Source organism: Pongo pygmaeus, chromosome 2 (genome assembly GCF_028885625.2).
Source record: "Pongo pygmaeus isolate AG05252 chromosome 2, NHGRI_mPonPyg2-v2.0_pri, whole genome shotgun sequence".
NCBI lineage: Eukaryota > Metazoa > Chordata > Mammalia > Primates > Hominidae > Pongo > Pongo pygmaeus.
In genome coordinates, this window is record NC_085930.1 from 35,326,036 (window position 1) to 35,470,214 (window position 144,179).

The following is a 144,179-nucleotide window of genomic DNA, read 5'->3' on the forward strand; positions in this document are numbered from 1 at the left end:
CAGATGCCCTTAACCAGATGGCAAATAGATTACATTGAGCCGCTGCCAAAATTGCAGGGCTATACATAGGCACTGACGGCTGTAGACACAGCCACTGGCTTGTTCACCTACCCTTGCAGGGTGGCCAACCAGCAACACAGCATTCGAGCCCTGCAACACTTATGTGGCCATCCCCTGGCTGTTGAAAGCAATGGGGGAACATATTTCACTGGATAGCAGGTACAACAGTGGGCACAGCAAATGGACATATGATGGGGCTTTCATGTTCTCTATAACCCACAAGCCGCTGGCACGATTGAGCGATATAACGGACTCTTGAAGAATGGGCCACAGTTGCATGTTACTCCCCCATCTTGGCAGGGATGGAGTTCCAGGTTGGACCCGGTGCTTCAAATTTTGAATGAGCAGCCACGGAAAGGTGGCCCCAGCCCCGGTGGAGGCTCTGTTACACTAGGCCTCCACCCTCATCCGGCTACAGATACACACCAAGGATGAGCTCCTCCAATCATGTGTGGGGACAAACAGTAATCTATTGTTGCCTGCCCCAAAGCCTCTGAAGGCACAGGAACAGAAAACCTGGTGTTGGCCATGGACGCTCCAAACCCCTCATTGCCGATGATTGGCTATTTTAGCCCCCTGAGGGGAGGGCCTGCTGTATGACTTACCTGTTACTCCTTGGGTATTTAATGTGTGGCCTCCATGATTGACTGTTCATAGAGGAATGGCCAGGAAAGGAACCCTCCTCTGGGGGACATACATACTGTCTGTGTGGCCTATTATTACAAGCTCTCCTCTGACTTTGTAATGGGTACAAGACCCAAAAGAACCATAGGGAGCTGAGAATGTGTGGTATCATCACCCAGGGAAAGAGCCGTTGGCAGCTGCATTGTTATCCAGGGATGAAAAGTTAGCATGTATTTTGCCTGAGGGACGTGATTTGCCCTTGTTAGTACCTGTGCCTGCTTTGTCATTCCAGCTGTAGGTTGGCATGCTCCAACAGCATCACGGACGGGGCCCACACCTATGCCGAGGTGACCAATGTCTCCAACTGTTGGATCTGCACAACTCTTCCAGCAGCAGCTGGGGACAGCTTGTTCCGGCACGTGCATCCGGCTTCTGTGCAGAAGTGGACATGGCTAGAGACTTGGGGTCCCGCAGACAATAGGTAGGATGCAACACGGTGAGCTTGTGTCAGAGAACCCATGGCAAGCCTGCCCCCTGGCTGACTTGTAGTGTCCATGATGGATGAGGTTGGCTAATGGGAGAACATGTAGTGCCCCCATTGCAGGTACCATGAGCAGCACTGTGGTAAAGTCACTGTAAGATGGTTGCCTGCTGAGGTTTGTGCAAACAAAACACATGTCACCACAACAAGGGTGTGGTGGAACAAGCAGACTTACCAAGGCTGGGGCCCCATGGATTTTGTGCCCCTTGGGAGTATATGGGTCTGTGGGGGACACAGAATGGCCATATCTGCCAGCCAATTGGACTGGACATTGTACCTGGAGGTGGCCCTATGTGCCTGCCACTGCGCTGCCCACATTTCCTGGCCACCCGCATAACTGAGAGGCACTGCGTTCCTGTTTTTTGCGAGTGCAGCTTGCCACCTGGTGGTTTTATCCCTTAGCTATAACTATCCCTGGAGCAGGTGTCATTACTGTGGAAAAGCAGGTTGCAGCCTTTGCAGAGCACGCAGCTCGGGCCCTGAATTACACCCGAGTTGCTCTCCTTTTGTTCACTGATGAAGTTGACCAGATCAGGAAGGTGGCGCTGCAAAACTGGATGGCCTTAGACATAGTCATAGCTGCCCAAGGTGGTACCTGTGCCCTTGTAGGGACAAAATGTTGTACATTTAACCCTGACAACCACGGGAATATAATGACAGCTTTACAAGGGGATGTCACAGGAGATTAAGGTGATTGAACACCTTACTGATGACCCCCTGCAGAGACGGTGGGCATCTCTGGGCTCTGGCCTATGTTGGGCTCTTAGAATCATAGGTAGCATAGCAGGGGTATTAGCGATGGGTTGTTGTTCTCTGTATTGTTGCTATGGCCTATGGGTCCGGGGTGCTGCTGTATGTGCTTGGGTCCCCACCAAGGGGATCCGCTCAGCCTAGGGGGCAGGGTATAAGGAACATGGCTGTGCTGCAGCCAAGCAGGCACTGGGCAGCAGGCACAGGCCAGAGTAAACAGCCTTGATGATTCAGCGAGACTGGGGTGCAGGCGCACAGTCCCGTGTCTTATGTAATCATAGCCATGTAGACACAACATAGAGAAGCTCCCCACCTGGCTCTCAGTCACGATTTTTTGTGTAGGTTATAAATGTAACACTGACCCTGTGAGGGGCTGCTGAATAAAGCCATGTCTCATTTACCTGCTGTCTCTCAAGTGTTCTTCCAGCTCCCTGCCCCACGTCCACCCATTCCCCTCAGCCCTCAGCTTGGCCTGGAACCTAACCCTGAACCTGACAATTTATTTTAAGAACTTTTTGTAACTTTAGGCTTATTTAAATAGCAATCATACAGTTTCAATATTGTTGTTTCACTTGGCATTGGGGCATTAGCATGCTTCCAATTGCTTTATAATCTTTAGAAACATTGTTTTTATTGACTATATACTTATCAACAAAATCCAGTAAGACTATTTGACTAATGCAAAGATTCAAGGAACTGTTATCTAGTTTGTGGATTATTCAGAACTCTTAACATTTGAAATTTGCCTGCTTTTTACGACCTTCAGTAGTATAGTTAAGACAAAGATTAATTTAAATCAGTAAAAGTTCCTTCTTATATATAATCTAGCTGATTCAGCTATTTTTATTTATTTATTTATTTATTTACAGACATACAGAGTCTCACTCTGTCACCCAGGATGGAGCGCAGTGGTGTGATCTTGGCTCACCGCAACCTCCGCCTCCCAGGTTTAAGCAATTCTCCTGCCTCAGCCTCCCGAGTAGCTGAGATTACAGGTGCATACCACTACACCTGCTAATTTTTGTGTTTTTAGTAGAGATGGGGTTTTTCCATATTGGCTGGGCTGGTCTCCAACACCTGACCTTGGGTAATCTGCTGGCCTCAGCCTCCCAAAGTGCTCCCAAAGGATTACAGGCGTGAGCCACCATGCCCGGCCAGCTAGCTAGCTTCCTTCCTTCCTTCCTTCTTTCCTTCCTTCCTTCCTTCCTTCCTTCCTTCCTTCCTTCTCTCTTTTTTTTCCTTTTTAGAAAAGCACAACTAACTTGGGACACCATGCTTAAATTCTTCAGTCTTCCCAGTTTATAGCTATAGCCAGAAGGCTTGAAGTAAATGGGAACCACCTGAGAAAATCAGATGCCAGCAAACCAAAGGTATTAAGCCATGGAGACAGAGGATGGAGAGCATATCTCACCCTCCTGAAGAATGAAGCAGTGCTTGGAAAGAAAAACAGGCCAGGCACAGTGGCTCACGCCTGTAATCCCAGCACTTTGGGAGGCCAAGGTGGGCAGATCACGAGGTCAGGAGATGGAGACCATCCTGGCTAATACAGTGAAACCCCATCTCTACTAAAAATACAAAAAATTAGCCAGGCATGGTGGTGGATGCCTGTAGTCCCAGCTACTTGGGAGGCTGAGGCGGGAGGATTGCTTGAGCCTGGCAGGCGGAGTTTGCAGTGAGCCGAGATCGCGCCACTGCACTCCAGCCTGGGCGACAGAGTGAGACTCCATCTCAAATAAATAAAAAAATAAAAATAATAATAAATGATAATAATAATAATAAGAAAAACAAGAAGCTGCTAGTCTCAATGTTTCTCAGAGCATGTTGGCTTTTGTTGAGGCAACAGCCAAAGGCGGCCACACATGTCCTGAATAATCTAAATGGTGTGAGCCTCAGTAGGCAAGGGAAAAATGAGAAGCCTATGAAAGATCAGAGAAACCAAGGACGGAAGTAATTTCTACACAGAAGGGGAAGTCAACAGAATAAAATATTCTGAAGATGTCAAAGGAATAAAGAGAGAGAAGCTTCCATCAGATTGGTAAGAAAACTGTCCTTAAAGGCTTATAAGAGAATGATTTTTATTGAGTGTGAAAATAAAAAGTTCACATTAAGAAGGGACAAAATAAATTAAAAATCAATAGAAGTAGTAGATATAGCCTACAAATTTGATACTCTGAAATACAAAATGAATTAGAGAAATAAAATAGTAGCCTTAAAATAATAAAATAGTAATCTCAGATAAAGACTGTATGTTTTCTATTGCTGCCATAACAAATTACCACAAACTTGGTGACTTAAAATAGGTCTGTAGGTCAGAAGTCTAACATGGATTCCAGTGGGCTAAAATTAAAGTGTAGGCAAGGCTGTATTCCTTTCTATAGGCTCTGGGAAGAATCAATTTCCTTGCCTTTTCCAATTCTAGAGGCCATTGGCATTTCCTCACTTGTGGCCCCCTTCCTTTATCTTCAGAGCTAGCAAAGGCAAGTCAAGTCTCTTTAACGTGGTATTGTTCTGACCTTGCTTGTGTTGTCACATCTTTTTCTCTGGGCCTCCTCTTCCATCTCCTTCCGTCACTTTTAAGGACCCCTGTGATTATGTTGGGCACACCTGGACTACCTGTTTGATCCAGGATAAACTTCTCATCTCAAGGTTCTTAATTTAATCCCATCTATGAAGTCCCTTCTGCTGTGCAAGGTAACACTAACAGGTTGTGGGATTAAGATGTAGACATCTTACGGAAGCCATTATTCTGTCTGCAACAATACCTACAGCAGTGTGTAAACTGAGGCAGAAGAATTTGGCAAAGATGAACAGACTGAATTGCTGAAAAGGGGAAATTTAAGTATAGCAACAAGTTGCTTCAGCAGTCAAGAAGGATAAGTTAACTTGAATCAGAAGCAGTAGGTCATCTTTTCTGTCAATGGAAAGAAGGAAGGCAGAACATAGACACTGAAGTATTAAAATGGAAAGTAAAGGTACAAGTTGAAGATCAGAATGTCCCATCACTGAAGGAGCCACTGTAGGGTGAAGAGGTGTGGGGTGGGAGGCTCCACGTGGCAGGTAGTCTTCAACAGCATTTGGGGGCTTGGATAATTTTAAAAAGGATGCATAAGGGGATGACTAATAACACTCAGAATCCTGATAATAATAGCATAAATGTGTAGTGGGTCAAATCTTCATGGTTCAACATACTCCTTCAACCATGCTCAGCTGAAGGAGAAAAATAGGAAAAGAGCACTCAGGAGAGATGAAGGGATGAAAACCGATTTGAAGTGCTTTGATGAATGGCCTAAGTACCTTATAATATGCTGATAATCAGAGTACTGAAGTTTTACATACTGTTCTTTGTCAGGTCCTCACATATTAGGAGTTAAGAAAATTTAGCAGTTCAATTAGAGGATTGCAGCTCTATTTTATAATTATAGTTTGTATATACAGATCTATTAGCTCCAGAGTTTTACAAATATATATCTGAATTTCTAAAAGGGCTCAATAATTTGAGAATATAAGAGTATTGACTCTGAATTCTCTCTTTGAATGAAGACATTCCTGTATTGGGATTCTGGCTATCACTAATTAGCTAGTCATGTAACTTAAAAAAAATTGCAGCCTTAGTTTCCTTATGTGTAAAAGAGAGTTTATGATTAACTTACTGGGTATTTAGAATTAAAAGGCATATAACATTACTGCTAGTGCTTGCCATATAGGAGATATTTAATCAGCTATTTTATATTATTTTTATAGCAATATAAATGGGAAAAGTCTCAAAATCTTTAATATATTTTAGATAAATCTACATGACCAAAATGTTGTTAACAAGTTCCAAGAACTGCTTTTTATTTTCATTTTTACATTTAATAAATGATACATTTGAGATATTTCCTTTGGGTTTCACAGTAAATTGGCAAAGTAATGATTTTACATTTGGTTCTTTTCTTAATGTCTAATGGTGGTAAAATAACTTCTAGATTATTTCAAATGCACTGAAAACATAAATAGCAATAGTTTGCCAGCTGCAAAATTGATGCTGAAGGTACTTAAATGGCACATAAAATGTTGAATGTCCATAATCACAAGCAGATTCAGTGCTGCCACTTGGCTGAAGACATGAGTTAATGTTTCAAAATAAGTAGTACTGGAGTAGCATTTCTACTTTCAAGTAGTTTGTTGGATTGCAGTGTGGGAGCGTTGAAGAAGCATATATGTCATATGACTTAAATCAGGTGGTGGCCCTTCTTGCGTCTTCCCTATAACTCCAAACCACAAGAATTTTAAGGATCATAGACCTATAAGGTGCTCCACCAGCCTCTAGATGGCACTTTTACATTCTTGATCATTGTATTCATGGCTTGTTTTTTCCATGAATATACTTGTGGGTGACACAAAAACATGTATACCATTTTCTCAAGTGTATCGACAATTGATAAGCGAAATACACGTATCTCAAATATATGCCAGATCTTGGAATTTCATTTAAAGTGAGTTTTTCTCCCAAGGACAAAAATTTAGAATGAGAAAATTATTTTAAGTGTTAACACTTGCCGTTCCACTTTCCATGTAAAGTTTCGATTCTCAGTCAATGAGAAACAAATGAAACAACAAACAAAAAATGATTCTATTTGCTTTGGTTAGAAAACTTGTATCATCATCTTCCTGTTTATACATCCTCAGTGGCACAGCAGAGTGCCACACTTGTCACCAAGCCTGCTGCATCAGGACTTGCAGCTTTCCTTTTATTTAATTAAATATTTGGATTACACATGAGATATTCCTACTAATTTTATTATTGGTATCCATACTGTGAACTTCATCTCTGCCTTTTCTCTGTTTTAGCTTTCAAATGCAACCAAGAATTAGGATCATAATAGCATCTCATAATCCTAAAAGGCTGCTATGCAGTGAAAAATAATGGCTAGAAATCCTTTATACAGACCAGCTGGTAATTAGCTTTTGGTGCCTTCCACCATTCCCTTTTATTTTTCCTCCCTGAAGTACAGGTATGACAAAGTGGAGGAAATTGGTTAGTATTGAAGCTATATAGCAGGTGTTTGGGTCTGGGAGTGATGGCTCATGCCTCTGGGGAGGCTGAGGCAGAAGGCTCCCTTGAGCCCAAACATCCAAGACCAGCCTGGCAAACATAGTGAGACCCTGTTTTTATTTTATTTTATTTTATTATTATTACACTTTTAAGTTTTAGGGTACATGTGCACAATGTGCAGGTTAGTTACATATGTACACATGTGCCTTGTTGGTGTGCTGCACCCATTAACTGGTCATCTAGCATTAGGTATATCTCCTAATGCTATCCCGCCCCCCTCCCCCTACCCCACAACAGTCCCAGAGTGTGATGTTCCCCTTCCTGTGTCCGTGTGTTCTCATTGTTCAATTCCCACCTATGAGTGAGAACATGCGGTGTTTGGTTTTCTGTTCTTGCGATAGTTTACTGAGAATGATGATTTCCAATTTCATCCATGTCCCTACAAAGGACATGAACTCATCATTTTTTATGGCTGCATAGTATTCCATGGTGTATATGTGCCACATTTTCTTAATCCAGTCTATGATTGTTGGACATTTGGCTTGGTTCCGAGTCTTTGCTATTGTGAATAGTGCCGCAATAAACATACGTGTGCGTATGTCTTTATAGCAGCATGATTTACAGTCCTTTGGGTATATACCCAGTAATGGGATGGCTGGGTCAAATGGTATTTCTAGTTCTAGATCCCTGAGGAATCATGAGCTGAAGGAAGGAAGGAAAGAAAAGAAGGAGGTGTCTGGGCCACTTTGCTTGCCTAACAAACTGCCTTCTTTTATATGAAAACCTCTTTACTTGCTCTCCCACATTTTCTCTGGGTCCTATCATATCTCACTGCCCCTGGAACAAGTCAAGACATTCAGTCTCTTTTCTCTATCATCTTTAGCTTCTGTTCTTGTATTAGCTCTTGGTCTGTAACTTTCTCCAATCTTTTCCTATCCTAAACAACAACAAAAACAAGCTCTTCCTAAACCCCATCTTTTTTTCATAACATTTTTTATTCTCCTTTCTAACAAAACCATTGTTCTTGAAAAATAAAATACCCTTGCTGTCTCAAATCTTTCACTTTCTATTAATTTTCAGCTTGTGAGGGGGATAGGTATTAGAAAAACAAAAACCTTATTTCAAAGTACACACTTCCTTTACCATAATCTACTTTGACATTTCCTTTGGGAAAGAGGTACTTTAATTTTGAAAAATACCTCCGATCTGATTATCATATGAGAATCACTATCTTTCTCAATGCCTCCCAGCTAACATAATTCTCTGAGTCCTTTCACTAAATGGCTCCCAATTGGCAAACTCTAATGCTACTTTTCAGGCTTATCTTAGCTGAGTTCCCTGAAGCCTTTGGATTTGTTGACCATGTTTTCTCTCTTTCTCTTTTTTTTTTTTTTTTTTTTTTTGACAGAGTCTCACTCTGTCACCCAGGCTGGAGTGCAGTGGCAGGAACTTGGCTCACTGCAAGTTCCACCTCCCAGGTTCAACCGATTCTCCTGCCTCAGCTTCCGAAGTAGCTGGGACTACAGGTGCGTGCCACTACACCCGGCTAATTTTTGTATATTTAGTAGAGACGGGGTTTCACCATGTTGGCCAGGCTGGGATCATGATTTCTTTGCAATAGTTTTTCTCTATTCCTTTTACTGCTGTTCTTCCAGCCACTCTTTGTCTCTGTGCTGTTTTTGAAAGGTCTTGTGTAGACCTAAATTTTCAGCGCATTTATATACTGATGAGTCTCAAATACATCTCTCCAGGCCACATCTATTTCCTGGGTCTTTGACAACTATCTGTTTCTATTTTCTGAAATTTGTGACTCGGAAATGCATCTGAGTCCTGCTCAAATTTTAAATTCTTTGGCTTAAATATTTAAATTATTTACTTGCCTGTCCTTTCTACTAATCTATTAACTCTATTGAAGCAGAAACTAGGTTATATTTTTTTCTAATATGTCTAGTACCTTACACTGTGCTGAGTGAAGGATCAGATATTAGAAACTAATATGTTTCATAGTCCTTTTGTCTGCGAATCCCCTTGTCAGTGTATGTAAGCTTTTTATGGAATGATCAAATTAACACAAAAGTTTTTAATAGAATTCTTAATTAACAGGGAAGTAATGTAAGAATGTTTTATGTGGTAGATGAGGAAGGAACAGTTCATCCTCTGGACATATTCATGAGTTAAAACTGTTAAAAGCATTTTCCTGCTGTCCCAAAATATGAGAAATTACTTACTCTAGGATAACAAGAAATAGTATTAGCTTCTCCAGTTAAGTATCTATAAGCTTCTTAAGGAGGAAGGCAAGCTGAATAGAAACAATCATGTTCTGATACAGGGGTCAGCAAGCTTTAGCTGTACGGGCAAGACAAATGTGACCTGAGTCTTGTTTTCATACGGCTGGCAAGCTAAGCATGGATTTTACATTTTTAAAGAGTTGTTGAGAAAAGAAGGAGGAGGAGGAAAAGAAGGAAGATGAAAAGATGAGCAGCATCACTGATAGAATCCACAGGTGTTCTATACAGTTAAGTGTGTGCTCTCTGGTTCTTTACTGGAAAAGTTTGTCAGCCTCAGGTATAACAATTTTTTTTTTTTCTTAACAGTCTGATGCTAAGGGAAAGAACAGATTCTTTGGGTTGGCTAAGATTAGCCATTCAAATTAGAGTTGCAATAAATTTATTTCATTTGTAGCCCAAACCAAAATGATGAACTGAAGATGAATACATATCTGTTCATTAGTTCCATAAAATAATTAAATTTGTAACCTTTCCTATTAGATATCTGGTATAACCAAGATACCTTCGTCTTTCTTACACCAAACAAAAGTCACATAGGCATTATTTAATAGATATTGGGTATTGGGGAAATATTCAAGGCTCTCTGTTTTTTAATGGTGTCTGCAGGTATGCAATTTGTTTGATTAATTGAAAACATCAGGTAGTACCTGGTCAAGCAAATAGAAAATTTACTATGAAATCTATTTCAAATTTTTACCAGCCATTCAGTGATTCAATTTATTATTTTGACATTCACAGAATATGTTTGCTATAAATAAAAAGATTAATTATTTTAACGAACTAGAGATTAGGATTGAGTCAAGATTCTTCTGATGTCCTAAGGAATTTAGAAGCACACATAATGCACCTGATACTATGTTGTAGCACTAAGTGCAGGCTTCATCCACAGCTAGAGGACCTCGGAGAGGATGTGGGGCAGAGTTACTTTTAACAGCTTCCTCTGTTGCCTAAAGTCATTTGACACTCAGGGAATTACTCAGTTATCCCCATGACTGCATTTTTTGATGTGCCCAGATTTATATTTTCCCTCTGTGTACTTAGGCTAATTGATGAAATACCAGTTGAAGTCCATGGCAGAAAAGGAGGCCAAGGAGGCATGTTATAACAGACTCAGTATCTTTGGCTTCTCCCCTTCCTTTTCTAGGCTTCTCCAGTCCAATTTGTCCCTACCATTATCAGGGCTATATGCTCTCAGGAGTAACATTCTAGACTGAAGAGTTGCATTTGATGACAACGTACAGGGTTTTCAGAAAGAGGTGAAAGAGATACACCATTCTTTATTTTCCCCTTCTGCTTGGGGACCATTCTATAGCTGACATCTAGGCTTTGTGATTTGCTTGGGTTCAAATTTACACATGAAAAAATACAACGACTGACAAATTGCACGAACCTAAATGTAAACAGTGCACCAAAAACTAGCATTCACTTTTAGAATTACGACAAGGACACCAAAAATTGAAGTTTAAAAATGAATTAAAGATAGATGTAGAATTCAGGTTGGGAATAGTCAGTGCAGGCGTGTTAAATCCACATAAGTGTAAATGCAGCTCACTGGATTTAAATAATGATGAATTGAATCTGTTTGCTGAAAACTTGTTAAATAGGAAGTACACAAAAAGATTCATTGTGGATTATGAAAAAGAAACTGAGAAATATCATTTGAGGGCATGAGTATTTTATCAAGAGTGAGAGAAGAGAGTAGATTTTGAGTTTAAATATGATGTGTCAGCTTTATCAAATTTTAGAAGAAAAGGAAATATCACCAACTTCTAGATTACAGCAGAAATTTGTGGAATAGATTTATTTACCTAGATCAGAAATAAGCATTTAATCATGTTAAAGGATTATAAAGGATATTTAAAAATAATACAAGATCCCATCACAAACTGCATTGCAACTGGCTACCTGAGAACTCTTTGGAAAAGATAATTTACACTTAGTCAACCATATACAAAATAAAAGTTAAAATTTCTTTTCTTGTTGAAATCAAATGTAGTCTGAGTGACTATAGGTTTGATCTTTCTGCCTGGTAAAAATCTTTAGCACTCTGAGTGTGAAATAGAGTAATATATAAAGCTTTAGCAAACAAGATTTCTTTCCAAGCTTTATGAGAAGGTTACAAAAGCCCTAAAAGGGCTTTGAAAATCACTGACTCAAATAGAAAATTCATGAAAGCTGAGACCAGACCAAATTAAATAGGCCCAACTCAACTCAGCATTACAAAAGATTTTCCAAAATATTCCTCAAGTGAAATACACAGGCAGCAACTTTGTTTGTATACAAAATCACTCAGGTGCCTTTGGAAATCAGTTGCTGTGAAGTGCAAAGCAAAATCTCCCAATTCATACATATATTATTTAAAAAATATGGATAGGATGGCCAAGGGGGCAAAGAGTAATAAAAAAAAAACTACAGTTACAAAAAAATGAATGAGGCTCCTCAATTATTTTAATCATTGGAGATTATTAATTTATATGTCTCTAAATATTGATAGTCATAGAAAATCTCATTAATTTCCCTTATTGAAAATATGTATACCTTATATAATACATTCCCTATCAGAATAATTGAAATTTGTCATCTTTTCTACACTGGAGCTGTTTTTGAAAAAAAAAAAATCTGAGACTTGGCAGAGGTGGGGAATACTGGTGGTGATGGGTGAAAATATAGGAAGGTCACTAAAGGAAATATTTATGATGAGGATCTCATTACATAATCACCAAATCAGAGAAGATCAGTGCCGAAAATGTTCCAAGAAATGTTAGCTAGCCTAGATTCTCTGTCTTTCAACAAACTTAGTTGAGAAAACCACCCTATATTTCTTTTAAAGGCTAGCAGATAAAAAGATTTTCCAAGTTTACAATTCAGGGCTTAACAGACTCCTCTGCCAGCAGCTCCTTCCAGGTATCTAACTTAAATCCCATAAGCTTTAATGTAAGCCCATTTGTTCCAGTTTGAACATACAGAAAATAACTTTTTATAATGACTTTTAATAAAAAAAAAAAGTAGTACAATTTTGAGGAAGAACAAATGACAAGTAATATTCACAAACTGGAACTATCCCTCTCATCTTAATCTACAGAAGTTTTTCGCTGTTCAATCATTAACCCTTTTTGTAAAAGTACCACTAAATTATGGATCTCCACCATATTTTTTAAAAGGACAGAATTTTAAAGGCTGTAGTAAAGATTTTTAAGGGTGGTAGCATCATGGAAAATAGAACAAATGTACATGTTTCAGCATAGTATGGCTATCAAGATGATCTTCTTAAATGAATTATAAATGAGGCCATTTGACAGTCACTGTGCTGGACTGTTAGCTATTACCATCTTCCTTCCTTTCTTCCTTTCTCCATCTTTTTCCTGCTGAGACACTATCATTTGTTTCAGTTCCCAACTGTTTTCTGAACTAAGTCTTTAAGAAAGAGAGAGAGAGAGAAAAAAAGGAATACAGTAGCATATTTATCATGCTATTTATGATTGCATGCATGGGAGATATAATTTTATTTCTGCTTGCATTACTTGAATTTTATGAGATGAGAACTTAGATTCAACCCTAAAGACTGCAGTACTATGCAGAAATTTAGCATTTATTGTTTATTCTATTTATTTATTTAGTTAATTATTTGTGTGAAGTTTCAAACAGCTTAATTTTATCTTTTGCATTTGAAAACTCAAGGTCATTAAAATATCAGGGATGGAATTTTAAACAGGAACTAAGAGATTTACAAATCTTCTTATCTTTTGAGACTGATTAGGTTGATTTCTTGTGATGTAAACAGCTATGCTACAACTTTCTTGTAGTAGGTTAGAATTTGAGCTATTTTCTCATGAAATTATATTTCAGAGAAGGCTGGACATAAAATTCCCCTAAGAGGATTATAATATTTATCTACTCATTTGATTATTTTAATTCTTTTAGGATTCTTATATTGGCTTTTAAAAGAAAAAACAGTAACGTAAACTTCAGAGCAGTTTGAGAAAATAAGTCTTCTACTGTGTTTTAAGTTTAACATGGTTTCCACACTTAGAAAAATAATATTCTATTTTATTTTCAGAATTATATTCTGTTAGTTTTCAATTTTGAAAAGAACTATAAATAAATTAAAAATAAAGATAACTTGGTGTCTATTTTGAAGGAACATGAGCTGAAGGGGATTTTAACATGTTTTCCTGTATTTGAGAGCATGCTAGATCAGAACTGATAAGATGCTCTCGTTGAATTCTTGATAAGGAAGGGCAAATACTTATTGACTGCTCTGAAGTTATAGAAGGCAGTATCTTTAAAGACTTCTTGATATAAGGATGGGAAACACGGATATTTGTCTCCACAGAAATTTATGCTACTAGGAGACTTAAAGAAAACCTTTTTTATTATAGAAGAAAATCATGTTCATTATCAGATAACCATAAACTAGTTGTGGAGCCATCACTTGCCCCCAGTCCTTAGGCCTGACTGTTGAGATTTACTCAAACATGCCATGTGCTTTATTCCCCTTTCATTGTCCCTCACCACAAGTTGAGTCCTTCCCAACCTACACAATTTAAGTCTTTTTAAGTTCACTGAGTTCATATACAATTGTGGACATAGTTTGAATATTTTCCCAAAGAGGCTACTCCACTTTCTTATAAATCAAGGGTGTAGCTAAGTACTTTTATGGGGAGGAGGTGGATTTATCTAATTCCACTGTCTCAAAGTCCTATCTAGTCATTGCATCAAACTGTGCAACAATATCCAGTTCTGCTCTACTTCACACATGTGGGAAGATGATAATCACAGGTGACTTGACGTGGCTAATAAAATATAAATGGAAAATGTGATGTATCACTTCTAGGGTGGAAACATTTTAGAAGTGGCAAGTAGAAGTCCAAGCTTCTTCCCACCTGGATTGACCTAGCTGTGGAACAAGATGGTTTTAAAATGACCAAGAAACATTAATAGGAGGATGTACAGATGTTCTGTGGCTAAATGCCTGGCACCATTTTTATTCTAGTCTTCATCCAACCTGCTAATTACTAGGATTGTTCAATTTTTTCCTAGTAGGATAACAGCAACCATTTGAGGTTTGGACTTATAAATACTAATTTTAGAATGTTTATTTTTCCTCATTTATGGTTTTAGCTTCTTACCTCTGTATTATCCTTAACAGTAAGTATTTTCAGCAGGTGAATTCACCATAAACCTTAGGGGGACTGCTTTGAGCTCTTTGGCTTACATGGTAGGAAATATTTGATTCAGTTTCCTGACAAACTGGATGAGATTTCTCATATAATGAGCATTCACACTGCCAATGAACATGCCATATGTTTAGACACATGCTTTTACTTTTATGATCTTTAAAACTTAATTTATTTTATGTAGCCCATGGCTGAGATAATCACTTATAGGTTTCTAAGTACCAGGATTGGTGTCAGGTTTGAAAGTGCTGTGATTTGAGCAGGAATAGAAGTATTGCTTCACTGTAAGGCATACATTCAGAGAAGCATATATATTATTATCAATAGGAAACTTCTCAGCAAGTTTGTTTTTTATTGGTACTGGTGGTGGTATAAAATACTCTATAGGATAGTGTAAGGGAAATGTTACCCACATATTGATTTAGAAAGGCAGCCTTATAGATTATATTATAGACAGCCATCCTGTGCATTATTACTCCACGCCACTTTTAAAAGGCGTATTGTATTGAGTTTTAAAAAGATTATTGTACTCTTATTTTTAAGCTTGCTCATTTCTATATCAGAGTACTACCAGGACAAATAAATAAATGATAGAAGCTAGGAAAAATAATGATTAAAGTAATGATTAGAATTAGAAGTAGTATCCACCTCTATTGGTGACTCCTTTTTTTTTTTTTTTTTTTTTGAGGCAGGGTCTTCCCCTTTTGCCCAGACTGCAGTGCAGTGGCATGATCTTGGCTCACTTCAACCTTCACCTCCTGGGCTCAAGCAATGCTCCTACCTCAGCCTCCTGAGTAGCTGGGACTAGAGGTATGTGCCACCACACCCAGCTAATTTTTGTATTTTGTAGAGATGGGGTGTCACCATGTTGCCCAGGCTGGACTATTTTTTTAAACAAAGAAATAAAACATTAAAACTTTTCATTTTTATAACGTTTTAAATTATATTAAATATATATTAGTTTTACTAATTGTTTATTTAATATACATTTATAATCAACAGTAAGATAATTTTTATACTTGGACAAAAATTTTTAAAGGTCATGGAATTGTCGTAATTTTTCCAGTTAATTATCATTTTTCTTTTTACATTTTTTTAAATAAGAAATTTTTATATGTAATGCTTTATGAATTTGCCTGTCATCCTTGCACAGGGACCATGCTAATCTTCTCAGTACCCTTCCAATTTTAGTATATCTGCTGTCAAACGAAGCAAGCAGTGTTTTTCTTTTTTTGGAAAACAGCTTTATTGAGGTATCATTCTAAGTACCAGGATTGGTGTCAGGTTTGAAAGTGCTCCGCTTTGGGCAGGAATGGAAGTATTGCTTCACCGTAAGGTATACATTCAGAGAAGCATATATATTTATTATCGATAGGAAACTTCTCAGCAAGTTCATTTTTTATTGATACTGGTGGTGTTGTAAAATATTCTATAGGATAGATGTAAGGGAAATGATTGATATACAACGGACTGCACATGTCTAACATGTACAATTCTGAGTTTCAACATAGGCAAGCACCTGTGATACCATCATTCCAATCAAGGTAATAGGCATATTCAACATCTCCCAAAGTTTCTCTAAGACCCTTTGTTTGTATGTTTGGCTTTTCTTTGATAAGAACACTTAACATAAGATCTACTGTCTTGACAAAATTTGTGGTGCAAAATTCTTTATTGTTAACTATAGACATTATGTTGTATAGCAGATCTTTAGAAGATATTTATCTAGCACAAGTGAAACTTTATACCCATCAAACAACTTCGCATTTCCTTCATGTCTCAGGCCCTGGAAACTACTATTATGCTCTATGCTATATTGATTATTATAGATTATTTATGGAAGTGGAATAATGTAGTGTCTGTCCTTTGGTGACTGGCTTATTTCACTTAGTATAACGTCCTACAGGTTTCTGACTGCTTTATTGGTTTGAAGATCATGTAAAACTCTATTTGGGTGACATGACAATGAAGTTTCTTTTCTTCAAATGTCATATGCACTGAAACAATTCTTAATTCCAAAAGTTCAGGACAAGCATAAATCCCATTATCATAGTTTTTGGTCCTAAAGGATAGATATATAGAGACTCTACTATTGTTAGCCAATGTGTTCGAGATGAAGCACTGAACAATACATAGGCTTTCCTTCAAGACTTTAATGGATATTTAATTTGACAAGGACCACCAGATGGCCAAAATATTTTAGTGAGGTTAGCGAAGCATCATGCAAAAAATAAAATTAAAACATGGCCTTATAACATTTAATGCTTATTGCATGTATCAGAGTGCTTCAAAAATTTAGCTAGAACAAATTATTTTTGGATAATATGATTGGAGATTTTAAACCTGGCATTAAAACTAGAAGTTGAGAGTATGGAATTTTACATTTCTAATTATGCCGTGAAGACTTTTACTCTTTATAGTTTTACAAAATAAGATAAAAGGGTATAAATTTTCATAAATTCAGTAGAAATTTCTAATGGATCCCATTAACGTCCTCATTCTGATCTTAAAATATTTGGCTGACTAAAGCATCCAAGCAAAACTCATTCTATCCCTACCTGACTGAAAAATGATTTTGCAGATCATTATTAATTGTTTTATATTTATTAACTTAACAGGAATGAGCTGATTGACCATTCAAGAGTATAGTTATTTCAAAAAGTATGTCCTTCAAAGGGCAGCCTTCTGCTCCAAATGAAGTATAGAGCAATTGATCAGATATCCCCAACAGATGATTCTGCTTGTTTAATACTAGTCTAATCTTAAATATTCACGTTAATATTTATCCAAGGAGTAGGAAGGCTTTAGTGACAGCTTTTACTCTCATTGCATTCCTTATCACCTCATGGGAACATCTGCCAGAAAATGAAATCATTTTTTTTTTTTTTAAACCTTTACCTCTGCAGCCAACACTTAGTTGTAGGTTGGCTGCAGTTATACTTGCGGACTTAATTGCTTCTCATGGTAAGTTGTACTTTAGGGGTGATGCAATAGTTACAGATCATAGGAACCAGTCCTCTGATATTCTATAAAATAGTTAAGTTTTCAAAGGGGTAAAAAATACATTCTGTTCTCCCTTCTTAAAATTGAGTTTCTTTGTGATCTGACACCACCTTTTGATTAGTAGACACATAAATGTCTATTATAACTTTATGAGATTGAATTTTATTTGTTCAGAAATAATCTACCCTGCTTTTTTTTTTTTCAGGAAAAACACACAAATGATTTTAAAACAGAGCCAATTACCTTTGATAGACTTTCCCCTGCTTTTAACAGGTTTGTAAAAGACAAAGCTGTAAAATAAATTGCCTCATTTGGTTACTTTGGTTTTCTTTCATAAGCAGTTTATCTAAAGTGATTTTGCTCAAAAGCAGGCATTCTATGGATATACTACTGAGAGTTTATTTTGCCTGAGGCAGTTCTCTGTTTATAATTACCTCATTTTTTTAAAAAGCTTACTTTATGTTTATGGAGTAGAATCTTGGACACTTGACCTCCAATTTGCCTATGAATTGGGCTGTATTTAATTTACATTTCTATAGGGGACACTTGTCATTATTACAACAGAATAAGGGTGGGATGGCTTTATATTTATGTAGCTATCTCTATTAGACACCCTAGTTTCTACCAAATAATTTTACTTCACAGTTTTGTTTGGTTAAAAAAAAAAATTATGCTCATATGGCCATACAGAATACTTACCCACTAGGTTTCTTTGCCAAGAGTAAGATGGAATTCTGACACTCATTTTTCAAAATATAATTTGAAAGAAGGAATATTCAAGGAGGATTGCTTAAGGTCAAGCACTCCTTCTCCTTTTTACAGAAAATATAAATTATGTTCCTAGAAGAAGCCAAAGCAGCAGAAATCAGGTCATCTAGATCATTAGCACCCTTTGCAAAATTGCTTCTTCTGAATTGCTTTTCTGAATTGGGTTCTGGTATGATGCCATCATCCTATATTGAGAATTGAAGCTGTCATTATATTTACTATTTGGCTATTGTGGAGAATACTGTTTATTTCATCATACAATGGTCATACAATATCAGGAACCTTAAAAGAAATTGTCGTCTGATCTGACCACTAAGATCCATTGTTCATATTCTGAGCAATTGCTTTATTATATCGATTTAAAATTGTGAATTGCGTAACTGATAATTATATCACCTGAGAAAGGATTGATTGTTTTTCTCCCCAAATATTTGTTACGTACTATGAGCAAAGTTCAATCAGGAGCTCTGGGGTTTTTCAGTGGGAATAACCTTGTTAATAGTAGCTACTTCTTATTAATTCCTTCCTATGTGGCAGCAATGTTCTAAGCAAGTGCTATGGTTTGAAAGTCTCCCCAAAGTCATGTGTTGAAACTTAATCACCAATGTGATTATCCCCCTCACTGGACGTGACAGAGGTGTGGCTCATCTGTTCAGTTGCTGCTGCTGCTCAAACCCCTAATGGGAGGGGGAACACGCAGATGAAGAGGTACAGGAGCTGGGGCGAGCACCCCTGGGCTCTGTCCCCACTGCAGCATCCAGTGGTAGGAGTCTGAGACTCCCAGATCCCAAGTAGGCATGTGTTACAGTGTGCTCTTTTAGCCTTGATGTGCATGGATGGCTTAAGTCTTAACCACCTCAGTGGACCCTCTGCCTTTCTGCAAGGGCAGGGGGCCAATGTGACAGCTGTCTGTATCCCGAGCTCTTGTCCAGCATCCTGGAAAAATCAGGTCACACACGAACTTGAAGGATGGTGAATGCAGGGGTTTTATTGGGTGGTGAGTTAGCTCTCAGTGAGATGGATGGGGCGCTGCAAAGGGTATGGAGTGGTAAGATGATCTTCCCCTGGAGTTTGGCCATCCAGCGGCCGATTTGCCAATGGTCCCCAGCAGAACTGCTCCTGAGATTTCTACTTTTCTCTCCTTTTCTGCCGCTCTTCTGCTTTTCTATTCACCTGGAGCTGGGGATTTGGGGTTTATATGGGTACAGGATAGGTGGGCATGGTGGGCCAAAAGGCAACTTTCTGGGTGTGAAAACAGGAATGCCTGTTCCCATTTAGGGCTGTGGTTATCCATGCTTGAGGGTGGGGCCTTTGCCGGGGAACTGCCCTCTTCTACTCAGCATTTACCTGTCTCCGTCCATATCAATAGTACTAAGAAGTGGGGTCTTTAGGATGTGATTAAGTCATGAGAAAGGAGCCCTCCTGAATAGGATTAGTGACTGACCTTATAAAAGACTTTGAAGGGGATGAGTTCACCCCTTTCTTCCCTTCTCCCATGTGAGGGCATATTATTGGTTTTCTCTGGAGGATGCAGCTGCAATGCACCTTCTTGGAAGGGCCACCTTGAGCTTCCAGTCCCTGCATCTCTCTGTAGTGCTCCTTGGTCACCTCAGCTGTGGCTTAGCTGGGCTGAGATATGGCTCAGGCCTCCACTCTAGAGAGGATTCTGGAAAACCTTGGCATGTCCTGCTAACTCTTCAGGGATACAGAGTGTACAAGCTGTGGAAGCATGGCTATATCCACCCAGATTCCGAATGATGTCCCAGATAGCCTCCAGGTCCAGGCATAGAGCTGCCATAGGACAGGCCACCTCAGAGAGCCCCTACTAGGACAGTACTTAGTGAAGCCATGGGGACAGGGCAACTTCCAAGACCCTAGACCTGTAGAGCCACCAGTGTGTAGTGTAACACCAGCTCAGGACAGCCACAGGCACTCGACTGCAACTCCTGAAGAGTGGCTGTGTGAGCTGTGCCCACAGTAAAGCTGTGAAAGTGGGGCCCCCCCAAAGCGATGGGGGCCCAACCCTTGACCCAGTGTGTATGAAAAGCCAGATATGGAAGATTATTCTCACGCTTAAAGATTTGATGTTGTTTGACCTGTGTTTCGGACTTACTTGGGACCTGTTACCTCTTTTCTCTTGTCTATTTCTCCCTTCCTGTAATGAGAATGTCTATCCTATGCCTATCCCACAATTGTATTTTCAAATTACATAACTTGTTTGATTACATAAGCTCACAGAAGGAGAACTCATCTCAGGATGAAGTATACCTTGAATCTCACCCATATTTGATTTAGATAAGACTCAGAACTGTAGATTTTGAGTTGATGCTGGAACAAGTTAAGACTTTGGGGGCTGTTGGGATGGCTTGAATGTATTTTGAATGTGAGAAGAACATGCATTTTGAAGTCCAGGGATTAAATGCTATTGTTTGACTGTCTTCCAAAATTCATGGCTTAAAAGTTATTTGCCAATGTGATAGTATTAAGAGGTGGGGCGTTTAGGAGTTGATGAGGTCATGAGGGCTGTACCCTCATGGATGGGATTAGTCACTTGTAAAAGGTCTGGGGAGAATGAGATAGGTCCCTTTTTGCCCTGTTGTCCTTTCTGCTATGTGAAGACATAGCTTACTCTCCTCTGGAGTATACAGCTACAGTATGCCACCCTGGAAGTACAGAACAGCTCTTACCAGGCATTGAACATGCCATACCTTGACCTTGGACTTCCCAGCCTCCAGAACTATGAGAATAAATTTATATTGTTGATAAATTACCAAATATATAGTATTTTCTTATAAAAGCCTAAACTGACTAAATCAGCTGGTTAATGTATTAACTCTTTACTGTTATTAGGCCATTTTATAGATGAGAAGGCTGAGATACTGGGACACTCTAAGAGATTTAAAAAACTTGTTCAAAGACAGACAGTAAGTCTAAGAGTTATTCAAGCTCACACAATCTAGTTTGATCACAACATAATATTGCCCCCCAATTAAAAGAAGTTTATTTGGTATCCTATTTCGTCTCCTCATTTCGTCTTATCTCATCTCACCTGTAAAATTTGGAGCTATGCACAGAGGCTTTGTAAATCAGTTATTAAATGCTATTTTCCAGTTTGGATCACATAGTAGCTAATCAGTAAATATCAATGTACTTACCTAGAGACCATTAAGGCTCAGTGCAGAAGGTATATATATGGATCCTACATCTAAAAGCGTGGTGGCTCATGCCTGTAATCCCTGCACTTTGGGAGGCCAAGGTGGGCGGATCACTTGAGGTCAGGAGTTTGAGACCAGCCTGGCCAACATGGTGAAACCCCGTCTCTACTAAAAATACAAAAATTAGCTTGGCATGGTGGCAGGCACCTGTAATTCCAGCTACTTGGGAGGCTGAGGTAGGAGAATCGTTTGAACCCTGGAAGCGGAGGTTGTAGTGAGCTGAGATCGCACTATTGCACTCCAGCCTGGGCGACAGAGGAGACTCCCTCTCAAAAATAAAAAAAAAGAGTGTATTAAGTCATAGTTATGTTATTATAAACAAATGGACATCAAAAACCAAGTATAATATAATCATAGGTTAAATAGAGGCAGAGGATAGGTTGGATTCTATTGACTGATTTAGGAAAAAGAAAATAAATAGAAAACAACAGCTATCACAACCAATTCTTCAAAGGGGTGTCCCTTGATTGACATGTTATTTGTGAAAGGATTTCTTCTATATTTGAGAAAGAGAAAATGAATAGTACTTTACTCATAATAAGTGCTTGAAGTGTTTTAGTTAACTAAAGAAAAGAGGACAAGAAGTACAGAAATTGATTTTTCTTGTAAAGGATATATCCTTGCTACAGCAAAGTTTATTTTGACCTTTCAGATAGTTTAGTCTTGAATATATTCATTATATTTCTCAGAAAATTTTACCATGTATACCATAGGCTTTGGTTGTTTGGCAATTCTACACATTGTACAGCTCTATCACCCATCATAAATATTGTGATGAATTTAATTTTTCAGGAACAAATGCAAAATTATCGTTTCATTTTCCCCACTCTCAGAGTTTAAATATGTTGAGTTTGAGGCTAAGATAATGGCAGACATTTGATATATGAGCGTCTACAAATTTTAAGCTTGTATTCCTATGAAAAACGAATGATCACTAGCAGCAAAAGTCTAGCAGCTGATAGTGCTCAACCAAAATGTATCAGAAGTTGAGTACTCCCACATAAGGACGTTTTAGAGGAAGCATTTGACTAATTTAAATATGTTCAAAGATAAGAGATGGCTGAGCTCTTATGCAATTCAGATTTTTATTCAGTGTGTTTCTGTTGGAAGTCTTTCCCAGACAATATGGAACAATCAGAGTGGGAAGGAGTTTTGCTCCCTAGAATCATTTCCAAAAGGTAATTTCAGAAGGACATACGAAACCACTATTTTCCCACAGAGTTCAAACTTATGAATCTCAGAACTTAGAAAATCAATGATAGGCTTTCTTTTATTTCTATGCACTTTTTAAGTAAAAAAAAATTACTTCTGATAATATATTAATATATCATCCATTTTATTTAATAAGTATTTTCTAAATACTCTATCTGTGCCAGGCACTGTTCCAGGATCTTGAGATATATTAGTGAGCAGAAGAGATAAAGATCCTGCTCTCTTGATGCTTATGTACCACATAAACTAGGTTAATTAACAATTTGTGGTAATGTGACTGTGAACTAGGCCCAAGAGTATCATGAAAAATGTGTTGTTTATGCAAAATAATTACATAAAGAAAATTCACAGAATGATTTCTATTTTTGTAATAATAAAATATTGTGAGCTGATATTTATGTTTTCATTTGCTATTAATAGTTGTGTATAATAATTTAATTTCTAAATGTAGCTCTTGAATTTTGTTTCTACACTTAAACTTCAAGCTTATGGAACTATTAGCACTTCTCTTTATGTCATGTTCTCTCTGAGTCTTTCCTTTTGTCCTTTTCCTGATACTCAATTATTATACACATCTCTCTCACTTCTAATCTTGCCTCTTATTTACTTGGTTAATAGTTATCATTTTTCAATACTCATCTCAGTCACTAGTTCCTCCAGAAAACCTTCCCAGTCCTCAGTATACTTCATCACATGATAGCTACTTGTGATTCTACTAATAGCGTGAGAAACCATATTTAGCTTTCTATTATCAGTGTTAAACACAACACCTGGCACATGGTTACACTCAGTAGATATGTGTTGAAGATTGACTTTGATTGACTAATAGAATGATTGACATCTGGTATTCTGCTCCCAGCACAATTTGAATTGTGCTCATCTTTTTAGCCTTATTTCTTCAGTATGTCCATATATAACAAATTGATCCATTCCAACCAACCTCGTGTGCTTAACAATTCATTGAACTTGGCTTTTGTATCTTTGTCCATGCCATTTCTAAAGTATATCTAACAGGATTCTATCCACGTGGCAAATGTCAAATTTAACATTCCCCTCACTCCATGAAGTCATCTCTGATTCTGTGAATTTATGCAGTACTCAGTATACATGGTATTACGTGTAGACAATTAAAACAAATGCCAAATAAAATGAAAATAAAATTTCTTGGCTATTTATATAGATCCCTATGGGAAGGCCATTAAGGCTGTCAAAAAAAGCTTTTATTTGCAAACATTTTGGTAGTTAGTATTGTTTATCTAAAATGATAAACACTAACAAAAGATTTTGAAAAGACTGCTAGTTGTGGGGGTTTTAAGCAATAGTTATTACAGAAACTAGCAAAGAGAAATGCAAGATAATGCTCTTTTTTTTTTTGTCTCACTCATAGTTTACTGTGAAAGGCTTAAATTATGCCTAAGATATAATTGGTGAAATACTGTGTTTTAGAGTAAGTTGGCTATGGATTCATTTGTATAATATTAGTAAGCCTGCCTCATAATATAAATTAACCATATAGAAACTCTCATTATACAACAATTTTAGGAATGAGTCAGAGCTGACAATGGATTTTTAATCCCTAGTTGAGGCATGATATATATAAGTTTAATACTTTTTCAGTATGGCTTTAAGTATTTAAATATTGTTCTATGACTAACACCAATGATTTGAATTGGACTAATTTTGATACTTGAAAGCAAACAGTACCTGGTATTAGCCCTATTTGAATATTGGGAATGATCAATTTGTCTCCAAACTGAATATTGTATGACCATCACTGCTGTAGTAATACAGGTGATCATTCCATATATTTTTAAGGTAGGCAAGTGCCATAATATATCTAAGGACCTCAGCAACAATAGTCAGTATCTCCTCTCTCTCTTTTTCTTTCCTTAGTGGCTTCAACACCTCTTGACACTAAGCTACACAAAACAGAAGTGTGTCAGCTGGCGGTTCCTGAGCTCAAACCTCATAGCTTTATGATGAAGTGATCTGCCCAGAGATTTTTTTGAAAACAAAAACTCCCACAAACAAAACAAGTGCAACAAATATTGAAACAAAATAAACCTTGGAAAATGTCTCTGACTGGATCAGTTTAAGGAAGTGTTCACCTATTTGACTAATGCTGTAGGCTTGGGGATGGTGTAATTATGAATAGGTCGGCATGGGATATGTAGGAACATCATGGCTGGATCATAGAAAAACATAATAATTGGAAGTCACCACTGGAGCCACATAATTGTATTAGAACAGAAAAAGCCATTTATCAGAGGGAAGTGTTTATTTCCTCCAAAAATGAGTGGAATGCTGGGAAGGACAAATAATTTATGTGCTATTTTAAGTGAAGCAGTTCTGGCCCTTTAATTCTGCATGACGAGTTTCCATAAGGCGGTGTTTGATTAAGGGGAGGAAAGTAGTGGATAGATCATCTAGGAGGAGGAGTTGGCAAGAGCTAGAGGTCAGGTACCAGCAAAATGGATCACAATCAGTTCTGTATCAGCAGCAGGTTTGGAAAATTGAGTTGGAAATCTAGTTATATGTACTGACAAGATAAGGGTATTTATATTGATCTTGCAGGTTACAAATTGTTGCTAGTGGAGTGTAGTTCAGGATCTCCCAGTTTTATCCCTGACATGTCTGATATCTGGGAGACTGATATCTGGACCCCACCAACTTGTGGATAGATGATGATAAACATTTTTCCTGATTTGGATCAGCTTTGGTGAATTCCCTCAGTAATTCTATCTATGGGAGGCTGAGTAATGTACACATTCTTAACTTTCTGAGGTTTAAGTTAGCCACCTGAATTTAACAGAGATCAGATTAAACAATGAAGAAATCAGTGGCTATTAAAATAACAGTTATCCTTTGCTGCTTGCATGTGGCAAAGATTTGGGAGGCAGACCTGCCTTTAACATGAAGAAAGGAAAGAAAATGTCAATGGCTAGAGGAAGGATAAGGAATAAAGACTACAGGATAATAGTCATTCATATAAAGCATATTTTAAGGAAAAAACTTTTTGTGATCAGAAGAGTGGAAATATCAGAAAAAAAGCATTACAATGATATTTAAAATTATTTGGCTAAGTGTAGTGGCTGATGCCTTTAATCCTAGCACTTTGGGAGGCGGAGGTGGGTGGATTGCTTGAGATCGGGAGTTTGGGATTAGCCTGGGCAACATGGCAAAACCCTGCCTCTACAAAAAGTATGAAAATTAGCCAGTTGTGGTAGCACATGCCTATGGTCCCAGCTCCTCAGGAGGCTGAAGTGGGAGAATTGCTTGAGCCCAGGTTATTGAGGCTACAGTAAGCAGAGATTATGGCTTTGCACTTCAGCCTGGGCAACAGAATGAGACCCTGTCTCAAAAATAATAATAGTTATTATTATTATTCACTTTGTTTCCCTATCTAGACCCTGGAGTTTGATATTCATGGTTTCCAGATTATTGGGAGGTGTCCCAGAGAAAAGTAGGAAAGCTAGTCAGGTAACTTTGGGACCACGTGTTTGTAGAGTTGATTCAAAATTATTTTTAGTGTTTTCTAACAAGCCAATGAAGAAGAATTTTCAAAATTGAAAAATATTAGCTGTTTTCCAGCTTTCACCTAAGGCTGATATATTCCTCCTGTATATACTTATAGAGTTAATGAAATACATATTTGCGAGACACCACATTAATAAGAAAGAGTGATTGGGAAAAGTGTCACCTGTATTTTGTTAATTTGCTGCAGGCTCACTCTCCCTACAGCTGGCACATATTTCTAATCTTTGTATTTGGCAGGATAGAAGTATTTGTGATGGGGAAACCAGTAGCAGTTCTTTCTCTTCATAAAGGAAGGGATGTTGAAAATCTGAGTAATTACAGCCCCATTTAAATTTTACTCACAGCAGTTAAATTATTTAAATGTCTCTTCTGCAGTCAAAATGAATGTTTTTTAGTTTACAGATATTTTGTTACTATTAGAGCAATTTTCTTTCCATTATCTTAGCTTCACAATTCTGTGTTATTGAAAATGAGAAATAACTCGCACAAACTGAGTCTAAATTAGGGTGCCGGGGTGAAATTATATTTGTTGATTTGCCCAGTTTCTTTGAGTAGGGAGACTATATTATATTTACATAGCTAAGTTACATTCTCTTATACAGGTATACCTCAGAGATATTGTGGGGTTGGTACCAGACCACCACAGTAAAGTGAGTCACATAAATTTTTTTTTGTTTCCTGGTGCATGTAAAAGTTGTGTTTACACTATGCTGTAGTCTAGTAAGTGGGCAATAGCATTATGTCTAAAAATACCAATATACCATCCTTAATTTAAAATATTGCTAAAAAATGCTGACTATCACCTTAACCTTCAGCGAGTCATAATCTTTTAGCTGGTAGAGGGTCTTGCCTCAATGTCCGTGGCTGCTGACTGATTGGCGTGGTGGTTGCTGATGGTTAGAATGGAGGTGGCAATTTCTTAAAATAAGACGACATTGAAGTTTGTGGTATCAACTGACTCTTCCTTTCATGAAAGAATTATCTGTAGCATGTGATGCTATTTGATAGCATGTTACCCACAGTAGAACTTCTTTCAAAATTGGAGTCAGTCATCTGTAACCCTGCTGCTGCTTTATCAACTAAGTTCATGCAATATTCTAAATCTTTTCTTGTCATCTTACGAACATTTATAGCAACTTCACCGGGAGTAAGATTCTATCTCCAGAAACCCCCGTCTTTGCTCATTAAGAAGCTACTCCTTATCCATTGAAGTTTCGTCATGAGATTGCAAAAATTCAGTCACATTTTCAGGCCCCACTTCGAATTCCATTTTCTTGTAATCTCTATCACATCTACAGTTAACTTTCTCCACTGAAGTCTTGGACCCCATAAAATCACTCAGGAGGGTTGGAATCAATTTCTTCCAAACTCCTGATGATGTGGATATTTTGACTTCCTCCCCTGAATCACACATGTTCTTAATGGCATCTAGAGTGGTGAATTCTTTCTAGAATGTTTTCAATGGACTTTGCCCACATCTATTAGAGGAATCACCATCTATGACAGGTATACCCTTATAAAATGTATTTCTTAAATAATAAAACTTGAAAGTCAAAATTACTTCTTGCCCCATGGGCTGCAGAATGGATGCTGTGTTAGTAGGCATAAAAGAATGTTAATGTCCTGGCACATCTTCATCAGAGCTCTTGGGTAACCAAATGCGTTGTCATGAGCAGTAATATTTTGAAAGGAATCTTTTTTGCTGAGCACCAGGTCTCAAGAGTGGGGTTAAAATATTCAGTAAAGCATGTGTAAACAGATGTGTTGTCATCCAGGCTTTGTTGCTTTATTTCTAGAGCAAAGGGAGAGTAGATTTCTTGTAATTCTTGAGGACTCTTAAGATTTTTCGAATGGCAAATGTGCATTGACTTCAACCTAAAATGACCAGGTGTCACCCCCCAACAAGAAAGCCAGGCTGTCTTTGAAGCTTTTAAGCCAGGCGTTGACTTCTTTACCCCAGCTCCGAAAGTCCTAAATGGCATCTTCTTTCAATAGAATGTTGTTTTGTTTTGCTTACATTGAAAATCTGCTGTGTAGAAGCCAATTTCAGCATTTAATCTTAGATTTTCTGGGAAACTCGCTTCAACTTCTACATCAGCACTCGCGCTTCACCTTGTATTTTTATGTTATAGAGATGATTTCTTTCCTTAAGCCTCATGAACCAATCCCTGCCAACTTCCAACTTTAAATTTTTGTTCTGTAGCTTATTATTATTATTATTATTATTATTAACCTCTCCTAGCCTTCACAGAATTGAAGGGAGTTAGGCTCTTGCTCTGGATTAGGCTTTGGCTTAAGGGAATGTTGTGACTGCTTTGATCTGCTATCCGGATACTAAAACTTTACTTACATCAGTATTAAGGCTGTTTTGCTTTCTTATTTGTCTGTTTACTGGAGTAGCACTTTTAATTTCCTTTAAGAACTTTTTCTTTGCTTTCACAACTTGGCTATTTGGTGCAAGAGGCATAGCTTTTGGTCTCTCTTGACTTTTGGCATGCCTTCCTTACTAAGCCTGATCATTTCTAGCTTTTGATTTAAAGTGAGACACTTGTGACTCTTCCTTTCACTTGAACACTTAGATGCCATTGTAGTGCTATTAAATAATGGCCTACTTTCCTTTTTTTTGTTTTTTGTTTTTAAATAATCTTTTTCATCTCATCTTCTTACACAAAATTAGAATACATTTAGAAATAACTTAAAACAAAATAATTATATACCCTTAAGGCTCTGTAAACCTGCATTCCTATGAGAATCTTCTCCTTCCTTGAATTCTTTATATTATTTCTTCTTTCTCAGTCTTTTATTTTCCATCATTTTTATTTTAAATTCTGGGGTACGTGTGCAGGATGTGCAGGTTTGTTACATAGGTAAAAGTGTGCCATGTTGGTTTGCTGCAATAGATCAACCCATCACCTAGGTGTTAAGCCCAACATCCATTAGCTGTTCTTCCTGATGTTCTCCCTCACCCTGTCCCCCTGATAGGCCCCGGTGTGTGTAGTTTCCCATCATGTGTCCACATATTCTCATCATTCAGCTCCCACTTATAAGTGAGAACATGCAGTGTTTGGTGTTCTGTTCTTGCATTAGTTTGCTGAGGATAATGGCTTCCAGCTCCATCCTTGTCCCTGCAAAAAGCATTATTCCATTTATTTTTATGGCTGCATAGTATTCCATGGTGTATAGTGCCATATTTTCTTTATCCAGTCTATCATTGAGGGGCATTTGGTTTGATTCCATGTCTTTACTGTTGTGAATACTGCTACAATGAAATCCATGTGCATGTACATTTATAATACAATGATTTATATTCCTTTGGGCATATACCCTGTAATAGAGTGGCTGGGTCAAATGGTATTTCTGCTTCCAACTCTTTGAGGAATCACCACACTGTCTTCCACAATGGTTGAACTAATTTACATTCCCACCAATACTGTAAAATCATTCATTTTTTTCTGCAACTTTGCCAGCATCTGTTTTTTCTTGACTTTTTAGTAATTGCCGTTCTGACTGGTGTGAGATGATATCTCATTGTCACTTTGATTTGCATTTCTCTAATGATCGGTGATATTGAGCTTTTTTCATGTTTGTTGGCTGCATGAATGTCTTCTTTTGAGAAGTGTCTGTTCATACCCTTTGCCCACTTTTTAATGGGGTTGTTTTTTTCTTGTAAATTTGTTTAAGTTGCTTGTAGACTCTAGATATTAGACCTTTGTCAGGTGGTTAGATTGCAAAAATTCTCTCCCATTCAGTAGGTTGTTTGTTCACTCCTACTAGTAGTAGTTTCTTTTGCTGTGCAGAAGCTCTTTAGTTTAATTAGATATCATTGGTCAAGTTTTGCTTTTGTTCCAATTGCTTGTGGCATTTTTGTCATGAAATCTTTGCCTATGCCTGTGTCCTAAATGGTATTGTAATGGTCTAACTTCAATATTGTTGTGTTTTAGGAAATATGGAGGCCCTAGAAGAAGAAAAGAAATAGGGAAAAGATCAGTCAGTGGATCAGTGTGAATGCACACAGCACTTATTAAGTTTGCTATCTTAGATGGGTGAGGTTTGCAGTGCCCCAGAACAATTACAATAGTATTAATAACATCAAAGGTCACTGATCATATATCACCATAACAGATCTAATAACAAAAACGTTTGAAATATTGCAAGAATTACCAAAATGTGACACAGAAACATGAGTGAGCACATGCTGTTGAAAAATGACGTTAATAGGCTTGCTTGATGCAAAGTTGGTACTAACCTTCAAAACCTTTAATCTGTTAAAAAAAAATGCAGTATCTGCAAGTATGTAATAAAATGAAGCACAAAACAATGAGGTACATCTACATTCATTTTAACCTTAAGTAAGAAACATTATATTTGAAGTCAAAAATAAAACCTGTTGAGTGCATTATAGCTTCTGTATCAAAAGACTTAATGCTACCTAGTATTATGTTAGGATTTAGCGTGTGACAATTTTACTGATTTTGTCATGAGCTTATTTTCCTGGGGCTGCTGATATTGGAAAGAAACAATGAAGAAGTGTTCCCCCCAGTTTATCTATATAACACACCTGCACATGTATTATTGATATTGCTGATATTGGAAAGAAACAAGGAAGAAGTGTTCCCCTCAGTTTATCTATATAACACATCTGCACATGTACCCCTCAACCTAAAGTAAAAATTAAAAAAGATTAAAACTGTTCCCATTTTTAATCCCATTATATTTGGTGAACTCAATTATTAAATGATAATAATATTCAAATTTTTCAAATTGTTTTTTAATATTTTAGAAAATGAGATTTTAATAACTTTAACTTATGCAGAAGGTATTAGGATAAAATTTTTATAGGTTGTGGTTAGGTCCACAGGTTTTCAGTTCTCATTCATTGGTCATAATAAGGTATCCCGTCTGTCTGCATGATTCAGAGAAGGCAGCCATCTTGTAACACTTACTATCTGTACAGAACATTAGAATAAGACGACAAGGCAACCAGAAATTTTAGTTTATGTGCCCATTGTATAATTTAACTGTTTTGTAAATTTAAGCTCAAAAAAATAAGCTATACAAAGTTATTTTAAATTTTTCACTACTTGGCATTTTATATTATTAATACAATTTGATAAGTTATTTACACATCTATATAGTGAATAACAAATTATTTACAGTATTATAATTATATAATATTATAATTATACAATTATCAACACTTTGTGCTATACTTTTCCAAGGTGAGTCTCAGGGAATTTAAATATTACATTCCTTAGTGATTAAAAAGTAGATTGTCTCATTAGCTCTTTGAGATTAGGAGTGCTTTTTTTTCTCCTCCAATCTACTAAGGAAAAGCAGATAGGAAAATAAATACCTAAAATTGTCCATTTCAAAACAAGGTGGCAGGCGTGGCAAAGTAAGGAGCTCCAAAAAGTCATGCCTGCATAAAAGCAATGAAGACACTAGCAAAATTGGTCAAAATTGATTTTTTGAAACTTTGGAAAATAACAATAGGTTTTACTGTATGTGAATTATATATCAATAAACATTGTAAAAAAGTGGCTATTTAATCCAGGTTCACCAAATAGCTTCGTTATTTCTGTCCCTGTGGATAGACAATGTCATTCTTTTCTATTTACAGATGATATTGTGAGTGACATAAATTTTGAAGGAAAATGAAAAAAGCAGAAATAGTCTACAAAGCAGATAGCCAGATAGATAGTAAGGAGCTGTGTTCATGGGCATGAGGTCTGCGTTCACCGTGCTTGGAAAATTTTGGTATTTAAAAAGAATCAAAAGAGGTCTTGTCAAGCCACACCATGAAAGCTCAGCCTCAGTCAAGGCCAGACCTTGTTGGAACACAGGCACTGGTTGTTTAAAAGTCTCAGAGTGAGGCAGCAGAGCTTTGTGAAGAGAATCTGGACTCCAGAGATACTTGGGTCTGACTTCACCTCACATCTCAGTCACTTACAAGCTCTATGACTTAATTATCTACTCTAAGCCCTTCTCCTCATTTGTAAAACCGAAACACCAGCAGACATCTCAAAGTTCCTCTGTGTATACCAAATGGGATAACTAAGAGTGAAATACATAATACAAGTCCAGAAACCTGATATTCATTTCCCACTCTCAAACAGTTAAGCTAAAAATAGAGAAAACTAGAGACACTCACCAAGTTTTTTATTCTCATTCTATGGAATTGCAATATTACCCAGAGTCCAATTTGTAGAATCGGACTGAATTGTAACTGTTCCACTCAGATGTGCAGGAAATTTAGACTTATTTGGTTTAAATTGATTTGATGTGCTGGATGCACCTTCCATCTCAGTTAATATTCGGGTCTCCTTTCTTTCTCAACTTTGGAATTGATTATGGAGAGCTCATATGGTCTATATGATCTACTCTATTCACTGTACCATCAACTGCAGCTCAGTCTATGGTCACAGAGTCCCTTACAGTTCAACAGCTTTTGCTTTTCTGCTGTTCATATGCACAGAGCAGATAAATCTGACTTTTAGGCTCCAAACTCCTTGCCCCACTATGGACTCAGTTCTTGCAGAGGTTTGCTCACGTTCTGAGGGAGTTGACCTAGAGAGTTCTTCACTATGATGAGAATTTCCCTCCTTTATTTCCATTCTAGGAAGGCTTGTTTCCACATTGCTATCCTTAGAGACAATTTTCACTCTTTCCTCCCCTCCTCAAAACCCGGCATCCTCTTTTTAATGAGAATAGGCTTTAACTAAATACATAAATTAATTCCGCCATGAGACAGCCTCTGCTTTTTCAGTCCTTCAAAAACTTCCTGAAGCCAGGAAATATATGACTACTTGTTGGAATTTGTGGGTGGGTGAAATGCAGTGGGAACACAGATACACATATACAATTACTATATCAATAAATCACCTTCTAAAATTTGTGAAGAAATATGCTACTGTAGATAAATTCTTCTGACTGAGCATTTCACTGAAAATTCTGGAACAATACTCTGAGAAAGCTGAGCCAGGCAGACTCACTTTCTGGTGGTAATCACTTCCGTATTCCCAATTTAGCTTCCCATTTATCTATAGAGACCTGACTGTTGGAATTTCATCAGAACTTCAAAATATTTTGGGGTGGCCATTAAATAGTTGATATAACCCAGTGCTTTGTGCATGGTAGATGCTGAATATATTAAATTGTTTTTGATTGATGATTAGAAGGTAAGATGGAAACTCAATTTCTTAGACCACTTATATTTCACATAGAGTACAGGGCAAAAAAGCAAGTCCACCTGATCAATGTATTAAAACTCAACTGATCAGTTGACATTCTGTATAATGTAGTCAAAAGGGATAACTAAACTAATAGTCAAGACCCTTGGTTCTAGTTATGCTTCTGTCACCAAATATATAAAAGAGAACATTATTAGACTTCCATGTTTCCATTTTCTAGAAACTAAAGCAGTGCTAATCCCATTTTTTTTTTCTTGCTTACCTTATGTAATTGCTGTGAAAACCAATGAGGCAATGTGAATATTCAGGCTTGAGTACGAAGTAACAAAATGATGTAATATTTGTTACAAATATAACAAAAAAATTATAAACAATTTTTAACAGTAAGAATAAAGTTTTCTATAGACTAATTTAAAAAGTATCCTTCTCTAAGAATATTCTTTTTTCCAAGGTTCTATATTGATGAATTTTACTCACTTCTGGATTAAGGCACTAATGTCAGTCTGAAATCTGAACTGATGATAATGTGAGAGAATGGTTGGATTGTGTACTTTGACATTGTGTGGACTGGGAAATTGTCCCAGATTACCACAAATGATGCCACGATGGAAAATTATAGATCATATCTGCAATTTTATCTTTATCATCTGAGATAACATTGAGATAAATCACATCTGAGATAGATACCATCCGTCATTAATATCTTAGTGTATGTATGATGGCTAATTTATGTGTTGACATGTATTTATGGAGGAGATTAACATTTAAATTGGAGAATTTTGAGTACTCAGGTTATCCTCCAAAATATAAATGGGCCTCATTCAATGAATTGAAAGCCTGAATAGAATAAAAAGACTGTTTTTTTCCAGGCAAGTGGAGACCATCCAGCAGACTGCCTTTGGTCTTCATCTGCACCGTTGGCTCTCCTGGGTCTCCAATCTGCTAGGCCACACTGTAGATTTGAATTAGCTAGCTTCCAGAATTGTGTGAGCCAATTCCTAATAATAAATCTCCTATATACATATACACACATCCTATTAGTTCTGTTTCTTTGGAGAAACCTGATTAATACATCGTATATCAGCATTTGGAGGTGCAGTGAAGGAAGAAATACTGTTCATCAATATAATGAAAGTAAATATCCTACTTTACTCATTTTTAATGTTGATGTTTCTTCAGCAGAGGACTTCAGAAGGATTTCAAGATGTACCAAATAGAAGTGAGAAAGACACATATTATGTATAATATAGACACAAAAATACAAGTTATATGGATTGAACAGACACAAGAAAATTCGAGTGGATATAAATGAAAAAGTGCATGACTTGGCTATTTTCTATTTACAATGTCAATATTGATATTACAAGGTGCCATCTGAGTTAACTAGATATTTTAGTGGGAAAGAATGTTAGGGATTATTGTGTCAAATTCTAAATAATTCACTAGCACACACAGAGATTTTAAACCACCCAGTTATAATTTGGATGTCCTTTGGAGAGCTGAAGGGATAAGGTAGCTTTTGTTTGTCCAGTATGGCATCATTATCATCCTACCAAAGCAGGAAAAGAGAACAGATGACCTCTAAAGCCTCTCACATCAGGATACTTTTATTGCAATCAGGCAAGCTTTGCTCTTGGAGCCTACAAGATATTAAAATTTAGGATATTAAATAATAAGATCACATACAACAGCGTTTCAATGCCATTAGCTTCCAATAAATCAAATTTGCAGGAATTAAAGCATCAAGTTATTATGTTTCACTGGGAAGAAATATTAAAATTCATGAGTATGCTAAAGGACACCATAACGAAAGCAGAGCAGATTACGATTCTGCCAATAAAGGGCTGAAAACTTCCAATACGTCTCTACCATGAAATTGTCAGAAATCAACAGGAGAATAAATATCTGCATTGACAAAAATGTATAGGATTAACTTGAATGATGATGACAGAAGATAGTAAAGCTACATAGGTAATTTAAAAATAGCTGATATCCTTTATAGCTGGTAGGAAAAAGAAAATGCCAGGAAAGAGGTTAAAGAGAATATGAAGGGCATTTTAAAATAGTTTAAGAGGAACAAGATGTGAGAAAGATGAAATAGATCTTTTTAGATGAAATTGGATATGGTAGCCATAGAAATTGATAAATAATAATTAGAAATGGAAGCAGTTGTAATTTATAGTAGAGAGAATATTGAAATTTTATAAACTATCATCAAGTCTTATGAATTATAAAACTGAGAAGTAATATAAATTCAGAAAAAGTAAATCTAAAGGAAAAAAGAACTTAAAAAGATGATATAAAATATTATTTCAATGCTCCCTGCCTCAATAAAAGACCTCTTTGGAAATCGCTTTCTTTTTTAAAGCTAACAACAGATTAGCAAAGACATTTAAATAGAAATATCCATTATATTTAGGGCTACCTTAGAAATCTTTATATCACAAGTTTTTATTTGCTATTACTATGATAGAAATATAACAAACTGTATTGTGTCCAGAATACATTAATCAATTGAGCTGCCAAAATAAATTTATTTCTGAAGTTTAGCTCTTGTACCCATACACCCTTCCCAGGAAGGGTTGCTCATACTTGAATGTATAGTGAAATATGTTTAACTTATGAGGTTCTTTTCCTTTATAATATAGAAATAGTAATATTGAACAAATACCTTTAACGTTTTCCTCTTGAGAGTTCTATTGCCGAATCTTTTATTAAAATGGCTCATTTCTTCTTAATACTGTGCAGCTTTCTCTTCACCTATCCTTTGCTGTTACCCATTGAGGGAAAGGACCAGTAGGTAGAAGTTTAGAAGAACCAGGTTGGTGGCTGACTATCACACAGCAAGTGGTTGCAGTGCTAGGATGTACCATCAAGACACCCAGTGACTTCTTTTTTTAATATATATATATATTTTTTATTATACTTTGAGTTCTAGGGTATATGTGCACAATGTGCAGGTTTGTTACATATGTATACATGTGCCATGTTGGTGTGCTGCACCCATTAACTTGTCATTTACATTAGGTATATCTCCTAATGCTATCCCTCCCCCTTACCCCACCCCACAATAGGCCCTGGTATGTGATGTTCCCCTTCCTGTGTCCAAGTGTTCTCATTGTTCAATTCTCACCTATGAGTGAGAACATGCAGTGTTTGGTTTTTTTGTCCTTGTGATAGTTTGCTGAGAATGAGGGTTTCCAGCTTCATCCATGTCCCTACAAAGGACATGAACTCATCATTTTTTATGGCTGCATAGCATTCCATGGTGTATATGTGCCACATTTTCTTAATCCAGTCTATGATTGTTGGACATTTGGGTTGGTTCCAAGTCTTTGCTATTGTGAGTAGTGCCACTATAAACATACGTGTGCATGTGTCTTTAAAGCAGCATGATTTATAATTCTTTGGGTATATACCCAGTAATGGGATGGCTGGGTCAAATGGTATTTCTAGTTCTAGATCCTTGAGGAATCGCCACACTGTCTTCCACAATGGTTGAACTAGTTTACAGTCCCACCAACAGTGTAAAAGTGTTCCTATTTCTCCACATCCTCTCCAGCACCTGTTGTTTCCTGACTTTTTAATGATCGCTATTCTAACTGGTGTGAGATGATATCTCATTGTGGTTTTGATTTGCATTTCTCTGATGGCCAGTGATGATGAGCATTTTTTTCATATATCTACTGGCAGCATAAATGTCTTCTTTTGAGAAATGTCTGTTCATATCCTTCACCCAGTTTTTGATGGGGTTGTTTGTTTTTTTCTTGTAAATTTGTTGGAGTTATTTGTAGATTCTGGATATTAGCCCTTTGTCAGGTGAGTAGATTGCAAAAATTTTCTCCTATTCTGTAGGTTGCCTGTTCACTCTGATGGTAGTTTCTTTTGCTGTGCAGAAGCTCTTTAGTTTAACTAGATCCCATTTGTCAATTTTGGCTTTTGTTGCCATTGCTTTTGGTGTTTTACACATGAAGTCCTTGCCCATGCCTATGTCCTGAGTGGTATAGCCTAGGTTTTCTTCTAGGATTTTTATGGTCTTAGGTCTAACATTTAAGTCTTTAATCCATCTTGAATTAATTTTTGTATAAGGTGTAAGGAAGGGATCCAGTTTCAGCTTTCTACATATGGCTAGCCAGTTTTCCCAGCACCATTTATTAAATAGGGAATCCTTTCCCCATTTCTTGTTTTTCTCAGGTTTGTCAAAGATCAGATAGTTGTAGATGTGTGGTATTATTTCTGATGGCTCTGTTCTGTTCCATTGGTCTATATTTCTGTTTCAGTACCAGTACCATGCTGTTTTGGTTACTGCAGCCTTGTAGTATAGTTTGAAGTCAGGTAGCATGATGCCTCCAGCTTTGTTCTTTTGGCTTAGGATTGACTTGGCAATGTGGGCTCTTTTTTGGTTCCCTATGAACTTTAAAGTAGTTTTTCCGATTCTGTGAAGAAAGTCATTGGTAGCTTGATGGGGATGGCATTGAATCTATAAATTACCTTGGGCAGTATGGCTATTTTCACGATATTGATTCTTCCTATCCATGAGCATGGAATGTTCTTCCATTTCTTTGTGTCCTCTTACATGATTATCTCAATAGATGCAGAAAAGGCCTTTGACAAAATTCAACAACGCTTCATGCTAAAAACTCTCAATAAATTAGGTATTGATGGGATGTATCTAAAAATAATAGGAGCTATTTATGACAAACCCACAGCCAATATCATACTGAATGGACAAAAACTGGAAGCATTCCCTTTGAAAACTGGCACAAGACGGATGCCCTCTCTCACCACTCCTATTCAACATAGTGTTGGAAGTTCTGGTGAGGGCAATCAAGCAGGAGAAAGAAATAAAGGGTATTCAATTAGGAAAAGAGGAAGTCAAATTGTCCCTGTTTGCAGATGACATGATTGTGTATCTAGAAAACCCCATCGTCTCAGCTGAAAATCTCCTTAAGCTGATAAGCAACTTCAGCAAAGTCTCAGGATACAATATCAATGTGCAAAAATCATAAGCATTCTTATACACCAATAACAAACAAACAGAGAGCCAAATCATGAGTGAACTCCCATTCACAGTTGCTTCAAAGAGAATAAAATACCTAGGAATCCAACTTACAAGGGATGTGAAGGACCTCTTCAAGGAGAACTACAAACCACTGCTCAAAGACACCCAATGACTTCTAAGTCCACCAATCAAGAGGGACATGAGAATTTGCTTTTGTTTTGTAGTGGATATTAGAGAAGAGTAATTCTTAAAATGGAGGATCTGTTAATTTGCCTATTGCACACATTTATAATAATTGTTTTACTTATTCATTTTCGGACATGTGAGTTGCTTTAATTTTCCTGTACTTCTAGAAAAAGGAATAACATGGATTTGATCATTAGATTTTAGTTCAATTACAAGCTCTGTACCTAACCTCTTTGAATTTCCTTATACCCTAAAAAGTAATTTCTATGTCAAATGGTTAATATAAGTATTATATTCCATGTGGTAGTTTGTGCAAATATCTAGCTTAGTGCCTGGTGCATAGTAAGAAATAAACTTTAATTCTTTCCCCACCCTATCTCACCCTTATAAAATGACTTAGAGACTTGGGACTGAAGATACTTCAAGTAGGATCTACCTATTGCAAAAGGCATTAGGATGATGATTTCCAATTTCATCCATGTCCCCACAAAGGACATGAATTCATCATTGTTTATGGCTGCATAGTATTCCATGTTGTATATATGCCACATTTTCTTAATCCAGTCTATCATTGTTGGACATGTGTAACTAACCTGCACATTGTGCACATGTACCCTAAAACTTAAAGTATAATAATAATAAAAAATAAAAAAAAAATTTTGTAAGCAAAAAATAAAAAAGATTCAAACATCAAAAAAAAAAAAAAAAGCATTAGGGCTGTTAACTTTCTGTACTTGACACTGTCCTTAAATTAGTGTAGCCTAAGATTGAGTTAGATTTTTTGTTTTGCTATCTCCTCATATTGTTCACCTTTATTGAATTTGTCTCTAAAACATTTTTTTGGTCTAACTCTTAAATGACTCAAGTCAAATCTTGCCGATAAATTGCTCAATAAATTCCCTTTGACAGAAGGTTTCCTCCTACTTTTCTTACCAATAATTTATTTGCACAATTCCTCTTGCTTCCTGCTCCCTTCCATGAGTCTATACACTTCTTGAGGCTCTCCTGGGATCCCATTCAGACCGCACAGAAGAGAAAATCTCTGATTATCTAATGGTGTTGAAAAGTCAACCAAGAAACAACATGGATTTAGTAAGAACAAATAAAGTCAAACAGTAATGCATTGGTGTTTGTTGCTAACACTTTCTTAGAAGTGGCATTCTATAAAAGTATTTCTTGTTCACTAGATATCAGTAGATTTCTTTAAAAAAATTCATTCTAAGACCAAATTGATTTAATGCTGTACCCTTTAAGTCATAGAACTTAACTAAATAATTGAGGTGAGGATTATTTATCACTGATCTAACAGAAAATAATACATTTAATTATGGACAACATCCTTGGAAAAGTGGCTAAATGTATTTGAGCACAGAAAAATAGACATAATGATGATTGAACATTAAAAATCACAACTATTAAGATGAGGGAAATAAGCCAAGAGCATTTAGGCTAAAGAAAAGAGGATTAAAAATAAAACCAGTGCAAACAACATTCAGGAACAAATATCAGATTTTTTTTACTCCAAAATTAAATACAAACATATAAAGTAAAACTTTGCTTCAGAATATTTATGAAGTTAAGCATTGGAATTAATCTGAGAATTCAGTCAGGGATTCAATGAGATTTCTGTCAAAAGTTGTAGAAATACCCCCTCTTCATGAGTGAAATCATCATTTAAAGAGACTGATTTATGGATGGCAGTGTGCTGATGGGCTTCCTGCCCTATTACCTAACTTTCTTTCTATCTGACCTCCTAAAGATAGAGTCACTGGAATTGATTTGTATGGAAAACTCCATATTCTAGTTATATCAGTATATTTAGTAATGAATTTATATTCATTATATTTGTTTAGTAATGAATTTATGATAAAAATCAGAATTATACAGATTTTTTTATTTGGAAAGCTCTGATATGGGTCAGTTATGATTTTGGGATTTTGGTTTGGGTTCTTCTCTTTGGGCTGGGTCCCTACTGTTAGGGATATTATCTACATCCAAGGATCCCTGGAGTTTGAAGCAAAGGGAAGTTACTCTGGAATAATACCCAGGAAGGAGTAGCATAATTGGAAAACCGAGAAAGCTGGAAGTAAACTCATGTCTTGAGTTCAAAGGGCCACTTGGGGATGGATGCCTGATCCAGGAGGATTCCCCATAGGGTAGGGAAGGGGGAGGTATGGAGAGTTGTCAGATAAGAGTAAAATGTGACCATTCATTGTAGAAGTACTCAGTCCTGTTGTGGGAGCAATGTGTCAATTCAAAGCAAATGCACAAACAGGGATGGCTTGTGCTGTGCTCACCTTTCCTTGTTTAACCATCTGCTTCTGTTTCACCAGCCTGGTATTATAAAATGAGATTATGTTTCTCTTTTACACCAAATGGTTAGGGAATGATTCATCCTTGATCTCCTTCAGCACCCTTTTAATGATATTGCTATTTTATTTCTAGAAGTTTCCTGGAGTAATGACCCTACTATGCTCTGAAAAAGACGATCCATTTCCTCTGATCTGGTCTTATATCTTCTAATTGTGTCACTGACCAATGGCTTCAACTGATCTGGTCTTATATCTTCTAATTGTGTCACTGACCAATGGCTTCAACTGCTGTTGATTCTGTGAGTAAGCTTTTGTGTGAGCAAAGCTAAACCATTGGTAGTTATTCCGATATGCTGCCTTTGACAATACATGACCTACGATTTGAATTATCCTCACCTGTTCCACCCAATTTGATATATGAGATAGCCTTCTGGGTTATTCGACTCCTTCAATCCTGTCTCTTTACCTCAGACATTGCCTGATCTCGAGGAAGGGAATTTCATTCCCTTTCTTTTACTACAGCACAGATGTGACTAGGATAAGAATTTCAACAAGACTACTGAAGCTGCAGTACTGGACAATGCACAGAGTAACTTGAAATTTGTCCTAAACATAATTACTTATAATAACCCACCTGTTCAAATCTGTTGTCAGGATCTCTGCTTAGCTCTTACAATGTTTCCTTGTGCTAGTGGGAACAAGCTCAACCCCCACAATGGGAATCTCCTGACACTCATACATCTCAGTTCTTGTATATGCTTGTTTTCTGTGTTTCTGAGAAACACAGAAGTTCTTTCCTCCTCTAGTCTAAGTTCCATTTCCTCTCCGGTCACAGGAAACTGACATATTCTCTTGGAGAAATTTCCCCAATTTCTTCATGCCCCTTATTGCCTTTTAGTACAAATATGTGGAGTGGATTTTATTCATCAGATAAACTAAGCATCTTTTTCTATAGTATATTTAGCAAAATTGAGTTATAGAATCCTAAATTATGTTATTCATTGTGTCTTAGTCTAGTTTGGATCTGTGCCAAGCTCATGCCTATTCCTTCACACAACTTTTTCCGTTACATGAGATGAAAGTATCATCAGGATTACATCTTTGGACAAAACCTAATCTTGGGTGCTAATATGCATACATATTCTTCCTCCAAAAGACACAGGTATGCCCCATGTAGAGATGCTTTATGAAATCCAGATTTATTTGAGAAGGAATCACAAAATAAATTAATAATTTAATAAAACTTGTCTATTTTGTTTTGCCTCAGGATTTTGCCCACTTTTTAATGGGATTGTTTTTTTGCTGGTTAAGTTTCTTATAGATTCTGGATATTAGACCTTTGTTAGATACATAGTTTGCAAATATTTTCTCCCATTCTGTAGGTTGTCTGTTTACTCTGATGATGGTTTATTTTCTGGTGTGGAAACTCTTTAGTTTAATTAGGGCCCATTTGTCAATTTTTTTTTTGTCAATTTTTGTTTTTGTTGCAATCACTTTTCAAAAGAAGACATACACATGGCCAACAAGTATATGAAAAAATGTTCAACACCACTAATCATTACAGAAATGCAAATCAAAACTGCAGTTAGATACCATCTCCTGCCAGTCAGAATGGCTATTATTAAAAAGTCAAAAAATAATAGATGCTCACTAGGTTGTGGAAAAAGGAGAATGCTTATATATTGCTGGTGGGTGCATAACTAGTTCAGCCATTGTGGAAAGCAGTTTCATGATCTTTCAAAGAACTCAAAGCAGAATAACCATTAGACCTAGCAATCTCATTATAGATTATATACCCAGAGGAATAGAACTCATTCTATTATAAAGATACATGCATGCGTATGTTCATTGCAGCACTATTCGCAATAGCAAAGACATGGACTCAACCTAAATGCACATCAGTGATAGACTGGATAAAGGAAATGTGATATATAGATATGGAATACTATGTAGGCACAAAAAAGAATGAGATCATGTCCTTTGTAGCAACATGGATAGAGCTGGAGTCTATTATCCTAAGCAAAGTAACACAGGAACACAAAATTAAATACTGCATGTTCTAACTTAAAGTGGGAGCTAAATATTGAGTATAGGGAACAACAGACGCTGGGCCTACTTGAGGGTGGAGGAAGGAAGAAAGATGAGGTTGCAAAAACTACCTATTGGGTACTATGCTTATTACCTGGGTGATGAAATAATCTGTACACCAAACCATCGTGACACACAGTTTACATACATAACAAACCTGCACATTTACCCCTGAACCCAAAATAAAAGTTCAAAAACAACAACAACAAAAACGTTTCTTGAAATATTTACAGGTAGTGTTCTGCTGAGGATATCTGCTTAAGTTAATAGACAAAGATCAAGTCCCTCTATTTCAATTTTTCTTTTCAAGAACAATGAAAGAAATTTGAAAGAGTTATTTCTTACCTACATGTATAAATTAAAGGGTTCAATTAAGCGACCCCCTAAGCAGATCAAAGGGAGATCTTTCCTAAGAACAAATACCATTTTTATTTGAGAATATGATGTAAGATTTGTAAATCTTAAAATATCAGCCTTCCAACCTTAAAATCAAAAGAGACATTCTCCATAAAATGTGTTCTTATAACACTGTTAAAGGACTGGATATTGAGTATTGATAAAACTGAGTGTCGCTCTTTTGTTTAAAAGGAAATACCAGATTAATAAGACCCTTTGTTGGGTTTAGTTCTCTTCCTGAACACAAAGATTGTATAGCTACTTTGCTTATTTATGATCCTCATATGGGCTGTGGTCTCAGTGGTAAAGTTTTAATTATTTCAGAAATGTAGAACTCTTACATATTTATGATGTTTTCCTATTGGGATATGGAAAAAGACTTGGTTATGTAAAGAAACTTATAATTTTTCCTTCCAAAAGTAGCTATGCTATAAGTAACATTTACAAAATAGGACTATTATTTATTTTTATAGTTATATTTTTGGAGCCCATTAGGTCTACTTTGGGAAGTAGATAGATTTTCTTGGTCCAGACTATAATCATGACATCATTAGAGATTGCTCTCTCCTTTGAGATGCATATAAAATTGATTTGCATCTCCTATTTTATGTCCAATAAGAAATCCAATGCTTTCTCGAACATTTCTGTGAATTCCCCGGAGTGTTCCTTCTCACAGTCACTTCTAATTTCAGTTTCTGGTTTACTTTGAATTTAACCTATCTGTATGTTACTTCTAGCTTCCTTCTCCATAATCTACTCAAATAAGGAACATTCCCCATGTGTTTAAGTTCTCTCATATACCACTCATGGAAAGCATTTGTAGACGTAGTAGATTATACTGAAGATTTAAAGTGATAGGGGTGGTAGAGGGTGCATTGCAGTAATATATAGCAATTCATTTTAAAAGTGAGTGGTAGATATGCCTATCCTTTGAAGTTCTTTTCTTATCACTCCATTCTTTGCACCAACACCCAGAAATTTCCAATTGGCAACATTCCTTCCTGGCTTCCTTTGGGCATAGAATATTTTGACTTCACTGTTTTTGAAAACCTTTTGAATAAAATTCTTTTGTCGGAATTATTTTAATGCTAATTGATTTTTACTTAGTATTTTTCTGCAGTAAAATAGAGAAAATTAATTAATAAAATGTAATGATAAATGATCTCTTTTCTATACAGCCTATTTTGATCATTTTTTAATTGAGTTTTTAAAAAACTGGTAGATTTTTACAGGCTAATCTTTAATAGAAAAAATATCTCAGAAATTAGCACCTCTATTCATATCAAATTTGATCAATTTCAGCTCCCTGTTTTTCCTTCGTGGCTCTTTATGTTTAATAATAATTTCAATTTTCCCAAGCCAAATTTTCCAAATTTAAATTTGTTCAAAAACTGAGTTTTTCAACAGTTTTTAATGAATAACATGTTTTGATATATGCACTGTTGGTCATTGTCAAGCTTTTTATTGATTGTTTATGCAGAATATTTATTTTAATTTGAGTAAGGGCTTGCACTGAACATTAAAATAGTTATCAATTTTAATAATTGACACCATTATTGTTTTACAAATGTAAACAATATAAGCCATTGGCTGGAATATTCTCACTGTTTATTGTGGCTTCAAATGAAAGAGAAGGCGCACACATGGATACAGAACCAGCAGCTGGGGAACAAAAAGGGAGGTACAGAAACAGGATCACTGAGGAATAAAGACTTGCTACTTCGCTGGCTAAATAGCTCTTATGAAACACACAGTAGTGTCAGAATTCCTCCAGGGCAAACCTGTTGGTGTCAAAATAATGAGACGAAGAGCTTTCATAGTCCTATTTTAGATCTTGCTTCCAAGTTCCTCATGATTCGGCAAGCCTCTGGGCCTCCCAACCCCTGAACTCCAGTCTCGACTAGACTTTCTCCACCCATAAATTCCTTATTGTTTTATTTTTTCTTATGGAAAGCAATTTAGAAATTTTCACATCTCCAGCTGAAACCCTGTAATTTCTCATTTAAGGTAACCTGCTCTGCTGGATATAAGGTCATCCATCCTGGAGGAAATTAACCCTCTTCCTTAGTGGCAGAAGTAACTACAGATGGTTGTTGTGCTCCTTGAGTGAGTTAAATACTTGTGCTATCTTTCCCCTCTGAAACGGCACCTTTGTTTTTATTACCCTTCTCTAGCACCCTTTCCAAGTATTTCTCTTTTTCCTGTTTCCATTAGACTTTGCTTTTTTTTGTAGAACACAGATTTCCTCTCAGGGGTCTCCTCACTCTACCACCACCAATCCCAAAGGTACTGATAGCTTGAAGGGATTTTCAGAGCTGGGACCAGCCAACAGAGGAGAAGATTTTGTAGGGGACCTCTTCAGGGAGTGCTGCTCATATTATGCCTCATATTTATGATATTTCACTCATGTTTAAGGCCTGCCTTAGAGATCCAAACACTTATGAGAATAAGTAGAGTATACTATATTTAAAGTTTCTATTTAATGTAAAGAATATATTAGAATGTGGTGTTTTCTCAAAGCTAAGCATTTAGAACAAAATCTCGGCCAGGCGCAGTGGCTCATGTCTGTGATACTAGCACTTTGGGAGGCCGAGATGGGCGGATCATTTGAGGTCTGGAGTTCGAGACCAGCCTGACCAACATGGTGAAACCCAGGCTCTACTAAAAATACAAAAAAAATTAGCCGGGCATAGTGCTGGGTGCCTGTAATCCCAGCTACCCTAGAGGCTGAGGCAGTAGAATCTCTTGAACCCAGGAGGCAGAGGTTGCAGTGAGCCGAGATCGTGCCACTGCACTCCAGCCTGGGCGACAGAGAGAGACTCCGTCTTAGAAAAAAATAATAATAATAATAAAAAAAAAATAGTCTTGTTTCCTTGTTTCTTTAATAGTGTGATAGCCATTGCATTTTCTCAATGTTCACACTAAATTGTACAGATGACAGAATTTTGCCTCATCTGAAGCATCCTGTTTAGTTTATAGTTATATTAAATTTAAAATATCTGTTAAAATAAAAGCACAGGGACAGACACCACTGCACTGATTTATTTATTTATTTTAAAGTCATGATGCAAATCCATTCCATCCTTTCTTGCTTCAGGCTCTAGCCAACACACAATTTTTCATTAAAATGTTATTCGAACTGAGGACATCTGCAGCAGTTTGGAATGTATTTTCTTCAATACTTGATTTTAAGCTCTCTATACATCTTAGAATTCTCTCAAAAAAAAAAAAAAACTCTACAACATGTTTGATTATCACAGAAAAACAATAGCTATGCCTATATCAAGAGAAGTGCCAGTCTAAGTAAAAACATACCAGTTTCATTAACAGCACTTTTAACAGATTAAATTAAGTTTCTTATTCTGTTAATAATACTGTTCTTTGAATAAAAATGTTTCTGTATACTTTACATCTTATTGATTAAGAAGTGTTTAAAGCATAGAGAAAAGTATACTGAAAATAATAATGAATACCTACCACCACCCAACTTTGTCCAGTCATAATAGTTTGTCATATATACTTCTGATATTTTAATTAAACAAAGATTCATTTAACTACCTCTGCTCAATTATTACCTCTTCCATTTTCTTTTTCTTCTAAAAGTAACTGACATCTTTGTTATTTATGAAAATGATATTTATACTTTTATCACAAATATGCATATTCTGAAATAATATTTATTTTTTATGTTGTTAAAGCATATAAATACAATCACAATATATTTGTTTCTTTGAAATAATTTTTTCACATTATTTTTTAAAGTTTTTTCTTATTAATACTTGTAGATATAGTGCATTCATTTTCACTGTACACAGATTCCATTGCATGAACACAGCACAATTTATTTTTCTTTGTCCTGTTTTTCCTACTTGTTTATTTCTGTCCTAGCAGTTATACTTTTAAAGAGCTACAAAGACATATGTGTATTAATAAATAATTACTCTTTTAAACCATTGAGATTTGCAGAGGTTTGTTATGTAGCAATAGTGCTTATTCCTGTAGTTGAAAATAACAGAATATCTCCTTTTTAATCCCTAAATCACTTTCTGTTTTCACTGGATCCATGTTTGTAAATTTATTGAGGGTCTCTATCTTGGTTGACCAGAAAAGTGTATTATTTTCTTTGAGAGATGGGCCTAGAGTACCCATTGTAAGTGTTTATTCTACCACACCATTATTCTTGGTTTGGTGATTCTAACAGTTATTTAATTTCTAAAATAAATAAAACAAGTTTATGTTAAGATCAGCTTTGTAATGTCTTTCTTTTTTACAAATGCTTAAACTTCATTTTAAACAGAAACGAGTGCACCCAACATTTCCTTTGAGTTTTTCTTAAGTAAGCATACAGTCAAGAAATGTCTTACTCTAGGTTTTTCCATCTCCCTCTCCAGTGCTATTCTCCATTATTGTTCAGCTTAGTTCATAGAGAGCAAAAAAGCCTCCCTCTGTGATGATTAAAGTCCATCACATTGGTGTTACCACCAACCTGAACTGTTTTTCTGTTTCAGCTTAAGATCATCTCCTGAACTCTTGACTTCTGACTTTGGTTTGGTTTGGTTTGGCCATACTTGCCCTCTGGTATTTGGGTTCACTTTATTTTTTACTTATTTCTTTTCTGTTTCTTACTTATTTTATTCCTTGATATTTGACAGTGCATAGACTCCAGAGGATCATTTGTTTTAGAACTACTACTTTACAGCTAATTTTTAACTTATCCTTAACAAACTTGCCTCCCTTTGACTTTCACTTACCCCTATGAGTGATCATCTAATTCTGTAATTTTTCTGGTAGATTTTTCCAAATGAAAAGGCCAATATTTATATTTTATAGGCATTGCTCCCTTTTATTTCTTTTTTTGTACTAGAGCCTGCATCTTGATAATCAATTGCTCATGTTGAATACCCAATTATTAATTTTTGTAGCTTTAATGGTTGCTTTAATTTGATGATTAATATGAGTTAAAATAACTCAACTGCAAATGACCTATTGCTTCACGCTTGGACAATATGAGAGTAGAAAAAAAATGACAACTGCGCCATTGTAATTTTTGATTTGGCACACTTGTAGATCTGGCCTATGTTAAAATGTTCCTGCTTCACTCTTCTTTGGGAAGATATCTACAGTATTTCCTACTAATTGGCAAGAGAATACCTGCCTTATTATTTCTTTATTGTTGTAGGAATATTGCAGTCCTATTGCCTTTAATCATAAAGCATTCATGCCTTAGTTCAGGGTTTAAATTTGTATGTATTTACGTGGGTTCCATGATAACCTTACTTCTAGTACCTTCTTTCACAGTTTTCTAGATCTACTGAAGCTATGGCCCTGTTATCTTTTTTTTATTTTCAACAGCAGATGGTTTATTAATGTCCATGTTACACTATTGTATGAATCAAACATGCTAAGAGATCCCTTTTCTGGGGTTCGTCTTCTTATCCTGAGTATCAGTGAAGATCAATAAGTATAGAACAATTGGAAAGAATGCATTCTGAAAAAGTTGCTTGTGCATTGATTAACCCTGTTCCCCAGAAAGTACAAAACAATCTCTATGGCTTTCAGAGTTATTTAGATTTCACCATGAATGGGCAGAACTACAGATTATTAGGGCTGGGAAGGATAATAGAGTCTTTCTAATAAAATCTTAATTCATTAGTGCAGAAATGAATAAAATGGCCAATATTTGATCAGTTTTGACTTTTAAAATGTAGTTTATATGATTCAGCTAATACATGAAGAGGATCAAGCCCCGCCACTTGCCCAGTGAGATGTCTCTAGGGCAGAGCCCCCTGCACTATGTAAATTCATCTCAATGATACCACTTGCTTTGTCTCTTACTTTGCTTACCTGTCATTAAATTTTTTGAAACAAACTTGGTACATATTTAGAACTAAAGGAGAAAGAAAGAAACTATATCAAAGTTTTCCTCAAAGGAAATTAGAACATTTCAAATGAAGATGAATGATCGAGATATATTAGTATAACTCTTTGCCAGCAGGGAAGCATCCTGAATCACTTCTTTTGTTCCAAGCCATTCTGTTATTGTCTAAATAGACTCTTCTCAAGTGATGAGTGAGTAGCATTCCAAAAATCATTTGTAAGTGAGTTGCTCTATATCTTGGAAGACATTTCCTATACAAATGGCATAAGGAATGATTATGATGTACACTGGCCAGTCTTGCAAGTCACTTTAACACATAAGGTACCTAAATGTATTGGAATTATTTCAAAATACATCTAGCCACCAGCTGTGCCATTATTTATAAGAGATAATTGCTTTCTTAATTCTACGCCTTTCCCTCTCAATAGTAGCAGCCATGCCCAGCATTGATGCAGAGCCGGGCTTCACTGTGGGTAGGTTCGTGGATGTACTCAGGAACTATCAAGGAACTTTTTTTTGCTCAACCCAGTTCTGTATCTACATGATAGAAAGGGTGTCTCAGGACAACCACTCACCAGTTGTTCAGAATCAAAAGATGAAAGAACTCTACCTATGAGGAGATGGGGCTGTAGACTTATATGGAAGTGCTTTGTGACACAATTGTTTATATACTGAGAACTACCTAATTTACATATTTTGAGTTTGTCATTTGTTTTTTTATTTTATTTTAGAAATTATACTATTTTGTGTCTTGCTTTATGGTAATTTGAGAGCTGCATTTAATTAGAGCAGCAACTTTATACTGAACGATTTCAGTATTTCTTGAATGTGAAATTTTCAAATTATTTTGTATTCAACCCAGTATTTTATTTTCATTCTACTTCATGATTTTTGGTAATGTGCACTGTGGCAGCAAAAACTTTTAAACTTAAAAATTAACTCTGACTTGGCAAAGAAGCTTTGTTTCTGAAAGTGATTATTTGCAGTAATTGCTGTGCTATTTTCTGGAGAGGTAAGATTCCTGGTGTCACAGGACAACATCACACACACTGTCCCTGGGTCTCCTGCTGGCTCCTGTCAGATTAATGTTTGCAGCTCCCCTGCTGAAAAACCCACATGGGTTCTCTTCCTGGGCACCTGTGGAAGAGGAGAGGGTTTAGTATTTTTCCCTTACATTTCTAGTGCTTTATTTTCTTCTGATTAGAATGAAGAGAATGAGGATAGCTAGAATGTGGATTGGAACACTACGTATCACTTATTGTAATGCTGTTTTGGACAAAAGTTAATCTCAGGAACAAAAAAGTTGGATTTCTGGCCTTACAACATTTTCGCACTTTTCTGTCAAATTTTTTTGTTAAAGAATTCAATGAGACTTTGCTATCTCTCTCTATTGGCCCTCCCCTTTCTGCTCAAATCTTATCATTTTCTACTTCCTTACTTTATACCAACTTTTCTTTAAAAATGAGTAAATATTGCAAGTATTGGCTCTTGGTAAAGGTTGGGAAGGCTCAAATGTGGACCTCTTATTATTTAACCACCCAGTGCCTGGGTTGGCAATATTTATATTTTTTCCTCTTTTCCATCCTTTATTAGAACTAGCTTTTCTCAAAGCAGAGTCGTCATCAGTAAACTTCAGGTGCCATAAGCTCCTCTCCATTGTTTTCCTTTATTCTAGGAGAGGAGAAACTTGCAAGTGGGGATAGCTTCATTCTTATCAGGCAGTATCAGACTGTACTTTAATTTGAAGATCACAAGACCAATATCGATCTGAAATACCAAAAAATCCAAGTGCAAAGAGTGATAAGTCTTTCTGATTTGCTGTGCCAGATATTTAAAATCAATTACAAACGCTGCTGGAATGTCTTTTAATTTTTAAAAGTTTAACTGTGCAGTCCTAGAATATTTATTGGTTTCTTTATTCTCTCTTTTTTAGTAGACTCTCTTCTGCAGTTAAGTGAATGGTGTAAATGTCTATGGTTGAGTTTCAATGTGTAAACAGCTTTGTAATTCATTCCTTATGCTCTGAAAAATAAGGTCCTTTATCTCAATGAATACATTTTCCAAACAACATTTCTCCCCTTCTTGGTATAATAGTTATGCTTTTAATATTTGCTAACTGAAAAAATGTACAATGACATTTGCTAATAGAGATTTTAAATGTGTTTTATTAATCACCAAGTCATATATATATATAAAATATATAAAATATATATATGTAACTGTACAATGTAAGGCATATTTTATTCAGTCTACAGACAATGCTTAGAGTGCAAATAGATTCAATAATCTCTGATCACGTCTTCCTGTTGTGCCTCTAAGGCCCCCAGAAGTCCTCTCTTATTTATTAAAACCCACAAACTGCTGTAGGATAATTTGATTGTGTGATTTTTATTAGGGTATGTAATATATTTATGCTAATCATACACATGAGGTTAATGAGGGATCATCAACTATGATCTATATGAAATGCACTTCTTAACATTATAGAAAACTAAAAGATAAAGATGATTTGATGATCTCCTGGCTTACACTAAATCTGGTATTTGTTATAATGCATGAATCTTTACTTAAACCCCATTCTTAAGGGATGAATTGCCTTGCATGTATGTGAACTGGTTTCTTCTTAGCATCACTTAGTCATCGGTTAGGAAGGCTTAGCTCCTCCATTGGTGGTTACACATAACATTTGGCAAGAAAATTACTTTTATTCTCCTGATTAATTTCTGCTGACTTGCCATTAACAGTCAATCTACCTTATTGGAAGTCTAAAAGAAATATTCTATCATATTAATCTATGCTTGACTTTGCTGATTAAGTGCTGCTGGCAGGGAATGTGCAAGGCCTTTAGCTCAGCCTAGACAGTTGTAAATCTAGCTCATTGTTCTCTAGATCCCTGCACATTTATGTCTCTTTCTTAAGTGTTCTTACTCCAAAAGTTTTTGTGTTGTTATTATTTTTTAAATACAATTTGGAAATGATTCCTTTCATTAATACTTGGCTATGACTTAAACCATAAATTCTTCTAGAGAGAGTTGCTATTAAGGGCCTTGGGAAAGCCAGGAATCTGGGGTAGGGACTGTGCAGGTTTTGCCCATCATAGTATTCTAAGTGTGTAAAAAGAGAACTTCAGCTAGTAAATCTCAACCAGTGTTATATGAATGAATAAACAAATGTCCACATGACTCTTAACTCAGAGAAACTCAATCACTGTTGTACAGATGACTCCCCACTTATGGTGGCTTGACTTATAATTTTCAACTTAACAATGCGGTGACACCACCATCATAAATCAAGGGGTGTACTGAACTTATGATGGATTTATCTGAATATAACCCCATGGTAAGTAGAGGGATATCTCTATTTATTTCTGAGCCCTCATATCATACCACTTAGTAGTTTCCCATTCCCCTTATCTATAAGTGGAGCTATGCAATTATGAGAACTGTTTTGTCGCTTTTCAGAATTTAGATCAACATCTCACATGATGAATACTCTCTCTTTATTCAAATGCAGTCACGTGATTTTGTCACGTGTTTTCATAATTGGCTTGGCTTATATGGCTTATATGGATCTTAGGTCTTTTCACATTTGACTCTTTCCATAGGGCTGCATTCATTGGTATGGACTAAGGAGTAAGTTACATCAAAATTTAGAATATGAATTCTATTTCACTGGTGAGCAGCTAACAATAATAGATTGCTTATTTAATGGCATAATTTGTGATGATATCTGCTGAGATCAGCAACATAGGCCTAGTTAGTTAGTGCATGACAGTACCACATTATCAAGTGATAATATAGCCATTAACACACTGACGCTCTTGTAAATGTTTCCCTCGTTAAGAAATAATATAATCCTGGACATATCTGAAAATAAATCACTGGAGACACAATATAAACAATATCTTTGGTTCTCTCTTAATCTCTGCCTCCATCCTTCAGCTGATAGAGAAAGAGAATTCCTACAGCAAAAAAGGACTTTTCTGTAGCACTATCACAGTGGCATAACCTCCTCAAATTGTTACTGGATGTATTGCCAAACCACCACTGTGCCTGTTCTTTTGCTCAGCTCCTAATAGGTCTTGGCAGTTACCCATATCGAGCAACCCTGAGGCTCTGAGGGAGAGGTCTGAGTCTTTACGGCCTTTCGAAGACCTTGCTGTGACTTGGAATTAAGTAGATCTCTTCAGCAGCCAAAAAGAAAAAGAAGGAGGAGTGAGGGGGAAAGAAGAAAAAGTTGTTAATAAAAATCTGCATCTATTATTAAGAATTTGTCTTTGTTTTGAAACCTTGCTTGTAAGAACTTGGAAAATTTAAAGAAAAACAAATTTCCAATCTGCTATGAGGTTGTATATATGAGGCTCGTCTTTAAGGACATGGTATACTAAAAAGTCCCTTGAACTGACACATTGAGCCTAAAATGTGAGATTTTATTTATGCCTCTTTCAGAATAAGTAATTGATGACTTTCAACTGTCCCTTGAATAAACCTGGGTTGCACTTTAACATGAGAGAAGAAATGAAGGCCTTATTCTTGAAGGTTGCCTGTCAATCTTAATTATTGAGCAAAGTTGTCATGACTATTGCACATATGAGTATACAATATTTGCTAGCAATATAAATATTTCAAGGAGGTATTGTAATTATTGAGGTCTGCCATTCAAATCTTTGAAATTAAAAGGAAAGCAACTCAATAGTATCCTTTAATATACTGAGTTCTTCAGAGGAAGGTGCAAGGTAAAACTAGGTTATTTTTAATCCATTTATTTAGCACCGTGGTCATAATCAGAAAAGAGCATTTTATGTTCACATAATATTTATTTAGCAGAGTGGCCATAATCAGAAAAGAGCATTTTTTGTTGTTGTTCACAGGCTTCACAGTGAACAATGCTGCTTTGCATAAGAAGAGTTGGCATTATTTAGGTTCTTCTTGGCTGTACTTAACACCAATGATTCACAAGAATTCTCATTTATTGGGTAGTATACACTGCCAAGAGATTTAAATTTTTTTATTTTTATTTTATTTTATTCATTTATTTTTTTGAGACAGAGTCTTGCTCTGTCACCCAGGCTGGAGTGCAGTGGTGCAATCTCGGCTCACTGCAACCTCTGCCTCCTGGGTTCAAGCGATTCTCCTGTCTCAGCCTCTGGAGTAGCTGGGATTACAGGTGTGCCCCACCATGCCCAGCTAACTTTTGTATTTTTAGTAGAGATGAGGTTTCACCATGTCGGCCAGGTGAGTCTCGAACTCCTGACCTCATGTGATCAGCCTGCCTCCACCTCCCAAAGTGCTGGGATTACAGGTGTGAGCCACGGTGCCTGGCCGGATTTAAATTTTTAAATTTCAGTACTGCTATCTCTCAGTTGTGAGACCTTGGGCAAATTATTTAAACTGGCCGGCAGATCATGCTTCCCTAGTTTTCCCATATTCTAATCCCCAGAACCTGTAAATATGTTACCTTACATGGCAAAGGGACTTTGCTGATGTGATTGAGTTAAGGACGTTGAGATGGGGAGATATCCTGAATTATCTGAGTGACTACAGTCTAATCACAAGTGTTAGAGTCAGTAAAAGGATGTGACAATAGAAGTATAGGGGGAGAGAGAGAGGGGAGGGGAGAAGGGAGAGGGGAGGAGAGGAGAGGAGAGGAGAGGGGAGGCTGCTGATCTTGAAAATGGAGAAAGGGACCAGGACCTCAAAAATGTAATTGGCCTCCAGAAGCTAGAAAAGGCAGGGAAACAAATTCTTCCCTAAAACCCCCAGAACACTGACCTTCAGACATTTTTATTTTGTGCTAGTGAAACTAGTTTGTATTTCTAATTTTCAGAAGCGTAAGGTACTAAGTTTATGTTGTTCTATGCCACTATATTTGTGATAATACATCAGAGCAGCAATAGGAAGTTTATGCAGCCTCTCTAGATCTCAATTTGTTTAAAAATGAGAATAATTGTGATTTTTATTTCTTAGGATTTTTGAGCAGGTCAAATGAGATATAACATATAAAACATATGAGTATATATTAAATATATGCTGCTGATGAAGATGATGGTGATGATGATTATCACAATAACACTACTTTACTGCTAGTTGGGAAGAAACTTAACCACTGCTAAAAATGAGGATTATTTATAACTCATTTGATTTTAGATTGTTTTCATCATTTTCTACTTTCATGTCCCCCAGATAATAAACCTTCTCCCTTTTGTGTGTTTCCAGGAAAGCTAGTCATATTCCTGTTCCCATATTAAATCAGTCAATCAAATTCACAAGCACTTTTTGACCATCTATCAACTACCCACTAATACGTGTGCCAGGAATCACTTGGCTCAATCGTGTTTCCCTTGAATTTTTATAATTTATAGTTTTAAGGTTGGATGAGGTGATTTTTCCCTCCAACAAAAAGCTGCTTTTAAAAGTCTAAGGGTCCCCTGACTGTCTACTGTTTCCCTTTTCAGCAACTATCATGTCCTCAAATTATGCCCATGATTAAAAAAAGAAATGTTTTGCTTTTAGAGAAGGTGATGATTTATTGTAACAAGTGTAACATGGTATGATGACAAATGGAGTACAATCAAAGAGTGGTAAGAGTTTATAGAAGAAATAACGGTATGTTGATACGTTTGAAAAAAGAGTTTGGGTTGGACAGTAAGTCTTGAGCTAGAATTTGAAGGATTGGTAGAATTTAAATGTGCAAAGGGAATGAGGCAAGGTACTGTAAATTAGAGGGGCGTCAAAGAAATTCATTGAGTCCTCTTAGAGACAGAGATGAACAGGGCTTGCTTGGTACAGTATCGGCTTATATTGGAGTGCAGTTAAGGTTGAATCAGAATGTGGTCAGACTTTACAGGTATTGCAAATCCTACTATTTTCATTTTTATTTCAGAACCTCTTTAGCAACCCATACCCATGCATCTGTAAGTTGAAAATGAAGTCATCTTTTTCTATTTCATTTGTAGAAATCATATGGACTAGTCTAAGCTCTTATCCATCCAACCTGAATCTCAACTCGGGATGTCAGGGTTAATGACAGCCACTCTCTCTCTCCTGCCAAATAGCTTGGACCCTCTGATATTAAATGTCATTAACAGCAATGAAGTTCCAACTCTAGACATTATTAAGAGGAAAAAATATCTGATAGGCATATGGAGTAGAGAAGGACTATTTCAAGTATCAAGGGGACTGGTTTAGGGAAGGAACAAAGCAATCAGCAGTTTGTCTTTATTATTGCTCTGCCCAGTCACATTAATATAAAAAGGGCCAGCACATCAGTAAAGTAATAGTGCAGAATGCATTAGCACCACGATTCTTGCCAAAATTTTACGTGACTTCTGGGTAGAAGCAACGAACAGGAAGCAAATGAGATGATTCAAGAAAATAGCAGAAATGGTAAATCAGAGCCTTACATGTAAGTAAATAACATTCTTCAAAAGATGGTGACTCTTTCCTAAAAAACACTAATAAAATAAATAAAAGTGGGAGAAAATAGTCCATTTCATGACTCCAGAGTACATAAGAAAAGATACGGAGGTTTTAAGGAAGGTATGTTAGATGTGTCAGAAGAGGCGCATTTCTGTCTACGGAAGCGCCAGGGCTCTGGGCTTGCAATAGTCGTTGCACGGTGATTCTCACGCGTGCTTCTTGGTGCTTTCATGAGCCTCCAACTATATGCATTAGAATAAAATGAAGCAGCACAATGCCCTGCAGGTTTTTATTGGCTTTGAAATTTTTTAAAATATGACATATAAAAGGGGAATAGAAAACTTTGTTAGTAAATAATCACGAGGAAAATACACATAAAACTACTACCAAAGTCATAACATAGCGCAGTGCCAGTACCACAGATGCTGCCGCTCTAGCCTTGACTGTGTCCATTCCATTATTATTGCCTTCTCTCTCCTTAAAGGTAACCACTATCCTGAGTTTTTGGTAATCACTTTATTGTTCTTTATTATACATTTGGCGCCTATATACGCATTCCATGAACACCATAATATAGGTTTGCTTATTTTCTTTGTGTTGTAGAAATGGAATTATATGATGAGTATTCTGTGTCTGTATTTTTTTAAATTAATGTTATGCTTATGAGATTCATCCACAGTGTTGTATTGCTAGTGGTTCTTGCAATTATTTTTGAAATCATTCTAATGGATATTACATTACACACATGCATCATAGAATAGATGTGTAAACAAGTGGATATATATTTTAGATAATATTTCTGAATGGAATCCCAGTTAAGATAAAAACACATCAGTTCCTAAAGGAATTGTATTAATTTCTAGTGCTGCATAACAAATTACCACAAACTCAGCAGCCTAAAACAACATCTATTTTCCATCTCACAGTTCTGGAGGTCATATGAGTAAGCCTGACTAGTTTCTCTGCTCCCAGTCTCCTGAGGCCAAAATCAAGGTGTTAGCTAGACTAGTCTCTAATCTGGAGTTCAGGGAAATAATTCACTTCCAAGCTAATTTAAGTTGTTGGCATAATTCAGTTTCTTGCAAGTGTAGAACTGAAGTACCATCTTCTTGCTGATTGTTGGCAGAAGGCCAAACTCAGCTCCTAGAAGTTGCTCTCAGGTTCTTCCAGGTGGCTCTGCCCATCCTCAAAGCCAGCCAGGACACATCACATTTCAGGTATTCAATCTCTCTGACATCCTCTTCTGCCACTAGCTGGAGAAAATTCTGCTTTCAGGTTATTAGATTCATGTGATTAGATTAAGCCTGACTGAAAAGTCTCTTTTCTTTGGTCATATAATGTAACATAATCATAGGCATAATACATCATCATATTTATAGGCTCTGCTCACACTGAAGGGGAAAGAGGTTTTATAAGGTGAGGGTCATTGGGGCATCTTAGAGTTCTGCTTGCTGCAGGAGTGAAGAAAAGAGCAATTAGAATCCAGGGCCTCTTTACATCCCTCTGGTGCTGTACTTAAAATGAGCTGGGGCACCCATACATCTTGAAAAATTGACACCTACCTTTAGTATAGAAAGCTGCTATTTGGCATGCTATTTTTCTCTATTATTTAAGATACATTTATTGGGTATATGCTATAAATAAATCACTGTGGATGGATGCAAAGATTATGTGACAATTGCATAATAACCTACAGTGCAAGGTAAACTGTAACAACATAGTCATTAGAGCTCGATGTGAATTCAAGGGAGAGTAAAACTACATTCTGCTAAGAGTGTTGAAGAAGGCTTCAATGTTTGACTATTATAAATTTAATATACATCTTTGCCTCTGGTCTGTCCTCCTTATTTCCAGTCTCTTCACAAACCTCTTTTATTAATTTAACAGACATTTACATAGCACTTACTATCAAGCACTCTTATAAACCCTCTACATATCTTAACTCATTTTACCTCACAACAACTCTCTGAACTAGCTATACTGTTAGGATCTCATTTCAAAGGCAGAGTGAGGTGGGTCACGCCTGTAATCCCAGTACTTTAGGAGGTGTAGGGGAGCGGATTGCTTGAGGCCAGGAGTTAGAGACCAGCCTGGCCAACATGGTGAAATCCTGTCTCTACTAAAAATGCAAAAATTAGCCAGGCATGGTGGTGTGCGCCTGTGATCCCAGCTTCTTGGGAGGCTGAGGCATGTGAATTGCTTGAACTCAGGAGGCAGAGGTTGCAGTGAGCCAAGACTGTGCCACTGCACTCCAGCCTGGGCAACAGAGCAGACTGTCTCAAAAAAATAAAAAAAAATAAAATAAAATAAAAAAATCTCATTGTATAGGTGAAAATACCCAGGCACAAAAGTTAAATAGCTTTTACAAGTTGGCACAACTAGTAAGTGTGACATCCAGGGTTGAGCCCAGGCACACTGGCTTCAGAGTTTTTGTTTTTAAACTATTATGTTATAGAGCTCCTCAATCTAGATAAAATGCAAATTTCCTCATGTTATTTCTAGTTCATATTTTATGGATTATCTAGGGTGGTGGTTCTCAGCCAGAGTTAATTCCCCTTTCTCCCTGGTCCCCAAATGGGAATAGCATCTAGAAATATTTGGAGACTTTTTTTGTTGTTTGTCATAACTTGAGAATGCTGTTGGCCTCTAGTAAGTAGAAGTCATAGATGCTGCTAAACATTATAATTCTTTGACTCCCACATCAAAGAATTATGAAGCTCAAAATGTCAATAGTGTTGAGGTTGGGAAACCCTGGTGTAGGCCTGCCCCATTGTAACAGGATTAAGTCAGAGATTGCTCACATGACAAACCAAGTGTTTGTCTACCCGGCTTTTTCCCATCATGCTTATCCATCCCTCCTAGTATTCAGGATCACAAGGTGCATTCACAGTGCTGTTTCTTAACACTGTGATTATTTATTCTCAACACCTATCCTTTCACCCACAACAACTCCTATTTACTCATTCTTTGAGTCTTAGCGTAGGCCACCATTATTCATGAAACTTGTCCTTCAACACCAGTCTGGGTGACGTGCCCTCTTAAAATCATTTCAGATTACCCTCTGGACTTGTGAATAGTCACACTTAAGATGTTAAACATTTGTTAACTCTTTCTTTGCTCTTTTTTTCCCATGACTTCGGAAGGGAGCTGAGACTAGCAGACTCATATAAGTGGCATGAGCACCTAGTAGGATGTGATTTCTGGCACATATACATTCAGTAATCTTAGATGAATGAATTAATAAATAAAAGTAGTAGTCTTCTCAGGCAGCCATGACAGAGTTCCACAGACTAGGTGGCTTAAACAAGAGAAATTTATTTCTCATAGTTCTGGACACTAAAAGTCCTACATCAAGGTATTAGCAGGCTTGGTTTTTGTATTACTCTGTTCTCACACTACTATTAAAAACTACCTGAGACTGGGTAATTTATAAAGAAAAGAGGTTTAATTGACCCGTAGTTCTGCAGTCTATTCAGGAAGCATGGCTGGGAGGCCTCAGGTAACTTACAATCATGGTGGAAGGCAAAGAGGAAGCAGGCACCTCTCACCGTGGAGGAGCAGGAGAGAAAGAGTGAAGGGGAAGTGCTACACACTTGTAAACAACCAGATCTCATGAAAATGCACTCACTAGCATGAGAACAGCAAGGGGGAAGTCTGCCCCCCATGATCCAATCACCTCCCACCAGGTCCTTCCCCAACATTGGGAATTACAATTCAATGTGAAATTTGGGTGGGGACACAGCTAAACCATATCAGTTCTCCTGTGGCCTCTCTCCTTGGCTTGTAGGTGGCCTCCTTTTTGTTATGTCCCCGCATAGCCTTTCCACTGTGCACATGAGCTCCTGTGTCTCTCTTCTCATAAGGACATCAATCCTATTGGATTAGGGCCCCACTCTTATGATCTTGTTTAACCCTAATTACCTCCTCAAAGACCCTGTCACCAAAATATTAGGGTTAGAATTTCAACATGTACATTTTAGGGGCACACCATTTAGTTTATTACAAATATGAAGTGTCAAAATAAAGGAAATATCAGTCAGAAGACTGCTTCCTAAATCTACTCATTTGATGGCATCTCTGTTATTGAAATCTTTAGAAATATTTTTGATTAAATCTGTTCAATTTTTTTCAAATAAATGTGTTTATAGCTATACATAAAAATAAATAAAAAGTGGGCATACAAAGATATGGAATACAAACACAATAATATTATTAAATTGTAGCCAAAGTGTTGCCTATGGAAAAATGTGAGCTGGTGTTTGTGTCTCTTTATTGTTAAAAAATCAGCAAATATTAGAGAGATATATATAAAATTCACTTGCACTATAGCAATCTAGTTAGAAGGAAAGCAAACTGAAAAGAAAGATGGAATTCTTATTATGAAAGTCAATACTATTTCTCATCTTTACCAAATCAGATGCATTCCAAACTTGGGCACCAGCTAGATTACAGTCTAGGTTGTGTTAGGAGGAGTCTAGTAGGGGGTTGAGCCTTCTGTGGCTGGATTAGGTTAGGAGACTGTGTGTGCTGACTGATGGCTAGGGTTCCATTTGTTTGTTACTGTCTGCATAATTTGATATCATATAACTAAAAGTTATTCTTGGATTTCAAGTATCCTGAAAATTTTACCATGAATAACTTTTTGAGTTCTATGAGCATTTGAGCAAATGCCTTAAAATCCCTTTAAATCTTACAATGCTAATTTGAATCCCATATCCTAACCATGTTCTATTTTTGGTGGCTTCATACTCCAAATTATAATTTAGAGAGTGATTTTGTAGTACAGTCAGCCTTCTGAATCTGTGGATTCTGCATCTGTGGGTTCAACCAACCTCTGACAGAAAATTTTGGAAAGGAAAAGTATCTATGCTGAATATATACAGACACTTTTTCTTGTCATTATTATCTAAACAATTGAGTATAACTACTATTTACATAGCATTTGCATTGTATTAGGTATTATCAGTAATCTAGAGATTATTTAAAGTATATTGGAGGATATGCGTAGGTTATATGCAAATACTTCACCGTTTTATATGAGGGACTTGAGCACTGGTAGAGGTTGGTGTCGTCTGGAATTCCTGGAACAAATCCCTCAAGGATACATGGGACAATGGTAATCTATGGCAAGGAGTCTCACATTTGGCATGCATCAGAATTACCTGGAGGCTTCTTAAGACACAGATTGTTGGAGCCCCATTTCCAGAATTTCTGATTTAGTAGACCTTAGGTGGAGCCTGATAATTTGCATTTCTAACAAGTTTTCAGATGATGCCAAGGCTGCATTTTTGGGGACCACACATTGAGGAGTACTGCTCAGTGGGAATCTGGTATTCATAAAAAGTACTGCCTTGCTCCCTTGGAGGATCTGTTTGAAAAACAACCACATATTGCTTTTCCAGACTCAGAGATTAAAGGCATATGTAGATGTAGTTTTCTTCCCAGAACAGCTTGGAAGCACTGTTGGTATTTTGCGTGCTGCTCCTGTTTGACCTTTATTCAGTCATTGAAGACTGATTTGTTGGGAGTCTTCATTTGCCAGGTTCTGTGATGGATGTTTGACATGCAACAGTGTGGACAGGTGAGGTTGCTGACTTCATACAGATTGTGCTGTTTACAAGCAGTTATATGTCTATTTTAATCAATGTATAAGCTCACAGACCTGGGAATCAGATTCAGCCTCAGTTTGCCAAAATTTAGGCTTGAGACCTTGAACAAATTATACAACTTTCCTGGGCCCCAGGTCCCTTTTTGCTAAACTGGAATTAGCATCACATTTAGTTATTCAAATATTTCTGGAAGGATATGGTGTTAAAAGGAGAAAGGAAAAAAAAACCCTTATTTTTTTCTCTTACTATTCAGGTAACATAATGGAATAAACCCAAACAGCCACTGTAAAATACAAATTTGTATAAAATACAAATAAAGTACAAATTTATGTGGCATATTAGATTGGTTATTTAGAATCCTGTTTAATAGGAATTACCTCTTCTGCTCAGGACCTGATATAGCAGCAGCTATATAAAGTACGTGCCAAACATCACACAAATCAGGCAATCACTTTGAAACCATCTGGATCATCCTGTAGCATGTCTACCAGGAAAACTTTTCTCTCTTTCATGAGGATTAACTCTACCTGTTGGCAGCTATGCTAGCTCTGATATCACATATGCTGAGATAAATCAGCACCCTACATCCAGACAAAGGTAGAACAGATTTTTAAGTGACATTTGACAATTAGAAAAAATTATTAGGTTCCTGGTGAAACCTAACAGACAACATAAGCCATCTCATTCACTTGCAATCATTGTATTTTTCTCCTAAGAAGTCCACAGAATATTAGCTCTGGAGCTATACAGTCCTGAATTTGAATCCTGACTAAGCTACTTATGACTTTGGTTATGTCAGATAGGGTATTTCCACTCTCTGAATCACAGTTTTGTTGTCTATAAAATTAAACTAAGATATAACTCATAGGATATTATGACAACTGCATAATAATAACATATAAAATAGGTAGCAACATAGGTGACATATGGTAGGTGTTAAATTTTATTAAAAAACAGCTTATAACCAGAGTACTATCTCAACAAGATTATAAATAATCACTTGGAGACCAGAAATGATAGTAGTATGCGGGCATAGATTGCTGTAACCTGCTTGTTTTCTGCTACTGCAGCCCCGCATGGATAACCTGAGGCATAAGGCAGAAAAAAGGCTTGGGGAGATATTGTAGTTTTCTCTTGAAATCAGAGCTTGTAACAATGCCTTGGCTTCCTTAGGAAGCAGGAATTAGGGAGCAGAGAGAATAACACAGGGAAAACATTATACATGTGGGTTTTTGAGGTTGCCGCTGTGGATACTGAGGGCCAAATCTCCAGGACCTCCTAAGAAGCATTGAGAACTAACTCAGCAAAAAACAGGCTGAGAGAGGAACTGGCAGGATGAGGATTATCCTGGGGGCTTCACTCATACTTCTGGGCTACATTTACACATGGATTGAGGGAGTTCTATGATCTTGGATAAGGTCCCTAAAAGAAAGTGAAAAGATCTCCAAACATCCTTGACAGGTAGAGCATTGCCAGCAGCAAGTTTCAGTGGAGTCTGAGCTGTGGCTGAGGCCAGAGCTTGGCTGTGGGGCTCCAAAGTGTGAAAGCGGAGGAATCTGCTGCATGGAGCTTGAGTGGTTTTGCTCAGAATTATATGAGGCCAGCACTTTTATAGCATGATATGGCTCAAATAGATCCACCTTCTTTTTTCAAAATTCCATAAAATCATTAATCTTCATGTTCATCTCAGTGAGTATTGGCTTATTTTAAGCAAACTAAAAGTTTATACTTGACTTCGAACATTCTGAATTACAACATATGCCCCTAAAGATAATGACCAGGCCATGCTAATAGACATCTGCTAGGCAAGTGTTTTGCATAATATGGTTCTTCCACTCCCTACAGGAGGATTGCCAGTAAGACCCACTACATTAGAATCTCTTAGAATAAAATATTTTTTTTCTCTCATAAACTCTGTACTGGAAGTCTGGGAATTATACTAGATCTTTTGTAGCTTTGGCTTCTATTTCTTGTATATTTATTGTCTTAAAATTTTCTTTAGCCTTTACATGGCAGTAGAATAAAATTTTAAGCTGGATTTTTTCTGTCTCTTGGTGAAGGCATGGGGAAATAATCACTGGGCCTACTTGTTTTGGTTATATTATGTGCAGTGTGTGCATGAGAGATTCCTTAACTGTCATTTCTATGTGATTGAACATAAACATGCTTAATGTAGCCCTGCATTTCTTAGAATCATCCTGTCTCCCAGATGCAGGAAGAGTAAGGTTGGCCATGTTATTACAGGAAATGGAGGCTCATAACACTTGCATTTTTTTTTCAGTCCAGATACCAAACATAGCTTGAGCTGAGATTAGAGCCTTGGGCAATATTCTAATATTGTTGAGACAACAGATGTCTGGAAAACTGGCATTGTTAATGGCTCATAGGTTTGTTGTTTTGTCTTTAGAAGGAGATAACAACCATATCCATTTTTCAGAACACTCTTTTCTCAGAGAGACTATAGTTTTCCTTTCAGACATTTTATAAAAGTACTTAATCTTATTGAACATATGGATAGTGATATCTACACACAACCAACAGATTTAAGAATAGAGAGAACACTTAAACTCAGATTTCCTTTCTTGTCAGCTGGTATCACTGGCTAGTTTTTTGAAGGGCTTCTAAAAACCTTTTTGCTCTGTGACTAGAAATATGCCATTTAATGCAGGATGAATAAATGTCCTCCGAGTGTCCTTTTATCACTTTAGGTTCTCAGGACTCAAACAAGTTTGCTAATAAGATTAGAGTGAAAACTTTATTAAACTCTGGTTCGTGGTAGATTTTATGGTTTTATTATACAGTTTGACTATATTAGCTTAAGACTGCATTGTATAGCTCCCTAAATTCCATGCCTTTAATAAGTTCTCTCTCCAAAAGGATCTCTCTATAATGACAATGTAATAGCAACAGGAGAACTTAATGATTTGAGAGCATTATATTTTATAACTATTATCTGTAATAGATCAGACAGTGAAAGTTTGTAATTTATTATGTCATAAATGGGTAATCATATATGTGGGCGGTGGAACTGATTGGATAAGTGAAATGGAAGCTATTGGAGCTAAAATTCTTTGGGGCTGGCTAAGTGCAATCTCAGTAATATCATTTCTTAATTAGCCATGTTAACACCTCACTTATATGGAAGGCTCTCATCAAACTTTCACAATGGTTCAGAACCCAACCTAGACCCTAAAACTAAAACAAAAAAATTACACACACATGCATACACACATGCACACATACATAATACACATATGTGTGCATGTGTGAGGGTGTAAATGACAGCAGACCACTGCTTTATTTATATACCTGATAGCTATAGTTTTCTTACATCCCCCACACTGCCACCCCCCACTGTTAGACCATGAGCCATTACTTCTTTCTGCCTTAGTTACATCATCTGTAAAACAAAGATAATAATACTAGTCACTTCCTAACGGGTTTGGGTATACATATACACACATACAGACATGTATATACATTCTGCCCAACATCACCCTGTTACAGAATGTGCACAAATGACTCACAGCTGATTTAGTTTCATCTTACATAGAATGCTCACAATTAGAGGCACACCAAAAAACACAATTACATTATTAATAATAAAATATAGCTTAGAGCTGGTTCATATATAGTGTTTAACATAGTGTTTAATATCAGCAGACCTGTCTGAACGCTTTATATATAAATTCAGTCTACTATCGTAATCTTTGTTTTACAAATGAGAAAACTGAGGGAGAAAAGAGTGATTTTTCCCAGTCTGTCAGTGGGGATAGAGGCAGAAAAATTGTAACTATCCTGTGAATTAATTCAGAAAAGAGTGGTGTGCAATCATTTACTGTTGGCGAAGGCATCCTTCAGTAACCTCTTCAAATGACATTGTGTGCCAGCCAAATATAATACGTGGGGCTCATCCTAAAGCACACTAAACGAAAGGACTGACTTGGTGTGTGCTTTAAGACAAAGAAGTGTCTAATATATTTCAAAGCTCTTTTCTCCCAAAATAATTTTTTTAAGTTTTGAAAATTAAAGGTCCAAGTTCTTTTTTATTGGTCAGGACACTAAATGAAACATCTCCTTTATGATTATGTCTAGGTTGATATTCATCATAGTTTTCGTAGGTAAAAACCAAAAACAGCAACTACACAAAAAGAGATTTATTAAAATTTAAGGAAGTGATCTGGAACTTCCTGTTTCAAATACAGGAATTTTAAAGTCAAGTAAAATGTCTTCTTTGTTTGTTGTCCTGTGATAAGCCCTGTCGCTCTGCATCAAACATGCTTATAGCCATCCATTTCTTTTTCTGTTGATAATGTCACGAGACAATAATTTATTTATTTATTTAGATTGCTGTTCATTTTCCTTCAAGTTGATAAATAAGAATTACATATTTTGGTATTCATCTTCTTTAAAAATGTTGAACATGAAAGGAGATTCAAGGGTATGCATAGATGCTTTTTAAAGAAAAAACCATTTATGCTTCTGAAATCAGGCTTAAGACTTAACTCCCTTCATATTTCTTGATTGTAATATGACACCACTAAAAAATGGAAAGCTCTGATCGCTGTTTAACAAAGATTTCTGTTTAACAAAGACAACCTTAGAGAAGGATATAGAAGGGTAATACATAGAAAGAAGATATCTGTAATCTCTAAATAAGGTATGAGATATATACATATCTTTTTTTTTATATATTTTATATATATATATATATTTTTTTTTTTTTGAGACACAGTCTCGCTCTGTCACCCAGGCTAGAGTGCAGTGGCGTGATCTCAGCTCACTGCAACCTCTGCCTCCTGGATTCAAGTGATTCTCCTGCCTCAGCCTCCCGAGTAGCTGGGACTACAGGCGCCTGCCACCACGCCTGGCTAATTTTTTTGTATTTTTAGTAGAGATGGGGTTTCACTGTGTTAGCCAGGATGGTCTCCATCTCCTGACTTCGTGATCTGTCTGCCTTGGCCTTCCAAAGTGCTGGGATTACAGGCGTAAGCCACCGAGCCTGGCCAGATACTAGAATATTTAAGGAACTCAATTTTTTTTTTTTCAAACCATACATCTGATAAGGGGTTAATATCCAAATATATAAGGAATCTAATCCAATAGTAAGAAAGGACTAAACCTGAATTAAAAGTGGGCAAAAGATCCAAAGAAATCTTTCTCAAAAGAAGACATAAAAATGGACAACGGGTATATTACAAAAATGCTCAACATCACTAATCATCAGAGAAATGCAAATTAACCCCACAATGAGATATCACCTCTGACCTGTTAGAATCGCTATTATAAAACATAAGAAAGATAATAAGTGTTGGCAAGGATGTGGAGAAAAGGGAACCGTTGCACCCTGTTGATAGGAATGTAAATTAGTACAGACATTATGGAAAACAGTATGGAGGTTCTTCAAAAAATTAAAAATAGAACTACCTTATGATCCAGCAACCCTACTACTGAGTACATATCCAAAGGAAACAAAATCAGTATATTGAAGAGATGTCTGCAGTCCCATGTTAATTGCAGCATCATTCCCAATTCTCAATCTGAGTGTTCATCAATAAATGAATGGATAAAAATATGATACATTTATATACACAATGGGATACTATTCAGCCTTTAAAAAGAATGGAATGCTGTCATTTACAGCGACATGGATGGAACAGGAGGACATTGTGTTAAATGAAATAAGCCAGGCACAGAAAGACAAATATCCCATGATCTCACTTATACGAGGAAGGTAAGAAAAGTTGAACTCATGCAAGCAGAGTAGAATGGTGGTTACCAGGCGCTGGGGTAGGGGGAGGGAGATTGGGAGGATTTTGAGATGTTGGTCAAAGGATACAAAATTTCAGTTAGATAGGAGGAAACATTCATGAAATCTATTGCACAACATGGTGACTATACATAATAACAATGTGTTGTATTCTTGAAAAATGCTAAGATAATAGATTTTAAGTGTCCTCACCCCCAAAATGATCAGTATGTTAGGTAACGTTAACTAGCTGGATTTGGATTTAGCCATTCCACAATGTATACATATTTCAAAACATGTTACTTATGATAAACATGCACAATTTTTAATTTTCCTTATGTATGTCTTTATCTGGCTGTTCATTTTTATCTTTTATACTTTTTTTTTTATTTTTAAATTTATTTTGAGATACAGTCTCTGTCACCCAGGCCAAAGAACAGTGGCACAATCATAGCTCACTGCAGCCTTGAACTTCTGGGCTCAAGTGATCCTCCCACCTCAGTCTCCAAAGTAGCTGGGACTACACCCAGCTTATTTTTTTTTTTTTAAGTTTTTTTTGTAGAGACAGGGTTTTGCTATGTTGCCCAGGCTGGACTTGAACTCTTGGCCTCAAACAATCTTCCTGCCTCAGCCTCCCATAGTGCTAGGATTACAAAAGGGACAGCTCATTTTGTTATTTATTTTTTGAGATGGGGTCTTGCTCTGTCACCCAGGCTGAAGTGCAATGGCACGACCTTAGGTCACTCCAACCTCCAAATCCTGGGCTTAAACGATCCTCCCAACTCAGCCTCCTAAGTAGCTGGGACTACAGTCATGTGCTACCATGCCTGGCTAGTTTGTATTTTTTTTTTTAATTGTATTTGTTGATCATTCTTGGGTGTTTCTCAGAGAGGGGGATGTGGCAGGGTCATAGGATAATAGTGGAGAGAAGGTCAGCAGATAAACACTTGAACAAAGGTCTCTGGTTTTCCTAGGCAGAGGTCCCTGCGGCCTTCTGCAGTGTTTGTGTCCCTGGGTACTTGAGATTAGGGAGTGGTGATGACTCTTAATGAGCATGCTGCCTTTAAGCATCTGTTTAACAAAGCACATCTTGCACGCCCTTAATCCATTTAACCCTGAGTTGACACAGCACATGTTTCAGAGAGCACGGGGTTGGGGGTAAGGTTATAGATTAACAGCATCCCAAGGCAGAAGAATTTTTTCTTAGTACAGAACAAAATGGAGTCTCCTATGTCTACTTCTTTCAACACAGACACAGTAACAATCTGATCTCTCTTTCTTTTCCCCACATTTCCCCCTTTTCTTTTCGACAAAACCGCCATCGTCATCATGGCCCGTTCTAGGTGGTCGCTGTCTCTTCGGAGCTGTTGGGTACATCTCCCAGACGGGGTGGCGGCCTGGCAGAGGAGCTCCTCACCTCCCAGATGGGGCGGCCGGGCAGAGGCGCTCCTCACTTCCCAGACCATGGGCCGCCGGGCAGAGGTGCTCCTCAGTTCCCAGACGGGGCGGCCGGGCAGAGGCGCTCCTCACATCCCAGACGCTGGGCAGCCAGGCAGAGGCGCTCCTCACATCCCAGACGGGGCGGTGGGGCAGAGACACTCCTCACCTCCCAGACGGGGTGGCGGCAGGGCAGAGGCTGTAATCTTAGCACTTTGGGAGGCCAAGGCAGGCGGCTGGGAGGTGGAGGTTGTAGCGATCCGAGATCACGCCAGTGCACTCCAGCCTGCAATCCCAGGCACTCGGCAGGCTGAGGCAGGAGAATCACCGGAGCCCAGGCAGGGAGGTTTCAGCGAGCGGAGATCACGGCAGTACAGTCCAGCCTCAACAACAGAGGGAGAAGAAAAGAAAAGAAAAGAAAGAAAGAAGGAAAGAAAGAAAGAAGGAAGGAAGGATGGAAGGAAGGAAAGAAAGGAGGGAGGGAGGGAAGGAAGGAAGGCAGGAACTCTTTTAGCAATAAGTTATTTAAGAAAAGAAAAAATTAGAAAACAACTAATAATTCAGAAGGATGGAAAACAGCAAGACCAGTAAGCATTTGAAGAGATATTTATTCTCACTATGCATCAAGGAAATAGAAATTAAAGTTAAAGAACACTTTGCATTTTTCAGAATGGCATAATTTGGAAAGTCCTAGTGAGGATACGGCAAACTGGAAAACCCAAGGGTATTGTTGATGGGAGTATAAAATTTTCTGGGAAACAATTTTACTATCTGGTGAAAATAAGTTATATGCTATCTAGCATTCTCACTTCTGGGTGTAGTAAGTTGTGCATATTCATGCTTGGGTGATAGCAAGGCTTAGAGGGCCTACAGTGACTATTACTACATATCAATAGAAAAATAGAATATTGACAACACAAAATGATTTAAATGGATTAAACACCCACAAGAAACAATGCAATATCATTTTATGTATATAACTGTATCCAAACACTTAGAAGATAGTGGGAAAGTCCTATATTACATATACTAAAGTTATGCTTTTGTGGGAGTGGGAGCTTGGAAGGAAATAAAAAAAGGAAGTATTATTTCATACAAGAAAAGTGGATGATCATTACCCAAGTCAACTATAGGATGAGAATGATTATCTCAACTCTGTGTACTATATTTTCATTCCAAAAAAGGAAACAAACAAACAAAAATAACTTTATGCTACATGGTCCTCCCTCTTCATTTAATATATGTTGATAGACTAGGATGGTGGGTGGCGGGGGGGGGGGTGCTGAAATTGGAGAGAGTTTTCGGAAAAAAGAGGAAGAGTTTCTGTGATCTATAAAAGTCTTGTCTAAAAATATTTGGTGGCTCTCATGAGCCTCACTGACTTTATAAAAATTAAAAAACTTCTAAAATATTAAGCTAAGATTGGTCTATTTAATTCCTATATTACTTTGGTGATTTTAAGCACCATGGCTTCTGATGGGTAACCAACATAACACGCTATAATATAGAGCTTCTTTTGAATGTTATGCTTAACCTGAGGAAGAAAGTAGACAGTACTTGCCACTGAATGTATTGGAGGTTGAATTGTAGCCATCATATACCAGGTATACAATTAAAAACAGGTTTTGCTTGAGTGAAATATTACCACCTAGTTTTTTTTTACTGTATTTATACATGACCAATAGTATTTACAATAGTATTTACTATTGGTCATGGCATTTGCTGTTCTAAATAGGAAATGGGTGAATTTAGCAAGTAATTTAATTTTAATAAGCTTATCTTATAAAGAGATCAAAGTATGTTTCTAAAGCATTTATGAGCTAATATACATCATAATATTAGTATATTAAAATCTTGAAATCTTAAAGCTTAGGGTTGATTTTTAAAAATAAAAGTTTTCTCTAATTTCACGAAGCCAAATCTTATTTATTAGTGATTGCAAAACAATAGAAATACATACATGGAGTTGAAAACTTTATATCATTGGTGACATTGAAAAGACTCCATGCAGGGATGGTCTGCATAAAAAACCTTAAATACAGCTAGAAAAAAGCTAGACTGAATATTTTAAAACAACTTATCAACTTTCAACAATACCTAAAACTAGTTGTCTAAGACTAGGTGTGAGCTAATATATAGAAACTTCAATAAATGAAAACTGATTGAGCTTGACAGGGAATACAATTGAAAATGGTCTACATGAAACTATCTTTTTGGAGCAAGTGAATATTACCCGTCAAAAGAGATGACACATTGGGTATACTCCAAGATAAAATAATTACTATATTTTTAGGGCTAATATTAACCTAAATTCAAAGATGATCAATAATCTATAATAATTCTTATTGTGCAGCAGTGCAGTCATCTGATTCCTGGTTTGTTGGACTATGTTTTTTACTAGGATTTCAAGATTTCTTCAAAGTATATATTTTATTTTATTGAATAAAAGAATGAATATATGAATGAACGATAGGTGAAATTATGAAAACAACAAAATAAAAAATTAGAATTATCATAGGTAGGAGAAGGCATGACTACTTATATAGACATATATATATATAATAAAAGTGGAAGAATCTAGGCAGCTTTGGTACTAGGAAATAATACAGATTAAAGTTTTAGCCATCAACCCATATAAAGTTTAGAAACTTATTGAAAATCTGGAACTTTAGGATCAACATATTTCCTAAAAGAGAAGTAACGGAATAAAGAAAAAAGATGATAAAAGCTGAGAGCTTTGCAGTACTGTTCTTATAATTTGCAGTTACTGCCAGAAATAAGTTGCATGAGGTGAGGGTAAGTGTCAGAAGAGGCTGTAGCTAGTTTTTTGAAAATAGTGGTACTTGAAGCATTGATGACATCTATAAAGATGTTTTATTTTTGACCAGGTGGCTAAGATCAAGGTACAGGAAAAATTTGACTATGCTATTACTGTTTTGGCCAAACATCAAATAGAAGACCTTGTCTCTTATCATTTATATAATGCAGTGAAGAATATCAATTTGGTTTAATTTGCTCCTTTAGATTAGATACTAAGAAAACATGCTGTTGATATAATGCATATGATCCTTAATTTATATTTCAAATAATGTGTAATAACAAACACTCTGTATTTGATCTTGCACTCTGGAATGTCCATCTAAAAAGATATCCAGAGTAAAGATTTTTGTAAAGCATTTCTCTGTGATCTGAAACACAATAAATAATTATTAGATTTATTTATAGGTTTACATCTCTTTTCTTATTTTCTTATTTCACCAAGTGTTTACAATTTCTTGCAAACTGTATGTAATAAAGAACAGAATAAAATTTTAGGTAAAAGCAAAATAGAGATAAAAAGTAATAAAACCTGGTTAATGCAAACCGTATTTGTATAATTGCTACAGATGCAGCTCAAAATGACTCTCTGATTAATTGTTACAGTAAAAGGAAGTGTATCAGATTTTTGTTCACTGAATTAGAAAAACATTTTTAAATATATTTAATCTCTAATTACACAACTCTTCTTGGTATTAAGACCTGATAGGGTCATAACCTCTAAAAAAGGACAATATAGTCAATAATATCTCTAAACCGATTGTGTGTGTGTATACATATATGTATATATGTATATGTATGTATGTAAAATTCTATAATGAAAGTTTTTTGGAGAAGTGTTGCAAAATAAATCAGTAAAATAGATACATTCATCTTTGATAACATGACTTAATCCAAGGAAATAATTTAGACTGTCTCAACATGGCTTCTTACTCCAAGGTACGTATCACCATAGGGAGCGGCAGTGACGAATGCAGGGATTCTTGTGAACCACCAAAAATTATATGTAAAATATCACATGTACTTTTGTGCATTTACCCTACATACCATTTTCAGAATGAATTGTAGTCCATAAAATTTAAAAAACCATTGTCTGTCATATGTACTTTGAGGTAATTATTTCAGTTCTCAATTAGCATTTATAGTTATATCATCTGATGATTTAATACTATTTGTTAGTATATAAGAGATTTGCTATTTGTATCCGCAGTGTCAGAAGTGAGGGCTCCTTTATTTTGTGATATTCATGATATTTTACTTAAAATAACTATTTCATGTAATTTATGTGTTTTTCCCCTAGAATTTTGCCTTGCAATGTTTAGCATATGTCTGGAAAGTCTTAGTTATCAAAGAAATTGATGTATTGCAATAAAAGACATAAATGAGCTATTTCTGAATGAATATTTGGAGAAGGGTTTTACTTTTTCTTATATTCATACTGTTTTAATTAATGAAGCCAATCAAATTCATGTCTTCATATATACCCAGGTCTCTGTCTTTATAAACCAGCAAAATTATATAATTCTTATGATACAAACTATTTTCTCCTCAAAGTTTACACTTGCTACCTTGAGGATGCTGGGATCTCAATCTGCTTACAAGCCTAGAGACAGTGTGGGATGACAAAGGTGGAGGATAAAGACAATTGCTCTTCACTTGCAAGGCAACTGCCCTAGATGAGGTCATTACAGGTCTTTAGGCAAATCAGAGCTTCTGTACCAGAGAGGCGAGGAAGTACTTTTTCTGCTCTTAAAAAAAGACTGTGATTTGTGCATGTAAGTGCTCAGATTCATCATAATTCATCATCCTAATGCCCCATTACACTTTTCAGGGTCCTAGTTAATCTTCTAATTTCTTTGAGATATGCCAAGGCTAATAAATCAGTTTATGTTTAAAAAGTCAGTTTATGTTATAATTTTGCAACCCTTAGAAGTTTCTGCTTCTGCTTTTCAGTTTCAGCAGCCCAACCCTGAATCTACAAGAGACATTAAGACTTTTTTTAGGGTAAACATCGGGGCTTTCTCGTTCTTTATTATTATTTATGCTAAAGATTTAAAGTTTGAGCTTTTTTTAAAAATTTACGTTAAAAAAATCTCCAGTGACATCGGAATAGCCAGCTTACTCTATTGTTACTTGTGTTAGTCAGTCTTATCATAAAAATTTGTCACAACAGTTGGCTTAAATGCCAAAGATTGCCTTAAATGGACATTTTGTTCCAGGGAATTACAGAATGTTTATTTATTTATTTATTTTGTTATTTCTTAAGACAAGGCCTCACTCTGTCACCTTGGCTAGAATGCAGTGGCTCACTTCAGTCTTGACATCCCAGGCTCAAGCAATCCTCCTACCTCAGCCTATTGAGTAGCTAGGATCGCAGGTCCCACACGTGTGTGGACCAATACCCAGATAATTTTTGAAAGTTTATTTTTACTTTTTTTAGAGATGAAGTCTCATTATGTTGCCCAGGTTAGTCTCAAACTTCTGGGCTCAAGCTATCTTCCTGCTTCGGCCTCCGAAAGTGCTGGGATTACAGGCTTAAACTACTGTGCCCCACAGGATAATAATTTATGTAATCATTTTGGCACACATCATTGGGCTAGTGGTAGCCCATTTTCCACTATTTCTATTTTCCAACTTTCAAAGTCAACCAAGTCAGATAAACCAATTCCAGATTCTAATATGTGAGAGTCAGTTTTCTGAAACTTCTTTAATCACCAAATAGTCTCACAGGCAAATTACAAGTATTTTAAACATAGGGGTTTAATTCAAGAAATTAGGCAGTCAAATATCATTAAAAGTGTTTGAGTGAGAAAAGTTAAAAGGAAGAGTTAAAGACTAAATCATTTTAGATGCAATCCAGAAGTTAGAAAGCTGCTACTGCTATCCATGTTGCTTGCCTTCAAAATTACATTTTATTGATGATGCTGGTAACTAGATCATGGAAATAGGGAATGAAGTCTATTCCCTGCAAACACTCATGTCTTTTAGAAGTTGTTTACCAACCACCACAGCCATAGATAAATGATTCCTATTCTACATCTGCCTTATTCTTGCATGATTGCATGTCAGGGGTAGAAACTAAATTGCATCTAGTACCTTTGCCATAAAGAGATCTGAGAAAAGGCCTTTTAGCCTTTGCAATACAAAGTGAAATATGCATTGTTATACAATCTTTTCAGCATCACTTGACATAGTTTTTTTTCTTAAAGTCCTTTGCTCTTGCTATCTATTTAATGATATTTTTATGTTTTCTCTCCTCATACATTTACTGCTATTTTTGACAATCATTTTCTGGATGGCGTGATTAAGAAAAAATGGGGACAAAAGGATAGGGTTGGTCCATTATTTTTGATATAACAGCATGGGAGACTTCTCTTAATACAAGCCATTTAAATGGAGGCTAGAAGTCTGTGTGTGGTTGTGTATGTGCACACAAGTGTAGGTTAGATTTTAGGAGCAACATCCGTTTTTTTTTTGTTTTTTTTCTTCTCTTCTCCCTACCTTCTCTCCTATGGCAACCATGGAGACCAAATTCTATAGGTGACAGCATCACACAGGGAAAGCCTCCCTGTGTAACTTCTCGAAAGAAGGCCACGTAAGAGCACTATTCTATTAGAAAGAACAACAGTGACAGTCACATGAAGAGTAAATAATTTTTACTTTGCTTTAAGGCATTTAAAATAAAAAAGAGCATTTAGCTTTTTGGATTCATGAAGGTTTGGGGTTTATAGGAAAAAAAGCTTAAAGGAGATGAAGAAAATGTGGATGTAAGCAATAACATGATTATCATGATGAGCTATTAAATTTTGGCTGGGTAAGAACAGATGGAGTTGATAGAGAGTGTTGTGGTCAACATCTTCATGCTATCAATAATTGAAACACATTGATTATAAGGGTGAGCAAATGAGAAGATTACAACAGTATATAAGAAATGCTTTTTTAAAGTACATGTTGGTATTAAGGTTTGATGGGATGTTTATATCCTTGTGATCTCAATATTCAGGCCATTATCATAGCAGTGAACGGTTGAAGAGAAATAGAGGAAAAATGAAATCACCAACTATGAGGCGATCAACAAACTGAGAGGCCAAAGGTTAATAGAGGACCATTTGCAGAACATTCAATTCATCCATTCCAATATCATAAACATTCTAGTTTTAGCAGATGAAGCCAGAATAGCAGAAAACTCATATTGGAACTCCCTTGACCTTTTTCTCCTTACTTTGTATAGAATTCATTTTGATGAAGCCAAGATAATGTCACATATAAAAATATGGACTTTGGCAAAAGACTGCCCAACTTCTGATCTTAGTTCAGTCACTTACTAGTTAAGTGGCACTTGGCAATCTGCTTACTCTTGAAAGCTAAGGTTTTTTTCTGATGTAAAGACAATTTTGAAAATTACATAAAGACAAATAATTTAAATATCTTGCCAATTAAGTGATTGTTATTATTGTGTAATGTCATGGCTTCCATCTTTTTTCAATGACCTGGCATAAAAGTTCACTAAATTTACTATAGGGGCATAGGCAAGGACAATATTCACTATGCCATTCATTTTTTCTCACATAAGCTCCTTATTTTATACACACAAAAAACAAAAGCAAAAAGAGAAAGAACCCTCCAGATTGAAATGCCAGAAGAAATTTTCTTCCACTGAGAAACCATTCATATTTTCTTCAAATTCTCAGCAAATCATGTTGATGGATGGTCAGCAATCCTTTTTCAGCATTAGTAACTAGTAATTACAGTCATACTTGTGGCTTAACTTTAGTATAGGAAAGGACTCTGTGAATACCGTATACACATTCTCTTCTGTCCATAACCTTTTATTTTAATTTAGATTTAACATTTATTTATTTTTAACTGCATTCATTCTGCAAGTTGATTCAATTCCTTTATGCGTGCGCATATGCGTGTGTGTGTGTGTGTAAGAATAACATCAATATTCCGAATTCTAAAACTACAAAGTGTTGAAGAAGAATGGAGGTCCAAAAGAAGATTTCTACTGCTATTGACAGAATTTTTCTTTCTTTTTCTTTTTAAGAATTGTAGTGAAAGGCTTTTTCTTTGGGACAAGGATGATGCCATTTTCTTTCTGTGAGGTGTAATCTGAGTCAGTTTGATCCTGCTGGCAGTGTCCTAATACATTTCCTCCTGCATGCCTCATTTTGATTTAAAAGGTTAGATGTGCATCATCTTATTTTTTAATTTTGTCTAATCTGTGCTATCATTATTATAGCAATTCTTCTACATTGCTTTATTATTGTAATTCTTTACACTGAAATTCCTAGAGTCTAACAAGAATTCTAGAGTTCTTTTCCTAATTATATGTTAATAGGTATTTTAATGGAAAATGAGATTAAAAATGTATTATTTCTTGCTCTATTGTTTGAATCAAGCAGATACTTTTGTAACACTCTATGTTCATCGCTGCAAGTAGAGCTAGCTGCACTGTGGCTAAGATACTATGTCAAGTAGGACAACTGTGAGCAGCTTTGAGAAATTGCTCAGTGTTTAAACATTTCTTACTTTTCATATCAGCAAATGATTTGATCTTTGCCCTGTAATTTGACAGTCAAAGTATAGGATATTCTGTATATTTTACTATCAACTGTGGTTAAGTCAGTTGTATTTTATCCAATCTCCTACTTATGTTGAAACTGAGAGACCTGAGACTATATCATTGACTTCAAAGCCTTCATAAGGAAGTTTCAATGCATGCAAATACACAAGAAGCAAATGAAGAAAGTGCTGTTGCCATCAGCCCTGGCAACAGCTCGCTGAAATCTGATAACTTAAATAGAGTACTCTCATTTTTTCTCTTCTAGATACATTTATATTTTATCTTAAGAGACCTTTGTACACCTACTGTATGAACACGAAATTCTTGAAAGACAGAAGAAAAAGAACAAAGTAGGTCAGGCTTCAAGAAGCAACTCTTATGTGCATAGCATTACCTAAGTTAATTGGAAAAATGTGTTTTTAATAGTGTGTGCTCTGATGAAGTAAACTTTTGCAAATTTCTAAAAGAAAACTACAAGCATATAACATTTGGCATTGAGATAACTTTTGAGAAGAGTTCAGAGCTCAGGAAGCCTATTTCAGTTTCCGATTCCTAGCTCCTGATTTTCAAGCTCTCCAAAATTTGTCTCTGCTTTATATTTTTCAATCTGATTTTCCACTACAATTATACACATTTTCTACTTCACTTAGGCTGATATCCTTTAATTCATTTAGTGAAATTGCATTGAAGGTCTCATGTGTAAGGTATTGCCCTAGCAACTGGGGATTCACAGTGCACAAGTTACTAGTGCCTTAATCACTTTGCTCATATTATTTTCTTCTTCCAGGAATAAACTCTCTCATATTCTCCAACTACTAAATTACATGACATCATCGAAGGTGTGATAAAATCTATTTCCTCTTCCACTCACCAAGCTTTCTCCAATTTCTAAATATCACATTGCCTTTATTTATTGAATTTCTTTAGTAGTCTGCATCATGCAGTTTAATATTGGTATTTCAGTGTTCCTTTTTACAAGAAATAGCATTTATTTCCTTACTATAATGTAAAATATTGAGTGAAGGAATCACATCTTATAATCAAGTCTTCTTTCTACTGTATCATAAGACTTGTAGGGAACCACACATTTTTCTTGTTTCTTTAAACTCTCTAAATCCCACCCATTACTCTCAGAGTAGGGACTAAATTCTGCTATATGGCTAGAAGGACATTCATTGATATGACAACGAATTAGTTCTAAATTTAGTTTGCAATATTTCACATCTAGATTCATAAACAAGATTGTTCTGAAATTTGCCTTTCTTGTAATATCCTAGTAAGCTTTTAGTAGCAACATTATGCTTATCTTATAAAACAAATAGGTCATAGTTATTTCTTCTTTCTAGTCTCTGGAAAATGTTGAGTAATATCTTGGTAAAGAGGCTTGAGGGAAAGCTTTTAATTATTCATTAAATTTCCTTAAAAGACATAGCATTTTTTGTTTTATTGTTATGATGGTATCAATGTTGATGAGTTGTATTTCTCCAGAAATTGTCTAGTCCATCTAAATTTTTTAAATTTAGTCATCAAAGTTGTTTATAATATTCTTGTATTATCATTGCATTATCTGTTCGTTTATAGTACTGTCTTCTTTTTGCATTCTTTATACGGAAGCTTTGTATTTTTGCTATTTTTAAAATGAGAATTGTCATAGGTTAAATCATTTTTTCAAGAACTAATTTTTGGCGTTGTTGATTTTCTCTGTTATATGCTTGTTTTCTAATTTATTACTTTCTTCCCATTTATTTACTGTTTCCTTCTTTGATTCTCTTTAGGTTTAATTTTCTATGGTTCTCAGATTTCCCATGTATCCCCTACCCCCACACATGAATAGCCTTTCCCTACCCCGCATCAACATGCCCCACCAATGCACTACATTTGTTACAGTTGATGAACCTATATTGATACATCGTTATAACCCAAAGTCAAAAGTTTGCAGTAGGGTTCACTTCTGATGTCATATATTCCACTGGTTTTAACAAATGTATAACACGTATTCACCATTATAGTATTATACAGAATAACTGTCCTAAAAATCTTCTGTTCTTCACCTGTTTATCCTTCCTTCTCCCCTAAATCCTGGCCAACTACTCATCTTTTTACTATCTGCATGGTTTCATATATTCCAGAATGTCATATAGTGGAATTGTACAGTTTGTAGACTTTTCTGACTGGCTTATTTCACTTAGTAATATGAATTTAAGTTTCCTCCATTATCTTCTCTTGATTTGGTGGCTTACTTCTTTTCAGCACTGAATAATACTCTATTGTCTAGATACACCACAGTTTATCCATTCACCTACTGTCAGTTATATTGGTTGCTTCCAAGTTTTGGTGACTATTAATAAAGCTTCCAAAAATATCTTTGTGCAGGCTTTTGTGTAGTCATAAGGTTTAAACTCATTTGACTAAATATCAAGAAGGCAATTGTTGTATCATATTGTAATTGTGTATTTAGTTTTCTAAAAAACTGCCAAAATATCTCCCAAAATGTAGCATTTTGCATTCTCACCAGAAATGAATAAGACTTCTTGTTGCTCCACCTTCTCACCAGTATTTAGTGGTATTAGTGTTCTGAATTTGGCTATTCTAATAAGTGTGTAGTGGTATCTCATTGTTGTTGTAATTTGCATTTTTCTCCTGACATATGACATTAAATGTATTTTCATATGCTTATTTGCCATCTGTATATGTTCTTTTTTTTTTCTTTTATTATTATTATTATTATTATTATACTTTAGGTTTTATGGTACATGTGCGCAATGTGCAGGTAAGTTACATATGTATACATGTGCCATGCTGGTGCGCTGCACCCACCAACTCGTCATCTAGCATTAGGTATATCTCCCAATGCTATCCCTCTCCCCTCCCCCCACCCCACAACAGTCCCCAGAGTGTGATGTTCCCCTTCCTGTGTCCATGTGTTCTCATTGTTCAATTCCCACCTATGAGTGAGAATATGCGGTGTTTGGTTTTTTGTTCTTGCGATAGTTTACTGAGAATGATGATTTCCAATTTCATCCATGTCCCTACAAAGGACGTGAACTCATCATTTTTTATGGCTGCATAGTATTCCATGGTGTATATGTGCCACATTTTCTTAATCCAGTCTATCATTGTTGGACATTTGGGTTGGTTCCAAGTCTTTGCTATTGTGAATAATGCCGCAATAAACATACGTGTGCATGTGTCTTTATAGCAGCATGATTTATAGTCCTTTGGGTATATACCCAGTAATGGGATGGCTGGGTCGAATGGAATTTCTAGTTCTAGATCCCTGAGGAATCGCCACACTGACTTCCACAAGGGTTGAACTAGTTTACAGTCCCACCAACAGTGTAAAAGTGTTCCTATTTCTCCACATCCTCTCCAGCACCTGTTGTTTCCTGACTTTTTAATGATTGCCATTCTAACCGGTGTGAGATGGTATCTCATTGTGGTTTTGATTTGCATTTCTCTGATGGCCAGTGATGGTGAGCATTTTTTCATGTGTTTTTTGGCTGCATAAATGTCTTCTTTTGAGAAGTGTCTGTTCATGTCCTTCGCCCACTTTTTGATGGGGTTGTTTGTTTTTTTCTTGTAAATTTGTTGGAGTTCATTGTAGATTCTGGATATTAGCCCTTTGTCAGATGAGTAGGTTGCGAAAATTTTCTCCCATTGTGTAGGTTGCCTGTTCACTCTGATGGTAGTTTCTTTTGCTGTGCAGAAGCTCTTGAGTTTAATTAGATCCCATTTGTCAATTTTGGCTTTTGTTGCCATTGCTTTTGGTGTTTTAGACATGAAGTCCTTGCCCATGCCTATGTCCTGAATGGTAATACCTAGGTTTTCTTCTAGGGTTTTTATGGTTTTAGGTCTAACATTTAAGTCTTTAATCCATCTTGAATTGATTTTTGTATAAGGTGTAAGGAAGGGATCCAGTTTCAGCTTTCTACATATGGCTAGCCAGTTTTCCCAGCACCATTTATTAAATAGGGAATCCTTTCCCCATTTCTTGTTTTTGTCAAATTTGTCAAAGATCAGATACTTGTAGATATGTGGCATTATTTCTGACGGCTCTGTTTTGTTCCATTGATCTATATCTCTGTTTTGGTACCAGTACCATGCTGTTTTGGTTACTGTAGCCTTGTAGTATAGTTTGAAGTCAGGTAGTGTGATGCCTCCAGCTTTGTTCTTTTGGCTTAGGATTGACTTGGCGATGCGGGCTCTTTTTTGGTTCCATATGAACTTTAAAGTAGTTTTTTCCAATTCTGTGAAGAAAGTCATTGGTAGCTTGATGGGGATGGCATTGAATCTGTAAATTACCTTGGGAAGGATGGCCATTTTCATGATATTGATTCTTCCTACCCATGAGCATGGAATGTTCTTCCATTTGTTTGTATCCTCTTTTATTTCCTTGAGCAGTGGTTTGTAGTTCTCCTTGAAGAGGTCTTTCACATCCCTTGTAAGTTGGATTCCTAGGTATTTTATTCTCTTTGAAGCAATTGTGAATGGGAGTTCACTCATGATTTGGCTCTCTGTTTGTCTGTTATTGATGTATAAGAATGCTTGTGATTTTTGCACATTGATTTTGTATCCTGAGACTTTGCTGAAGTTGCTTATCAGCTTAAGGAGATTTTGGGCTGAGACAATGGGGTTTTCTAGATATACTATCATGTCATCTCCCACACATTAATAATGGGAGACTTTAACACCCCACTATCAACATTAGACAGATCAACGAGACAGAAAGTCAACAAGGATACCCAGGAATTGAACTCAGCTCTGCACCAAGCGGACCTAATAGACATCTACAGAACTCTCCACCCCAAATCAACAGAATATACATTTTTTTCAGCACCACACCACACCTATTCCAAAATTGACCATATACTTGGAAGTAAAGCTCTCCTCAATAAATGTAAAAGAACAGAAATTGTAACAAACTGTCTCTCAGATCACAGTGCAATCAAGCTAGAACTCAGGATTAAGAATCTCACTCAAAACCGCTCAACTACGTGGAAACTGAACAACCTGCTCCTGAATGACTACTGCGTACATAACGAAATGAAGGCAGAAATAAAGATGTTCTTTGAAACCAACGAGAACCAAGACACAACATACCAGAATCTCTGGGATGCATTCAAAGCAGTGTGTAGAGGGAAATTTATAGCACTAAATGCCCAGAAGAGAAAGCAGGAAAGATCCAAAATTGACACCCTAACATCACAATTAAAAGAACTAGAAAAGCAAGAGCAAACACATTCAAAAGCTAGCAGAAGGCAAGAAATAACTAAAATCAGAGCAGAACTGAAGGAAATAGAGACACAACAAACCCTTCAAAAAATAAATGAATCCAGGAGCTGGTTTTTTGAAAGGATCAACAAAATTGATAGACCGCTAGCAAGACTAATAAAGAAAAAAAGAGAGAAGAATCAAATAGATGCAATAAAAAATGATAAAGGGGATATCACCACTGATCCCACAGAAATACAAACTACCATCAGAGAATATTACAAACACCTCTATGCAAATAAACTAGAAAATCTAGAAGAAATGGATAAATTCCTCAACACATACACCCTCCCAAGACTAAACCAGGAAGAAGTTGAATCTCTGAATAGACCAATAACAGGAGCTGAAATTGTGGCAATAATCAATAGCTTACCAACCAAAAAAAGTCCAGGTCCAGATGGATTCACAGCCGAATTCTACCAGAGGTACAAGGAGGAGCTGGTACCATTCCTTCTGAAACTATTCCAATCAATAGAAAAAGAGGGAATCCTCCCTAACTCATTTTATGAGGCCAGCATCATCCTGATACCAAAGCCTGGCAGAGACACAACAAAAAAAGAGAATTTTAGACCAATATCCTTGATGAACATTGATGCAAAAATCCTCAATAAAATACTGGCAAACAGAATCCAGCAGCACATCAAAAAGCTTATCCACCATGATCAAGTGGGCTTCATCCCTGGGATGCAAGGCTGGTTCAATATATGCAAATCAATAAATATAATCCAGCATATAAACAGAACGAAAGACAAAAACCACATGATTATCTCAATAGATGCAGAAAAGGCCTTTGACAAAATTCAACAACCCTTCATGCTAAAAACTCTCAATAAATTAGGAATTGATGGGATGTATCTCAAAATAATAAGAGCTATTTATGACAAACCCACAGCCAATATCATACTGAATGGGCAAAAACTGGAAGCATTCCCTTTGAAAACTGGCACAAGACAGGGATGCCCTCTCTCACCACTTCTATTCAACATAGTGTTGGAAGTTCTGGCCAGGGCAATTAGGCAGGAGAAGGAAATCAAGGGTATTCAATTAGGAAAAGAGGAAGTCAAATTGTCCCTGTTTGCCATCTGTATATGTTCTTTGATGAGCTATCTGTTCAGATATTTTGCTCATTTTTAATCAGGTTATTCTCTTTATTGTTGTGTTTTAGGATTTCTCTGTATATTTTGGATAACATTCCTTTATCAGAAATGTCTTTTGCAAAAATTTTCTCCCAGTGTGTAGCTTGTCTTCTCATGTTCTTGGCAGTGTATTTTGCTGAGCAGAAGTGATAAATTTTAGTGACGTTCAACTTATCAACTCTTTCTTTCTTGGATTGTTCCTTTGGTGTTGTATTTAAAATGTCATTGCCATGGCCAAGGTCATTTAGATATTCTCCTCTGTTAACTTCTGAAAGTTTTCTAGTTCTTCAATTTACATTTAGGTATAATGCATTTTGTGTTAATTTTTGTGAAGGGTGTAAGGTCTGTGTATAGATCTTTTTTATCTTGTGGATGTCTAGCTATTCCAGAACCATTTGTTAAAAAGACTATGTATCCATTGTATTATCTTTATTTCTTTGCCAAAGATCACTTGATTATATTTATGTGAATCTGTTTCTGTGCTCTCTCTTCTCTTCCATTGCTCTACTTGTCTACTTTTTTAAACCAATACAGTGCTACTTTGATTACTTTAGCTTTATAGTAAGTTTGGAAGTTGGGTCATGTCAGTCTTATAATTTTTGTTCTCCTTTAATATCATGTTGGCTATTCTGTCTTTTCCTTCTCCACATATTTGTCAACATCCACAAAATAAATTGCTAGGGTTTTTATTGGGCTTGCATTGAATCCATATATCAAGTTGGGAAGAACTGATATATTGACAATATCAAGTCTTCTTATCCATGGACATGGGATGTCTCCATTTATTTAGTTATTCTTTGATTTTTAATCAGAGTTTTGTGTATTTTATCCACATAGATCTTACACATTTTTTTTACCTTTATTTGTAGGTATGTCACTTTGGAGATGCAGATGTAAATGATATTTTTCTTTTAATTTCAGATTCTCCTTTTTTTATTGCTTGTATACAGGAAAGCAATGGACTTTTGTAAATTAAGCTTATATCATTGGACCTTGCTATAATAGTTCATTAGTTCTAGTAGTAATTTCTCTTTTTTGTAATTTTTCCCCAATTTTCAACATAGAAGATAATGCCATATGCAAGCAAAGACAATTTATTTCTTCCTTCCCAATATATATACTTTTTATTCCCATTTTTTATCTCATTGTATTAGCTATGGTGTTGAAAATAAGTAGGTAGCGAAAATTTTCTCCCATTTTGTAGGTTGCCTGACAAAGGGCTAATATCCACAATCTACAATGAACTCAAACAAATTTACAAGAAAAAAACAAACAACCCCATCAAAAAGTGGGCAAAGGACATGAACAGACACTTCTCAAAAGAAGACATTTATGCAGACAAAAAAACACGTGAAAAAATGCTCACCATCACTGGCCATCAGAGAAATGCAAATCAAAACCACAATGAGATACCATCTCACACCGGTTAGAATGGCAATCATTAAAAAGTCAGGAAACAACAGATGCTGGAGAGGATGTGGAGAAATAGGAACACTTTTACACTGTTGGTGGGACTGTAAACTAGTTCAACCACTGTGGAAGTCAGTGTGGCCATTCCTCAGGGATCTAGAAGTAGAAATACCATTTGACCCAGCCATCCCATTACTGGGTATATACCCAAAGGACTATGAATCATGCCGCTATAAAGACACATGCACATGTATGTTTATTGAGGCACTATTCACAATAGCAAAGACTTGGAACCAAGCCAAATGTCCAACAATGATAGATTGGATTAAGAAAATGTGGCATATATACACCACGGAATACTGTGCAGCCATAAAAAATGATGAGTTCATGTCCTTTGTAGGGACATGGATGAAATTGGAAATCATCATCCTCAGTAAACTATCGCAAGAACAAAAAACCAAACACCGCATGTTCTCACTCATAGGTTGGAATTGAACAATGAGAACACATAGACACAGGAAGGGGAACATCACACTCTGGGGACTGTTGTGGGGTGTGGGGAGGGGGGAGGGATAGCATTAGGAGATATACCTAATGTAAATGACGAGTTAATGGGTGCAGCACACCAGCATGGCACATGTATACATATGTAACTAACCTGCACATTGCGCACATGTACCCTAAAACTTAAAGTATAATAATAATAAAGTAAAATAAAATAAGAAAATGTAGTAATAATAATAAAAAAAAAGAAAATAAGTAGGTAAAAGGGGACACTTTTGTTTTGTTCTCAGTCTTAGCGGGAAAGTTATTTCTTACCAGTATGTATAATGTTAGCTAAAGGCTTTTTTATAGGTGGTTTTCATTAAGTTGAAGAAGTTCCCTTCTATTCTTAGCTTGCTTTATCATGAATTGGTGTTGGATTTTGTCAAATGTTTTACTACATCTATTAATATGTTCATGTGATTTTTCTTCTTTATTCTGTTGCTAATGATGTGATGCATTAACTGAATTTTGAATATTGAGCCAATCTTGCATATCTGGAATAAATTTCACTGTGTTAGTTTATAATTCTTTTTATGTATCGTTTAATTTTATTTGCCAATATTTTGTTGAGGGCTTTTGCATCTATGTTTATGAGAGACATTGGTCTGTAGTTTTCTCTTCTTGTAATGTCTTTGTCTTGTTTCAATATTAGAGTAATGCTGGCTTCATAGAATGAATTACAAAGTATTCCCTCTGCCTCTATCTTTTGAAAGATATTGCAGAGAATTGTTGTAATTGCTTCCTTAAATATTTAATAGAATTAACCAGTAAACCCATCTAGGCTGGGAGCTTTCTATTTTGGAAGGCTATCAATTATTGATTTAATTTCTTCAAAAAATATAGGCTTTTGACATTGTTTTAAGAAATAACTTCTTTCTTGGACAACTGATTTCAGTCTTCCTTCTTTTTTCACATTAAATTTTCCTCTAAGACTGAGGAAACTTAGCTGCATCCATAAATTTTGATATGCTCTATTTTCTTAACCATTCAGTTCAAATATTTTCTAATTTCCACTGCTTTTTGTCTCTTTCCTAACTCCCCCTGCCCTCCAGTCATTTAAAAGTGTCTTGTTTCATTTAAAACGGTGTACTGGGTGTCTTTTGTTCTTGATTTTTAGATTTCTGCCATAGCAGTAAAAGAAAATAATTTCAATTCTTAGGAACTGAGAATCATTTTATGACCTTGAATATAATCTATTTTGGTAAACATTTTATATGACTTGAAGAATGTTGTTGTTTTTGTTTTCTCTGCCATTTGTGGGCACCGTTCTATGTGTGTCGATTAATACAAGCTTGCTAGTAGTATTGTTAATGCTTACTCTTTTTTATTATTTGTTGAACAAATAGGTTAATTTTTTTTTGAGATGAGGTTCTTGATATGTTGCCTAGCTGGCCTCAAACTCCTGGTTCTCAGCTTCCTAAGTAACTGGAACTATAAGCACATACCACTACACCCAGCTTGATTTTTAAATTATAATTATTTTCTCATAAACTGTAGTTTTGTATGTATTTTTGAAGCTTTATATTTTAGACTATGTTATTAATAGCATACAAATTTACGATGGTTATATCTTATAGTGGAGTAACATTTTATCTCTTGATTTTCCTTGCTATAAAGTCATTTTATATAACATTACTATATTTGCTTTATTTTATCACTTTTAAACCTTTATATTCTTATAACCCTGGTCTCTCTACTGATTGATATTCTCATAAAAATAACTTCTGTTTTGTTATTTAAAATATTTTAAATGTAAAATCATTGTATTTTATTTGGAGCACTCACTGCACTTATGTTTAATGTAGTTATATTTTTATGTTTATATTATCTTTCTGCTTTTTGTTGCTCTTTCTCCCTTTATGCTTTATTTGGGATCAATCATGTAATTTTATTACTCTCTTTCCCATCTTCTAATTTTTATCTTAATTACCTTTTGTTATGCATTTTTTTACTTTACTTTTTGTGGTTACCCTAGTAATGACAACTTAGTTAATTAAATACTACTATAAAATAGCACTTTTAAGGCTTTCCAGACAATGTTAGGATTTTAGAATACTTTAGCTCCATTTATTCTTTTTATTATTATTCTCATGCATCTTGATTCTCCAATATCCTACTAGCATAAATTATAATAATTGTTTTGTATGGTGAATATTCATTTAGACTTTTCCCATTTATCATTTATTGTTGTCTATTTAATTTTATACTTCCTTCTAGATTCCTAACTACAAGTTGAAATTAAATCATTTATCATTGAAGGGGATGTATTATTCACCCCACAATATTTACTTAAGATCTATACTTTTCTTCTTTTGTCTCTATTGTTATCACATTTGTCTAAGCCTCTATCAATTTTTGGCATAGAACAGTATTGAAGTTTCTTGTACTTCGAATGCCTAACATGAGTAGATTATAATTTTTTGGTAATTAAAAATAGTGCTAAATTAATGAATTCACTAAAGATTATTCTGCTGATTTACATGGTAAAATATCAGTAAAATAACACATAATGTACTTCATGGAAAGTATCTTTTGAGAGGATGAGAATATATGATCATACATAAGCAACAATTCTCCTTAAGTCTTTAACTTGTAGCTGACATAAATTAGTTCTATAATTCTGTGACATAAAACTCTGTAACTGCAAATACATCAGAATTAATTGAGCAATTGCTATATACCAGGTACTTGAAAGGTAGTTTCTAATTGAAAATCTACAAAAAGTATTTTTGATTTAATATTTTTTTCCATTTACAGATAACCTGAGATTCAGTCAGGTTTTGTATCAGATTTCTTTTGTTGAAACTTTCTTTAACATTTCTTGTGACGAAGTCTGCTGTTATTGAATTGTCTCAGTTTTTTTGTCTGCAAAAGTTGTTATTTCACTATCTTTTTTAAAAAAAATATTTTTGCTGAGTGTGGTGGCACATCTCTGTAGTCCCAAATACCTGGGAGGCTGAGGCAGGAGGATCATTTGAGCCCAGAAGTTCAAGTTAGGCCTGGGCTACACAGTGAAACCCCATCTCTAAAACTGAAAAATTAAAAAAAAAAATTCTCATTTGTTACACATTTCATGGGTTGAAGTTTTTATTTCAGAGCTTTAACAATGTCATTCAATTGTCTTTTGGCTTGCATAAAAATTGAACTTAGTGTGGGCTTTGCTGTAGCTATAGTTATCCTTAGTGTCTTGTCTGACTCAAGTTTCTTTTAAGTTATTTTGTGGATAGTGCACAAGTTGGATTGTCAGAGGGATTTTTCTCAATGACTCTATGTGTACAAAGGGCATTTCCATTGTCCTGTTTCACACTGAGTCTCAGACTAGCTTTGCGTTCCTGGATATTCAGGGATGTGTTTTTTTCTATGATTTCGCTGTTTTGCCAGACTAGTTTACCTCTAATGGTTGTGATCTAGAATGTCACTTACCATTCTCCCAATGATAGAAGTTTTTAAATTTTTTTCTCTGATTCCTTTCCCTAGCCTCAACTATGTTTGCTCCCTACACCCTCACAAAATCCCACTCATCATCCTGAATTTCAAGATTTTTCTTTTTTTTTTTTTTTCCTGTAGGGGACAAAGTTACAGGCAGAACTTTCCTGGAGTGGCTGCTGCTTTTTTTCTTCAGGCCTGCACCACAAAGAGGGACTTTTTTCTGTTTCTCCCCTACCCAGGAATCTTTCTTGTGACTTCTTGGAGAAGTTCATGAAAAAACATCTGAGATTAAGTGTAAAATCCATAGTGCTTGTGGCTCTTGGAAATTCCATGCTCTCAAGCTCATCCGTGCTTGGGATTTAACAATTTGTTTAAAAATTTAGCTGCAATCTTCTTTCCAACTTACATGACAGTCCAGTTTTTCTATTATGTCCCGCCCAGGTTAGCCAGCAGTTGCATTCCTTAAAGGTACCTGTCTTTCCTCTGATTTTAGTCTACTGGTTTCCCTTGTTACCTCAGCTACCTCAAAACAAGTTATCATCTATTAGATTATTTGGCTTTTTCATGGTGTCCAAGTGAAAACAATGCTCTATTTTTCTATGTTCTGATTGGAACCCAAATTTTTCTGGAGAAGTTTTGCTCAGATGAAAATCATTAAAACTGATTGAGACCATCCTGGCTAACACAGTGAAACCCCGTCTCTACTAAAAAAATACAAAAAATTAGCTGGGCGTGGTGGTGAACGCCTGTAGTCCCAGCTACTCAGGAGGCTGTGGCAGGAGAATGGTGCAAACCCCGGAGGCAGAGCTTGCAGTGAGCCAAGATCGCGCCACTGCACTCCACCCTGGGAGACAGAGTGAGACTCCATCTCAAAAAAAAAAAAAAAAAAAAAGAAAAAAAGTCATTAAAACTGGTGCATGGTTTGTACAATAAGAAAGTTACACACAATTAAAAGAACTAGAGAAGCAAGAGCAAACACATTCAAAAGCTAGCAGAAGGCAAGAAATAACTAAGATCAGAGCAGAAATGAAGGAGATAAAGACACAAAAAAACCCTTCAAAAAATCAATGAATCCAGGAGCTGGTTTTGTGAAAGGATCAACAAAGTTGATAGACCGCTAGCAAGACTAATAAAGGAGAAAAGAGAGAAGAATCAAATAGACGCAATAAAAAATGATAAAGGAGATATCACTACCGATCCCACAGAAATACAAACTACCATCAGAGAATATTACAAAAACTTCTATGCAAATAAACTAGAAAATCTAGAAGAAATGGATAAATTCCTGGAAACATACACCCTCCCAGGACTAAACCAGGAAGAAGTTGAATCTCTGAATAGACCAATAACAGGCTCTGAAATTGAGGCAATAATTAATAGCTTACCAACCAAAAAATGTCCAGGACCAGACGGATTCATAGCCGAATTCTACCAGAGGTACAAGGAGGAGCTAGTATCATTCCTTCTGAAACTATTCCAATCAACAGAAAAAGAGGGAATCCTCCCTAATTCATTTTATGAGGCCAGCATCATCCTGATACCAAAGCCGGGCAGAGACACAACAAAAAAAAGAAAATTTTAGACCAATATCCCTGATGAACATCGATGCAAAAATCCTAAATAAAATACTGGCAAACTGAATCCAGCAGCACATCAAAAAGCTTATCCACCATGATCAAGCGGACTTCATCCCCAGGATGCAAGGCTGGTTTAACATATGTAAGTCAATAAACGTAATCCAGCATATAAACAGAACCAAAGACAAAAACCACATGATTATCTCAATAGATGCAGAAAAGGTCTTTGATAAAATTCAACAAGTTTCATGCTAAAAACTCTCAATAAATTAGGTATTGATGGGACGTATCTCAAAATAATAAGAGCTATCTATGACAAACCCACAGCCAATATCATATTGAATGGACAAAAACTGGAAGCATTCCCTTTGAAAACTGGCACAAGACAGGGATGCCCTCTCTCACCACTCCTATTCAACATAGTGTTGGAAGTTCTGGCCAGGGCAATCAGGCAGGAGAAGGAAATAAAGGGTATTCAATTAGGAAAAGAGGAAGTCAAATTGTCCCTGTTTGCAGATGACATGATTGTATATCTAGAAAACCCCATTGTCTCAGTCCAAAATCTCCTTAAGCTGATAGGCAACTTCAGCAAAGTCTCAGGATACAAAATCAATGTGCAAAAATCACAAGCATTCTTATACACCAAGAACAGACAAACAGAGAGCCAAATCATGAGTGAACTCCCATTCACAATTGTTTCAAAGAGAATAACATACCTAGGAATCCAACTTACAAGGGTTGTGAAGGATCTCTTCAAGGAGAACTACAAACCACTGCTCAATGAAATAAAAGAGGATACAAACAAATGGAAGAACATTCCATGCTCATGGATAGAAAGAATCAATATCGTGAAAATGGCCATACGGCCCAAGGTAATTTGTAGATTCAATGCCATCCCCACCAAGCTACCAATGACTTTCCTCACAGAATTGGAAAAAACTACTTTAAATTTCATGTGGAACCAAAAAAGAGCCCGCATCACCAAGTCAATCCTAAGCTGAAAGAACAAAGCTGGAGGCATCACGCTACCTGACTTTAAGCTATACTACAAAGCTACAGTAAACAAAACAGCATGGTACTGGTAACAAAACAGAGATATGGACCAATGGAACAGAACAGAGCCCTCAGCAGTAATACCACACATCTACAACCATCTGATCTTTGATATACCTGAGAAAAACAAGAAATGGGGAAAGGATTCCCTGTTTAACAAATGGTGCTGGGAAAACTGGCTAGCCATACTTTGAAAGCTGAAACTGGATCCCTTTGTTATGCCTTATACAAAAATTAACTCAAGATGGCTTAAAGACTTAAATGTTAGACCTAAAACCATAAAAACCCTAGAAGAAAACCTAGGCAATACCATTCAAGACATAGGCATGGGCAAGGACTTCATGTCTAAAACACCAAAAGCAATGGCAACAAAAGCCAAAATTAACAAATGGGGTCTAATTAAACTAAAGAGCTTCTGCAGAGCAAAAGAAACCACCATCAGAGTGAACAGGCAACCTACAGAATGGGAGAAAATTTTTGCAATCTACTCATCTGACAAAGGGCTCATATCTAGAATCTACAAAGAACTCAAACAAGTTTACAAGAAAAAAACAAACAACCCCATCAACAATTGGGCAAAGAATATGAACAGACACTTCTCAAAAGAAGACATTTATGTAGCCAACAGACACATGAAAAAATGCTCATCATCACTGGCCATCAGAGAAATGCAAATCAAAACCACAATGAGATACCATCTCATACCAGTTAGAGTGGTGATCATTAAAAAGTCAGGAAACAACAGGTGCTGGAGAGGATATGGAGAAATAGGAACACTCTTACACTGTTGGTAGGACTGTAAACTAGTTCAACCATTGTGGAAGACAGTGTGGGGATTCCTCAGGGATCTAGAACCAGAAATACCATTTGACCCAGTCATCCCATTACTGGGTATATACCCAAAGGAATATAAATCATGCTGCTATAAAGACACATGCACACGTATGTTTATTGCGGCACTATTCACAATAGCAAAGACTTGGAACCAAGCCAAGTGTCCAACAATCATAGACTGGATTAAGAAAATGTGCACATATACACCATGGAATACTATGCAGCCATAAAAAATGATGAGTTCATGTCCTTTGCAGGGACATGGACGAAGCTGGAAACCATCATTCTCAGCAAACTATTGCAAGGACAGAACACCAAACACTGCATGTTCTCACTCATAGGTGGAAATTGATCAATGAGAACACTTGGACACAGGAAGGTGAACATCACACACCAGGGCCTGTTGTGGGGTGGGGGTTGGGGATAGCATTAGGAGGTATACCTAATGTAAATGACGAGTTAAGGGTGCAGCACACCAATTAACCATGGCACATGTCTACATATGTATACAAACCTGCACGTTGTGCACATGTACCCTAAACTTAAAGTATAATAAAGAAAAAGAAAGTTACACACACTTCTATTGGGCTATTAAGATTATTGCTTTTATTAGCAGTTCTATTAACGTCACCACTTTGAAAATTTAGTTTTTCTTTAAAAGGGCAGAACGCAATTTTTCTGTAAATAAAACTTGTATTTTAATGTCATATTGTAAATGTGATACCTCTGGCATATCATTATTAAACTGTATGTTTTGAGTTTTCTTTATTTAGTTATTTTTTACTAGTAGAGTTACAGATTAAATGGATGTTCTTATGTGTGCAGAGACATCAGAAATCATAACAATGGATATTTTAACATAATCTCACCACAGGAAAACTGATTTTACTACCTATTCATTTAAAATTTTGGAAATTTTATTTATCTTTAGAGCATTTCAAAATGTGAGCGCAGTGCTTCCTTAGACAACCATACAATTAATTTCAGCACACCAGAGTCTTAATTCTAATGTATCATATCATTTCCATTAAATTTCATTTGATCACTCTTGCCATTATCACATTTAACTTAATCAGTATAAAAACTACTTGAAGTACAGTTTATATAAAAAAGAATAATACACTCTCGAATTTCAATGAAAAAAGTAATAGTCTAATGCACTCAGAAAAGCATTTCTTCAAAGCTGTTATGAATAAATAGACAGGAAATGTTCTATATTTACCCAGTTGGGTCAAAAAGTTAAAAGCAGAGTGACTGAAAAATATAAGTAACAGCTGTTTATCATGAATGTTTTACGGCCCTACATTATCTTTTTATATTGTCATTGTTAAGAATTAAATGAAGAAGTAAAGCAGTTTAACCATGTGGCCTTTATTTTTTTGAGTTTGATGTCGTTCATTAATTTAACAAAAAATTATTGAGGGGCTATTTTATGGCAGGTGTTCAAAGAATTATGTATACTGTAGTGACAAAAAGAGACAACACTCTGTATTGAGTTGAGCATGAATAATAAAAATAAGGAGAGAGAGAGAGAACAATCCCTGCTTTACACATAGCTCTCCATAAAATTAAAATCACTGATTGTACTTTTATTTTAACTTTCTTAAAATCTCATGTGGAATAGAGTAAGTTTGCATATCACTAAAAGGTGTTAGCAGTTGACTGCAGATTCAACTGCTATATTATTTTTCTAGCATAAATTTTTTTAGAGAAAACTGGACAATTAATTAGAGTGGTTTATGTGTATTTTCTTCTCTGAGGTTGTCAGTAAAATTGATGGAGGGCTACAGCAGCCCATGAAATATGTGTTTCAAATTTAAGCAAAGTCTTATGCAAATCATTTATTGAATTTTCCCTTTTGGGTATAAGATAATTGTATGGCTCTTCTTAGCTCTTTGTGTTCCTGAGACAGTACTAGGTTTTCAGCAGTCTGATTAAGGTTGCATTTATATAATGTTGGTTTTTGGTTTTCCTGTGTCATGCTGAAGCTAGATCTTATTGTCCTTGTGAAAGCCAATGATTATATCTTCAGGAAATTTGAGACCTGGTTGTTTAACCATTGGTACCTTAAAATCTGACATAGCGGAGAATTTATACCAAAAAAAATTGGCAAATGCTACTAATTAGTTCATATCCTCAAGAAAGCCCATAGCTAAACATTTATCAGCACATCAAGAGATTTTACCCTGAAGAGTGTCATTATATGAAGCATATGCCCATTTGGAGTCTTGACCCATGGGGAGAGGTAATGGAAGGTTTCTTTTTTTCCCCCTCTCTCTACTCCTTAAATCTTTATTACAAGCCTATGTCCTTTCTTGAGGTCCCACATCCTCAAAAAAGTGCTGCTATTTTATTTCTCCCTCCTATAAGGTAGTGATTTCTTTTTCCTTTCCCAGATTCCATACAAAGGAAAAAAAAAAAAAAGCTTTAGTGTCAGTGAGAGCCTAATCAAATATAATAAAAATTTTCCTCCTCTATATATTTTGGATCTTGACTTCAGTCCTATTTGCAGTCTCAACCTTGATTCAATTGCATTGATTCTTCTATTATGTAGTATATTTTTAGCCAGTATTCTGGGACTTGGCATGTTATTCTTGTGTTTTGCAGTGCTAGGACCATCTTCACATTTAAATATTTCCTGGAAGGATTCATGGGACTTAGAATACAGTTAAGGATAAAGAGTTGCATCATAATAGTTGCATCATAAGGGAAAAATACATAGGTAGTGTCTGGAGGAATTCATCTGCAGGCTTCCTTATGCATTCCCCCTCTCATGAGGGGTCACATAGAACATACTCTTTCCCAGCTATGAAAATGCAGCATGTGTGCAGTGTTTCTATTAAGGGAACTCACTAAAGACTCTATGCCTAGGATTTTACTGGGGGTTTGCAATGATCTGAATGTTTATGTCCTTCCCAAAATTCATTAAGTTGAAATCTTAATCTTACTGTAATATGGAGACCCTCATTTTAAGGTGGGGTCTTTAGGAAGTAATTTTGTCATGAGGTGAAGCCCTTATGAATGGGATTAGTGCACTTAGACAAGGCCAGAGAACAAGCTCCCTTACTTTCTTCCATGTGAGGATACAAGGAGAAGTGGGAATAGTCTGCAACCTGGAAGAGGGCTCTCCCTAGAAGAACCTGACCATGCCAGCACTCTGATTTTGGAGTTCCAGCCTCCAGAATGCTTAGAAATAAATTTATTTTGTTTATAAGTCACCCAGACTATGGTATTTGTTATAGGAGCCTGAACTAATAGAGACAGGCCTGGTCACATAGGTACCCTCTGTCTAGCACATACCAAAATTCCCAGAAGACTCCCAGAAGAAAGGCAGGTGTAGCATAAACCACATTGTTTGCATAAACACTCTAGGCACAATATGTCACCCTTATCATTTAGAAAATGGTAAGAAAATTCCCAAAATGTAAGTCCCCATATATCAGCCAAGGGTCATCCTTCAAAGCAGACTTTTCTAAAGATAGCAGTCCCAGGCCAGCTATGTTAACCAAAAATTAACTTTGTTTATAGTAATCTAATTCTAAAAACTTTGTATGCCAGTGGTAATAATCAAGGTTTTAAATGTCTTTGTACCTTAATTATAATAACCAGTTTAGAGTTATTAACCAGATAATATCAGACAAGTTATCTTACTTTTTACTACCTAGCCGAATTCTAACAACTAGATCACTTTGCCTGCTTCTCTGTGCTTTTTCCTTTATTCATTTTATGCATTCACCCCTTCAATAAATATTCATGGCTTTACATACCACAAACAGCACAAAATATGTAGTACTAAGTAGTGCAAATTTTTTTTCTTAAATAACTTGTACTTGTGTGTGGTGAGTACATGTGTATTGGAGTACACAGATTGTCAACTTGTGCTTAATATTATATATATTATATATATAATTAATATATATTGTATTATATATTATATTATCATATATAATTAATATATATTATATAATGTATATTATATTATATATTAATATAGATTATATATTTATACATTATCTTTTTATATATTATATTATATATTATATATTATATTATATATTATATATTATATATAATATATATCATATATATCTTATATATGATATATAAGACATGATATATATTATATTATATTATATATTATATATTATATTATATATTATATATTATATTATATATTATATATTATATATTATATTATATATTATATATATTATATTATATATTATATTATATATAATATATAGCATATATATCTTATATATGATATATAAGACATGATATATATAAGATATGATATATGATATATATGATATATGATATATGATATATATGATATGATATATATGATATATATAAGAATATGATATATATGATATATATATGATATATATATAAGATATTTATATAAGAATATATATATATGTATATAAAGAAAATAGTGACAAGGTAGGATCTGAGTTACCTCATATGTTGTTTTTAAGGAGCACCTCTATGGTTTGGGTACTTTTGTACAGAGAAGTGAAGATATGAAGAAGTAATTGTATATATATCTGGGAACTTCTAAATAGAATTCCATCCCCTGGGTACAGGAGCTGATGAAAGAAGGGCAAGGAGGTCATTGTGGCTGAAGTAGAGTAAAGAAGGAAGAGGATTAGTAAGAAGATGAGATCAGAGAGGTAGGGGAATAGTTGAGGACATATATTTTAGGGACCTGTAGTTCATTTTAACAGCTTTAAATTTTCCTCTGAATGAAAAACAATTCTGGAGCATTTTTGAATAGAGGAGTGATATGATTTTATGTACATCTAAAAAGCCGGAGCAAATAATAGTTTCAAAGGGAAGAGGTGAAACAGAATGTTAGGATATTATTGCAATAATCCAGAAATTTTTTAAAAAGAAGATGGTAAGAGTCAGAGGAGTAGCAGTGAATGGAAGTGGTAAGAAAAGTTGGGCTGGATATACTTTGAAGGCAGAAACAATAGGAAAAGAGAAAATCTTTCTTAATGACATTTTCAAGGAACTTTAAGACTTCTGGCATAAGTAACTGGAAGAAAGATATTGATATTAATTGAAATGAGGAAAACTTAGAAAAAAGCTTGGTTGAGAAAAATAAGGACTTTATACTGAATATGTTTAATTTGGGATATATTTGATGGCTAAGTGTAGATGTTGCATAGGCAGGTAGATATACCAGTCTGTAGACTGGGGTAGTGGATGAGGACTGGAGAACAAAACTTGGGATTTACCAAATTAAAGATGATATCCAAATCTATGGATGGAACACATCACAAAATGTAGCTGGCAAAACACAGATTACAAGAACAAAGCCAAGGGACATTCTAATTGGTACAAGTGTAGAAAAAGAGTAGATACCTGCAGAGGAAGCTGAAAGAAGTTGTCAAAGAGGTAGGAGAACCAAGAAAATGTGGTGTCCAGAATAAATATGAAGAAAGCCTTTCAACAAGGAAGAAGCGATCAACATTGTCAGATGTTGCTGATTGTTTGTATTAATTGAGGTTTGAGAACTGACCACTACCTTTATTAAAGTGGACATTCCTGGTGACACTGGCAAAGCAGATCAATGGAGTAGTCTGACATAAATTAGTGTGGGTTTGAGAGAGGGAAAGATGGCCACCTAGATGCAGTCAGGTGGAACAGCTGCCACCGAGGGACTGAGATGCTGGCAAATGCCTAACAGCTCTTCAGAGGGAAGGCACTGAGACTGAACAGAGGGAAGACACAGAAGCTGAGCTGAAGTGGGAGGAAGCTGGGAATCTTACAGAGGCTACAGCACACCTAGACTTTTTCCTGGCCCCCAACAACTCCGGGGAAACAGATAAGTTGAACTGGCAAGTTGCAGCCCACTCTTGCCAGGGGCTTCTGGAATCCTGGCAGGAGGAGACCCCCTGACCACCACAGACATTCAAATTGGTTGCTCAGAGAAGTGGTGGGGCAGCAAGCCAGTTGATGGAGCCCAGAGGGATTGGTGTGGATGTGTCAGTAGTGGAGCATGGCCAGGGAGAGCCATCCCGTAGGCTCAACTTGCTCCCACAGGAGACTTTAGCCCTAAGGGAGATGTTGGACCTGAACTCTGCAAGGTTGTCTTGCCCATCAGATGGGCTGGTCTGAACTGAGCACCCCTTGGTCTGCTGACCTCTCCTGGGGCCCCAGACTGATTGTGCCTGCATGGAGGGGAACCTCAGGTGCCCTGGGCACCTGCATCATAGCCTCTGCACTGGCAGACCATGCCTGTGAAGAGCTCTAGTGAGGCAGCCCTAATGGCTATGCACCAGCCTGCCCACTCCCTCTCCATAGTGAAACTTCTCCTGGGCACCTGGCAACCCACCACATCACTTTGCTGACACATGTGTGCACGACTCACATGTCTGCACGCACTGTACCCTGCCACTGCTGCTGGCAGGAGTGAAGTCTGCCCCCATACTCCTTGTGGCTCCTTGTAGGACCATCATTGCCATCTGAGCCTTGGTGGGCACACAGCCATCCAGCCATGTCCCTACCAGCGCCCCACCCTTGTGCCAAAACTGCCGCACTAGTGAAACTAGACACAGAGAACAGCAGACCATCCGCTGACCCGAGTGACCACCCCTGCCTGTGGCACACAGAAAGTGCACACAAACATGTGCCTGTCTGCACCCTGCCCCCATGCTAACACCATCACCTGAACAACCATGTGCACATTTACCAGCAGGGCCCCCTCCACTACCACAAGCTGCTGCCTCCACCACTCTGGTGTAGGCCCACAGGAAGGCTGGCACCCTGGCACCCTCAGAACCTTCCCACAACAAGAGTACGCATCCCATCACACTACTGCTGCTGCTGGCACATGTAAACAAAGAGATCCTGCAGCCACTGCACCATGAAATGCTTTGGCTGACACCAACCATTGGAGTGTTGTGACCAGGGTCTGTAGGCACATCGACCCCCCAGTGCAGTGAATTTGTAACCTTAAGGAGCCAGAGAACAAAGTTGGGGCTCAATACAAGTCCCCCATAGTTAGAGCACATGGTCCAGAAGCTGAAAACTGAGCACTGGCCCTCTAAAATGTTCCAGAAATGAAGCCAGTCAGCTGAATTCACTTTATACAACAATAGTACCCTTAAGGTCATCAAATAGGATAAAAGGAAAAAAATCATCTAAAGGTCAGCAACTTCAAAGATTGAGTAAACATTGGCACACAAAGAGGAGAAAGAACTTATTTAAAAATTCTGTCAACTCAAAAAGCCAGGATGCCTTCTTTACTCCAAACAGCAACACTATTTTTCTAGTAAGGGTTTTGAATGAAGATGAGATGGTTGAAATGACAGAAATAGAATTTAGGATATGAATAAGAATATAGATCATTGAAATGCAGAAGTATGTTGAAACCCTATCCAAGGAGGCTGTCACAATAAAATGATAAAGGAGCTGACAGACCATAAAATAGCCACTGTAGAAAAGAATGTTACTGACCTAATAGAACTGAAAAACACACTACAATAATTTCATAATGCAATCAAAAGTATTAATAGCCAAATACGCCAAGTGGAGGAAAGATCCCAGAGCTTGAAGATTGGGTTTCTGATTTGACAGTCAGACAGAAATAGAGAAAAAAAGATGAAAAGAATGTACAAAACCTCTGAGAAATATGGGATTACATAAAGAGATAAAATCTATGACAAGTTGGTGCCCCTGACAGAGATGTGGAGAGTATAAACAACTTGGAAAACACACTTCAGTATATCATCCAGGAGAAAGTTCCGAATCTAGCTAAAGAGGCCAACATTCAAATTCAGGAAATGCAGAAAACCCCAGTAAGATACTTCACAAGGTCATCCCCAAGGCACATAATCATCAGATTCTCTAAGGTCCAAATTAAAGAAAAAATGATAAAGGCAGCTAGAAAGAAAGGTCAAGTCACATACAAAGGGAAGCCCATCAGCCTAACAGCAGACCTCTCAGAAGAAACCCTACAAGCCAGAAGGGTTTAGGGGCCAATATTCAACACTCTTATTAAAGAGAAATTCCAACCCACAATTTCTTATCTAGCCAAACTAAGCTTCAGAAGTAAAGGAGAAATAAGATCCTTTTCAAACAAACAAATGCTGAGGAAATTTGTTTTCACCAGACTTGCTTACAAGCACTCCTGAAGGAGATCTACAAAGAGACTTAGACTCCCACAAAATAATATTGGGAGACTTTGACACCCCTCTGACATTAGTAGACAGATTTTTGAGGTAGAAAACTAACAAAGATATTCGGGCCTGAACTCAGCAGTGGGTCAAACGGACCTCATAGAGATCTACAAAATTCTCCACACAAAACAACGTAATATATATTCGTCCCATCCCAACATGGCACATACTCTAAAATCGACCATGTAATGGGACACAAAACACTCATCAGTAAATTCAAAAGAACTGAAATTATAACAATTACTCTCTTTGATCACAGCACAATCAAAAGTGAAATCAAGACTAAGAAGTTCACTCAAAACCATACAACCACATTGAAGTTGAATAACCTATCCCTGAATGACTTTTGGATATGTAATAAAATTAAGGCAGAAATCAAGAAGTTCCTGAAACGAATGAGAACAAAGATGTAACCTACCAGAATTTCTGGGACACATGTAAGGCAATGTTAGGAGGGCAATTTATAGCACTAAATGCCCGTATCAAAATGTTACAAAGTTCTCAATTTAGCAACCTAACTAAAAGAACTAGAGAACCAAGAGCAAACCAACAACAAAGCTAGCACAAGACAAGAAATGATCCAAATCAGAACTGAACTAAAGGAGACTGAGGTATGAAAAACCACTTGAAAGATCAATAAACCTCAAAGTTTCTTTTTGAAAAAAACTATAAAATAGATAAACTGCTAGACAAATAAAGAAGGAAGGGAAATGATCCAAATAAACACAATTAGAAATGACACTGACCCCTCAGACATACAAATAACCATCAGAGCCTATTATGAACACCTCTATGCACACAAACTAGAAAATCTAGAAGAAATGGATAAAACATGGACACATACACCCTCCTAAGACTGAAGCAGGCAGAAATTAAGTCCCTACATAGATCAGTAATGGAGTCTGAAATTGAATCAGTAATAAATAGCCTACCAACCAAGGAAATCCCTGAAACAGATGGATTCACAGTTGAATTCTACCAGATGTACAAAGAAGAGTTGGTATTATTCCTACTCAAACTATTCCAAAAAATTGTGGAGGACAGACTCCTCCCAAACTCATTCTCTGAGACCAGCATCATCCTGATACCAAAACATGGCAGAGGCACCACAACAAAAAAGAAAACTTCAGGCCAATATCCTTGATGAACATTAACGCAAAAATCCTCAACAAAATACTATTAAACCAAATCCAGCAGCACATCATAAAGCTAATCCAACATGATCAAGTGGGCTTTATCCCTGGGATGAAAGGTTGGTTCAACATACACAAATCAATAAATATGATTCATCATATAAACAGAATGAAGGGCCAAAACCACATTATCATCTCAATAGATGCAGAAAAGTATTTTGATAAAATTCAACATTGTTTTATGTTAAAAACTCTCAACGAACTAGGTATTGAAAGAGCATACCTTAAAATAATATAAGAGCCATCTATGAAAAACTCACAGCCAAACCCACATCATAGTGATTGGGCAAAAGATGGAAGCATTCCTCTTGAAAACTGGCACAAGAGAAGAATGTCCTCTCTTACCATTCCCATTTGATATAGTTTTGGCCAGAGCAATCAAGCAAGAGAAAGAAACAGATAGCATTGAAACAGAAAGAAATGAAGTCAAAGTATCCCTGTTTGCAGACAACATGATCCTATATCTCAAAAACCCCATAGTCCCAGCTCCAAAGCTCTTAAGCTGATAAACAACTTCAGCAAAGTCTCAGGATACAAAATCAATGTACAAAAATTACTAGGACTCTGGTACACCAACGACAGTCAAGCCAAAAGCCAAATCAGGAATGCAATCCCACTCACAACTGCCACAAAAAGAATAAAATACCTAGGAACACAGCTAACCAAGGAGGTGAAAGACCTCTACAAGAAGAATTACAAATCACTGCTGAAAGAAATCAGAGATGACAGAAACAAATAGAAAAACATTCCATGCTTATGAATACAAAGAATCAATATCATTAAAATGACCATACTGCCTAAAGCCATTTACACATTCAATGCTATTCCTATGAAACTACCAATGACATTCTTCACAGAACTAGAAAAAACTATTTTAAAATTTATATGGAACCAAAAAGGCCCTGAATAGCCAAAGCAATCACAAGCAAAAAGAACAAAGCAGGAGGCATCATGCTACCTAACTTCATGCTATACTACATGGTGAAAGTAACCAGAATAGCACAGTAGTACTACTAAATCAGATACATAGACCAGTGGAACAGAACACAGAGCCCCAAAGTAAGGCTGCATACCTACAACCATCTGATCTTCAAAGCTGACAAAAACAAGCAATGGGGAAAGGACTTCCTATTCAATAAATGGTGCTGGGATAATTGGCTAGCCATATGCAGAAGATTGAAACTGGACCCCTTCCTTACACCATATAAATAAATTAACTCAAGATGGATTAAATACTTAAACATAAAACCCAAAACTGTAAAAACCCTGGAAGACAGCCTATAGACTCACTGATCATTAGAGAAATGCAAGTCAAATTCACAATTAGATACCATCTCACACCAGTCAGAATGGCTATTATGAAAGAGTCAAGAAATAACAGACGCTGGCAAGATTGTAAAGAAAAGAGAGCACTTTTACTCCCACTGTTGGTGGGAGTATAAATTAGTTCAACCATTGTGGAAAGCAGTGTGTTGATTCCTCAAGGAGATATTAAAAGTAATGGCAAAAACCACAATTACCTTTACACCAACCTAATAAAAACAGAAACTACCATGTGACCCAGCCATTGCTTTACTAGGTATATACCCAGGGGAATATAAATCATTCTATCATAAAGACACGTGAACCTATATGTTCATTGCAGCACTATACACAAAAGTAAAGACATGGAATCAACCTAAATGCCCATCAATGATAGACTGGATAAAGAAAATATGGTACAATACACTGTGGAATACTACATGGTCATAAAAGAGAGCAAGATCACGGCCTTTGCAGGAACATGGATGGAGCTAGAGGCCATTATCTTTAGCAAACTAACCCAGGAACAGAAAAGCAAACACCACATTATCTCACTTATTAGTGGGAGCTAAATGATGAGAAGACATGGGCACATAGAGGGGAACAATAAACACTGGGGCCTATCAGAGGTTAGAAGGTGGGAGGAGGGAGATGATGAGGAAAAGTAATTAATATGTACTAGGCTTAATACCTGGGTGATGAATTAATCTGTACAACAAAACCCTATGATACAGATTTGCCTATATAACAAACCTGCATATGTACCCCTGAGTTTAAAAGTAAAAAAAAAAATTAGTATGGGTTCAAGAAATAATGTGAAAAATGGAAAGGTAGACCATGAGTACAGATGGTAGCTGGAGAGATTTTTGGGGTCAAGAAGATTTTTAAATAGATGCTGATATAGCATATTTAATTATGAAGGAAATAATTCAAGGGTGGGAAAATCCTAATAATGCACAAAGTAAAGAGGACAGGGCAACAGCAGAAGTGAAGAAACATAAGAATAAAAGTATGTGGGTTGGTGGATGTGGTATTGGGTGCTTCTGAATGCTTCTATTTTTTTCAGTAAAATATTTACAAGGTGAATATCTGAATGTGAGTAGTGGGGGGAGAAGTTCTGCTAATTTGAGAAGAGACAAAATGAATATACTGGAGTTTTTAAAATATACTTGAAGTTCTAGGGTACATGTGCAGAACGTTCAGCTTTGTTACATAGGTATACATATGCCATGTTGGTTTGCTGCACCCATCAACTCATCATTTACATTTGGTACTTCTCCTAACGCTATCCCTCCCCCAGACCCCCACACCCCAACAGGCCCCGTTGTGTAATATTCTCCTCCCTGTGTCCATGTGTTCTCATTTTTCAGGTTACAGTTATGAGTGAGAACATGTGGTGTTTAGTTTTCTGTCCTTGTGATATTTTGCTGAGAATAATGGTTTCCAGCTTCATCCATGTCCCTGCAAAGGACATGAACTCATCCTTTTTTATGGCTGCATAGTATTCCATGGTGTATATGTGCCACATTTTCTTAATCCAGTCTATTATTGATGGGCATTTGCTAAGTCCATCCAAGTCTTTGCTATTGTGAATAGTGCCACAATAAACATACATGTGCCTGTGTCATTGTAGTTGCATGATTTATAACCCTTTGGCTATATACCCAGTAATGAGATTGCTGGGTCAAATGGTATTTCTAGTTTTAGATCCTTGAGAAATCACCACACTGTCTTCCACAATGGTTGAACTAATTTACACTCCCACCAAGAGCATAAAAGTGTTCCTATTTCTCCACATTCTCTCCAGCATCTGTTGTTTCCTGACTTTTTAGTGATCACCATTCTAACTGGTGTGAGATGGTATCTCATTGTGGTTTTGATTTCCATTTCTCTAACTACCAGTAATGATGAGCATTTTTTCATATGTTTGTTGGCTGCATAAATGTCTTCTCTTGAGAAGTGTCTGTTCATATACTTTGCCCAATTTTTGATGGGGTTATTTGGTTTTTTTCTTGTAGATTTGTGTAAGTTCTTTGTAGATTCTGGATATTAGCTCTTTGTCAGATGGATAGATGGCAAAAAATTTCTCCCATTCTGTAGGTTCCCTGTTCCCTCTGATGATAGTTTCTTTTGCTGTGCAGAAGCTCTTTAGTTTAATATGTCCCATTTGTCTATTTTGGCTTTTGTTGCCATTGCTTTCAGTGTTTTAGTCATGAAGTCTTTGCCCATGCCTATGTCCTGAATGGTACTGCCTAGGTTTTCTTCCAGGGTTTTTATGGTTTTAGGTCTTACATTCAAGTCTTTAATCCATCTAGAGTTAATTTTTGTGTAAGGTGTAAGGAAGGGATCCAGTTTCAGTTTTCTACATATGGCTAGCCAGTTTTCCCAGCACCATTTATTAAATTGGGAATCCTTTCCCCATTGCTCGTTTTTGTCAGCTTTGTCAAAGATCAGATGGCTGTAAATGTGTGGTGTTATTTCTGAGGCCTATGTTCTGTTCCATTGGTCTATATATCTGTTTTGGTGTCAGTACCATGCTGTTTTGGTTACTGTAGCCTTGTAGTATAGTTTAAAGTCAGGTAGCGTGATGCCTACAGCTTTGTTCTTTTTGCTTAGGATTGTCTTGGCTATGCAGGCTCTTTTTTGTTTCCATATGAAATTTAAAGTAGTTTTTCCAATTCCGTGAAGAAAGTCAGTGGTAGCTTGATGGGGATAGCATTGAATCTATAAATTACCTTGGGTAGTATGGGCAGTATGGCCATTTTTACAATAATGATTCTTTCTATCCATGAGCATGGTACGTTCTTCCATTTGTTTGTGTCCTCTTTTATTTCGTTGAGCAGTGTTTTGTAATTCTCCTTGAAACAGTCCTTCACATCCCTTGTAAGTTGGATTCCTATATTCTCTTTTCAGTAATTGTGAATGGGAGTTCACTCATGATTTGGCTCTCTGTTTGTCTGTTCTTGGTGTATAGAATGCTTTTAATTTTTACGCATTGATTTTGTATCCTGAGACTTTGTTGAAGTTGCTTATCAGTTTAAGGAGATTTTGGGCTGATATGATGGGGTTTTCTAAATATAAAATCATGTCATCTGCAAACAGAGACAATTTGACTTCCTCTTTTCCTAAATGAATACTCTTTATTTCTTTCTCTTGCCTGATTGCCCTGGCCAGACTTCTAATACTATGTTGAATAGGATTGGTGAGAGAGGGCATCCTTGCCTTGTGTTGGTTTTCAAAGGGAATGCTTCCAGTTTTTGGCCATTCAGTATAATATTGGCTGTGGGTTTGCCGTAAATAGCTCTTATTATTTTCATCTACATTCCATCAATACCTAGTTTATTGAGAGTTTTTAGCATCAAAGCCTGTTGAATTTTGTTGAAGACCTTTTCTGCATCTATTGACGTAATCATGTGGTTTTTGTTATTGGTTCTGTTTATGTGATGGTTTAAATTTATTGATTTGCATATGTTGAACCAGGCTTGCATCTTAGGGATGAAGCTGACTTGATTGTGGTGAATGAAGCTGACTTGATCGTGGTGGAATTGTGGTGGATGTGCTGCTGGATTTGCTTTGCCAGTATTTTATTGAGAATTTTTGCATCAATGTTAATCAGGAATATTGGCATAAAATTCCCTTTTTTTGTTGTGTCTCCATCAAGCTTTGGTATCAGGATGATGCTGGCCTCATAAAATGAGTTGGGGACGATTCCCTCTTTTTCTACTGATTGGAGTAGTTTCAGAAGGAGTGGTACCAGCTCCTATTTGTACCTCTGGTAGAATTCGGCTGTGAATCCATCTGGTCCTGGACTTTTTTTTTTGGTTGGTAGGCTATTAATTACTGCCTCAATTTCAGAACCTGTTATTGGTCTAGTCAGAGATTCAACTTCTTCCTGGTTTAGTTTTGGGAGAGTGTATGTGTCCAGGAATCTATCCATTTCTTCTAGATTTTCTAGTTTATTTGCATAGAGGTGTTTATAATATTCTCTGATGGTAGTTTGTATTTCTGTGGGATCAGTGGTGATATCTCCTTCATCATTTTCTATTGCATCTATTTGATTCTACTCTCTTTTCTTCTTTACTAGTCTTGCTAGTGGTCTATCAATTTTGTTGATCTTTTCAAAAAACCAGTTCCTTGATTCATTGGTTTTTTGAAGTATTTTTTTGTGTCCCTGTCTCCTTCAGTTCTGCTCTGATCTTAGTTATTTATTGTCTTCTGCTAGCTTTTGAATTTATTTGCTCTTACTTCTTTAGTTCTTTTAACTGCTGTGTTAGGATGTTGATTTTAGATCTTTTCTGCTTTCTCTTATGGGCATTTAGTGCTATACATTTCCATCTACACACTGCTTTACATGTATCCCAGACATTCTGGTATGTTGTGTCTTTGTTCTCATTGGTTTCAAAGAACATCTTTATTTCTGCCTTCATTTCATTACATACCCAGTAGTCATTCAGGAGCAGGTTGTTCAGTTTCCATGCAGTTGTGTGGTTTTGAGTGGGTTTCTTAATACTGAGTCCTAATTTGATTGCACTGTGGTCTGAGAGACAGTTTGTTGTGATTTCTGTTCTTTTACATTTGCTGAGGAGTATTTTACTTCCAGTTATGTGGTCAATTTTAGAATAAGTGTGATGTGGTGCTGAGAAGAATGTATATGCTATTAATTTGGGGTGGAGAGTTCTGTAGATGTCTTTTAGGTCCACTTGGTCCAGAGCTGAGTTCAAGTCCTGAATATCCTTGTTAATTTTCTGTCTTGTTGACCTGTCTGATATTGACATTGGAGTGTTAAATTCTCCCATTATTATTGTGTGGCAGTCTAAGTCTCTTGGTAGGTCTCCAACAACTTGCTTTATGAATATGGGTGCTCCTGTAATGGGTGTCTATTTATTTAGATTAGCTCTTCTTGTTGAATTGATACCTTACCATTATGTAATGGCCTTCTTTGTCTCTTTTGATATTTGTTGGCTTAAAGCGTGTTTTAACTTAGGATTAAACTAGGATTTAACTTAGGATTTAACTTAGGATTTGACTAGGATTGCAACCCCTGCTTTTTTTTTTATTTCCCTTTGCTTGGTAGGTCTTCCTGCATCCTTTTATTTTGAGCCTATGTGTGTCTTTGCATGTGAGATGGGTCTCCTGAATACAGCACACCAATGGGTCTTGACTCTGTATCCAATTTGCTAGTCTGTGTCTTTTGATTGGGGCATTTAGCCCATTTACATTTAAGGTTAATATTGTTATCTGTGAATTTGATCCTGTCATTATAATGCTAGCTGGTTATTTCACCCATTAATTGATGAAGTTTCTTCATAGCTTCAATGGTTTTTACAATTTGGCATGTTTTTTGCAGTGGCTGGTATCAGTTGTTTTTTTCCATGTTTAGTGCATCCTTCAGGAGCTCTTGTAAGGCAGGCCTGGTGGTGACAAAATCTCTCAGCATTTGCTTGTCTATGAAGGATTTTATTTCTCCTTCACTTATGAAGCTTAGTTTCGCTGGATATCAAATTCTGGGTTGAAAATTCTTTTCTTTAAGAATGTTGAATATTGGCCTCCACTCTCTTCTGGCTTGTAGGGTTTCTTCTGAGAGATCCACTGTTAGTCTGATGGGCTTCCATCTGTGGGTAACCTGGCTTTTCTTTCTGGCTGCCCTTAACATTCTTTTCCTTCATTTCAACCTTGGTGAATCTGACAATGATGTGTCTTGGGGTTGCTATTCTTGAGGAATATGTTTGTGGTGTTTTCCGTATTTCCTGAATTTGAATGTTGGCCTGCATTGCTAGGTTGGGTAAGTTCTCCTGGATAATATCCTGAGGAGTGTTTTCTAACTTGGTTCTATTCTCCCTGTCACTTTCAGGTACACCAATCAAATGTAGGTGTGGTCTTTTCACATAGTCCCATATTTCTTGGAGGATTTGTTTGTTTCTTTTCACTCTTTTTTCTATAATCTTGCCTTTCACTTTATTTCGTTAATTTGATCTTCAGTCACTGATATCCTTTCTTCTGCTTGATTGAATTGGTTATTGAAGCTTGTGAATGCTTCATGAAGTTCTTGTACTGTGGTTTTCAGCTCCATCGGTTCATTTAAGGTCTTGTCTACACTGATTATTCTAGTTAACCATTCATCTAACCTTTTTTCAAGGTTTTTAGCTTCCTTATGATGGGTTAGAACATGTTCCCTTAGCTCAGAGAAGTTTTTTATTACCGACCTTCTGAAGCCTACTTCTGTCAACTCATGAAACTCATTCTCCATCCAGTTTTGTTCTCTTGCTGGTGAGGAGTTGTGTTCCTCTGGAGGAGAAGAGGTGTTCTGGTTTTTGTAATTTTCAGCCTTTCTGCTCTGATTTCTCCCATCTTTATGTTTTATCTACCTTTGGTCTTTGATGTTGGTGACTTATGGATGGGGTTTTGGTGTGGACATCCTTTTTGTTGATGTTGATGGTATTCCTTTCTGTTTGTTAGTTTTCCTTCTAACAGACAGGCCTCTCAGTTGCAGATCTGTTGGAGTTTGCTGGAGGTCCACTCCAGATCCTGTTTGCCTGGGTATCACCAGTGGAGGCTGCAGAACAGCAAATATTGCTGCCTGATCCTTCCTTTGGAAGCTTCATCTCAGAGGAGCTCCTGCTTGTATGAGGTGTCTGTCAGCCCCTACTGGGAGGTGCCTCCTAGTCAGGCTACACAGGGGTCAAGGGTCCCACTTGAGGAGTCAGTCTGTGTGTTATCAAAACTCAAACACCATGCTGGGAGAACCACTGCCCTTTTCAGAGCTGTTAGGCAGGAACATTTAAATCTGGAGAAGCTGTCTGCTGCCTTTTGTTCAGATATGTGAACAAAGTGGTGGAATCTAGAGAGGCAGTAGGCCTTGCTGAGCTGAGGTGGGCTCCGCCCAGTTTGAGCTTCCCTGCTGCTTTGTTTACACTGTGAGCGTAGTACTGCCTACTCAAGCCTCAGCAATGGTGGACGCCTCTCCCCTCACCAGGCTCCAGTGTCCCAGGTCAATCTCAGACTGCTGCACTAGCAGCAAGCAAGGCTCCGTGGGCATGGGACTGGCTGAGCCAGGTAAGAGAGGAAATCTCCTGGTCTGCCGGTTGCGAAGACTGTGGGAAAAGTGCAGTATTTGGGCAGGAGTGTACCATTCCTCCAGGTAGAGTCACTCACAGCTTCCCTTGGCTAAGAAAGGAAAATCCCCTGACCCCTTGTGCTTCCTGGGTGAGGCGATGCCCTGCCCTGCTTTGGCCTACCCTCCATGGGCTGCACCCACTGTCCAACCAATCCCAATGAGATGAACCAGGTACCTCAGTTGGAAATGCAGAAATCAGCCATCTCCTGTGTCGATCTCGCTGGGAGCTGTAGATCAGAGCTGTTCCTATTCGGCCATCTTGGAAGCCACCAAAATATACTGTTGATCTAGGATGATGGGTAGCTAAACTGACTGAGGAAAGACAATAGGATCCAAATGAAAACACATATTCAGCCTGAGATATGTAGTGAGAATTTAGAGTTAGTAAGTGATTAATTCAGGGTCTTCAAGAGCCAGATGCCATGGTGGGATTAGATGTGTAAGTAATTTATTGGGAGAAATGATGATGAAGGATAAAGGGGAGGATTGGGCACAGATGAGAAGAGTCTTCAGACTGTGATGCAGGTCCGACACCTGTGAAATGAGAGAAAAGGCAGGAAAAGTGGGTAGGAGAGCAACAGTCTACAGTGCATCTGAGAATGTCTTGGCCAGGCCCATGTGGAGTCTCTCACAAGGTTGACTGTTGGAAGAGTTGGATTGTTAGAGCATGAGGCTGAAATAGCTCATCCCTAATATTCTTGTCATGCCCAATTATTGGCCCAAGCAGCCTAACCAAGTAGGGCTTTGGCCTGAGTGTGGTAGAGAATCTTTAGGTGCTGCAGGTGGGGGCTTTAAGTCAACTGTGCTCACTGCAGCAGGTTATCTTGAAGGGAGATCTGAGGTGCACACATTCATGACCAGCATGTTCATCTTGGTTATGTGTTTTACTCTATCCACGCTTATTGCTCTGATGTTTGTAAGGAGGAAGTGATATGTTACATGTAGCTTTGACAACTTCTGGGGTAGAAATATGAAGGGAAAGAGGTACAAGCAAATGGAAGCATATACAAAGCAGTTATAATGAGGAAACACTGAATGTAAGCTGGCTATGGAAATGAGTACCAGAAGGGACTGAAGTTCAGTTATTAATTCCTTAATTTTCTTCACAAGTTTATTTTCTGAGTATAAAAGGGCTTCATCATGTCATACACACACACACACACACACACATACATACATACAGAGAGAGAGGGAGAAATAAACAATTTCAAAAATTTTCTATGTAAGTATTTACATATGACTTAGGTACAAGAGGAGAGATATAAATGTGCTATTCTCTGGTTAAGTTCCAATTCCCATATGTTTCTTAAACTTTTAAACACGCTGAGTTTGATTGCAGCATTGATCCCAAATTCCATGGAACTGCTTCATTAGATGCTCAAATGAAGAGGACACGTCCAATGTAATGATCTTGTTATAATGGGAGATAATATGCCATTCTGCAAAGTAATGTCTTACTGGGTGAATTTGAAGGGGACTTTGAACTCTAGGGATTTATGCTTCATTCACTGACTTTGGGATTAAACCCCAGTGTAAGATCCTTGACTTTGGAATTGAATCTCTAGCACAGTCTCCACACTAGGGCCTACTCCTCGGTTACCTCTTAGTTTGCCTCCAGTTGCATATTTAGATACCCCATTCCCTGAGTGAATATTCTGGAACTAGCAAATTCACATATATCTGTGGCTTTTCCCACCACATACCAAGTTCTAACCCCTGAATTTGTCTGCAGTTTTTTCCTCTTTGTGCTGGGTATATCCCCTCAGTTCTTTTCCCACTTCAATGGATAGGTTTAGTTTCAAATATGGTCCTTCTTCAATATAGCTTTTCCTGCTCCAATTAACAAAGCCATGCTTGGCTATGTCAGCAATATAAACAAGTAAGTAATAATTATGATCACTGCCATTATCACTAGTGAGAGCAGCTATGCCCTACTCTGAGAGCTTTAAGCAATAGTCACATTCAATTCTTATTACCATACTATAGTATTTTAATACCATTACTATCTCTATTTTATTGATGAAAAAAATGAAGCCCAGATTATATGATGTACCTAACTTTATACAGTAAATGGTAACCACGGAGAAACCAGGTAGACTTCAAATTCTCTGTTTTAATTAGTCTCTTAACACTCTTAATGCTGGACACTGAATATCTGAATTTATAAATGCCTGATACCCATATTTTCAGATTTATCTCCTCTCAAATTTCTCCATATTAGTAGAGAAATTGCACTGTCTATTTATAGAAAAAATAATATTCCTATGTCTATACAAGGCCATCATTAGGTAGTTGTTGATTTCTTTTAGGTGCTGAATACATGTCTTAGTGCTTACATTTATTGATGCCTCAGGGTAACTCTTCTGGTTATAGCTACAATCATAACCATCAAACAGAGGTGTATGTAAGTTTTTTCCTTATGGTTTTAGGTCTTAAGTTCATTACAATTGTTTCTATAGGCTTAAGGCTTTTCAGATCATAAAGCTAGTCTCTTAAATCAGGAACAGAAAGAACTCTTCTGCAGACGATATATGCCTTCAGAGGTGGATGCTGAAATAAGCAATATACTTGTTAAAAGAAGATTTTTACCTTTTTATCTAATTCTTGGTCAATCCAAGAGTTATGCTTTCCAAAACTCTATTGAAAAATTAGTTACTTAAAATTACATTGGCTGAAAAACAAATGAAAACTTTAGTAATGTCAGTGATAGTTTTTCACTGCAGAAGTAAAGCAATTATCTGTCTGAGACACTGCCTGTTTCTTTAACACATTTCTATCCATAGGCTATAGCATTTATTTCAGAATGTCATAAGGAAATAAGTTACAGCATTTAAGTCAAGAATTTCATTTTAAGTAAATTATTTTAATTGATAAAATTAGACACAGCATTTTTCCTACTTTGCCTCAGTCTGTGGAGTATTCATTTTACTGTAAACAGAAGACATTTCTACCACTTACTTAAATATAATATGTTTTATAAGAGTATTAATTTCACTGACAAGTTTTTGCAAAATTCAAGGTGTCACATTAACTTTTCACAGGAATTCAAATTAACAAAACAATATGAGAAAATAATATTGGAAGAGTATAGGAATTAATTTTGTAGGAAAGGTATAATGAAAAATTATTTTTAAACTTAGAAAATATTTCTCCTGTCAACATATATTTACCATTTTAAAAACTTTTTCAAATTTACCATGAATAAGCAGAGTATGAAAAAAAGTTGAAAGAAAGAAGTACTTTTATTACTGTACTTTATGTTTCTTACTTACTGTGTAACTAATATTGAACTAGCAAATCAAGTAAAAATGAAGAAAGAAATAATTATACAGCTAATACAGAAGTGCTCAAAATTAACCATACTCTTGGGAAGATAATTTTACTTCCTATACGCAATAAATTATCTAACAGGTTCTCCATTTAAAGTCTTTCATATCTGTTTCTTCCTTTGCATTGTTAATATTCAGATTTTGATAACTTCGCATTTAGATAACTTCAATAGGCTTAAATTTATATTTATGGCCACCAAATTCTTGCTATTTTTAAACTGCTTCTCAGTGCATATTTTAAAAACATCACTTTTATTTGGTTGTCCCTGTTTAAAACTCCTTATCCCTCAGTTCCAATGCAGTTCCATTTGATTGACCTGCTATGCAAGCACTCTAGCAAAGCCAACTTCTCTCTGGATAACCACAGATATTATGATCAGTGCTGTTGCTATTGCTTATGTTGTTCCTCAGAAAAGCCAAATGCTTCCTTTCCTTTTTGCCCAACACCCTACTCACTTTCTCCACAAAATCTCACTCATTTGACTTATCTCTGTTAGGATATCCTCTTATCTGAATTCCTAAACCCATCTATATTGTATAATTTCAAACTGAACTCTTGTTGCTTCATGTACCATATTATTTCACTAAGTAGGTTATTAGTCTTAGAATATAATTATCTTCTCTACCAAGGCTTACTAAACACTAAGAAAATCAGAATTTAAATGATTATAAACACTCCAGTAATACATATATAACAAAGTAATAATTTTTTTGTTAAAATATACTAGTATGCAGTTTAAGATGTGAAAGGAAAATAAATCTTGGGGCCCCAAAATCACTAAGCTAAAGGAAACAGTCAAGTTGGGAATTGCTTAGGGCAAACCGGCTTTCCATGCTATTCAAAGGCATCCCTCTGCTCACTGAGATAAATGCATATCTGATTGATTGCCTCCTTTGGAATGGTTAATTAGAAATTCAAAAGAATGCAACCATTTGTTGTAGCTACCTATAACCTGGAAGCCCTCTCTCTACTTCAAGTTGTCCTGCCTTTGCTTCGAGTTCTCCTTCCTTTCTGGCTCAAAACAATGTTCATCTTACATACATTGATTGATGTTTCCTGTTTCCCTAATATGTATAAATCCAAGCTGTGCTTGGACCACCTTGGGCACATGTCATCAGGACAGGCACTCATCCTTAACTTCGGCCAAAAAAAAAAAGCCACTTTCTAAATTGACTAAAGCCTGTCTCAGACATTTGGAGTTCACAAAGATGAGTGGTTAAAATGCTCATAAAGGTGTTCACAATTTTTGTAGATTTTTATAGATTAATACACATGGAATTAGCAACATCTTATTTATTCAATTCTTCCAAGTAAAATCTAGCAAGATGGCATTCTATTTTAAAATTCAAAAATTGATAACTAAGTTTACATATCACATACCCAAAATTTCATAAGTTGAGTAAAATTTTTAGCAAAGTTTTAATTGATTCTCTTAATTTAATATCAAATTATGACACTTGTATTGGTCCGTTTTCACAGTACTATAAAAAACTACCTGAGATTTGGTAATTTATGGAGAAAACAGGTTTAATTGACTCACAATTCTGCAGGCTGTATGGGAGGCATGGCTGGGGAGGCCTCAGGAGACTTACAATCATTGCACAAGTCGACAAAGAAGCAAGTATGTCTTCACATGGCTAGCAGGACAGAGAGGGAGAGAGCGAGTGAGGTGCTACACGCTTTCAAACAACAAGATCACATGAGAACTCTGTCATGAGACAGCACTAGAAGGATGGTGTTAAACCATTAGAAACTACCCCCATTATTCAATCACTTCCCACCAGGCCCCACCTTCAACATTGGGAACTGCAATTCAACATGAGATTTGGGTTGGGACACAGAGCCAAATCATATTATTCCACCCCTGGCCCCTCTCAAATCTCATGTTCTTCTCACATTTCAAAACACAATCATGCCTTCCCAACAGCCCCCAAAGTCTTAATTTGTTCCAGCATTACTTCAAAAGTTCCAGTCTGAAGTCTCATCTGAGAGAAGGCAAGTTCCTTTCACCTATGAGCCTGTAAAATTAGAAACAAGTTAGTTACTTCCAATATACAATGGTGGCACAGGCATTGTGTAAATGTTCCCATTCCAAAAGTAAGAAATTGGCCAAATCCAAGGGGCTACGGGCCCCACAGAAGTCCAAAATCCAGCAGGGCATTCATTAAACTTTAAAGATCTAAAATAATCTCTATTGACTCCATGTCTAATATCCAGGCAACACTGATGCAAGGAGTGGCCTCCTAATGCCTTGGGCAGCTCTTCCCCGGTGGCTCTGCAGGGTACAGCCCCTGCAGCTGCTTTCACTGGCTGGCATTGAGTACCTGTGGCTTTTCTAGGCACTAGAGACAAGCTATTGGTGGATCTACCATTCTGGGGTCTTGAAGACAGTGGAGGACAGTGGCCCTCTTCTCAGAGATCCACTAGGCAGTGCTTCAGTGGGGATTTGGTTTGGAGGCTCTCCAACACCACATTTCCCCTTTGCACTGCCCTAGTAGAGGTTCTCCATGAGGGCTCCACCTCTGCAGCAGATTTCTGCCTGGACATCCAGGCATTTCCATACATCCTCTGAAATCTAGGTAGAGGCTCCCAAACTTCAATTCTTGCCCTCTGCACACCCTCAGGCTTAACACCCTGTGGAAGCTTCTAAAGCTTGGGTGTTATACCCTCTGAAGCAGTGGCCCGAGATGTACCTTGGCCCCTTTTAGTCATGGCTTGAGCTGGAGCAGCTGGGATGCAGGGTGTCATGTCTTGAGGCTGCACAGGGCAGCATGTCCTTGGTTTTGGCCCATTAAACCATTCTTTCTCTGAGGCCTCCAGTCCTGTTATTGGAGGGGCTTCTGTGAAGGCCTTTGAAATGCCTTGGAGGCATTTTCCCCATTGTCTTGGATTTTAACACTTAGCTCCCCTTTACTTATGCAAACTCCTGCAGTTGATTTGAATTCCTCCCCATATAATTTTTTTGTTTATTTGTTTTTGTTTTTGTTTTTGTTTTTTTTTCCTATCATGTGGTCAGGCTGCAAATTTTCCAAACTTTTATACTCTGCTTCCCTCTTAAATATAAATTCAAATTTCAGACCATCTCTTTGCAAATGCATATTAGTATAGCTGTTAAAAGCAGCCAGGTTACTTCTTGAACATTTTGGTGCTTAGATATTTTTTCCACCAGTTACCCTAAATCAGTCTAGTCCAACCCATGGCATGTAGGCTGCATGTAGCCCCAGATGACTTTGAATGTTGCTCAACACAAATTCATAAACTTTCTTAAAATATTATGAGTTTTTTTGTGATTTTTTTTTTTTTTTAGCTCACCAGCTATTGTTAGTGTTAGTGTATTTTATTGTGCCCTAAGACAATTCTTCTTCTTCCAATGTGGCCCAGGGAAGACAAAAGATTGCCCTAAATAATCTCTCTCAAATTCAAAGTTCAACAGATCTCTAGAGCAGGGAAACAATGCCACCAGGCTCTTTGCTAAAGCATATAAAGAGTGACCTTTGCTCCAGTTCCCGATAAGTACCTCATCTTCATTTGAGATCACCTCATTCTGGACTTCATCATCCATATCACTATCAGCATTTTGGTCACAACAGTTTAACAAGTCTCTAGGAAGTTCCAAACTTTCCCTCAGCTTCTCTTCTTCTGAGTCCTCCAAACTGTTCCAACCTCTGCCCTTTACCCAGTTACAAAGCTGCTTCCACATTTTTAGTTATCTTTATAGCAATTCCCCACTTCTCTGGTACCATTTTTTTGTGTTAGTCTGTTCTCACACTGCTATTAAGAACTACCTGAGGCTGAGTAATTTATGAGAAAATAGGTTTAGTTGACTCACAATTCCACAGGCTGTACAAAAGGCATGGCTATAGAACAGGAAACTTACAATCACAGTAGATGGTGAAGAGAAAGAAAGCATGACTCCACGTGGCTGGCAGGAGAGAGAGAGAGTGACTGAAGAAGGAGGTGTTACACACTTTCCCACAACCAGATATCTTGAGAATGCTATCACAAGACAGCACTAGGGGGATAATGCTACACCATTAGAAACTACCTTCATGATCAAAACACCTTCCATCAGGCCCCAACTCCAACACTGGGAATTACAATTCAACATGAGATTTGGGTGGGGACACAGAGCCAAACCATATTAATACTCAACTTTTTTTTTCTTTTCTTTCTTTTCTTTTTTTTTTTTTGAGATAGGTTCTCACTCTGGCACCCAGCAAGCTGGAGTGTAGTGGCGTGATCTTGGCTCAGTACAGCCTCTACCTCCTTGGCTCAAGGCAGCCTTTCACTTCAGCCTCCAGAGTAGCAGGCACATGGCACAATGCCTGGCTAAATGTTTGCATTTTTTGTAGAAACAAGGTCTCACTATGTTGCCCAGGCTAGTCTTGAAGTCCTGGGCTCAAGTGCTCCTCCTGCCTCAGCCTCCCAAAGTGCTGGGATTACAGGCATGAGCCATAATGCCTGGCACAGATTTTGCTTCTTAATTTTTTTTTTGTTTTATGTACAATTTTGTGAAACTGATAGTAAGTTCCATACCTGCCCACTACTTCACCTTTCTCCAAATAAAATGTACATAAGTACCCAATATATTTTTATGCTATTTGTCCTGGCTTGTATTAGAAATAGATTTCCATTTTATGAAATATAAAGTGAATTAAAAAAACTATTGTCATAGTCTGAGGAGTTTGAAATGAAATTAGTTGCTTTCTTTAGGAAAAAAAAAAAAAAAACTTAAAGGCAAATTGGGCAGGTATATCCCAAAAAGTAAAGTTAATTCTGTTTAAAAGCATATTTAAATGAAGAAGTTGCTGGTATTTTACTTGAATAAGAAGTTAGTATTTTGGATTTGATTTTGACATGGCAAAGCTCATGTGATCTTTAATATCCAAATTAGCTTTTTAACTTTTTTATATGTAAATAAACTTTGGTAACTTTATTCACAGGTTCATAGAAGCACACCAAATCAGAGTTCTGATAGCTTATGTTGCCAACCAAGTGTTGGCTTATGCCAAGAAATTCCTGATTTTTCCAAGGCACTTTGAGTCAGATTTATGTTCAATTATTTCCTATTTTTATTCCCAAATGAATAAGGTTAGTTTTGTAATGTGGCATTAGTCATGCTCACTACTTCAGCAACATAATATTTAAATCTGTATTTTAATTTTAAAATGTTATGGTAATTTAATTTTCAGGGTCCTCTAATGTTTTCTGGTATTTGCAGATTTCTGCTCATTGAGACAAGGTTTGGTGATTTGTGATTTCAGAGAAGAGGAACTCTTCTCCCAGTTTTAGAAAGTCCAGATAATTATTTGCAATCCATATATATATATATATATGTATATAGTTATAATCTTTTTTTTTTCACTGCTTATAAAAGAGCATAGTAAGACTTATGAAAGTAGTATTGTGTAGCTCAATCCCAATGGATCCCTTTGCTCAGTTTGGTTTAAATCTAATATTTTGTTGCTGTTGTTTCTTTTGACTTCTTCCATCCTTGTGATCACTCAAGTCATAAATTTCATACAAACTCCTTCTTTTTTATCTCATTTCTCAAGAATTGATTACTGATCAAACATGCCCTAATTCACCAATTTTGTGAACTTCCTCTCTGAAAGTATATGTTTGAGTGTGTGTAGGTATAACCTAGAAAATATTTAATAAAATACAATTTCTTTATCGTCACTCTACTCCCCTTACTTGTTATGTGGATTTACTTAAATTTCCATTATCCCTGTTGAAAATGCTCACCATAATTTCTCAAAATCTTTTCTTCTAAGTATTTTCCATCAGTGTCCCTACAAATCCTCTTCTGGTTTAGCCACGGATTTTCTGAAGCATCAATAAAGATGACAATTAAAACTTGTTTTGAATAATTCAGCTCATTTCTATGGCAAATTTATCTGTCACTTATATCCAAGCTATGAATATACTTTTCCCTCATATATTATCCTGAGAGTGGACTTATATATTCTTTCAAAAATATGACACTTCATGCTGTGATAGTTGAATATAGGTTAAGACAACTTGCTCCTACAGGATTAGTCACATCCCGAGTTCTGAGATAAAACTGACATTTAATGAAATGGTGGTGCTTAAAACATTTTCTAGGAACTCTTGGGGGTTCTCAGAGGCCCTTTCAGGGGTTCTGCAACATAAAAATAATTTTCATAATAATACTAAGATATTCTTTACCTTTTTAAGCTCTCATTTTATCATGAGTAAAGAGTAAAGTTTTTCAGAGGCTACATGATTGGATATTGCAACACAATGTAGCAACAAAGAAGCAGGTACGAAAATTTAGCTGTTTCTAATAAAAGAGATATTAAAGAGAACTGTAAAATATAAAAAATGCCACTCAATTTTAACTCTTTTATTGTTGTTTCAGAAAGTATACCTTTTAAAGATAAAATATATTAAAATTTAATGGTTTTTAATGTTGATTTTAAATAAAATAATAAATATTTTTATTCTGTTTTTATTTCTAATACAGTAATTGTAGACAGTGATATAGTTTGGATCTGTGTCCTCACTCAATTCTCATGTTGAACTGTAATCCTCAATGTTGAAGGTGGATCTGGTTGGAGATTGTGGGATCACAGGGGTGAATACTTCATGAATTGTTTGGCACCTTCCCTTTGGTGTTGTTCTTGTGATAGAGTTCTAATGATATCTTATTGTTTAAAGGTGTGTGTTACCTTCCCCCCATTCTCTTTCTCCTGCTCCAGTGAATGTGAAGTGATGGTCCCCCTTGCCTTCTGCCATGATTGTAAATTTCCTGAAATTTCTGCAGAAGCTGAGCAACAGTCACTATGCTTCTTGTATAGCCTACAGAACAGTGAGTCAATTAAACCTCTTTTCTTTATAAATAACCCAGTCTTAGGTATTCATAGCAGTGCAAGGATGGACTAATACAGACAGATTGCGTACAATAAATCAAAGCTCTTGAGATCCTCAATACCTTTTAGTAAAATGTTCTGATGCCAAAAGTTTGAGAACTACTCTTGTAGAGGTTGCCTACCTGCTTTTTGAATCTTGAAGTATAGCCAGTCTTCTACATACAAATAAAGAGCAACTTGTAAAGCTAGCTCTAGTTAGTACCAAATCTAAGTATTTATTCAGGTCCTATGCCCTGCTAAATTTCTTATTCATCTCGATGGAGAAAAAGTGAGCTCCAAAATTGGGGTTTGGCCTGCAAGGGTTATTGGCTTCACCCAGAAGAGGATTCAATGGTGAGCTGATGTTGTTAGATGGCAATCTTTTATTGAATGATACTGCTCCTTATGGAGCAGGGCTAACTCATAGGCAGTATGCCCAGAGTCGATAACATATGAGTTGTTGGCAATTGTATTTATACCCTCTTATACCCACTTTTAATTAAGGTACAGGTTGATGCAAATTAAGGGGTGGGTTATTTAGAACCTTCTAGGAAAGGGCTGATAACTGCTTTGTTATTGCCCTGGCTCTTGTAAACTGTCATGGTGCTGGTAGAAGTGTCTTACACTAATGAACAATGAGGGCAGCTAGGGATTGCTTTTGTTATCATCTGTTGGTTTCTGCTGTTTTCTTTACTTCATTCCATTGTGACCAGGAGATAAGTCTTCTAGTCTCCTACCTCAATCTGATCTACATTCTTGTCTTCCTGGATGATAGACTCTGATTCCACTTCCCTGTGGTTTGAAAACTTTTTGTATGCACTTCTTTGACTTATTGATCTTTGCTTGACTATAGTGTTACTAAGATTTCAGGAGGGACATACTCCTTGTACGATTGAAGCCTGAGGAACTCTTAACCTTGATTCAGCCAAAAAGATTATAAACTTCTATGCTTATATTTGTACATTACGAGTTTGGCATAATGGACATTACCACTAATTATGTATCTGATATTTTATCTTGGATCTAACAGAGTTTATAATTCCCTTCCCCTCCAACAGTATCCCTGATGTGTTTATTGACTATCACTATCCTCCTCTATGTCCAAGTTCTAACTTTACCTTATGATTGAAATTCTTCCCTGCCTTCTTCCATAAATTCATTCTATTTTGCCCTAATCCTCCAGTAATTCTCCTGATTTAGGTAAAGTTTTTCAGAAGCTACGTTTGCAATAACATGGATGGAACTGGAGAACATTATGTCAAGTAGAATAACATAGGCACAGAAAGAGAACTTCGCATGTTCTCACTCACCTCTGGCAGTGAAAAATTAGAACAATTATTTTCATATGGTTAGTGAGTAGAATAATTGTTAACAAAGGTTAGGAAGAATGTAAGGGTGGTGTCTAGTCCTTGCAAGCCAGACTTACCACCTGCAATTAGAAATTCCAGATGTTTCCTAGTTTAGGTCTCTCTTAGTTCAGCCTACTACTAAGACACCTAAGCAACTTACCTGGATTTTCTTGGTTGCAATAAAAAAAATTCAAACATAAAATATGTTATTTGTATGTATAAATTATAATCATTCAGGATGATGAATTTTCACAGATTGAACATAATCATAAAACTAAAATCCAGATTAAGAAACAGAATACTGCCAGCATTTCAGAATCCAACTTTATCCACTTTTTGTCACTTGCAAAAATAAAACAATGCTTCTGTCTTCTAACAACATAGAGGAATATACTTGTATTGGAAGTTTATATATATGGGATTGTATTAGTCCATTTTCATGCTGCTGATTAAGACATAGCTGAGACTGGGAAGAAAAAGAGGTTTAATTGGACTTACAGTTCCACATGGCTGGGGGGCCTCAGAATCATGGCAGGAGGCAAAAGGCACTTCTTACATGATGGCAGCAAGAGAAAATAAGGAAGAAGCAAAAGTGGAAACCCCTGATAAACCTGTCAGATCTTGTTAGACTTATTCACTATCATGAGAATAGCATGGAAAAGACCACCCTCCATGATTCAATTACCTCCACCAACATATGTGAATTCTAGGAGATAAAATTCAAGTTGAGATTTGGGTGGGGACACAGCCAAACCATATCATTCTGCCTCAGCCCCTCCCAAATCTCATATCTTCACATTTCAAAACCAATCATGCCTTCCCAACAGTCCCCCAAAGTTTTAACTCATTTCAGCATTAACTCAAAAGTCCACAGTCCAAAGTCTCATCTGAGATAAGGCAAGTCCCTTCTGCCTATGAGCCTGTAAAATAAAAAATAAGCTAGTTACTTCCTAGATACAATGGGGGTACAGGTATTGGGTAAATACAGCCATTCCAAATGGGAGAAATTGGCCAAAACAAAGAGGTTGCAGGGCCCATGCAAGTCTGAAATCCAGTGAGGCAGTCAAATTTTAAAGCTCCAAAATGATCTCTTTTGACTCCAGGTCTTACATCCAGGTCACACTGATGCAAGAGGTGGGTTCCCATGGCCTTGGGCAGCTCCGTCCCTGTGGCTTTGCGGGGCATAGCCCCCCTCCAGGCTGCTTTCACAGGCTAGCATTGAGTGTCTGCAGCTTTTCCAGGTGCAAGGTGCAAGCTGTCAGTGGATCCACCATTCTGGGATCTGGAGGAAGGTGGCTGTCTTCTCACAGCTCCACTAAGAAGTGCCCCAGTGAGGAGTCTGTGTGGAGGCTCAGACCCCACATTTCCCTTCTGCACTGCCCTAGCAGAGGTTCTCCGTGAGGGCCCTGCTCTTGCAACAAACCTTTGCCTGGGCATTGAGGTGTTTCCATAAATCTTCCTGAAATCTAGGCGGAGGTTCCCAAACCTCAGTTCTTGACTTCTGTTCACTCGCAGGCTCAACACCACGTGCAAGCTACCAAGGCTTGGGGCTTCCACCCTCCGAAGCCACAGCCCGAGCTGCACATTGACCCCTTTCAGCCTTGGATAGAGCGACTGGGACACAGGGCACCAAGTCCCTAGGCTTCACAGAGCATGGGGACCCTGGGCCCAGTACACGAAACTACTTTTTCTTCCTGGGCCTCTGGGCCTGTGATGGGAGGGGCTGCCATGTCTTTGACATGGCCTGGAAACATTTTCCCCATGGTCTTGGAGATTAATATTAGGGTCCTTGCTACTTATGCTAATTTCTGCAGCTGGCTTGAATTTCTCTCCAGAAAATGGATTTTTCTTTTCTGTCGCATTGTCATGCTGCAAATTTTTCAAACCTTTGTGCTTCCCTTATAAAACTGAATGCCTTTAACAGTACCCAAGTTACCTCTTGAATGCTTTGCTGCTTAGAAATTTCTTTTGCCAGATACCCTAAATCATCTTTCTCAAGTTCAAAGTTCCACAAATCTCTAGGGCAGGGGCAAAATGTTGCCAGTCTCTTTGCTAAAACATACCAAGAGTCACCTTTGCTCCAGTTCTGAACAAATTCCTCATCTCCATCTGAGGCCACGTCAGCCTGGACCTTATTGTCCATATCGCTATCAGCATTTTGGGCAAACCCATTCAACAAGGCTCTAGGAAATTCCAAGCTTTCTCACATTTTCCTGCTTTTTTTTTTTTTTTTTCTGAGCCCTCCAAACTGTTCCAATGTCTGCCTGTTACCTAGTTCCAGAGTCGCTTCCACATTTTTGGGTGTCTTTTCATCAACACCCCACTCTATTATTCTGTTTTCACACTGCTGATAAAGATATACCCAAGACAGGGAAGAAAAAGTTTAATTGGACTTACAGTTTCACGTGGCTGGGGAGGCCTCAGAATCATGGTGGGAGGCAAAAGGCACTTTTTACATGGCAGCCACAAGAGAAAATGAGGAAGAAGCAAAAGCAGAAACCCTTGATAAACCCATTAGATCTCGTGAGACTTATTCACTATCACAAGAATAGCACAGGAAAGAGCAGCCCCCATGATTCAATTATCTCCCCCTGGGTCCCTCCCGCAACATGTGGAAATTCTGGGAGATACAATTCAAGTTGAGATTTGGTTGGGGACACAGCCATACCATTTAAGGGATCAAATAATGTGAACTATTTTCTGTATAGCTTGTTTCTTTCAACATTTATTATTAGTGATTTTTACAAGTTATTGCATTATTCATTCCCACTGTTGCACAGTATTCCATTGTGATAAAATATTTCACATTATTTACCATCTTACTATTGTTCTTGCTTATGAATAGTATTGCTATGAATATTTTAGTATTTTTTTAATATATCTATGTATACATTTTTATTGGTTATATGCTTAGGAGTAGAATTGCTAGATTCTAGGATATGTTTATGTTCAGCTACAGTAGATAGCATTAACAACATTTTAAAGTGATTGCACAGCGTTGTACTCTGATAACTACTATAAGAGAATTCTGGCTGTGCCATGTCCCTTGCTATTTTTTGTCTTTTGTGTTTAATGCAGTAGTAATAATACATCGTGGTTTAATTTGCATCTCCCTGATGACCAGTGATGCAGAGCATATTTTTAAATGTTTGTTAGACACTTGAATACTCTTTTTTTCCTTGACCAAGTTTTTGGTCCATTTATTGTTTGATCATCATTTAGCTATTAATTTATAGTGCTTTACATATTCTGGTCATAAGCCCGTTTTCAGATATCTGTCTTGCAAATATCTTGTCTCACTCTGTTGATTACCTATTCAGTCTCTTCAGGTGGTTTTTGGTGAATAAAAATCTCTTAGTTTTCATATTTCCTAAGTTATTACTGTTTTTCTTTACAATTAGCTCCCTGTAGTGTTAGGAATCTTTAGAAATCTTTGCATACTCAAAGGTCAGCAAGATAATTTTCTGTGTTTTCTTTTTAAAATTTTATTATTTAACTTCTTATGTCACTGTTTTAAATAAATTTTAAGATTTTTTTAAAAACATTGTATTGTTTTGTTATTTTACTTTAAACTGTTATTGTTTATATTGCAATCCATGTGGAATTGATTTTTGTATATGGCATGAGGTAAAGATCAAGATAATTTTTTTCATTTAGAAACCTAATCTAGCATTATTTATTTAAAGACCATTAATTCTCACTGCCGTATAGTATCTCCTTTGTCATAAATTAGTTAATTCTAATTCCAAACTCTTTTTTATTCCATTGCTTTAGTTATCTATTCTTGTGTCATTACCATACTGCATTATTATTATTATCACTTTGTAATAGGTTTTAATAACTGATAGTATAAGTCTTTCAGGCTTATTCTTCTTCAAAGTTTTATGTATTCTTGACCCATCACTTTTCCATATAGATTTAAAACTAGCTTTACAATTTTAATGAAAAAAAAATAATGTTTCACAAATTTTTTTGCTTTACTATAGATTAATTTGGGGATATTTGGCATATTTTAAACATTTGAAGCCATGTGTCATGTTATAATTAGGAAGTTATTTTTTACTCCTCATTTGCTAAGAGGTCTTCTCATAAATGATCAATAACTTTTAGTTCTATGTTTATTTAGAACCCTATAATATATGACATTATTTTCTATATTTGACATTAATGCATATTAACATACATATTTTGCCCCCTTTTTTGGGGTTCCTCCTCCTCTTCTTCTTCCTTCTCCTCCTCTGCCACCATCTATTCTTCCTCCTCTTCCTCCTCCTCCTTCTCCTCCTCCTCCCCTTCTTCTTCTTCTCCTTCCTCTTCTTCTTCTTCTCCTCCTCCTCCCTCCGTCCATTTTGTTTCTTTCTTCTTTCTTTCTTTTTTCTTTCTTTTCTTTTTCTTTCTTTCTTTCTCTCTTTTTTTCTTTCTTTCTTTCTGTCTGTCTTTCTTTCTTTCTTTCTTTCTTTCTTTCTTTCTTTCTTTCTTTCTTTCTCTATTTCTTTCATTCTATCTTTCTTCCTCTCCTCCTCCTCCTTTCCCTTCTCCTTCTTCTTTCTTCTCTGACAAAGGTCTCAATATGTTCCCCAGGTTTTTCTCAAACTCTTGGGCTCATAGGGTCCTCCTCCCTCAGCCTCCTGAGTGGTTGAGATCCACAGGAATGACCGCTGTGGCCAGTTCTCTCTCTTTTATTTCCTAATCTGAGGAAATTTTCTTTTGGCCTAAAGAACTCAGGTTTAGTGTATCTTTGTAGTTCAGACTGGCCTCCAACTGATTATCTCAGATTTTGTCTAAATGTTTCTTTATTCAACCCTTATTTTTGAATGACATCTTTTCTGTGTATAGAAATATAGGCTCAGTTATTTCATTTTTCTTTACTCAAAGATTTATTCTATTGCCATTTTCCCCCTAGAATTCGGGAAATTTAATGTTTCTCTTTTTAAGTCCATGATCATCATTATAGTTCTAGCCTATTAACACACTGGATTACAGAGAGTTGGTTGGTATTAATATTCCTGCTTCCTTCATTTATTTGACAAGTTTAATTTTCTAGTGCCTTCTGTGAATTCCATATTTTTAAAATAGATTTACCATAAAGAGTGGCTAAGAAAATTCTAACTTTTCTCATTTTATGTTTTTAATTAATGATAGACTTAGATAGACTTTTTTGTATTTTGCCCCAAGCTGATTATTGACATATATATTTTTCACACATCCGATTATATATTTAGATAAGGATGATACTATTCCAGGATATATTTATCTTCTTGTTTTCCTATTTATCATTTTATCATTAGTCAGCTGTCTTTATTTCTATGTCTCCAAAACAATTTGATTTCACTTGAGTCTCTAGTGTATCTAGTGTATTCCTTTTATTATTGTCGAGTTTTAGTATATTTTGGATAACTTTTTTTTTATATCAGATATGCCTTGTGTTAGTCCATTTTCATGCTGCTGATAAAGACATACCTGAGACTGGGAAGAAAAAGAGGTTTAATGGACTTACAGTTCTACATGGCTGGGGAGGCCTCACAATCATGGCAGAAGGCAAGGAGAAGCAAGTCACATCTTACATGGATGGCGGCAGGCAAAGAGAGAGAGCTTGTGTGGGGAAACTCCCTTTTTAAAAACCACCTGATCTCATGAGACTTATTCACTATCATGAGAACAGCATGGGAAAGACTGGAACTCATGATTCAATTACCTCCCACCAGGTTCTTCCCATGAAATGTGGGAATTGTGAGAGTTACAATTTAAGATGAGATTTGCGTGTGGACACAACCAAACCATATCATTCTGCCCCTGGCCCCTCTTAAATCTCATGTCCTCACATTTCAAAACTAATCATGCCTTACCAACAGTCCCCCAAGGTTTCAACTCATTTCAGCATTACCTCAAAAGTCCACAGGCCAAAGCCTCATCCAAGAAAAGTCAAGTCCCTTACACCTATGTGCATGTAAAATCAAAAACAAGGTAGTTTTTTTCTAGATACAATGGGGGTACCGACATTTGGTAGACACAACCATTCCAAATGGGAGAAACTGGTTAAAACAAAGGGGCTACAGGCCCCATGGAAGTCCAAAATCCCATGGGGCAGTCAAATCTTAAAGTTCTAAAATCATCTTTTTTGACTCCATGTCTCACATACAGGTCACACTGATGCAAGAGGTGTGCTCCCATGGTCTTGGGCAGCTCTGCCCCTGTGGCTTTGCAGGGTATAGCCCCTCTCCTGACTGCTTTCATGGGCTGGTGTTGAGTGTCTGTGGCTTTTCCAGGTGCATGGTGCAAGCTGCTGGTGGATCTACCATTCTGGAGTCTGCAGGATGGTGGTCCTCCTCTCACAGCTCCACTAGGTGGTGCCGCAGTAGAGACTCTGTGTGAGGGCTCCTGCCCTACATTTCCCTTCTGCACTTCCCTAGCAGAGATTCCTCATGAGAGCCCCCACCCCTGCAGCAAACTTCTGCCTGGGTATCCAGGCGTTTCCATACATCCTCTGAAATCTAGGTGGAGGTCCCCAAACCTCAATTCTTGACTTCCATGCACCCACAGGCTCAGCACCATGTGGAAGCTGCCAAGGGTTGGGGTTTCCACCCTCTGAAGCAACAGCCCAAGCCACACCTTGGCCCCTTTTAGCCATGGCTGGAGTGACTAGAAAGCAGAGTACCAAGTCCCTAGGCTGCACAGAACAGGGGAGCCCTGGGCCCAGCCCATGAAACCATCTTTTCCTTCTAGGCCTGTGATGGAAGGGGCTGCAATGAAGACCTCTGACATGCCCTGGAGACATTTTCCCCATTGTATTGGAAATTAACATTCGAGTCCTCATTACAGATGCAAATTTCTGCAGCAGGCTTGAATTTCCCCTTAGAAAATGAGATTTTCTTTTCTATTGCATTGTTAGGCTGCAAATTTTCACAACTTTTATGCTCTGTTTCCCTTTTAAAACTGAATGCTTTTAACAGGATCCAAGTGACCTCTTGAATGCTTTGCTGCTTAGAAATTTCTTCCACCAGATATCCTAAATCATCTCTCTCAAGTTCAAAGTTCCACAAATCTTTAGGGGAGGGGCAAAATACCACCAGTCTCTTTGCTAAAACATAACAAGAGTCACCTTTGCTCCAATTCCCAAGAAGTTCCTTATCTCTATATGAGACTACCACAGCTTAGATTTCATTTTCCATATCATTATCAGCATTTTGATCAAAACCATTCAACAAGACTCTAGGGAGTTGTAAACTGTCCCACATTTTCCTGTCTTCTGAGCCCTCCAAACTGTTCCAACCTCTGCCTGTTACCCAGTTCCAAATTTGCTTCCACATTTTCAAGTAACTTTTCAGTAGTGCCCCACTCTAATAGTACCAATACCTGTATTAATCAGGGTTCTCTGTAGGGACAGAATTAATAGGATAGATGTATATATATAAAGGAGAGTTTATTAAGCAGAATTTTTTTTTTGAGATGGGGTCTGACTCTGTTGCCCAGGCTGGAGTGCAGTGGTGCAGTCTCAGCTCACTGCAACCTCTGTCTCCTGGGTTCAAGCGATTCTCCTGCCTCAGCCTTTTGAGTAGCTGGGACTACAGACATGCGCCATCATGCCTGGCTAATTTTTGTATTTTTAGTAGAGACAGGGTTTCACTACGTTGGCAAGACTGGTCTCAAACTCCTGACCTGGTGATCTGCCAGCCTCAGCCTCCCAAAGTGCTGGGATTACAGGTGTGAGCCACCGTGCCTGGCCTATTAAGTAGTATTAACTCACATGATCACAAGGTCCCACAATAGACCATCTGCAAGCTGAGGATCGAGGAAGCCAGTCTGAGTCCCAAAGCTGAAGAATTTGGAGTTTGATGTTTGAGGGCAGGAAGCATCCAGCACGGGAGAAAGAGGTAGGCTGGGAGGCTAAGCCAGTCTAGTCTTTACATGTTTTTCTGTCTGCTTTTTATCTGGCCATGCTGGCAGTTGATTAGATTGTGCCCACCCATATTAAGGTTGGGTCTGCCTTTCCCAGCCCACTGATTAAAATGTTAATCTCCTTTGGCAACACCTTCACAGACACACCCAGGATTAGTACTTTGCATCCTTCAATCAAGTTGACAGTATTAACCATCACATGCCTCTTTCAAGTATTTTCTTTCAGTCTGTGACTTGTCTTCTCATTATTTTTTCAGCTTTAATAAGGTTTAATTGATAAATAAAATTTGTCTATTTATGGTAAACAATGTGGTATTTTAATATCTGTAGACTGTCAAATGATTAAATCAAACTAACATACTTATCTCCTCAGATACTTATTTTTTTTGATGAGTATATTTAAGATCTACTCTCTCAGAAATTTTTAAGTATACAGTGCATTATTATTAACCATGGTTACTTTGCTGTAGGACTGGTTGTAGAAATGTAAATTAGTATAGCCATTATGGAAAACAGTAGAGAGGTTTCTCAAAAATTAAAAAAAATAACTAATGTGTGATCCAGCAATTTCACTTCTGGGTATATATCTTAAGCAAATGAAATCAGTATCTCAAAGTTATATCTGCACTCTCATGACTATTGCAACATTATTCATAATAGTCAAGCTATGGAATCACATTGTGTCCGTCAATGGATAAATGGATTAACAAATATGGTATAGACACACCTAAAAACACATGCACACATGACATAATGTTATTCAGCCTTAAAAATAAAAGATATTCTGTCACTTGCAACAACATAAATGAAACTAGAGGATACTATGCTGGCTAAAATAAGCCAGGCACAGAAAGAGAAATATCACATGATGTCACTGATGTGTGTAATCTAAAAAGGTTGAACTCACTGAAGCAGAGAGTAGGATAGTGATTTTCAGGGGCTACATGGGTGGGAGGGTACAATGTTTTTGCATTCTATTGACAGTGTCTTTCACAGAGCAGACATTATAAATTGTACTGGATGCTAGCTTATCAATTCTTTCTTTCTTTCATAAATCATACCTTTAGTGTTGTATCTAAAAAGTTATCACCATGCCCAAGGTCATTAGATTTTCTTCTGTGTTTTCTTCTAGGAGTTTTGTAGTTTTTCATTTTACATTTAGGTCTGTAATCCATTTTAAGTTAATTTTTATTTCATTTGATATTTTTTGCATTTAATTTTCTAGGTTCTAAGATATGAGATTTAAGCAGGTGGGTACCATATCAAACCAAGAAAGCTACTGCCTCCATTTCTTAATTATTTTAAACCTTGCCACATGTAGCCAAATCTTCTCCTAGCCAGTGAATTTGTAACTCATACATTAGGGACTCCACAATAAACAATTAGGATAATTAGTATAACATGGAATAAAGATAACGTTCCATATTTACCTTAAATAAATAAACAAACCACAATACAGAGTTGTAAGAAAGTAAATTCATGGTCATATTCCCACACATCTGGAGTGGTACAAGTTCAGACCCTGTTTTGACCCACTCTCTGGGTAACTCATGGAATATTTTATTCCTTGAATCTTTTAACAAGAGTAATGCTAATATTACCTGTACTTGATTCAAGAGATTTAAAGTTTTGCAAGTGTCTTATCTCAACTACATATTTTTAATAAATATTAAAATAGACATTTTCTTCACTTTCTAGATTAATATGCTATAAAGTAACTTCTCTAGGATCTTCAAGCAGGAAAGAAGCTACTTATAAAATTTCAAACCCAAACTTTGTACAACATAACAAGTACACGAACTAGTAAGTATTTATTTTGAAAAATACCACTTTCAAATATTCAGGTTAACGGGTTAAAACAAGTGTTTTTGCCTCCATCACAAACCAATGTGCATGTGAATAAACAATGTGCTAGTGGTGATGCAAGCTGTTATCAATGTTTTACTTGTTCGCTAGTCATTCACTCACTTGTTAATAGTTATTGATTCATCCAGTAGATACTGTCCTAGGCTCCATCATTGTGACTGAGAGAGGAATATGGAAATATAGAGGAAGAATGAATATATATATATTCATTATAAGTATATCAAAACACTTATATATATATCAAAACACATCTGCCCTATAGACAGTTTTAGTTCATTAAAATTCCAATATTTTTCTTGGTAAAGGAGGATGTGGAAAAAAATCATATATTTTATACCTTCACCTGGTTAGACATCATGTCAAAATTTTAGACAGAGTTTAATATTTATGTCTTATAATAATCTTTATAGGTCTAATGTTATAGATTAATCAAAATATAATTTAAGAACTTAAGCTCAAAGTGACAGGGCCAGAAAGGGTGTCATTTGATCTTAGAGCTAATTCATCTCAAAACTTGTGTTTTTTTACTGTCTTTAATATCTAACTTTCTCAAAGCGTATGCTATTTTTATATTTCCTCTAATACAAGAAAATGCCAAAAGTTATTCTGAAGTTTTTCAATCACATTGTAGAAAACAAAAGTCTTATTTTATCTGTATTTATTCTAAAACAAAAATAAACCATTCAGTTATTTACTGATGGCAATATGAGCTGGGGAGATTTATTGCAAATTAAAATGTCTGCTCAGTGTACATATAATGATATTATTTCAAATCATGCCCAAATCACCAAGGTTACATTCAAACAAGTACAATAGACTTAGACACAAATTCTTATTTTTCAAATACTAAAGCCAAAAATGTACCAAGTCATTTAAAAAAAATCACATTTTAACAACTTACAAGGTTACTCAATTAACACCAGTTATAGATAATATTAATATAACAGTGTCTTATTACTAAACAATTAGTTTATCACACAAATTAGGAAGAACCAAATACATACTCATTAAAAATAATCTGCAATAACTTTGAGACATACATTTGATAGAATATAATAATTAAATGGTCAGGTCAGGTTTTACTACTCTTCTGAGACAAATTGCAAGAATTGCAAAAATATAACATTTTTTCAATTCAAAAATATATCAAAGACTTTAACTAAATAAAACTCTTACTATAATGTAAAATCCATGATGAGAAGAATTAAACTATGTGAATTTTCTTTTCTTTTCAATAGCATAGTTCATATTCTTTGTTTTTTTTCTCTGAATGAAGGACTGACTTTGTAATTTAACTTAATTTATGTAATTATGAGCCTTTTATTACATAGGCACCTGGTTGGCTACTTTGATGGGTCTACATTTTCAAAAGTCAATTTTAATGGTTCTTATGGAGATTTAAATCTTTATATAATAACCATTGAGATAATTCACTTCAAAAATCCTGCCCAAGCAGGTACTGTCTGCAATGAAAGGAGCATGGAAATCTTCTTGTTTTTATACAATACAGATTATTTTTTATTCTTTAGCAAAAATTTCAAGGTAACTTGGAAAACATCCTCCTGAAGACAAAAATATAAGTAACTTAAGCCAATGCAAAATCCAAAAGGCTAACCTGTATACAAATATGATTTTGAGATGAGATTAATATTGAAAAGTATATTTAGTTTATGTATTCCTGCTAGGTGCCCTAAAAAAATTAGAAAAGAAAATCTAAAGGTAACAATAATGGGCCTTGCAATTTTAGGTGGACAAACATTTATTGGAATCTGCAAGGATTTTAGATTGAAGTTTGTTGCTTTTGAGTAGAGAAAAAAAATTAAGAAGTAAATAAATAATACAAAGCATCACAGAGAAAAATCACCTCCGATTTGGTTTATCTACATAAGCTACTGACGTTTATTTTAAAGCAGAAACAGAAGTCATGAGTGAAGCTGATTCCAAGTAGTAAAAAACCTGGAAAAGTAACTTTTTAATTTATTTAACCTTCTGAATTCTTGATTTGCAAATTTGCTTTCTGTCCTTGGTTTCCTTCGTTTGCTTGTTTTAAAGTTGTAGGCCAGGCGCGGTGGCTCACACCTGTAATCCCAGCACTTTGGGAGGCCGAGGTGGGTGGATCACGAGGTCAAGAGATTGAGACCACCCTGGCCAACATAGTGAAACCCATTATCTACTAAAAATAGAAAAATTAGTGGCGCGTGGTGGCGCCTGCCTGTAATCCCAGCTACTCGGGAGGCCAAGGCAGGAGAATCGCTTGAACCCGGGAGGAGGAGGTTGCAGTGAGCAGAGATCGCGCCATTGCACTCTAGCCTCGGCAACAGGGCAAGATTCTGTCTCAAAAAAAAAAAGTTGTAAAAGGCTAACAACAAAAATAAACCAGATGATTAAAATATATGATTATTTCAAATGAACTGAGATAATATAAAATACACTTACATATACTCAAATTTAAGCTATATTTGTGTCTGTGCAGGATAGATGAATACTTGAGTAATTGGATAGAGTATAATTTCTGTTTTAATAAATATAATTTAAATGGAATCTCAGCATTAAAATTCCTTTTGAAAGAATAACAAAAAAGAGAAAAAAATAGTTCCAGTAAATGGCATTCTATCATTGGTAACTTGCATCAGATCCCATAGGCTTTTGGAAACTTATTGCATTTACTTGATTATTACATGAGCATGTTAAAGCCAATTGAAATAAAACAAAATAAAAACATATATACTTCACTGGCCTAACTTAAACTGTGCTAGAAATTTGAAGTGGCATCGGCTGCTACAGAAATGGGGCAATATAGGAATAGTTAACTATGTAAAAATGCAATACTTACTACTACATTTATGAAAATAGCATATAACTTCCCATTACTAAAACAGAAGTTATATAAATTTTTTCCTTTTACATTCCTTATGAATGGATTTAGGTTTTAGATTACCTGTATAAACTATCTCAAATCTATTGCTTTACTTAACTCACTTGTAGAGACTTATAAACATATTATTACAGAAGAAACATAGAGGCCAATAAGAACCGAAATACTATTGAGTATAAATATCAAACTATTAGTAAGAATGCTTCCAAATGCATTCCACTATGGAATTCAAGCTGTCTTTGGTTTTCAGATTATTCTCCTTCATTATATTATTGGTTTCATGTTATTATTACTCATTTCACCATATTAGATTTTATATTATTTAAAGTGAAATGTGTATCATGTTCATCTTTATATTTTGTTTTTATACATCAATAAGAACATACCTAGAAAAATGCTTTATATAGCTTAAGTGCCTAATCAGTGTATATTATATAAAGGTGAATTTCAATATAAATGAACCCATCAACTATTTTATTTTAGTCTCTAAATTGAAAAAGCTGTTCTTTGTAACATGGACCAGTGAAAATGAAGTTACGTAAAATATGTGATGATAATAATACAATATTTAATATTATATATAAAACAATATCGACACAATTTAATGTCAGATCAAAACAACAACAGAAATTTATTAGAGTAAGAAGAGAAATGGAGAAGGGTGAAGTTTCTGGAATACAGAAAAATTGTGTATACATCCTCCTAGATTTAGCGAGGCATCTCTATTCTGTTATTCACCATTGATGAACGATTAATTAAGAGTTGATGTTTACAGAGAGTAACTTGCCTATTTAGGTCTCAGTAGCTATATGGTCCTTCCTTTTACTTTGTGTATGAAACATTCAATGTATCCAGAGTCAAGACAATCAATTTAATAATTTGTCTTGTGGAGCCAAATAGAGGTTGTTTAGCTATCTATCTTACTATCATTTTCCATTTTAACGACAAGATTTATAATTCAGACATGCTTGGTAAACCTATAACGTGGCTATCTTGTACTTTCTATCCCCAAATAATAGCAATAATATTTGTACATTTTCTTTTGGATCTTTCATATTGCCTCAGTTAAAAAACAAACAAAAAATACATTATTAGCAGGAATAATATGGGTGCATTAGGCAATGCTGAAATGGAAACTCGCTGAAGGATAGCTTATATGAGCATAGCTTGCAGAATAGTTCCCAAGAGTAGTATCTTAGAAGATAGAAACTCAGGCAAATTCTTCTATAAATATTTTAATACTAATGAAAAAAATCTTGAAATTTGTCCCATATTTCTCAGGCAGTAGCCGTAAGTACAGAGAGCAAAAGGGAACATAATTCAAGAAACTGTGAATACAAATTTTGTTATTCTAACTCTAAACTCATGATTTGGCAGTAATCTAGTCTGAAATTTCAAAGGAAATAGCTATGATTTTATATAATTTAACCTTCCCTTGAAAGGTAAATTCAAGTTAATACTATGAATCAGTAGATTACAATTTCACAAATGAATAACAGTTTTGTAAACTGCAAAACACCATAAAATCAGAGATTTACTGCTTTCAAAGCCTTTACAAATTATTATTAATTATTTTATTTTAACCTACTACTACTCAGCTTTATTCTCTGAATAATGGGGTATTTTCTACACCTACTTATTTTGGTATATTCATTATCTATCTTTTCACCCAAGCTATTAACCTGGTCAATAAGACTTCTTCTCCTCCCTTAATCTCCAAGTTTAACCTGATACCTATACATCTAATTTTACCTTTAAGTTATTCTTTTGTTTTCAATTTTCTTCTCCTATTTATTTTCCATGACTTATTAAATTCCCTTCAACTTGTATCTAGCATACTTTGATTTCCTTTCTGATTGGTCTCCTCACTTGAATATTGCCTTCACCAAGGAAGAAAATATGCTCTTTATAATGGTCTGATTCAGCATTTCTCAAAACCATATTTACATAGAAATCACCTGAGAACTTTGTGAAATGACAGATTCTGATTCAGTAGATCTGGAATAGAGTCTGAGTTCATTTACAGGCTCACACATGATGCTAATGATGTTGTTCTGCAGATCACACTCTGAGAAGCAAGACTCTTAGCAAAACCTTAAATGTTCATGTTACTCTCTTTCATGAAATTTATCACAGCAGCCCACTGCTGTTGAAATACAGTCAACATACCTTAGAGTGGAATATGAAGTGGAGCACTTCTTTAAGCGCTTCTCTTTCTCAGTGGCAGGCCTTGGTGTGTAAAATACCAATACCAAACTTGGGAGTATTTCTCCCCAAAATGTTGTGTCATGCCTACATGCATATTTATTAGTCAGAGTAAGAGGGACAGACCCAATAGGAGAGAGAGAGAGAGAAAGAAAGAGAGGATTTATTAGGAAGAGAGAGACAAAATTACCTTTTCTTTGCTTTTTTTTCTATCCAGCCCCCAATCAATTTGATGGTGTCTGCCATATTGAGTATGGATCTTTCCCACTTAGTCTACCAATTCACATGCCAATTTCCTCCGGGAATACCCTCACACAAACACCCAGAATTGATGCTTTACCAATTCTCTAGATAATCCTTAATGCAGTCAAGTTTATACCTAAATACTCCATCGCACCTCTTGACACACTCTTGGCCCTGTCTAGGACATTTTCATTGCCATTTTGCTGTTTTCAAGACTCACTTTATTTTTACTTCTTGAAGGAAACATTCACTGGCAACTTCAGGCTTGGGTTTACTACTTTTATACATGCTCCCTTATCACTCTGGGCTTGATGTTATGACGTCACTTACAACTGTTCTGAAACTATTCAGAGGTATTTACCTCACTAGTTTGTAAGTTCAAGGCGTTGGTATTTTCACCTTTGTATCCCATAGGCCTAGCCACAGTACTGATATATAATAAAAGATAATAAATATTTGCCTAACTCAATTGATGATATGTGAGTTCACTTCTCAAATTTGGCCAAATTATATATGTTGCTGAAGTATTGCTGGAACAAGTGGGATATTAATTATAAAGTTTCTCACAATATTTACTGATTTCCATATTCTGTTTTTATGGTATTTAGTGATGTCCCTTTACTGATTCCTGGTGCAGTCTACTTGTGACTGCTCCCTTTTATTCTCTGACCTTTTTTTGCCAGAAGTATCAATTTTATTAGTTTATCTTGTGGCTGTGTAGATCACGTTTGTTGTTTGTTTTCTATATCCTTCATTTCTTCTCTTATCTTTATTATTTATTTCCCTCTTCAGTTTTGGTTTTCTTTATTCTTTTATTAACATTTTTCTGTCGTCTTAAGAATTATGCTTAAGATCATTAATTTTCAGCTTTATTATTTTTTAATATATGTGTTTAAGTCTACAAATTTTCCTGAAAGCAATAGCTAGATCTTGTAAAATATGATTTGTATTATTTTATTACTATTAAGTTCAAAATATTTTGTAACTTCCATTATGACTTCTTGATTTTGAGTTATCTAGAATTGTATTGCTTTTTTCAAAGTATGAGATTATTTTCTCATTAACATGATCAAAGAGCATACTTTGTATAATTTTATTTTTTTTATTATTTATTTATTTATTTATTTTTGAGATGGAGTCTCGCTCTTTCGCCCAGGCTGGAGTGCAGTGGTGCGATCTCGGCTCACTACAAGCTCTGCCTCTCGGGTTCATGCCATTCTCCTGCCTCAGCCTCCTGAGTAGCTGGGACTACAGGTGCCTGCCACCACACTCGGCTAATTTTTTGTATTTTTAGTAGAAATGGGGTTTCACCGTGTTAGCCAGGATGGTCTTGATCTCCTGACCTTGTGATCTACCTGCCTCGGCCTCCCAAAGTGCTGGGATTACAGGCGTGAGCCACCACGCCAGGCCCGTACTTTGTATAATTTTAATCCTTTTGAATTGAGATTTATGTTATGGCATAACAAAAAACCGGCTTTGATAAATGTTTAATGTGAGTTTGAAAATAATGTGTATTGTGCCATTTCTCTGTGCATGTTCTTTTCTTTTGTGTCCTATCAATAATGAAAAAAATACTGTTAAAATGTCCTACTACATTGAGCTGTGTCTATTTATTATCAAGGAAACATTGGCTCCAAATGTCCAGCTTACTTCTCTTTTTTTCTCTTCTTCTGAATGTTTAACCCACAAATTCCTTGCACTGGTAGATCTCCAATGAAATCTTTTTAACAAAGTAAAACATTTTCTGCATTTTAAAATTTATCAAGCCTAGAAATTTGTATCAACAATCTACTCAGCCATTGTTAAAGTCCCTGGATAGCTCTTTAAAGGTATATCATGTATAATTTATTTCTAAAATGGCAAAGGGTCAATTTACGTTTATTCTTTATCTTGACTCAAATTTGGTGTTTCATATTCTGAAAGAAAACCTATTTTCTACATTTTCATATTTTTCTTTTAAAGTTGTTCTCTTATATATTTTTTCATATATGAAGATTGCTTATAAAGTGTCTGCTTCTTATGAACTAAAACATACCCTCTCCAAAATGAAATAAAATAAAATAAAATAAAAATAAATAAAGTAAGATTAAAAAATATCAAATACAAACTTTGAGTGTATCCCGATGAGTTGGAAACTGAGTGTAAATTAAAGGACCTTAAGATATTTTGAGTATACTCTAGTGAAAAACTATGAAATAAATACAAACCGTGTAATATATTATTTTTCTCTCTGTACACTAACTTTGAGAAGATTCGAATCATATGAATGAGTTTTCTCATTCCGGACTGCTTACACATTTTTAAGATTTCTTTTGCATATCTCAGAATAGATTTTTCTGCGATTTCTTGTTGGTTTTTAAAATGCAAATTCTATAAATTCCTTGGTGAGTTTTTCTTCAAATTTAATATATAGTTAATATTATTTTCCTCCATTATTATTCTCCCATACATTATTTTATGTTCCAAAGGTTTAAGATAAGTATATATACATATATACATATATAAATATATATAGAGATTTATATATAATAAATCTTATATATAAATTGTTTTAGATATTTATGTATAATAAATCTTATATATATACACATATATAAATTATTTTTAGATATTCTGTTGCATCAGGGTTTTTGTACAATAATTTTTTTTTTCTTTTTCCTGCATAAAACAAACTTCTCATATCTACTTACTTGTCTGACAGATTATGACCATTACGTTTTTGGCTTACTAAACCTTTTCACCAATAATTCTTTCTTGACTCCTAAAGTTTGGGCAAGGCCTGTCTCTTCTACTTTATTTCATTTCTCATAATATGCAACTCACTTAATTGTAATTCTCTGTATTCCTCAGGAGCAGTGGTTAATGACTGATTAGTTACACATAAAATAATTATTTGTAAAGGTTTTATTTGCTTCCAAAATAAAAGGGCCTAAAGCAAAGGAAAAAAAAAGGCAAATACTGCATGATCTCACTTATATGTGGAATCTAAAAAAGGTGAGCTCATAGGAACAGAATAAAATGGTGTGGTGGAGGGACTGGGGAGGCTGTTGTCAAAGAACACAACATCAGAGGCTGTGGGGTGGAGGGATTGGGGAGATGTTGGTCAAAGAACACAACATTTCAGTTAGATAGGAGGAATTAGTTTAAAAGATTTATTGTATAACATGGTAAGTATAGTAAATAATAGTGTATTGTATACTTAAAATTTGCTAAGGGAGATTTTAAGTGTTCTCACCATAAAAATTACAATTATGTAAGGTTGTACATATATTAATTAGCTGTGCTTAGCCATTCAGCAATGTATACCTATATCAAACCAACAATGTAGGGCCAGGTGTGGTGGTTCATGCCTGTAATTCCAGTACTTTGGGATAGCTAGATGGGAGGATCACTTGTGCTCAGGAATTGGAGAACAGCCTTGGCAACATAGTGAGACCTCATCTCTACTAAAATCCAGAAAAATTAGCCAGCCGTGGTGGCACACACCTGTAGTCCCAGCTACTTGAGTGGCTAATGTGGGAGAATTGCTTGGGCCCAGGAAGTAGAGGATGCAGTGAGCCATGGTCCTACCACTGCACTCTAGCCTGGATGACAGAGCAAGACCCTGTCTCAAAACAATAACAACAAAACATGTTGTACACCATAAATATCTATGAGTTTTATATGTCAATTAAAGATAATAACGGGGCCTGTGCCCTGCCCTTGGCTATTAGGACTCAATAGGTCTGGAATGTGGCTCAAGTATGAACATTTAGCAAAATGCTCCTCAGTTTAATTCGGATGCACAGCTGCGGCTAAGGAACACTGCTGTACGCTAAGCTGTGTGAACAAAGGGACTCTGATAATTTCACTGTTTCATTATTTAAGCAGCAAAATATTTGGCACAAAAGCACGTGAAGAATATTTAATTAAAGAAGATTAAGCTAAGTATTGATTTTTTACATATATTTTGTAATCGGCCACCTTAATGTTCCTTTCAGAGGCAGGCATGGTGTGAGTTTTAATTATTTTTCCTTGTTTTAAATTATTTTGCCTAATTCATTTTATCATACAATTATATTTACTAATAATTCTAGAACAAAGTTAAATTGTGTCAATATAAAGATACATTTTTCTGTCGTGTTTCTTACTTTATTTGGAATGCTTTTAGTGTTTTACCATTAAGTATTATATCATATTGCCAATTATCTGGAGATTTATATTTAGCTATTTAGTTATGAAACTTCCCATCTTATTTCACTAAAGATTTTTTTTTTTAAATCAAGACCGGATGTTGCATTTTTACCAAGTGCCTCTTGTGAATTTTCATAGATGTAAATGTATGTACACGGATAAATTCTTTTGCAGTTTCACCTATTTTCATGGTAATCCTTATAGAAAGAAAAAAAACCCATACTTGCTGTAAGAAAGGGGTTAACAGTGAGTTCTTTGTCCTATCCTATTTCTCACGTATGCCTAATGCTTCAGCTGGAGTTCAAATTATTTTGCAATGTTAACTCAAGAATTTATAACAGAGACTAGATCCAATATAGATGAGAATCTGATCAAGAACTATATGCCAGACTAAGAAGTGTACTTCATCACCAATAATGTTTACTAGTTGCCAGTATTGACGAAATAGAGTAGCACTGGAGAATGTGAGCTAGTCATTGCTTTTGAGGGGCTATGTTACTAGCAACGTGAAATGTGACCATAGTAGTTATAGATTCTCTAGACTTAGGCAAATATGTGTGTCTCAAGTGTGAAATAATTTTAGGACATAGGAAGGTGCACTAGAGAGTCATAGGACCTCCACTTTGCTGTTGCTGCACATGCTACGTTAGCAACCTGTCTTGCATTCTTTCTTAAAATTAAATAAATTTAACGTTATGTGAATAACATAAATAAATTTAATGTAATGTTATGTGTGCTGTGTCTTATGAGTTTGCCTGTTAATTCAAAACTAAAGTTGCCACTGCTGGTTGAACAGAGAGCTAACATGAAAATATTTTCATATTCTGAAATGAACTCTATTTAGACATGGCATATTATTCTCATAGTAAACTGCCAACTCTACCCATATTTAATTTAGAAATTTTATAAGTATAGTTCCAAACTTATATTGATCTATATTTCTCCCTTTCTATCACATTCCAGTTCAAGCACTATACAAGCTTTAAAAAATCATATTTTCCAATCTCAGATTCATTCATCATGTTTCATTTTTATTTATTTGTATTTTTTCTCCTTATATCCACATTAATTTCTCATGTTGTAATTTAGATTATGCTTTTTTCCTAAAGTATCTGTAATGAAATGCTGAGCCATTTCTTCTATTGAGATATGACTACCAAATTAATTATATAGATAGCCACACATGTATACACATACACAAGAACATACATGATGCTAAAATACAGTTTGAAATCACATATTCGCACAATTGCAGGCTATGATGAAGTTAGCCTCATCTCATATTAAGATAACTAAATACAGATGTCATTTGTTCTGTTGCTGTGCTTTCATGTTTTGAACTAATAACTAGTAATGTCTGCCCAGGTCATAGGAACACTAGTACAAAATAAAATCTCCAGACTGTGCTTCCAGCCTTGATGGAGTACTGGACTTCCCTTGGAGCGGTAAACTATTAGAATATATAAAGCAGTTTTTTTCATATATTGGATAATAAGCAGGACAGGACTACGGTCTGTCAAAAAAGGGGTAATCAAATGAAGTGCATGCAATAACAGCTCCTGCTTTCTGCTAGGGAGAAATGGAAAATAAAAGAATCACAAAGGAATTACTAGAGATGAGAAATACAGTAACTGAAAAAAATTTTACTAGATGAGATAGATATGAGATTAGACCCTTAGGAAGAAAAGATCAATGAACCTGAAGATATAGCAATAGAAACTATCCACCAACAACAGAGAGTATAAAATACTGGAAAAATAAAATAAATAGAAATTCAGTGACCTGTGTGAGAACATCAAGCAATCTAGGTTCTGTGCAATAGAAGACTTCTTGTATAGAAATGAGTTGAATAAGAAGACTGTGGAATTACATAGAAAAGACAAGTTGCATACAGATATGCTATAAATATTTTTTTATTGGAAAAAATCAAGTTGCTTAATTTTGATGATGTGGTAGGAATGTGAGAAAGACTAAATGAAAAATATATATTCTACAAATTAGAGGAGTAGGAATCGAATAATAGTATATATTACAACAGGAAATGGGCAAAGAAACCATTAAAATATAGAAAATTAATTCATTCCACTTACTGAATTTCTCAAAGTTTCTGGAGAAAACAGAAGCTTTAAAATATGGAGGTATGAGCTCAATAATCATGTATCATATAAAATTTGTCAATTTTTAATAGCCCAAATTAATATTTGGCAAAAACACAAAAACTCCAATTAAAGATTTTTTAATTAAAATTTTTATCTTCCCACATTTCTTGTATTTCTTGGATCTGACCTAAATGTTGAACTTTTATTAAGTTCAAAGGAATTTCTGTTTTTATGTAACCTAAAAGAAGGCATAATATTTATGTGTAACATGTCTAGAATCACACTTTTTTAATACTTGCCCTAGTTTGCTTTATTCTTTGGAATATATACAGTCCAGAAAGTGTCTCCATCAT

The 144,179-nt window shown here is 36.3% G+C and overlaps 1 non-coding gene across 1 annotated transcript; it reads right to left on the minus strand.

Moving 5' to 3' along the window:
• Nucleotides 1-15,583: 15,583 nt before the first annotated feature.
• On the minus strand, nucleotides 15,584-15,690 carry LOC129034334 (U6 spliceosomal RNA). Its single transcript, XR_008501837.1, has one exon. It is a non-coding gene; the product is annotated as a U6 spliceosomal RNA (small nuclear RNA).
• Between the last annotated feature and the right edge of the window lie 128,489 nt (nucleotides 15,691-144,179).